General features: G+C 38.8%; 1 protein-coding gene across 14 annotated transcripts; it reads left to right on the forward strand.

The window, feature by feature from the left end:
• The first annotated feature begins 7312 nt into the window (after positions 1-7312).
• On the forward strand, positions 7313-119729 carry LOC134205292 (inhibitory POU protein). Of its 14 annotated transcripts, none has more exons than XM_062680432.1 (9): positions 7313-7688; positions 19742-20317; positions 51310-51366; positions 82205-82378; positions 112733-112931; positions 113008-113141; positions 116512-116747; positions 116838-116893; positions 116978-117752. In XM_062680432.1, exons 2-8 carry the CDS (start codon positions 20192-20194, stop codon positions 116890-116892), a joined length of 981 nt encoding a protein of 326 aa, XP_062536416.1. In that variant the 5' UTR covers positions 7313-7688; positions 19742-20191; the 3' UTR covers position 116893; positions 116978-117752. The 14 variants fall into 14 exon arrangements, with proteins under 14 accessions (XP_062536416.1, XP_062536414.1, XP_062536415.1 ...); XM_062680430.1 differs by lacking the exon at positions 116978-117752 and adding an exon at positions 118316-118402 and having other exon boundaries at positions 7314-7688; XM_062680431.1 differs by lacking the exon at positions 116978-117752 and adding an exon at positions 118310-118386 and having other exon boundaries at positions 7314-7688.
• The last annotated feature ends 24450 nt before the right edge of the window (positions 119730-144179 follow it).

Consider the following 144179-nt stretch of genomic DNA (forward strand, 5'->3'; position numbering starts at 1 on the left):
GGAGGGAATAGATAATTGTCGAAGATGATCTGATATTCCTTGAATGTTTTCTGGACAGAACGTATTTAATTAAGGACAGACAGACTCTAAGACAGAGAGAATAGTCGTTCTATAGAGTTTGATTAGGTCTTCCGGTTGATCACCCCACCTTGTTCTGGAGTAGAACATGGCCCCTTTTACGGCATTTGTCTATCAGATTCTCAAAATGGTGTTTCCAGACACATTAAGATCCAAACACGACCCCAGAGTATCTAGAAGATAAGGAGGTCATCTTTCAAGAGATCGAGTTTCAGTTGAGCAGGATACCACTATTTTTTATGATTATTGAATTTTTTTTTCACTTAAAATTTATTCATTTTCTGTTTTTTGTTGTTTTATCATTAGTTTTACATTTAAGTGGTTGGCCACTTGGCCCTTCATATTTATAATTCTAATTTTAATATTCTAGTTACAAACAATTGCATTGCAAAATTCTACAGTATAGCCTACAAGGGAATTATTGACAGTTTAACATACAACTAAAAATTTGAAATCCTAACTGCTATGTATACTACTATTTACAAAAAAATGATAACCTAGTTTAGAACTAGCGCCCTAATAGCGTCTTGATCGGACATGGTGCAACGGACGCTAAGCTTCTCTCTACACTAAGTGACCAGATTTTTCTTGGTCCAATCCGAGACACCATATGCATTATATCCTATTTTTAAAGCGTATCAAATTAATCATGGAATGCGGGACGTTTTCCGGGACACCTGGCAATACGGGACGTCTGGTTACTTTACTCTACACTCACCGAAGCGATCGTGTAATTTTTTAATCCCGATGGACCTCAGATGTTCTTGTCCTGGGTGGGGTGTTCATAATCATCCGCAGGAATTTATTATGCACCCGTTATAGTTTGAGATGGTTGGTTTTGGCCCATCCAGACCGGCATGCCGTAATCGATCACAGGGAGGATGATTTGCTTGTAGACAGCAAGCTTATTCTTCATGGACAATGACGGACGGTGATTGAACAAAGGATACAGTAGTTTCAACAAGACGTCACACTTTGTCACCGTCTTGTCAACCTGTTGCCGAAAAATAAGCTTGCTGTCGAGAGTCAAGCCAAGGTAGTCGGCCTCATTAGCCCATTCAACAGTCGTGAGGGTAATTTTACAGTTTCCAGGTGGAACAAGTTTGGGAGATTTCGAGTCGGGGAAAATGATGATCTGGATCTTCGCCGCGTTGATACATATCTTCCAGCTGGTGAGGTACTCTGTCAGGACATCCAGGCCTCGTTGCAGTTTTGCCACTAGCGCTCTGATCACTCTACCTTTGTAGACGATGGAGGTGTCATGCGAACAGAGACAGAATACCGCATTCTGGAGGTTTTGGCATGTCGGAGATTATTGTAATTAAAACATTTCTATGGATAAATGAAGCTTATTTTGTTATGTAAAAATAACGCAACGCGACCGCATGCGTAGAGCAATCAAACTCATCAAATGCTTTAGCCAAGCAAGCCTTTGGCACAGCAGAGTGTGATTGATTCGCACTCTATACAAATCCGCCCAAGTCCTGGTGTGCAGCCTTTGCAGCCTCCCGCGGAAAGGTAGTCCGAAGCACTCTTCCCCCGCAAGAATATCCACAAGGCCACATGGAAATCACCTAATCAAGTAATGGAAAACCAAATCGACCACGTTCTAATCGACGGTAAATTCTTCTCCGACATCACGAACGTACGCACTTACCGCAGTACGAATATTGAATCCGACCACTACCTCGTTGCAGTATGTCTGCGCTCAAAACTCTCGACGGTGATCAACACGCGTCGGAGTCGTCCGCCGCGGCTAAACATTGGGCGGCTACAAGACGGTAGACTAGCCCAAGACTACGCGCAGCAGCTGGAAGTGGCACTCCTAACGGAAGAGCAGCTAGGCGCAACGTCTCTTGAAGATGGCTGGAGAGATATTCGATCCGCCATTGGTAGCACCGCTACCGCTGCACTTGGCACGGTGCCCCCGGATCAGAGAAACGACTGGTATGACGGCGAATGTGAGCAGTTAGTTGTGGAGAAGAATGCAGCATGGGCAAGATTGCTGCAACACCGCACGAGGGTGAACGAGGCACGATACAAATGGGCGTGGAACAGACAAAACTCGTACTACAAGGTACTCTCCCAAATTTTATGCCGCCGACTAACGCCATACGTCAGGTATTGCAGAAATGCCGCGAATACAACGTGCCCACACATGATCAATTTATCGACTTCAAAGCCGCATATGATACAATCGATCGGGACCAGATATAGCAGCTAATGCACGAAAACGGATTTCCGGATAAACTGATACGGTTGATCAAGGCGACGATGGATCGGGTGATGTGCGTAGTTCGAGTTTCAGGGGCATTCTCGAGTCCCTTCGAAACGCGTAAAGGGTTACGGCAAGGTGATGGTCTTTCGTGTCTGCTATTCAACATCGCTTTGGAGGGAGTAATACGAAGGGCAGGGATTGACACGAGTGGTACGATTTTCACGAAGTCCGTCCAGTTATTTGGTTTCGCCGACGACATTGATATCATGGCACGTAACTTTGAGAGGATGGAGGAAGCCTACATCAGACTGAAAAGCGAAGCTAAACGGATTGGACTAGTCATCAACACGTCGAAGACGAAGTACATGATAGGAAGAGGCTCAAGAGGGGTCAATGTAAGCCACCCACCACGAGTTTCTATCGGTGGTGACGAAATCGAGGTGGTTGAAGAATTCGTGTACTTGGGCTCACTGGTGACCGCCGATAACGATACCAGCAGAGAAATTCGGAGGCACATAGTGGCTGGAAATCGCACGTACTTTGGACTCCGCAAGACGCTCCGATCGAATAGAGTTCGCCGCCGTACCAAACTGACTATCTACAAAACGCTTATAAGACCGGTAGTTCTCTACGGACACGAGACCTGGACGATGCTCGTGGAGGACCAACGCGCACTGGGAGTTTTTGAAAGGAAAGTGTTGCGTACCATCTATGGTGGAGTGCAGATGGCGAACGGCACGTGGAGGAGGCGAATGAACCACGAGTTGCATCAGCTGTTGGGAGAACCATCCATCGTTCACACCGCAAAAATTGGAAGACTGCGGTTGGCCAGGCACGTAGCCAGAATGTCGGACAGTAATCCGGTGAAAATGGTTCTCGACAACGATCCGACGGGAACAAGAAGGCAAGGTGCACAGCGGGCAAGGTGGATCGATCAGATTGAGGACGATTTGGTTGGCGAAGTGCAGCCATGGACCGAGCTGAATGGAGAAGACTTTTATGTGTAGCACAGGCCACTCCGGCCTTAGGCTGATAATAAATAAATAAAATAACAAATCCGCCCAGCCCGTTGTTGGGGGCATAGAGTGTGATGCTCTCGATTAATAAACAATGTGCACTCGCTTGACTGTGGATATACAACAGTAAAGCACATGTGAAGATTGGACAAATCAAGCATCCGAAAGATATTCAATTTGCAAAAAAAGAGCTAACCGCGGTGGAGGTTGGTACTCGGATTCTGATGGCTTTTCCGCAAACGTGACATTTAAGTGGTCTTGTCGTGTAAGGGTTATCACGCCTATCTAGAGAGTAGGAGGTCGAGGGTTCGAGTCCCTCCAAGACACGTGGATTATTTTTCGCAAATTTCATATCAATTTGTCCATTTCGAAACATGTGCTCTGCATATGCACAGCCAAGATATTTAACAAAAAATGGTTTTCGTACAGCCGAGTTGCCGAATAATATGCAATTAATTGTTAAAAATAAATATGTTTATAATATATATTAAATAAAAATAATATATTTATGTAAAACAAATTATAGAAAAGAACATTCTTCTTCTTCTTTTATGGCACTAAATTCCAACTGGAACTTGGTCTGCTTTTCAACTTTCAAGTATTCTATTAGCATTTCCTTAGTTATTAATTGAAAGTTTTCTTATGCTCGCAATCGCATGAATATGTATCTTCTGTGGCAAGTACAATGGGTACACTATGCCAGAGTCAAGAATATTTCCCATCCGAGAACATCGTGGATTGAACCGAGAATCAAACTCACCATTGCCGGATTGGCAATGCTAGCCTAGAATAACTGGAGAAGAAAACCTATTTAACTGAAACATGGAAATCAAATTTAAGAAAAATATAAAAGCAAAGCGATTATAACATATCCTAAAATATAATTAAATTAAATTTTTCAAATAGTTCAAGAGTAAAAACAAGATATCATGATATAATGTTTGTCATCAACGTTCGTGATAATTTGCCATAAATTCACAACGAGCTTTTCAAATCAAGCGATAAAATCAGCATAGAAACCGATGCGATCATTGGTTTAGGGTCATTTGTCCGAATGTCGTTTGGCCGATAGGGTCAGGAGTGACGACCTCGATAACAGAAGATGGTATGAACTAGTCTTGCAGCCCTTCTATGAGCTTTGTGCCGTGCGGTTAGCGACGTCAATCGTCTAGACGCATGTGCTATGGAGTGTGGGTTCGATTCCCGCCCCGGTAAGGAGGAAACTTTTCGTGATCGAAAAATTCTCCACTGGTCCACTGGGTGTTATGTTGTCCATTGTCTCATGCTAGGTGTTACGTGTTCAACCTGTACGACCTTTGGTCGAAGACGGTGTTATGTTCTTTTAAATTGGTCGAAGACGGTGTATATGTTCTTTTAAATAAAAGGTAAAATAGCAAAAAAATAAACAAAAAAATTAATATGCGAAATACACGATTATGGGTGACAGATATTCGATTTTAACTGTAAATTGCTTTTCGTATCATATATCTGTCACAAGTAGGCATTAACAAGTGAAACATACATAATTTCCTCCATAACTTTCAAAATAGTTTGCCGGTTTTATCAAATTCATGCCATACTGACCCTCTGCTCAATAGTCGTGGAGGCAGAGTGGAAGACCCTGCTGGAGGCTAGTAGAAGGCGGAATATAATATCAGCCTCGTTACTGAGGAAAAGGTCAGCCAGCCAGAAATTGGCGAAGGCCAATGAGGAGGCTGAACTGAAGATTCATCTCCTTCCTGAGGAAAAGCGGCTGGCTCATTCGCAGAAGGCATTGGGAAATGATGCACAACCAGCAAAGGTGCTGATATCCATTCTAGATTAGAAAATTTTGCCGTATTAAATGTAGCAATGTTTAAAAAAAAGTCCACAAATAATATTCAGAAGAATATTTTCATAAACATTATTTTATACTTTCGTTTTCATTTACTGAGAAATTATATTATTAAATTTGACTTAGACTCGGAGTCTATATCCACTTATTAACCGTGATTCATTATTATTTTCACCGTTTCTGACCATACTTTTTGACCTGAAACTCGTATGACTTATTCATAGCAATTACTGGAAGTTGTTACAGACATCAGGGAAAAATAACCAACACTCCCTTGGGAAACGCAACTCGCACTTTGGGAGCATAGCTTAATAAAACTACCTGTTTTAAGTGAAATATGGAAGTGCCAGAATAATGGATCCGTTCATTTTATTGACGAAGATTTCAAAAATATAGGAAGAGTTCAGTCGTATCTCGGGTCTTTGGAGATATCTAAATTATTTTTTTTTAAATCCGATAATTCAACAATCATTGGCAATTTTTGAATTTTCAATATATTGAAAAATCAAAACAGACTAATGGATACAAGAAATTCCAAAGAACAAAATTGTTGAAATTAAAAATGTGAAATTGATTGAATCGTAAATCAAAATTTTCAACTGCCCAAAATGTGTTCAGATTGATTTCAGAAAGCAAAATAATGATTTTGGGTGAAAGGAAAAATTTGGGTTTTGGTAAGATTTAGTTGATTGTAAATATTTAAAATATTAATAAAATAAAAACAGTTACTATATGCAAGCTTCTGTATGACTGCCATTGCATGAATATGTATCTTCTGTGGCAAGAACAATGAATACACTATAACCAGGAAATCGAGAATGTTTTCCCATCCGAAAACATCATAGACTGGACTGAGAACCGAACTCTCCATCTCCGGATTCATAAGTGAAGACTTTATTGTTTATTTGTTACCACCGTCTCGAAAGTTTTAAAACTATTCTACAGACTGCGCCTTAACTTAAAACCTAAATTCTATTTTAAACACTGTTAAACAATCGAAGACATTGATCAAATGGGTTGTTGTATCCATACACGGTTCTGCGGCGTCTAACGAATAAAAGCTCTCGCTCTCTGTTTGGGGGTGAGAAATACCAGATACTCTATTTAGCATGATTTGAACATGACAGTTTACAATTTTATTTAAGGTACTTGGTGAAACTCTATGGAAATGTAGAAAAAATCAGGTAAATATTCCAATTTCAGCATGATTTAGCATTGCTGTACACGGTGAGCTAAAAAGGCTCAACGTTTACAAACTACAGATGAAAATAATTATAAAATATTCATCAAGTATTGTATCGAAAGTGATTCATCAACTCAACTGGTAATAGTGAGGTATTTTAAGCTACCGCAATCAGATAATATATTATATCTGAACTAACGGCGTATGTGTATCGAGCAAAATGATTGAATACTTAAACGCGAATAATTATTGCGATGATGATCCACTTTATTTAGGCCAGCCCAGTCAGGTTTTCACAGAACCGTATTTAGTTGTTTTTTGTTTTTAGTTTTATGCGATTCTGTTGGTACAACGTTCAATGCGTACGTTCATGAAGACACGAGCCGAGCTGTTTGCATTCAATTTTCCGGTTCTAATTCTTTTTTCGGTTACCTCACTTCTGATGCCACCGATAGGTACTAGCCGTTGCCACATGATGAAATTTTCTTTTGATTTCCGGTTTTGTGTTGTCTTTTTCTCCCTTACGCATGAGTGATATGCGCTTGCTGAATAGTTCTGTTGTTTTCTTTTTCATTAGCATAACGTTTGAATTATGTATTTCAACCAATCAGTTTGTCATCTCATTTCATTTCCACCTCTTATCTCATGGTTGTGTTGAGAAATACGTTTATTTTGATGTATACACCACGGTAATCGAACTGATTTTCCTTTCAGCATACATTCAAGACTTATCGATTGCCACGGAGGAAGTATGCCGGTGCAGACGTATGCGTAAAGCGGCTCTACAGTTCGAAGATTCCATCGCGTCGCATACACACGAGGACGAAATAATAATCGATTCCGAACGCATGCGCATCATTGGTTGAAGTAGCGACGATGGCAACGCCCACTTATAAATATTTCAGAAAGGCAATGTAAGATAGGGGTGAGATAGAACAGCCCTCTTTCATTGTTGTATTATTTGTGACGAGCTGTTCTATTGTTTGCATGCTACCTGAGCGTATTTTTAGCATGTTATGTTGTGTTTTGTTGCCTTATGGGGAATTTTGTGTTCAGTTGCAACATTCGTGTTACCGCGATTAGACATTTATTGAAAAGTTTTACAATCAGTACGTACGTATATGTACATGTGCTTTAGATGACATTTTCGCTGCGCCAATTTGGAACCGTATACGGATATCGGATGCGTTGAAAAGTCTGCACTATGGATTTAAAAATACGCTTCGAAAATCATTGTTATTTTTTGAGTGATAATTAATGAAGGATTAACAGCAAGTGTATTTAACCGTTATTCAAAGTGGTGTGAATAATCAATATTTCTATTTCAATAGAAAAGGACAAGATATTAGTGATATAAAAGTACGTATATTTGATTTGTTTGAATAATGCTGTACACTAATTGGGAAATGTTTTAGTTTTCTTGAGCACTAAGGCAAAAAAAATCTTAAAAAGAAAATAACGTGATCAAAGCCCTACTTGTAAAGATATTGTTTTTGCGTAAAAATAATTTGACTTTCGACGAATTTGATTTTATTTGTGCACCAAGGATTTCATTGAATAATTGTTACATATGGTGTGGAATTGTTACATATTAAATGACGGATGCAGTGTTCATTGTCTTGTTTTTAGTGCCGAAGACAGTGATTTTGAATCCATCCAGACTATGCGCTCATAACATGTTATTCGTTTAAATTGATGACATTTCTGTTGTCGGTTATTTTGAATAACATATTATTAAGTGCGTAATCTAGATGACACATTATTCAAATTCGCAAACTTAGCCTAGGGCCGGCTGGGAAATTTGCTTTCATAAGGCAAAATTGAAAGAATTGCGAAAAGTATGAAGTTCATTATTCTATTAGTTGCTTGGAGCCAATGCCCACGTCTTTTCATCTCCACGTACAAGCAGCATTTAAATAACGCAGGTTTGCGTCGGTGTGGTGACCGCTTTTTCCGTTGTACATCTGCGTCTTTTTATGCTTTTTGTATTACTCATTTGTATTAAATCGTAAGAAATCCATATGATATACTATACTCAGTACTTTCTTAAATTATATATTTAGTCCTGTACCCAAACATCGGATGCCAGATTTTATTGCAGTTATAACAAAAGTTGTACTAACACTTTGCAAAATCTGTATACATTTTTTACAAATGTTCCTTTGATAGATTCTAGTAGGGTTATTGGTGCGGGACTCAATCTCATTGCTTCTATGTTTATCTTATTAAAAACAAAGCAATGAAATAATATTTGACTTGTTTTTTTTATTTTTGTGATTTTTCAGCAGTGAGCATACATGTTAGTAATGTGTCTCGACTCAGCTAAAAAACTGCAAAAGCCTGCCTGCATTGTCGACAAAACCATGGTTAATCCTGGTGGCTGGTGCATTTCTTGTGCATCATAAAAATAGTGCGCAACACACACAGTCATCACCCAATTTCGTCGAACTTAGTTATTTTATATATTAATCTATGCACCCAAATAGCGACTGTCAGATTTTCTAACAATTCTGTATAAGAACCTGTATTGGAACTGGGCATATGCAAAATTGTTAGGTTCTTATACAAAAAATGTAAGCTCAGAAAAAGGATTGTAAGAAAAGCTTGCAAAATTGTAAGATCTCATACAATATTTGTATAAGAATCTGGTATTTTCGCATATGCCCAGTTCATATAAAGATTTTGGTAGGATATTATACAAAATTGTTAGAAAATCTAAAAATCACCAGTTGGGTGTGGGTCTCTGGAACTCAAAACGTTTTTGGGAGCGAACATATAGCCTTTAAGTAGGAGCTCACCTTAGCTACAAACAAGACCATGCTGAGGGTAGCTGGGTTCAATTTCCGGTCCGGTATAGGTGAAATATTGCATATCATAGATAATCGAGTTCCAAGATTCAGATGCAAAAAAGTACATGCGTCCAAAACTTGTGAAGAAGAACTCGTAACAAGTCCGCATTATAAATGTTTATTGTACCGTGAAAGCAGTTCAGTTCAAATAAATTTTATTTATACAGTTTTGTGTTTTACATAGTCTTGGAATAGTGTTTAACCAGTTGGTTATTCAACTTTGTTGTTATTTAGATAATTTACAAAAATATGATAGTTTTTGTTCACTTTACAAAAAAAAATTCACTCATTTTTCAGGTATTTATTCTTAACCGATTTACTCGCAACAAGTTGCATTCGACGCAGAATACTCTACCATTGTTTCCTATTGAAAATTGGCTAGATCGAACTATGGGCTCAAGAGTAATGGCCAAAATACTATTTTTATAATGCACGAGAAAGGCACCATCACCGCTAGGTGGATTAATCAGGGTTTTTTGTTGTAATCCTACATTTATTGATACATTTGATTTTGTACTAGAAATAACTTAAATGTACAATTTGAAAACCTAGCTACTCATTTACATTAAATATTTACAACAACAATTTGTTAACCTAATTTAGAACCAGTGCCCTAATAGCAGCTTGATCGGAGATGGCACAACGTACCCTGAACTTCTCTTTACACTCACCAAATCGTTTATGTAAGGTTTTTATCCCGGCCAGACGGTGGACCCCGGATGTTCTTGTCCAGGGAGGGGTGTTCAAAGATCATCCTCAGGGATTTGTTTTGGATCCTTTGAAGTTTGAGGTGATGGGTTTTAGCGCAGCTATCCCAGAACGGCATGCCCTATTCGATCACAGAGAGGATGATTTGCTTGTAGATAGCAAGTGAGAAATTTCCCGCAGTCTGAACTGCCTTATATATTCAGAAGACCCTAATGAAAATTAGAAATTGTCCAAAGACAGTTAGAAAAAAAATAGGATTAGAGGAGATAAAATTTCGTAATTTTATTGTACTTTAACAATAATAATATTTTAGGCAATGAAATTTTTGTCCTTCACGTACCTACTTCAAGGCGTAACGCACAGGCTATATTTCACTAATACAAAGACGAAAGTTTGATAAGAAACATTAGAGGGGGGCGATGTCGGTTTGCCATACTATTCGACACAGTTCAATTATTTGCGCAAAGCAATATACACCATTTTAAAGCTATTATCATGAATCGATTTGTTCACAACAAGGTGGATTTGATGGGGAATCCTGTCCCATTGTTTTTTTTTTAATGAAAATTGGTTGACTCTGAGTACGGGTTAAAGAATTAAGGTCAAAATACTTTTTTTTTCATTTCTCACGAGAATTAGAATTACTCATCTTATTTGCTCGCGTTTGATAAATTTTCTGGCTATGAGTATAAATAAATGGCAAGAATTGGACAGAATAACTCATTACAGTACAGTAATATCCCGATTTCATCACCCCCCTGGTGAATTTTGGGGTGATAAAACAGGGTATGTGACAAAATTGGAAAAAAATATTTCCAATTTTTTAATTCATTCCACAAATATAAATCATGTTATGCCTTGGAAAGACCAAATGCGTGAACGGCACAGTTATTTCTTGTCGAAATTGCTTACAGAATATGTCCCAGGTACTCAGAAGTTGTTTGTAATACTACAGGCGGTGAAACTTATTTCATGAAAATCAATATTGTTTGAGGTATTATTTACGAAAATAAAAAGAAAGACAAAATTTTTTGGGTTGACAAAATCGGGTCGAAAACGTGATAAAATCAGGACGTGATAAAATCGGGTCGAATACGTGATAAAATCGGGGGTAGACAAAATCGGGAAGTGACAAAACCGGGTCATCACTGTAATACCCTTCTGAATTTTGTGATGATAAAATACAGTAATATTCTGATTTTATCACCCCTAGTGAATTTTGGGGCATGTGACAAAATCGGAAAAAAACTATTCTCAATTTTTTAATTTTTTTTACAAGTATGAATCAGTTTATAGGTACTCGTTATATCTATCTTGTCGAAAATGCTTACAAAATCCTACGCAGGTACTTAAAAGTAATTCATAGTAAATTACATGTGGTAAATTTTATTTCATGAAAATCATTGTTGTTTGCGGCATTATTTACAAAAATAAATAGAACAACTAAAATTTTCAAAAAAATTTGGGGTGACAAAGTCGGGTCGAAATCGTGATAGAATCGGAACGTGATAAAATCGGGGGTAGACAAAATCGGGTCGACACTGTATTTTGGAATTCTGATATTTTGATATTTTGATATATTAATATTTTGATATTTTGATATTTTGATATTTTGATATTTTGATATTTTGATATTTTGATATTTTGATATTTTGATATTTTGATATTTTGATATTTTGATATTTTGATATTTTGATATTTTGATATTTTGATATTTTGATATTTTGATATTTTGATATTTTGATATTTTGATATTTTGATATTTTGATATTTTGATATTTTGATATTTTTATATTTTTGATATTTTGATATTTTGATATTTTGATATTTTGATATTTTGATATTTTGATATTTTGATATTTTGATATTTTGATATTTTGATATTTTGATATTTTGATATTTTGATATTTTGATATTTTGATATTTTGATATTTTGATATTTTGATATTTTGGTATTTTGATACAGTCAAACCTCCATGAGTCGATATTGAAGGGACCATCGACTCATGGAAAAATCGAGATGTGGAGTAGCAAAAGCTTGGAAAGCTCTTTGGAGGGACCATCATGGACCATCATGACTCATAGAACATCGACTCATGGAGGTTTGACTGTATTTTGATATTTTGATATTTTGATATTTTGATATTTTGATATTTTGATATTTTGATATTTTGATATTTTGATATTTTGATATTTTGATATTTTGATATTTTGATATTTTGATATTTTGATATTTTGATATTTTGATAAAGGCCAGCCTAACACAACTTTTGTTTCGTTTCGTTGAGTTATGAAAAAAATCTTCTGTTCATGCATAGCCGTTATAGGGCAGCCGTTATAGGCCGTTATAGGGTTGTTTCGTTTCGTTGAGTTATGAAAAAAATCTTCTGTTCATGCATAGCCGTTATAGGGCACTGCAAGGACTGGTTTGTCTCTTTCTCGCTTCAAAGAAATTAGAAGACAACAAGGCCACTATTGGTGGGCCCTCCTTAGCCGTGCGGTAAGACGCGCGGCTACAAAGCAAGACCATGCTCAGGGTGGCTGGGTTCGATTCCCGGTGCCGGTCTAGGCAATTTTCGGATTGGAAATTGTCTCGACTTCCCTGGGCATAAAAGTATCATCATGTTAGCCTCATGATATACGAATGCAAAAATGGTAACTTGGCTTAGAAACCTCGCAGTTAATAACTGTGGAAGTGCTTAGTGAACACTAAGCTGCGAGGCGGCAATATCCCAGTGGGGGATGTAATGCCAACGAAGAAGAAGAAGGCCACTATTGAAAGGTATTCTTAGAAATAAATAATATATTTTCTAGTTTTTTTTATATAATGGGCCTTATTTTGATAGCACCATAATGATGGCCTTACTATTTCGAACAATTTTGTAGAACAACATTTTTTGACGTAGAATTACGTCCTTCGGTAAGATAGGGGGGTCATTCCAAAGTTTCGAATTTAAGACCGTCACGAAAAGAGGTCAGGAAGTAAAAGCCAATAACTCAGCCGTTTTTCAACGGATTCCGGAGATCTTAGTATGAATCGATCAGTAAACTCTCTAAGATTCCATACAACTATTGTAAACAATTGATTCAATGCATTTAATTATTGAAAAATTCAATTTCGCCAGCCAATTTTGAAATTCCACTTTAACAGTAAATTGCCTACATTTCGGCTAATAGCCATCCGGCATAAAATGTTGATGATCAAATTTCGCATCCAGTGTCGCACTATACGTAATTCTACGTTCAAATTACAGTCATATCTTTGACAAAACCCTACTTTTTTTTCGAAAAAATATAGTTCTGGCGTAAAATGTATATTTCCGCGTAAATCTGTATCCTGGGCCATAGTGCAATGGCATCTATCTCATATCAGTACATCTAGTTATTTTTCTTTCTTGAATACAGTTTTTCAAACTATGGTTCACGGATCACTGTTAAAACAAAAATACATTCAAAAAACAGTATCTCAAACCAAACAATAATTATATTCAAGCACCATTCATAGTTGATTTCCAAAACTAGAACAATTTCACAGGGAACCAATGGATGATACATGGAATAGGTACACCATAATGTTCCGGAAGCTAAACTTTTACAGGATCAATAACGTCGCTGGCCACGTCCATACAGGCAACAAGGAAGGCATGGAATGCTTTTTAAAAGACACTACGCGTTCAATGCTTCCAGTGAGCATTTCGCTCTTTGGAGGATATACTATACTAGGACCAGCATGCAATGTCCATTGGCTCTGCCAAATATTCTTTTTTCTTGCGAAATGTCTTGCGATTGAGGTGGGTATCGAACCCACACTCCGCAGCACAGTGCGGTTGAATCCCTTTTGGCACCACCCACATGGCCACGAAGCCCATGCATCTCTACGGATGTTATGGAGATGAGTATTATTAGTAAGAGAGGAGTATATTACTGCTTAGATGAGGATTCACCTTGATTTGCACCCGTTATTTTAAAAGGTTTGTCGAGATTCCGCAAAACCGCACCAAACATTCAATTGTCTAACCTGTGGAAAGGAAGTTTATTCATTTAACTATTTCTACTTACATTTCTTATTTCATATCCATTCAAATTATCTGACACATTTTGTGAATAACTGTTTCATGCTACACGTCAAACGTTTAATTCAAATAAAATATTCTTCAATTATGCAGAAGAAAAAGTAAACATTAAAAAATATATTCCGCGTACTTATTGGATTGCTAAGAAAATCAGCTAAAGGATCTGTTACTTATCTTGAGATTTCTAGACTGTAACCTGTATATTTCCTTTGGCGTGCCTCGCACAGTCCTTCACGACCTCGTACTCTGCTTTTTATTCAACTTTGGTAACAAAGATAATCAAAGTATGAAGTTCAAAGAACTTCATTCGACAGGGGACAAAGTCTAGTTGATCTCTATTTAATTTGATAACGATCGACAGTTGCGTTTAAAAGATATAAATAAAGTGGTACATCGGACAATATTAGCACCATAAGGTTAGTGTCTTGGCTAAATGCGAAAAAGGCAGTATCACTACTCGGTGAATTAAATTGTTTTTTTCTTCGGGTGAGTATAGATTCGCTATAGACAAAAAATGACGCATAACATGTTTTGCGAGTTAAGCTGGGCTAATTCTGGAAAATGGGAAATTATGACGCATATTTCCCGGAAGTATTTCTAAAATTTTCTTTGGGGCGAGCCTTGGATATCTTGCCTGTTTATTTGCGGCTTGAATACCAAGCCACTCCAGCTTATGATGTTTCTTAACGAAATAGGGACTCAAAACGCATGTCAGGAACCGTAATTATTACTTATTTTTGCAAGCAGAGAATGCTCACTTACTCAGATTTTCGCAGAGAAATCGTGTTTTGCGGGAAAGAAGAAAAGGTCTCAAAATTGAAGTAATGTCCATCAAACTATTTCAATTTTTATGTGTTACGTAATAAATAGAGCTTCCCTTATGTTTCTATTTAAACTCTATTTAAACATAATCATATTTCTGAGCATATTTATGTGACAAAATATAGCGAAAGATCCAAAATATATATAAATGCCAAAAAATACCATCGTAGAAATGATTTGCAAATTATAATGGCCACGTTCTTTGGCATAGCAATGACACAATTTTCCTGGCTACGATTTTTTCAACATGCCTCTTAAATGCCATACGGGTCATTCCGCGCCAAGTGACCGAGAAAAAGTGAAAACTTGCAGGTGAATACTATGAATTCCAACCAAAATAGGTGTATATACTTACTTTGGGCCTACATTTCGAAAAAGCATTTGATCCGACCGTTTGAGCCACCCGGCCAAACACTCCTCCCTCCCCATTTTTAAAAACATGCCATTTTCAATAATCGATATCTCCGTCCCTGATAAAGCTACAAAAAACGTCAGTAGCAGTTTTCCGCTTGAAATTTTGTGAAGATTCTACAAGAAATATTTCAGATTCAAGCAGTGTTGCCAACTACATTATTTTTATAAAAAATAAAAATAGCATTTTTCTCAAAATACGTATAAATATTTTTGATTTCTCAGCGGATTTGAGTTTATCAGGCAATTTCCTGTCAGGAACACTTATCGTTACAAAGTAAAATGAGTAGTTGCTGAGTTATGACGGTTTTCGTTAGACATAATCGAAGGTTTTGATTCAGCATGTCGTTCAAGTCGTTCTGTAATGGTAAACAACTAGGATAATGTAGTTTTTAGTTTTATTCGAATAATTTACAAAAAAAACATATTTTTGCAGCACATAATGCTTTTGAGGCCAGTGATGCCAGATCTCCACTGAATATGTTTTAATGGTTTAAAGCTATTTTTACGATTCCTGTTCATAATACTTGGTTTACAGTTCGTCTTTGATTGATAAAACGGCCTACTTTTCCATACCAACGAAATGGGTGATTTAATGACCATTATGCAACTCAAATGGGTTGCATAAATTTCATTAAAGCACTCATTTGGGTGCTGTAATGACAAACCAACATTAGGACAGTAGTTACATGACTACATTTTGCTCAATTAGCTCTGCTTGTGGGCTACAAACGTTCAGTTTCAATAGATCTTGAAACGAGGGGAATGCTTTGATTCCATTAACTTCAAGTTTCAAGAGAGATCAAGTTTTGCTCCCGTAAACATCAGTTTGAAGTACTCGTGGATTACACAAACACATACTGTATAAGTGCCTGCTACTCCTGCTAAAACGCATTCGGGCGGCCAATGTTCGTCGAATTTGATAAATCCAATTTAGTAAAAAAAATGTCCTTGATGAGGGCAATATTTCAGTCAGATTCGCTAGAACCAAACGCTTTTGCTTCTGCACCCGTTTTCCTCCTTCACGCACGCTGTTGTACTCTTTTTTCCCTGAACTTTTTGTACGATTTCTTGTTGGAGGGGATTACCCCTCTTAAGATTGGGGCAGCACAAAATACCTTTTGTGTCAACGCATTTTTTCATGTTCCTTACTAAGCGTTCTGAACACTGAAATTCGTCTGAAGATAATAAAATTTTGATAATTATGTCAGAACATAAATTCATAATCAATAAGAGGTGGCCCATAAACCACGCTACATTTTCGAACCCCATCTTCTTTAATTCCTTAGTACAGATGTTCCCAAACTTTTTGGATATGCTAGGTGGGTCTAGCAGAATCCAATATTGTTTGCGACCCACAAGGTGCAAAATGAATTGACTTTTAGAAATTTAATAAAAAGTGAGTTATATTGAGCAAATCATAATAAATTACTTTATATTCCTTCATTGATTGGATTTGGATTGGTTTTAGATTGGATTGAATTTAGATTTGGATTGAAATTCAAACGATTTGGATTAGTTTTGTATTGGACTGAATTTGGATAGGGTTTGGATCAGCTTTGGATTGGATTAGATTTGGATCTGAATTGGATCAGATTTTGATTGGGTTTAGATTTGATTAGATTTAGATTGAATTTGGATCTGATTTAAATTGGATTTGTATATGATTTGACTGGATTTTGATTAGTTTGAATTTGGTTTAGATACGGATTGGATTTCGAATAGATTTTTCAATTGAATTTATAATGCTTTTGGATTGGTCATGGATTTTGACGACCAGCTCAGTTCAGCATTCATATTTTCACCTGTTTTGGATACCTAAAGAAGGCTATTTACTTCTAAAAATGTGTTGTTCTTTAGTCATTTGTTTATTAGTATTCCAAATCTAATCATTACTTATAAGATTCAAATCTAAAAGCTGGTATACATTTTTAGGACAAAAAAGGGACTCAAGTATGAATCAAGAGTTGTCTTTCGCGGCATATCAATGATTATCCCGCGACTACCCTGGGGGTCGATAAGTGTTTTTGACAGAAAATTGCCTAATAAACTCAAATCCGCTGAGAAATTTAAAAAAATATACGTATTTTGATAAAAATGCTTTTTTTACAAAAATAATGTAGTTGGCAACACTGCTTTGCATCTGAAATATTTTTTGTAAAATTTTCACAAAATTTCAAGCGGAAAACTGGTACTGACGTTTTTTGTAGCTTTATTAGGGGCGGAGATATCGATTATTGAAAATGGCATGTTTTTAAAAATCTTCAAAAACAGGGAGGAGTGTTTGGCCGGAGGGGCAGCTCAAACGGTCGGATCAAATACTTTTTCGAAATGTGGACCCAAAGTAAGTAGATACACCTGATTTGGTTGGAATTCATAGTATTCACCTGCAAGTTTTCACTTTTTCTCGGTCACTTGGCGCGGAATGACCCAAATAAGATTTACTAAAGCTGCCATATCTCAGCAACGGCGCATTTTACTTTGTATCGATAAGAGTTCCCGACTGGAAAAGTCTGTTAAGCTCGAATCCGTTGAGAAATCGAAGAAAAAATATACGTATTTTGAGAAAATGCTTTTTTATTATTTTGTGAAGAAAATAATATAGTTGGCAACACTGCTCAGCATTTAAAGTATTTTTTCTAAAAACTTCATCAAATTTCAAGCGGAAAACTGGTATTAAATTTTCTTGTAGCTTCATCGGGGGCAAAGATATCGATATTTGAAAATAGCATGTTTTTTAAAATCTCCAAAAACAGGGAGGGGTTTTTGGTCGAAGGGGCGGTTCAATCACCATGGTCATATGGTTATTCAAAATAATGGACTAAAATTAATATGTGCTAGGTATTTTTCATTATTTTTAAATAGGTTAATTGCGCGTGCTCGGTCACTTGGCGCGGAATGACCCATACACGGTATTCAATTTCAATTTGGATGTCTGTTTTTTGTGCTTGAATCACTTTCGTATTCGAAGTAGATGGGGCCGAGGTAATTTAGATTTTTTTCGGGGTGTTGAAGCTACACAAAGAAACATCTACTTCTAGTTCTTCAATAACTTGAGGTTTTTTTTATTAGAAAGATGCAGTATTGGGGATTCAGCACGGTATATATTTTATATAGGATACATTTCTTATCCCTTCTTATTGCTATTGTTGTAAATGCAAAGGTAGTTTCGCATACCTACATATGTACCTCCAAACAATAAAGAGGAAAGCAAATATAGCTCCTCGAGACAATTTTGCTTCGTTCTGTTCAGATGAAACGGAAGAGCGTTGAATTTTTTATAGGATGAGATAAAATTTTATTCACACTGCCTGAACGCAAATTTGCTTTTGTGTTATTGAAGTCCACAATAATAAAAGAACAAACATTATGAACATTTACAAAATTTATTTACCTTATCGAGCAGTTTTTTTTTCTATGACTACGCAGTGTCCCAAGTAATTGTTGTTTGAATTATTTATCAATTTTAAGAAAATAGCTTGAATCCTTTTACTCAAATATGTTCACCATCAACTATTTGGATTAGAAAACTGCAGAGGCTTAATTATCGTGGATTGAACCCTTTTAAAATTAAACCATATGTACCGGTGTGGGGTCTAAAGATAGCCCTGCGAGCAAAAGCGTAAAGTTGTAAATCCGGAGATGGAGTGTTTGATTCTCGGTCCGGCATAGGATGCTTTCGAGTGGGATTCATTTTCGACTTCCTGAGTATAGTGTTCCCATTGTTCTTGCCACACAAGATATATAATATATATTATATATTCAATATTTATGCAATGAAGGGGACATAAATGCTTTCAATTAATTACTATGGAAATCCTCTAAAACAGTAAGTTCCAAGTTGGAATGTAGAGCCGTTGAAGAAAAAGAAAGTTACATAATGTATTGTTTAATGTCTTGATTACGAATATGCTCTGTTCTATATTTTGCTGTACTAACGGCACGTGAGTAATGCTTTTTATGATGCTTTGGTATCAATGTGATTCGTAAGTCTGCTTTTCTAAAAGATCGAAGTAATGGTATACTTTTACTTACTCAGCGAAAAAGAACGCTCTCACTCAATTATTCTGTTTTCTTATACCATAAGTTTTTGAGGGGTTTAAATATATTTTTCATATTTACGACACAAGCATTCCACGGACCCACATTGCATTGAATGCAACGCATTCAAAAATTTAGTGAATAAACTAGTTTATCACCCCTAAAAACGCATATAGGTACATCGATTACAATGGCTTTATTTCAGTCTCCATTAGAGGCCGACGGATAGAGATTTATCTCAAATCTTAATTCATTGCAAATATATTATTGTTCAAAATGATCAAACTGAAATTTTGTTCAGCAAAGAATCGTTAGTGCTAGAAATTATTTCAAACATTTAATTTTTTTTCGGGACGAAGATTGCAGGATCAGCTGCTCTATTGAAACTGTTATTTTATTAAGAATTTTTATTACCGCCGTGTTGTATTACGCCTAATGTCCATTGATTCCTGAAAAGATTTATGTCATACCTGCAGACTAACTAAATTTGTTATCTTTTCTTCCGCAGCTCATCACTACAAGTGCTGAAGCTCATCACTACAAGAAGCTGATAGTCGAATTGCACAATCACAATCATCGAACTTCATATAATCGAACAATTTCATCGGTTGACAACACAAAAACAACGGTTGAGAAAATCCAATACGAAAATAGAAGTTGGCCATTGTGGAAAATGATATATAAAGAGTGACACTTACACCGGAGTGGATGATATGACAGGGAGAAGAAAAAAAAGTCAATTAAATCGTGAAAGTGTCAAACTACTGCATAAAAGTTAGAGTGATTCCCAAGACAAAAAGTTTCACGCTACTGACATTGACGTCGAGAAGTGAAGCGAAGTGTCAGTGATTGGTTTCTGGGCAAATATTGCCAATATAAGCAATTCAAAATTTACTCACCCACGCATTTTGACGCCGCTAAGGCGTTGAAGTTAGAAGACGAGTTTGCTGGCGGTTGCATGACTATGTCTATGTATCCGTCAGCAGATAAAATGAAAATGAGCACCCCCACTTGTTTTCCCAGTCGATACAGTCCTACCTATCGAGGACCAGATCAGATGCGACGATGCATGACCAATCCTTCGGTAAGTACACAGGTTATTTAACTTATTCCAGGCAATAGGGGGTGGGGGGTGGTAGCCCCCCCTCCCTCCTCTGTCACTCTTTTTTTTTGTATTTCGAGTGTATGCAATGTCACAAAATCGTAGACCACCTCCCCTCTCAAACTGTGGACGTCATTTTTGAACGGCTCCTAATAGTATAGTACTACTTTAATGTGTTCTATTGGGGAATTTTCAAACCATACAGTAATTTTATTATCTTGTACTAGTTTATTTGTGGACGCAGTAGCGCCCTTGGCAAGTGTTTTTTTTTTCAATATAAACGGTTCATTAATTCATGGATTACAAAAATCAAAATTTTCAGCGTCTGTTGTCTGTGATTATTTTAATCAAATGCTGTGTCTGGTTGTCTAAGGTTGTCACTGGTTTTGTTTTCTGCATCTGATAGTAAAAAATAATGAATTATTGGCAGTGGCTGATTTTCTACCCGCCGCTTCCACATCCAGGCGCTATTATATATGCGCAAATAGCCAGCATGAGTTAACCGCCAGAAATTTGTATGGCGAAAGACATCTAACGCGGGTTTTCTCAAAATTAGGAACTTTTCATGAAAAACTATTTGGTACGGGTTATGTAGGAAGGTGTCCGCTACTACGCCTACCAAATATTTTTTCGATAAAGGTGCTTAATTTTGAGAAATCGAACCTTAGATGCCTTTCGCCATACTGATTTCAGAAAGTTAACTCCTAGTGTGCCGCTGTAAGCACGGTCATAGCAGGCATTGAAGTGTCAAATATTTAATTTTTTTTGCGAGAATTTCCCCGCGCTGCGTCTGGTTGGTTAGTCACCGGACAGATAAACAGGGCTATTATATATAGTATTGAGTCGTCCTCTTTAATTCACCAATAGATATCAGCATGCGGAATCCGGAAAAATATCAAAAATAAAGCTGGGATTTTCCTTAGTCTAGTGGCTATAAAGTAAGACCATGCTGAGGGTGGCTGGGTTCGATTCCCGATTTTCGGTTTGGGAATTGTCTCGACTTCCCTGGGCATAAAAAAGATCATCGTGTTAGCTTCATGATATACGAAACGAATGCAAAAATGGTAATTTAGCTTGGGAAACCTCGTGGGTAATAACTGTGGAAGTGTTCAGTGAAGGCGCGGTTTGTTGTAGTTGCTCTTTGGTTTAAATTAAGGAAGTTTGTTGATGATTGTATATACCTGTTGTTGAAATAAAGAGAGCTGCTGGCAGAATTATCTATCAGTAGCCTGCCGTGGAGTGAGAGGGAACTCTAGTATTTATTGTTCTTTGTGAGGGGGCTCCCTGGTTTTGCCCAACAGGTTATGGGCCCAGCACTGTTCTGGATCTACATCTTAGTGGGATGGATTGACCGCCGGACCGAATTCATCAGCAGGTCGGAACCATTGGTAGGATGCTGGATGGTCAACAGGAGTCCAGGAGAAATGATGTAACTATAGGGGGCTTAATACTTTGGGGCTATAGGGGGCTTAATACTTTGAATAAGTATTGCATATATCGATTCCCGGCGCCGGTCTAGACAATTTTCGGTTTGGAAATTATCTCGACTTCCCTGGGCATAAAAGTATCATCGTGTTAGCCTCATGATATACGAATGCAAAAATTGTAACTTGGCTTAGAAACCTCGCAATTAATCACTGTGGAAGTGCTTAATGAACACTAAGTTGCGAGGTGGCTTTGTATGTCCATGAGTGAAAAAAAATCTGAGTCACGAACGTCCCATATTGAAAGTACCCGCATAACAGTTCTATCGAGAATTTAAATGACCTGATTTCACAAACCTAAACAATGTTTCGATCAAACTGAATCATTTCACGGTAATCCATTGAATCATGAACAACTCAGCAAAATGTCAACAAGGTCCGGCGATAATTCATTTTATTATTTTACAATGTTATGAAAACTCATATGTGAATATGTACGTTATGTGGAAGATATTGATTTGAAAAATGTATTGGAGGTAACCACTTTCCCTTCGATGGGACTCGAACCCATGACCGTTCGGGTTCGAGTCCCATCGAAGGGAAAGTGGTTACCTCCAATACATTTTCCAAATCAATATCTTCCACATAACGTACATATTCACATATGAGTTTTCATAACATTGTAAATTAACGTCCAAGTCGGGTGGTTTAATCCCCGGAAATAGGCAATTTTCTTTTATTAGATTTTTTTAAATTTTATATGGAAGATGCGATTTGGAACTTCAATGGCTTTTATCTCAGTATGCATAAAAACGGTATGGGACGGATATGCGAGTTGGGGCAGTTCATGAATTGACCAGTTTTACGAATATGCCGGATCTTCCAGAGGACCTCCTGTACCTGTACCTGTACCTCCTGTATTTATTACTCAGAGTACAATAACGAAAAGCATTTTAAATACGCGCTCTTCTGAGTTACACGAATTGATCACTTTACTTACGTTTAGGAGGGACATCGGACCGTCGAATAACCAGGAAATATGATAATCTATGAAAGTTGACAATGTCTACGTTTTATTCGCATTATTGCTACAAAACCTTATGTGAATTTTCAAATTTACCTTTCAAAACACTATAAGTTATGCGAAAAATTGGTATTAGAATCTTTGTTGCTTCAAAATCGATTCCTGGGAACCAGAATGGGTATACTTCGAAAGTCAGTCCGGAACAAAAAACCAGACAGGTAAATCTTTCTGAAACTTTTCGGATTTTCTAGCGGAAATTCTTCAAAATTTCCATGGATTTTTTGGAATTCCTAATTTATTATTCCTTCCTTGTTTATTATTTTTGTGATTTTATTCAGTAGTGAGCACGCATATTAGCAAAAAGAAGCGACGAAATTGGTGCCGTAATTCTTTGTTTCGCGATGAAATTAATATATGTTCAGTGAGATGGAAAACGGAACAGTTCCCCTAGATCATTGGCGTGCCAAATTTTGAACAGTGGCGCGCCGGTGCAAAAACATCGGCGTTGGCGTAGAGCCAATAACTGTCGGCTGTGGCGTGACGGCTCACAACTCAACCGGTGTGGTCTAATTATTGAGATATCATCATTGATTCGAATCACCATTTTCTTTTTAACTTTTGAACGCAATGGCCGATCGTTATTAAATTGAACAGTGATCAACTAGGCTTTTCCCTCTGTCGAATTTCCAAGTTGTGCGAAGTCGTTTGAGGTTTGAAAAGTTGGCTAATGAGTTTCTTAGTTTTGTGCACACACATACACACTGACAGGCAGACATTTGTTCAGTTCTCTGAGCTGAGTTGATTGGTATAAAACACCGAGCTGTCTCCGCGCCTTATATAAAAGATCGTTTTGTGAGATGAGATGAGTGAGATGTTAACCTTTCGGACAAGTTTGCATGACAACTAGTACGAGTAAGGCAAACAATATTCGAGTTTCGAAAGGGACCCAGAATGGTTAGGCTACCTAAGAATTTTTAACAAACCCTGGCTAACTCCACAGTATTCGTTAGGTGGGTGGAATGTCGAGTGGTTGCCAGCCAGTAGAAGCTGTAAATATAATAAACGATGACTTATCGTTTTTTTTATGGAATAATTAGGCAAATCGAATGTTAAAAAAATGTTAGTCTATCCTAGAATGTTTCACCAGTTCGGTTAATTCGGATAATTTCTTTGCCTTTCGTTCAACGCACGTGCATTTATTTTGGGTGTTCAACAATTGGTAGGGGAGAAAAGTGCATATGCATAATGCACCCATGGGGCAAAGCGTCAAGCGTCACTCATTAAATCACTCATAGAATGTTTTGTATGACATTTATGAATAAGTATTACCATTACCATAAGGGGCCCTCCTTAGCCGTGCGGTAAGACGCGCGGCTACAAAGCAAGACCATGCTGAGGGTGGCTGGGTTCGATTCCCGGTGCCGGTCTAGGCAATTTTCGGATTGGAAATTGTCTCGACTTCCCTGGGCATAAAAGTATCATCGTGCTAGCGTCATGATATACGAATGCAAAAATGGTAACCTGGCTTAGAAACTTCGCAGTTAATAACTGTGGAAGTGCTTAATGAACACTAAGCTGTGAGGCGGCTCTGCCACAGTGTGGGGATGTAATGCCAATAAGAAGAAGAAGAAGATTGCCATGACAATCCAATATTAGTTATTCATTACTGAACTACAAAGGAAGATATTGAGCAAAATCCCTTCATGCTCACTCGAATTTAAACATTTGCGATTCTTCCTCCTTACACGTACACTGAGAAAAAATCCGTGGTAAAAACTACTATTTTGTAGACTACGCTCTGTTTTTAAAACTACCATGAAATTTCAGTTATTTTTACCATGGTTCCAGAGAAATTCACCACTGTTTCAGTTCATGTGACAACATTCCGCATGGGCCACAGTTACGGGGTAAGATCTACCACAGTTACATTGCCAGCTACAGGCAAATCCTGACCCAACGAATACCTTCCTCATTATCCAACTCCGTGGTACTTATGAGGGTGTCGCTAAGTCGGTAGCCTCTCGTTAAGTAAGTACAACATCAACACTTCCTTCCTCTACCTAGTTACGGTGAAGATGGGCGTGGCCAGGAGTAGTAATCCTCATGCTTTTGTTATTTTTGTTTAAGACTGGGATCAAGGACCACTCCCCTTCTTGATTTCTGATAGCATTCTAGATAAGGATCTCATGGTGCGTGATGTAAACAAACAGCAATAACTCGGTTTCTCGGGATGAGCGACAGGCGGCGCGAGAGTATGACAAATGGAAGCAATGGCCAGAAGCGAAACCAAAAACAACTCCAAATCTATTAAGATGCGTAATTGATTTCAGGGCGCGATAACACTCGCGAAATGAATTTAACGGCGGAGGTAGGCAGAGTGATACTTTGGGAACGTTAGCGTCTATGATTCGTCAATTATGGCTTTCGAAAAACTTGCAAAAAACACTGCGAAATATAGCTTGAAAAAATAACAATCCACTTCGAACTATGTATCATTGGATACTCAATCTCAAAAGTAAAACATGAGTATCACTAGTGTCCAATCTACGAATTACACCGTAACTATGCTAATGCTAATGCTATGCTAATGCAACATTCCGCATGGGCCACAGTTGATTTTTACTGCGCGCATGGTAAAATCAAACGGGTTTGTTATCTGCTGAAAATCGTCGGTGCGTATTCTTAAAATAACCCTCGGAATGGTAGTTTCGACTGCAATATTTTTTTGCGTGTAGGATTGTCGTTCAATCTATTAAGAAGAAAAACAAACAACCATGCGTTCACCATCATTCTACATGCAATGGAGTCATTTTACACCACTATTCGGGCGTTTTGCCCCAGACCCATTTTAAATTTTTTTTTAAGTAAGTTGTTGTTTTGAATAGGAAATCATTGTGAACTGTAGTTGATTTTGTAAAGTTTGCATCTACACGTTGAAATGGTTCGGCATTATTGTTTGGTGCATTTTGGACGGTTAAAAACATTTAGCCGTTCAATATTTGACGATTTCTCCTACGCCAATGGATTTCATAGCCTTTAAATTATGCCAAACATACATTTTTACGCAAAACGCCTTTAAAAAGCTTACTTATTTTTAATGCACTTGTCGTTAACTGATTGGCTTGCAACAAATTGTATTAGACGAGGAATCTTGTCCCATTGTTTCCTATTAAAAAGGGATCGGTTATGTTCTTAAATTATGACCATATTTCTTAAACTGGATGTTTGGCCACTTTAGACCAAGGTATCACTATCCTTACCTCACGAGGAATAGCTTACTGATAAAGGTGCGCCTTGAGCAGTTTCGGATTCATTTTTTTAAACTTTTCCCGTGTTTTTTCTAAGTTAAACACTACTTCGGCTTCAACAGAAAGGTGAAATAATATTGACTTTTACTATACATCGGTACTGAAGTTGAAACATATGTTTGCTACTTCTTATAATATAAGAATTCGTTTTTATTCAGAGATCTGATTTCATTATGTTTGGCATCCCTAGTAACATTTTAGTTTTATGCTGGTTTTCAACGCTCTTGAAGAGTAAATTATGGATATCAAGAGCGTTATAAAACTTAAAATATAACTTGGGATGAAACGCACCTTAACATAGAGTTTTAATCAAATGGGGATTTCAGAAGATCCATCGTGTCCACTTCATTCTTTTGACAAGCGCTACGGAGCTTAGAGATCCATGGGTTCAGCTTCCAGGCTGAAGGTTATTTGAGTTTTTAGAATATATTCCATTGACTCCATCTACGAGGAAACTAGAAGGGAACAGGTGATATCAATTTCATAATTTCCCTACCATCAGTTATAAGTAGGGGTGGTGGAAATTCGCGATTTCGCAGAAGCCGCGAAATCCGCGAAATTTGACGTTAGTTGCGAAATTTAAATATTTTCGCGAAAAACCGGGAAATTAACCTTTCCCGTTAATAATTTTATTCCATTCTATTGTCTCAGTCGATTTCTTGACCTAGTCAATACCAACTTGACAAACAACGCATTTTTTGACGTCTCGAAATTTTTTTTTAAAGTGCAAAGGTCGAAATTGGTCGCCAAAATTAAATTGAAGGACAATTTTGTTTTCCTTTCAAATTTTAAAAACAGTTAGAGACGTAAAAAATATGGATTCTTTAGGAAAGTTTATCCTAAATAAGAGAATTATTCGATTGTACCAATAAAATTGTTTGACGGGAGAAGTCATTCTGGCTTCAAAGCCTGTTCGATGGAATTTCAGAATGTGCAACTAACAAGTCTATGATACAGGATGGGCTATCGGCCTACAAACATGCCGTTACGGAAATACAGGAAAATGCCGATCCATTCTCGTTTTGGTTTGCAAACCGAGACCGCTTTCTTCAGCTATTCAAAATGGCGGTACAATTTAATCAACACCTCCCAGCGCCAAAAGTTGAAGGAAAAAAAATTTGGCAAACCAAGTGCTTTTGACCAGTAATGCAAAGAAATAATAAAAAAAATATTTTTTTTTTATTATAGACTCTTTAAAATTTTATTCGAGTCTGAAAAAATAATTTGAAATGATTAAACGCAACAATTTAAATAAATATGGAATCTAGATTGTCTTTTCTATTTTTTGTACCGAAATATAATTTACCGCGAAATTGCTGCGAATTTCCAGATTTTCCGCATGAGCCGTCCACGAAATTTTTAAAAATTTGCCGCGAATTTCCACTACCCCTAGTTATAAGTGTTAACAAAAATTGTAAGAACTAGTACAGTATTAAAGTATCAGAGTACAGTGTGAAAACAACTCATTCAAGTTGCTTTATTGACAAGGGGAGACCCCCTTCGCCGGACACCTACCAGTACAAGACACTTATCAAAACGACACTTGCAGAGATCCCTCCACCATCTCATGTGGTACAGAAGAAAGCTATTGAAAAGTTCTTTACCTGCATGGAATATCAGTTACTCTTATTCATGTTACGCATATCTTTAGAAGGAATATATATACTATCCGCAAAACTAGCACTGGAGTGTTGGGCAACAAAATAACTTAACTCAGTGGTTAATATGATATAAAATTGCTTCCATCTTCAAAATGTAACGTTTTGCGAAAATATGTTTCATTGATCAAAACGCCCCAGTGCACTGCAGTGTAGGCAAGACGATATGTCCTTACCAATTGGACACAAGCGCAGCGAGCTTGCAGCAGTTGCTTCCAAATTATATGGAAACTATTGAAATGTAATTCTAACATGATTAAATGGACTTATGTTGTTTTTATTTATTATCAAGCACATAAGGATAAAAAGGTTACAATTTTCACTATAGGGTTGATAAAATACTAATGAAGGGCTATGAAACGTCTTTGGCTAAGGTGGGGCGTATTGTCCAGGCACTTTTTGAAAATCATTTTTTCACGACTTTCCAAAAAAATAATATTTTTATATGACTACTCACGGGCAATGCATTTACGACTTCCTGGACTACCAAATAACACAAAGTTAGCATAAATTGCGTTGAAAAGTAAAAAATTATCAAGGTATTGCCTTAGGGGGAAGGGCATAATTATACCGTCTCACCCTATATAATGAAATTGTGGCGCAGAATCAATTTCTGTATCCGGTAACTGTCCCCTGGATCCGGACAGTGATATTTTTCATGTTATCAAAAAGAAATTATTTACACCCGTTTTGTTAAATTTACTGAAATATAATTGTTTCTTCTTGTTGAGGTATCAGAAAGCCACGGAAATAAGTAGAAACAAAAATTGAAGATGCAATTGAAAAAGATGGGAGTTTAGAGTAGAATGTTAGAATTTTAGCTGGAGAGTCAAATAAGCTCTACTAACACATTATAGACATTGTAGATTCCATAGACGACCTGAGGCGAAGGCGAATGTAGCCAGACGAACTGTCCATTAGAGTAGCTAAACGAGCATGACGTCACGATAGCAACCCAAGCAACAGAACATGTGACGGCAAATTCGCGTGGTACACTGTGAAAAAAAAAACGGAAAAATACACTAAATCAAAAAGACTCAATCGTGTCTCCGCTCGTGTATGGAACCTATAGTTTCTATAATTTTAATATCTACAACTTAAAGCAAGTAAAAAATATTTCTATTCTAAATGATGTCTTTACTCATGGAACGGAACTTGGACATATTTGAACAGGATGCAATAATGTTCGGTAGTTGGGGACACTTTTCAGAAACGTGATCAAGGTTTTTCTGAATCGTTTTGGGACTCCGATAAACTCTGCAAAATATGGACTCGATTGATGGCGTCCTCGCTTTCCACATCGCGTTTTTAATTTATATGAAGATTACTTTTTTTACATTTTTGCTTTTGGCGGCTTCAAATTATCGTCAATCACGTGACTCAATACGGTCTGACTTATAGGTCTGAAAGACGCCGAAGGACTTTGCCGAAGAAGGTTCGTAGCTGATCTACACAAAATGTTATAACTCTTAGAAAAGTGATTGTCCAAACCATATGCAAGAACTCAATGTTTCTGCCAGCACTACCGGACAAAAGGGAGGGCAAAACCCATATTATTTCTTTGTTCCCAGTAGCTCCAAAGCCTAATAAGATCAATAATTTTGAAATAACAGGCATTTAAATTATTGGTCCACAGTACTGACAGAATAAACGATTTTTTACATATAGTTAATAATCTATCTTCGAAGCGTTGTAACTTTTTTCGTGAGCGTTCTTGCAACGTTCCTTCTTCAGCAAAGTTTTCCGGCATCCTTTGAGTTACACTTTAATGCAATGTGGTGCTTGATTTACGATTAATTAAAATCTCTAGAAAATGCAAAAATATACGTTTTCCAATTCACAATCCAATACAAACTTCAATCGCGATGCGGAAAGCAAGAAAGCAACCAACCCGGCCCAAATTCTGTACAGTCGTTTGGGACCCAGAATGGTTTCGAAAAAACATTGATTTCAAAAAATTACCATGACGCCCCATTCTATACAAGTAAACATAAGTCGGATAACTAGAGAGCTTTTCGTTAAATGGCTTTTGTGTTCGGCATTGTATATTTGGGTTAAATTAAAAACGAAAGTTCTTCTTTTTCTACGGTTCTACATTCCAACTGGAATTTGACCTGCTTTTCAATTTGGTATTCTATTAGTTTTCCAAACAAAATTGTCACTCAATAAGTTATATCACAGAATTTTGTTAGATCGTAGATCCAGATATTTTAGCAACATAATGCACCAAGATTTTAACTGCTTTTGGTAACAAAACAGTCGAGTCAAGTACGAGACACTGAAGACGACCACACAGTTGCGGTCGAAATACGTATCTGCAAAGTTAACAAAACGTAGTGGAATTAAATGGAAAGTACTAAACTCGTCTTAGACGGTTGAATACATTCCACTAAAAGAAGCTTAAAATATTTTTTCAGCAAAACATGATTTAAATTTGTTGTTCACTCCTGCTGGGTTTTTTCCTTACGAAAAGATTTGCGACTGAGGTGGGAAACGAACCCACACTGCGCAGCACGATATCGACACTAACTACTGTCGTGGCCACGAAGTACATGCTTTCGGTTGTGTTTGACATTTGCGCACTACCGCTTTCTGGTCGCCTCTGTCCATACTGCACTGAACAATAATGTTTCCGCCAGGTGATTGCATTTTGTTCTAAGTGTCACGTATGTTTCTCTGTATCTCAAGCGCATCCTCCTCTCCTTTTCTATGCTTATACATGAGTTTGAAATCAGAACTCAAAAAGTGAATCTTTGGTATAATGAATTAATTTGCATACTGATTAGCAAATGTTTTTATTTTTTACTCATGAAAATATCTACCAAAATTCAAGTGGTATTTTAAAGTTATGAATTTCATGTTTTGCATGGCATATCATGATTTATTCGGTATCTTGCATAACCTTTGCTGCTTCAAAAATCCGTTTTAAGAACGCTCTGCTAATCTAATATATTTTAGGAACGTATAAATCAATCAAAATTCTTCGTGAGTATGCATATTTCAATTTATTTAATTTCTTCGATAGCATAATGTTGTTTGTATGTATGTATGTAGTAATCCACCATCCTGGATTGAGTATTGCTCTGCATACGGTTCCACCCAACGTTATAGTCGAAATTAATTGTCATTCTGCCTTCAATGCACTGCTGTATGAGGGGCCGAAAATGGGGGTAGCAGAACCGTAAGCGAAGTCACTTACGCGAAACTCGTGGGATAGAAAGAGTCTCCTTCCAACAGTGTAATTCAACAGACTAACAATGAGATTCGCCATATTTATTGGGCTTTTCTCCGATAGCATAATATTGCATATGAATGATATGTAGAACTAATTTAAATTAGTTCAAACTATTAGAATTATGTCAAGAAAGATGCTCACTTTTCATAGCCTATCTCGAAAATAAAAATTATCATTATATTCCAATTTATTGATGAATGATTATTTGTACTGCAAACCGATTATTGCTAGTGATATTACGTTATGATATGTTAGGCGCAATCAGCACTAGGTGGATTATCCTCTTTTTTTATTACTAAGCATAGTATGGTATAAACATAGGCTTCCTTTCCTCTAGAGACCGAGTGTGAAAATGTACTTTGCTTGTTTTGACTGACGTTCATCCACTAGTACGGTCCAGCTCGCATTTTGGCTCGACAGCCATGGTACTGAGGGAACAAAGTATCGGAAAAACATACTAGCGTGAGCATGCTGAATAATTTATTCCGGGATTTGATCGTACATAAGACCTACATAAACGCGTGCTTCACGCTGCATGCTGTATGCAGGGAAGAAAAAGCGCATGTAGGTACACATTTACGCAAAAACAGTGCGCTGCAGGAGCTTAAAAAGCGTTGCATCCGTTTCTACTGCAGAGGAGCTCCTAGTCCTATTCCTATTCCAACGTTGCAGTCAATCGTGAAGCATTTCACGTGTCTCCGTTTTTTATTGTACCGGTAGCTCGAAATTAATACAGCGAGGAAGTACATTTTCAAATAGAATATGCAGCACCAAAAAAAAAATCACGTGTATTTTAAACCGTCGGCCTCTACCGTTGCTCGTCATTCAGATAAGATTTTGCCCTACTGGAACTTTGACTGGATTTCAACTTAAATTTGATTCGCAAGATACCACAATATATCAATAACGCAGCATATATTCTTCCTAAAAAAGATGCAGAACCTCTTTATCTTTCTAGTTCTAGTGATGAACTTCTTTCCGCGAAAAAAAAAATAACTCAAATAAGGTAAAAAATATCTTTATCTTTGCAAAAATCGCTGCATGAGCATGAGAGCATGAGCAGGATAACCGTACAATTCGTAGTTGCTACTCCGTGATTGATTAGAACTTGCGAAATTGCACAGGGAACCAATTGAATGGAGCTTGGGTTTAGCTATCATTCTCAATGTGCAAATTTCGAAAATTCAATGCATTTTACTAAGTCAATTACGGCGCCGGCCACGTCCTTACGGTCATCAAGGGAAGGAAGGATTATTAGTTCAACTCTCGTTGCTACTAGAGACCGAGTATACCTCTGCATCTCCACGGTAGTCTTAGGATAGGATATTGTGTTAGTATGAAGGGATATATTATCTGGATTCACTTTGGTAAGGAATATATGAATGAGAATTAGAAGTACTAGAGTAATGAGAAAGTATTAAAGTGAATTCTAATGGGATTCATTTTTTACAATTAGAATTTGAATGCTATTGGATTCTAATACCACGCACACGTCTACCACACCATCGCTACCCGCACATCAACATCACACATTCTTACTTGTATGAGGCCTGCACAAGCATAGCGACCGTATATAGCATTCATATGCGGGTACAAATGAATACCAATCTATTTTTACATTTTATTTACTGCTACTTAGTAACAGGCAGCTTTTTATAACAATTCTATATTTAGAATCATACTTGCTAGCAATGAGAATTTGATTTGCAAAGAGATTGAGTTATATGATTAACGAAATTATCTAATAGGAAATTGGAAAGGGCCAGGGATCAAACCCTTAATCTCCTGCTTATGAGGCAGAAGCAGTGACACAAGGCCACCAAGCCCCCTATATCTTTGCAAAAAACGCTGCAATATATTTTTCTAAAATAACATCTAACGGCTCATTTAAATGTTTTTCATACCGGAGACACATCTAATATATCTGTATTAATAAAAATGAGATTGCATTTCCTTTGAGGCAATATAACTCACGAACGGATTGTCCGATTTGTAAGCTTTTCTCACTAATCGATTCATCTTGAAATCAGCTGTGTTTATATGTACAAAGAGTTTGCAAATCTAATGGATAAAATTGAAAAGTTGTCAAAATACAATATGACATGAAGAAAAAATTCTAAGCTATTTTTCAAAATGAAGTCTGGTTCTAAGATTTTGATCTCATGGTTTCATGCTCGAGGATGATTGTTCACTGTAACTTTTCTTGAGCGATTCAAATATGACGTCCACTACTTTTTTAGATTTCTAGACCCCCTTCTCACTTCGTCACGTTTTTCTATTAGCTAATAGGGGCCGTCCAGAAACCACGTGGTCATATGTTTGGGGGTGGGGGCTGGATTTAGAAAATGACCACGATAATCCACATGGGGGGAGGGGGTGTTGCTCTCGAACCACGTGATTTTTTTTTTACACGAAAAGCTTTTAATGAATAATAATAGCGGTGTAAAAATACAAATCATTATATTATTAAACGCAAAGCGCATCTTAAGGCCGATGCCCACGTAGCGTCTTTTCAACTCAGCGTTAAAAGACGTAGGTGTGCATCGAAAATAACCGGTAACGCAGCGTCGGTCGCAACGCCGATGCATATCTGCGTTATTTGACCATCTTAGCCTTAGATCCTATTTCCATAAAAAATAAACGAAAAAACAGGTTGCGATTCAGGTTCCACAAAAAAAATTGGAAAGGAAAAATGGGAAAATAAAAAAAATGCGCCGCGCCACGCCGCAGATGGTTTTAGACATCACGCCGCCGACACTTTTTCATTAGCGGACTGCAGCTACAATTTTGAAGAATGTTCATTTCAATCAAAGGTAATTGCCTATTTCCGGTGATTAAACCACCCGACTTGGACGTTAATTTACAATGTTATGAAAACTCATATGTGAATATGTACGTTATGTGGAAGATATTGTTTTGGAAAATGTATTGGAGGTAACCACTTTCCCTTCAATGGGACTCGAACCCATGACCCTACAGTAGGGTCATGGGTTCGAGTCCCATCGAAGGGAAAGTGGTTACCTCCAATACATTTTCCAAATCAATATCTTCCACATAACGTACATATTCACATATGAGTTTTCATAAGAATGTTCATGTTTGTACAATAATCCGAGAAAAAAACTTCAAAAGAATTTCTTGTGGATATTCAGAAAAAATCAAGTAAAGAAATTTTCTGTAGAACCTTTTACATTACTTCATACAATCCTGTTATAGTGCTGGCATTCCAAATGATTTTTGAACAATTCTCTCTGAAAAATTTTGCTTGTAAATTTTGCTACAAATTGTTAATAAAAAAAAACCCAGATTAATCCACCTAGCGGTGATGGTGCCTTTCTCGTTCGTTCAAAAGGTTTGGAAAAATCTCAAATAACACCAATATGTGGATTAGTCTTATTTTTCATATTTGTTATTCTCGCCAAACGCAATTTGTTGCAAACAAATCGGATGAGCATAAGAGCAAAAAACGGCATCTTATTTTGTAGTTTTGAAATTAGTATTTTCGCCATAACTTTTGAATCAATTGTACGATCCGGTCTATAGGAAACAATGGGACAAGATTCTGCGTCGAATGCAATCTTTTGCGAGCGACCTGAGAAGCACACATATTTTGGCCATAACTTTCGATCCCATAGTTCGATCTGGCCAATTTCAAATAGGAAACAATGAGACAGGATTCTGCGTCGAATGCAACTTGTTGCGAGCCAATCGGTTGAGGATAAGTGCCCGAGAATGAGTGACATTTTTTACGCGATTTTTTCGTATGAATTTGTATTTTGGCCATAACTTTCGATCCCATAGTTCGATCAGGCCAATTTCAAATAGAAAACAATGAGACAGGATTCTGCGTCGAATGCAACTTGTTGCGAGCAAATCGGTTGAGGATAAGTGCCCGAAAAATGAGTGACATTTTTACGCGATTTTTTCGTATGAATTTGTTTTTTGGCCATAACTTTCGATCCCATAGTTCGATCTGGCCAATTTCAAATAGGAAACAATGAGACAGGATTCTGCGTCGAATGCAACTTGTTGCGAGCCAATCGGTTGAGGATAAGTGCCCGAAAAATAAGTGACATTTTTTACGCGATTTTTCCGTATGAATTTGTATTTTGGCCATAACTTCTGATCCCCATAGTCCGATCTGGCCAATTTCAAATAGGAAACAATGGAACAGGATTCTGCGTCGAATGCAACTTGTTGCGAGCCAATCGGTTGAGGATAAGTGCCCGAAAAATGAGTGACATTTTTTACGCGATTTTTCCGTATGAATTTGTATTTTGGCCATAACTTTCGATCTCATAGTTCGATCTGGCCAATTTCAAATAGGAAATAATGGAACAAGATTCTGCGTCGAATGCAATTTGTTGCGAGCAAATCGGTTGAGGATAAGTGCCCGAAAAATGAGTGACATTTTTACGCGATTTTTTCGTATGAATTTGTATTTGGCCATAACTTTCGATCCCATAGTTCGATCAGGCCATTTTCAAATAGGAAACAATGAGACAGGATTCTGCGTCGAATGCAACATGTTGCGAGCAAATCGGTTGAGGATAGGTGCCCGAAAAATGAGTGACATTTTTTACGCGATTTTTCCGTATGAATTTGTATTTTGGCCATAACTCTCGATCCCATAGTTCGATCTGGCCAATTTCAAATAGGAAACAATGGAACAGGATTCTTCGTCGAATGCGAGCCAATCGGTTGAGGATAAGTGCCCGAAAATGAGTAACATTTTTTACGCGATTTTTTCGTATGAATTTGTATTTTGGCCATAACTTTCGATCCCATAGTTCGATCTCGCCAATTTCAAATAGGAAACAATGGGACAGGATTCTGCGTCGAATGCAACTTGTTTCGAGCAAATCGGTTGAGGATAAGTGCCCGAAAATGAGTGACATTTTTTACGCGATTTTTTCGTATGAATTTGTATTTTGGCCATAACTTTCGATCCCATAGTTCGATCTGGCCAATTTCAAATAGAAAACAATGGGACAGGATTCTGCGTCGAATGCAACTTGTTGCGAGCAAATCGGTTGAGGATAAGTGCCCGAAAATGAGTGACATTTTTTACGCGATTTTTTCGTATGAATTTGTATTTTGGCCATAACTTTCGATCCCATAGTTCAATCTGGCCAATTTCAAATAGGATACAATGAGACAGGATTCTGCGTCGAATGCAACTTGTTGCGAGCAAATCGGTTGAGGATAAGTGCCCGAAAAATGAGTGACATTTTTACGCGATTTTTTCGTATGAATTTGTTTTTTAGCCATAACTTTCGATCCCATGGTTCGATCTGGCCAATTTCAAATAGGAAACAATGAGACAGGATTCTGCGTCGAATGCAACTTGTTGCGAGCCAATCGGTTGAGGATAAGTGCCCGAAAAATGAGTGACATTTTTTACGCGATTTTTTCGTATGAATTTGTATTTGGCCGTAACTTTCGATCCCATAGTTCGATCAGGCCATTTTTAAATAGGAAACAATGAGACAGGATTCTGCGTCGAATGCAACTTGTTGCGAGCAAATCGGTTGAGGATAGGTGCCCGAAAAATGAGTGACATTTTTTACCTGATTTTTCCGTATGAATTTTTTTTTGGCCATAACTCTCGATCCCATAGTTCGATCTGGCCAATGTCAAATAGGAAACAATGGAACAGGATTCTGCGTCGAATGCTACTTGTTGCGAGCAAATCGGTTGAGGATAAGTGCCCGAAAAATGAGTGACATTTTTTACGCGATTTTTTCGTATGAATTTGTATTTTGGCTATAACTTTCGATCCCATAGTTCGATCTGGCCAATTTCAAATAGGAAACAATAAGACAGGATTCTGCGTCGAATGCAATTTGTTGCGAGCAAATCGGTTGCGGATAAGTGCCCGAAAAATGAGTGACATTTTTTACGCGATTTTTCCGTATGAATTTGTATTTTGGCCATAACTCTCGATCCCATAGTCCGATCTGGCCAATTTCAAATCAATGAGACAGGATTCTGCGTCGAATGCAACTTGTTGCGAGCAAATCGGTTGAGGATAAGTGCCCGAAAAATGAGTGACATTTTTTGCGCGATTTATCCGTATGAATTTGTATTTTGGCCATAACTTTTGATCCCATAGTTCGATCTGACCAATTTCAAATAGGAAACAATGGAACAGGATTCTGCGTCGAATGCTACTTGTTGCGAGTAAATCGGTTGAGGATAAGTGCCCGAAAAATGAGTGACATTTTTTACGCGATTTTTTCGTATAAATTTGTATTTTGGCCATAACTTTCGATCCCATAGTTCGATCTGGCCAATTTCAAATAGGAAACAATGAGACAGGATTCTGCGTCGAATGCAACTTGTTGCGAGCAAATCGGTTGAGGATAAGTGCCCGAAAAAGGAGTGACATTTTTTGCGCGATTTATCCGTATGAATTTGTATTTTGGCCATAACTTTTGATCCCATAGTCCGATCTGGCCAATTTCAAATAGGAAGAATGGGACAGGATTCTGCGTCGAATGCAACTTGTTGCGAGCAAATCGGTTGAGGATAAGTGCCTGAAAAATGAGTGACATTTTTTGAGTAGTTTTGCGCACACACACACACACACACACATACACACACACACACACACACACACACACACACACACACACACACACACACACACACACAGACATCACCTCAATTCGTCGAACTGAGTCGATTGGTATATAACACTATGGGTCTCCGGGCCTTCTAGAAAAAGTTTGTTTTTGGAGCGATCATATAGCCTTTACCGTATACTTAGTATACGAGAAAGGCAAAAACAAAACATCTCCAGTGTAAATTCCGAAAAATTTTCATTAAAACTCCGATAAAATTTCCATGTGGAAATTCGAAGCAGTCCCGTGGGAAATACATATAATTTTCGGTGGAAAAAATTGTTCCTATTTTCATATTCTTTTTACATTCTAATGAATTTCTTCGAAGAGTTCTTCCGAATCTTCACCAAAAATTCTTCTTCATTTCCAAAAGAAGGTTTTCGAACATTTTAAGGAGTACACTTCAAAATGATCAGTCTCCAGTTAGCCTTGCGAGCAAAGGTGTAGGATTGCCAATCCGGAGATGGCGAGTTCGATTCTCGTTCCTGTCAATTTATAACTGAGGAAACGCTAATAGAATATACTAAGTTGAAAAATAGACCAACTTCCAGTTGGAATGTGGAGCCATAGAAGAAGAAGACTTCTATTTTTTTTCAAGAAAAAATCTTCTTCCAAGAGATATTAAACAGCTAATGCCACATGAAACACTTTGATATTTCCGTTGATTTTTTTGTTTTTGGATATTTTTTTTCAAATTTGGAATTTTGAAATGAAAATTTTCCGGAATACTTTTTTACGCTCTTTGTGAATTCTATCACATTTTTTTTTAATTTTCCTAGTATTTTTTATTCGAGGCATTATTTAGAATTTCCACATAAGAGTCTATGGATTATCTCCAAAAAAATCTTTGGATTTTCAAAGAATAAATCTTTAGAAATCTCAAGGTTTATGTTTTTTATACCATAAATACAACACCACAAATTCTTCCAAAATTTCATCGGGATTTCAATCTTCTTCGAGAAGTCATTGAGATTTCTTTGTAGGTTGAGCTAAATATTGCTTTAAATCTTAACCATGCAAAGATTCACAGGAAATGATTTTGAAATTTTAAGAAATTTTCACAGAAAATTACCTAATTCATCAGAAAATCTTTAAAATTTTGATTTGATTTTTTAAGGAATTTCTACTAGAAATGCTTCAAAAGTACAACAAAAGTACAGTTTTTTTTTCATTATTTCCACTTGTAAAAACATCGGAATTTCCTCAGGAAATTCATTATTGATGTTTCAGATGAACTTTTTGCGATTTTCTACTGGAAAATTTTAGGAATATTTTGGTATATTCCGAATAATTTCTTTTGGAAATTAAAAAAAACTACTGAAAATTTCTAAGAATTTCTTTTGGAAAATGAAAAAAAAAATCCATTGGAAATTTAGAAGCCTCTGAAGATTCATTAAAGTTGCCCAGGATTTTGAATAAATCTTTAGAAATTCTGTAAAAAAGTAAGCTGTTTTTTTTTCTAATTTATACTGGAAATTTTGTTTTTATTGGAATTTTCATGTTTATTGGAATTTTCAGCGTAAATATGCATTTCGGATCCTTCTACGGATTCTACTAGTTCTTCAAAATTTCTACCGAACATTTTTCGGAACTCTTCCACAGAATTGAGCATGAGCAGAGCAATCGCAATTGCACAGTGAACCAATGGATGGAAGCATTTGCTCTCTAACCTCAATGTGCACAGTCCGAGAGCTCTGGTATTTTTGGATAGTCGATAACCTGAATGCCCCTGAAACTCGAACTACGCACATCACCCGATCCATCGTCGCTTTGATCAACCGTGTCAGTTTATCCGGACATCCGTGTTCGTGCATTAGCTGCCATAGCTGGTCCCGATCGATTGTGTCATATGCGGCTTTGAAGTCAATGAATAGATAATGTGTGGGCACGTTGTATTCGCGGCATTTCTGCAGTACTTGGCGAATAGCGAACACCTGGTTCGTGGCCCACGATCTCCCTTGCAATTTGTGCTAGTCGACGGCATAAAATGTGGGAGAGTACTTCGTAGGCGGCGTTCAGCAATGTGATTGCGCGGTAGTTGCTACAATCCAGCTTATCGCCCTTTTTATAGATGGGACACACGACACCTTCCATCCTCTTCCATCCACTGGGTAATGACCCAGTGCAGCGCTCTAGCCAGTGCCTCACGACCGTGTTTTAATAGCTCTCCTGGTAGTTGGTCAACCCCAGGCCGGCCAATCTCCTCCTGGATTTCTTGGAGATCCGGAGATTATGTCCCGCGCGCGTTCTCCCAGGTCCATCACTATACCGCCATCTTCGTCTGCTACATCGCCATTCAGGTGTTCTTCGTAGTGCTTAAATATATATTTTGCCCGAATTGAAATTGCTTATTTAAACCATGGACACTCCTAATTATGTCTGTTCAATGTTGAATTTTCACCAAAGTCTGATCTTTTGATTGGCTTGCATAAAAGAGAAAACTCCTGCGTTTTAAATTCACAATTTCAACATAAACTTATATTGTGCGGTTTAAGATTTTCAGTGATGTACGCTTTGAAGCGTATCGCATTGTAACGCTCGCCTTCCTGAACAAACTGCCTAAAAAAATATTTAAAATCACAACATATTTTTATCTGTGAATTGTTTTTAATACTCATCCAAGTTAATAGAGCTAAATTTAGTCAAGTAATTGCTATTCAATTGTTCGTTTTCTTTCCATTAGGCTGAAACAAATATCATTGACGTAAATAGGAGGGGGGAGCTAAGGGGGTGGTCTTAGCCCTTTCTAGAAAATAAAAATTAGGATTTAAAAAGTTTGTTTGGAGTGATATCGATTTTCAACATATAGCATAATGAATAACTGAAAAGGTTTGAAGACGACAAAAAATATCTTTTTTTACAATGTTGTTAAAACTCATATGTGAATATGTACATTATGTTGAAGATATTGATTTGGAAAATGTATTGGAGGTAACCACTTTCCCTTCGATGGGACTCCATGAACCCATGACCCTACAGTACGCTTGACTGGAGCTTTAACCAACTAAGCTACGAAGGACCTCCGTCAGCCTTCGCAACCTAGCGGCTACTGAATGAGCTCGAGATTCCAAAATGCGGTCGAGTCTGAGCTTGACGACCGACTGGCAAATAGCTTACACAACCTCACTTGATCAGTCCAGTTGCTGTTGAAGAATGTGTATAGCCGCCAGACATTCTAAATACTCACGCTCGTCTAATGTGAAGGTGTACCATACACATGTACAAGTGTTGGCTTGAGAAATGGATAGCGAGTGATTTGACTATGCGCCCAATTTGGGAATCTCGAGCTCATTCAGTGCCACACCAAGTGGCACCCCAAGTAGCACACGCAACATCTTCCTAAAAGCACCATGTTTCTATTCAGTTTCATTAAAGGCATTGGAAAAACATCAAAGCACGAAAAAGTTGCATCAAGATGTCAAAAACGTTCGAATTGTGATTAATGTTTCATTAAAATTGCAATGCAGTAAGTGTTTGACATTTGAAAACAAACAAACAAAGAATACTGCACTTCATGTTACAAACACGAAACTAAATCATTAAGTTGCATATTTTTTACCATTACTTCAATGCGTCTTTCAAATTTCAATTGTTTGTTTAAATTAGGTTGCAGAAAAGTTGAATGTGTCTTCATGTTTAATTTTGCATCGTTCAACGTTTCGACTACTCACATTTTTTCCTGTGATGGTGCAATCAAGTAACAGGAAACTCGAGTAAAAAACTTCATAATCGTATGGTTTTTATTGTGAGTCAACATGCAGTCCCTTCGAAGTGTTGAATGGTGCTGTGGTAGAGTGAAGGACTATCAATCACAAGATCCATAAATCGAATCCAGTTTTATATTTTTATTTTATTTTTTCCTGCTGTAGTATTTTGCAACACTATTGCAATTTGACTGCAATCGAAGGATGTTTCCGTAGGCTCCACCTCTTGCGCTTTCTAGATTGCAAGAGAGTTATATTTGATGGCACATACGCAAATATTGTTTCTTCCCGAATAGTTGCATCACAGTGAAATGTTCAGTAGTGAAACAATTTGTGCTGCTTGGGACACATCATATCACCACAAAACAAGTTCTGATCAGTTGCAGTATATAAGGCCTTTACAAATATTTAATTTAAATTATGTCCTACTGCTCTCCGAAAATCCTCAAAACCGCCCGTTTTTTTTTTGTTGCCCCTTCAAAATATTTTTTTAGGCGAAAAAAAAACCGCGGGGGGGGGGGGTAGACATAATTGTTTTTAAATATTTGTATCGGCCTAATGTATTAATTTTTTGAATAGCCTATGAAATAGATGTGACGAATATATTATTTAGCATTTGTTCGAAGATATTGTCATATCTGGTTATTCTTAGATTAGGACATTTTACAATAAACTGCCAAAGTTTTTGGTACATCAAAATCATCAAAATCACATCATTGAACGTTCTTTTGTAAAACTGGAGACGTTTTGGAATAAAAATAAAACAATAAAATAGAATTTCACCTTCGGCGTATGTGTATCGTACATGCATAAGAGTGAAAGAGGTAGCTTATAAGTTAACGTTTCACTCACTATTCAGGATCAAATAAATAATCGAAAATGCTTGGGCAATTGTGGCTACATAGATATCCTAAATGCTGGTATGCTTGGCCCACAAAAAGTTGTAAGCAATTCATGTTGCACAGCGCAATTTGTGCGCCTGTGCAGATCTGTGTATGCCTTCACTCGCCATTGCCCACCAATCATTTCAAATAAACACACAGCTTCATGCGTATAACTATTCATTTATGTCCCCATCATCCATGCCACCGACAAACTTCTCCGCACGTTTAGTTGTTGTTGCTTGGGGAAGATATCTACTCTTACTTCGTTTCGACATGAGGGACTCTATGATGTCTATATAACCGGCCAAATAGGCCTTTTGTATTCCGTTCGTGATTAACCCGTAAATTTAATTAAAATTGTTTAAAATTAATCACCAGACTGCAGGTCAACATAGTGTTTATCGAGAAACACACGTAGATTCCGCATGGAGGTAGATCGTATTGATTTTATTGGTTTATAATTGAACGTCAAATGATCTAATATAATTAGGCTCAATTCATCGATTAAATTTAATAACATTCGTTTAAGCTCGTGCATAATTAAAAGGTTAATTAAGAGCGACGTGTTTATTCAAACAGAGAGATGAGTTGCGACTGGACTAAATTAAATTGGATTCATACGGTATGGCAAAATACAAAGTTCTTTTTTCATTCGTATAAAACATGTCTTTTTTTATAGATCCCTATTGTATAAAGGTTTATTTGAAGTATAACAAACGAATGGCTTTGCTGAAAATTATCCAGAATTTATTATCGAATAATTTTAGAATATTTGGTTGGAATAATTCTTGTTAAGAGGGTCACTAAAATTTTCGCAAAAAAATGTGCCATTAACAGCTACGGAATAGAATAATAATGTGAGCAATCAACGATTTCGAAATTTTTCGACGGACACTTCACCCTATGAGCATACAGCGATCTTCGTATCTTGGTAAATTAATAAATTAGCGTTTCAATACGGATAATTGAAATTCGGAGAATACCGTTTTTATTATTTTAATATCAACCTCTCTAGAGAACAGCATAGAGCTTGTAAACAATGGATTTTCCTGAAGTTTCTAGAAATGGAGAATATGAAATCGGTTCAATCAAAGTTAATTGCCTATTGGACATTAATTTACAATGTTGTGAAAACTCATATGCGTTATGTGGAAGATATTGATTTGGAAAATGTATTGGAGGTAACCACTTTCCCTTTGATGGGACTCGAACCCATGACCCTACAGTACGCTTGACTGGTGCTTTGACCAACTAAGCTACGAAAGACCTCCGTCGGCCTTCGCAACCTAGTGGCTACTGAACGAGCTCGAGATTCCCAAATTGGACGCATAGTCAAATCACTCGCAATCCATTTCTCAAGCCAACACTTCCAGATGTGTATGGTACACTTTCACATTAGAGGAGCGTGAGTGTTTAGAATGTCTGGCGGCTGCACACATTCTTCATCAGCAATTGTACTGATCAAGTGAGGTTTGTGTGAGCTATTTTCCAGTCGGTCGTCAAGCCCAGACCCGACCGCATTGCGTAGGCAAGAGCACGCAACTCAGGTGAAATCGAAAGTTTTTGAGGCTTTGAAGCGAATGAAGGCAATATGTTGTTCAAATGATTTTTTGTCCAGCTGAATACCTAAATCATTTAAGACAGTTTTACTTTTGAGGGTTACGTCTCTAATTTTATTGTATTACTAGTTTTATGGACCTGGCCTTGCTCGGAATTGCCAGTTTGGTTCGCAGTTTTTTTTCACAAGGTCAACAGGGTAATTGTGTTTACCTATTGATACTTCCACGGTGTGTCCGTGACCGTTATTAACGAAAAAAATGTCCATCCATTCTGAACTCGCCTTTCGAAAGATATAATATCCCGGCGTCTGTTATGAAAATTTCAAAATATTTTATCTAGGGAATCGAAAGTTATAGCAGTTACAAATTTAATGCTTTTTGCGTTCGATATTTCACCGTGAATTTTCTTCTGATTACATTCAAATAAATTATCATCAAATATGCAATTTGCAACCTCAATCAACTATAACCTTAAAACATATTCTTTGAGTAATAGAAAAAATAGCAAATATCAATCTAATTCTAATATCAATGACAAAATAGACAATACAACCACAATACAGTATTCAAATTACAGAATTATTGCACTTCAATCTCCTAATCATACCAAAGTGTGAATATTGTCTATGACAGACAAGTAACTACACTCTGTATGATGATTCTGCTTTTATTAAATATGATAACAGTTGGTAACATAGAATACCGCGCTGAAACAATTTTTCATGGGTACTGGGTAGTTAGTAAGACTAGTAACCAACATTTAAACAACAATGTGCATCATTTGTTGTCAGTTATACAACCATCATCCAGTTCGAGTGGTACGAAAACGAGTTCCATAGCGATAAGACGCGCGGCTACAAAGCAAGACCATGCTGAGGGTGGCTAGGTTCGATTCCCGGTGCCGGTCTAGACAATTTTCGGCTTGGAAATGGGCATAAAAGTATCATCGTGTTAGCCTCATGATATATGAATGCAAAAATGGTAACCTGGCTTAGAAACCTCGCAGTTAATAACTGTGGAAGTGCTTAAGTGAACACTAAGCTGCGAGGCGGCTCTGTCCCAGTGTGGGGATGTAATGCCAATAAGAAGAAGAAGAATTAGTGAAATATCGAACGCAAAAATCATAAAATTTGTAACTGCTATAACTTTTGATTCCCTAGATGAAATATTTTGAAAGTTTCATAGCAGACGCCTGGATATTATATCTTTCGAAAGGCGAGTTCAGAATGGATGGACATTTTTTTCGTTAATAACGGTCACAGGCACACCGTGACTTCATCATTTGATTGAAAGAAGGCTTTTGAAAACATTGAATGATTTTGAAGAAGGGATCAAACCCACAAACGCCTTATTCCGGGCAAACGTCTATTTCGTCTATAGAAGGAAAAACGTCCACCGATTCCTTATTCCGGGCAAACGCATATTTTTAAAGAAGGGATCACACCCACCATTGCCTTATTCTGGGCGAATGCCTACTTTTAAATAAGCAATCATGTCCACCATCCAGAAGGAAGCACATTAATCCTTGCTTTTCACTGGGCAAACTATGATTCCGATGAAGGATAATAACTATCATTGATTTATACCCAGCAAATGCATGCTTTCTATGAAAGGTTTTTCTGTTGCTGTTCATAATTATCCCAAATGCCTTTCATGACGAATGACCTTAGGCCAAATAGTGTTATGCTAATGGCTTGCTTCATTCAGGGAAATGTCATATTCTGGGATATGTTTATCGCGAAGTATCATTTTCTGGAAATGTCACTTTCATTAAAGTCATTTTTAGGGAAATGTTACTTCCGGGCACCGGTTATCATCAAAAATTTGCAATTTTTGAGAAATTCGGGCAATCGGTTTTCGGAGCATTGTACAATGTTAAAGAACCTCGGATAAACTAAACAATAGGGAGTTTAAATTACCGCCATCGGGTGACAATGGGTCTGGGGGGTGAGATTGGGTCATCGCTGTCATCGGTAGCCTGGAGGTCGTAGAGTAAAATCGTTCAAAAAGGTCTCTTACATTTTAGTCTTCTTGCCCTCAGATATATTCAATTCATTTTACAAGCATTCTAAGTAGTTGAAACAGTGACCCATTCTCACCCCCATTTGACCGATTGTAACCCCCGACGACGGTATGTCTAAAGGATTCAGAAGTAGTTTTCAAAACAATATCCAGTCCTAATAACCTCCCGCATTCCAAAAGTCCCTCCCAGCCTCTCTAGTTTTCTTTGGGTAGAGAATACATGGTTTGAACTAACCCATGCGATACAATGTATACTAAACTGTTAGTTTAATTTATATACCGTCTGTCTCATTCATCTATGACACTCAAACCCAGTATGATATGGTCTTCCTTAGACAGAGAATATGGATTCCAAATTTGGTGGACATCAGTAAATGGGTTTAGAAGTTATACTAAATTGATCGATAACTAAACAATAACCCTCTCTCACACCTTCCCCTTTTAAAATGACCTACCCATATTTATTAAAATCGTTTCCTTATGACAACCAATAATTTATACAAATTTGGTTCAAATCGGTCATAGGGTTCAAGACTTACATTGAGTTGATCGATTACTAAACAAAACCCTTCCCCCATAACCACTATCTTTTTCCATCGTCGTCTTCTTAAGATGAAGAATGTGTGTTCCAAATTTGGTTGAAATCGGCCAAGGGGTTCAGAAGTTACATTGAGTTGATTGATAACTAAGCGATACCCCTCCCCCAACACCCTCCCCTTTTTTCAAAGAGCATCACCTCCTATCGTCGTCTTCTTAACATGAAGAATGTGTGATCCATCGTTGAAATTAGGCGAAGGGGATCAGAAGTTACACCGAGTTGATCGATAACTTTGCAATACACCTCCCCCCACACCCTCGGCGAAGGGGATCAGTTGAAGTCGGCGAAGGGGATCAGAAGTTACACCGAGTTGATCGATAACTTTGCAATACACCTACCCCCACACCCTCCCCCTTTTCCAAAGAGCATGCCTATCGTATCCCCCTATCATCGTCTCCTTAAGATGAGGAATGTGTGTTCCAAATTTGGTCGAAATCGGTCAATGGGTTCAGAAGTTATGCTGGAACATACATACAAACATACAAACATTGAATTTTATATATATAAATATATATAAATAATATATATAATAATATAATTATAATATAATATAATATATAATATAAGCAGAAAGGTTATATTATATTAAATTTAGAATGGATAGTTTTCAAATAGCATTTACCAGCATTGAGATTCATTTGATTTACAAGGCACCAATCAGCAAATTTATCCAGTTCTGATTGGATAATAAAGTATTGTTGGCATAATTCATAAGCCAGTATGTTTTAAAGCCATCGGTGAATGAAAGCCACACTAACCATAGATATTCCATTTTCTTTAGGGGAACGGTTCGGCACTTCATCCCATAGCTCCTATTTCCATCCCATCAAAAACAAAGCAATGAAAAGGAATTTGATTTGTTTCATATTTTTGTGATTTTTTTCCAGAGCGTTAATGAATAAAGCTTCCAAAGAATGATTAAATTGGTTATGATTAAAACATTTAACTCTATGATTTAAGATTATGATTAATGATTTTTTCATTTTTGACAATGATTAATGATTATGATTAACGATTAAAATAATTTTTCACAATGATTAACGATTATGATTAATGAATAAAACGTTTGAAGTATGATTAACGATTATCGATCGTGATTAAATGTTGACAGAATATGTGTATGATTAATGATTAACGATCGATATGATTAATGAATAATGATTATGAATAATCAAATTAAATGATTTGCATAGTGATCAATAGTCAAGTAACCTTTCTTCCAAATTGGGTTATTGAAGAGTATAAAATTATAAGATTATGATTGAAGATTAATGAATAAAAGCGATGTATGCAATGATTAAAATTGATGATTAATGAATAAACTCAAAACAATTATGAATATGATTAGTGATTAATGATTGAATTTAAAATTATATGATTAACGATTAGTGATTAATGATTAAATCATATTTTTTGTATGACTATGATTAATGAATAATGATTAAATAACCCATTATTCATTAATCATGATTAAATCTATGATTAATCACTAATGCTCTGTTTTTTTCACAGTGAGCACGCGTGTTAGCAAAAAGCAGCGACAAGATTGATGTTGATTTTCTTTGTTTTGCGATGAGATGAATATATGTCCAGTGAGATGGAAATCGGTACAGTTTCCCTATATAATTATAGTTATATTGTTTTTTACACAGAATCGCATCATTTCGCTCATTCGGCGGAAAGTGATTTCGCTCCAAAAAGCGTCAAATCTCAATCGAAGCGTATTTTATGTTTATGTCTGGATTTATTACTCATTGTTTTAAGCAAAGAAAGTTTATTTGATGAATTTAACGTTGACACTATGCAATTATGCAAATCGTGAATCGAATCATGAACGATTCTCTGAGTAGGTAGAGTTAATGATTAAGTCTATCATCGCTGTCTCCGTCTTCAGTGGAACAAAAGCCTCCACTACTGCCCTGCGATCGTTTCCAATGCGGTCGATGTTTTCCACAAATCCCAGAAGCATATGTGACTGTTTAAAGATAGTGCCATTTCTCTGCACGCCAAATCTCCTTATCGCACCCTTGGGTGCAATGTTGAACAGGAAGAAGGAAGAAGGAAAAGAAAGAAGAAAGAAGAAGTAAGGGGGAAGCAAGAAGGAAGAAGGAAGAAGGGAAAACGAAGAAGAAATAAGGAAGAAGGAAGAAGGAAGAAAAAAGAAGGAATAAGGAAGAAGAAAGAAGGATAAAGGATGGAAAATTAAAAAAGAAGATGGAAAAAAGAAGGAAGAAGGAAGATGGAATGAGGAAGAAGACCGAAAGAAGAAAAACGAAAGAAAAAGAAGGAAAAAAATGAAGAAGGGCGAAGGAAGAAGCAAGAAGCAATAAGGAAAAGGAAGAAGAAAGAAGGAAAAGGAAGAAGGAAGAAGGAAAAGGAAGAAGGGAGAAGAAGTAAGGAAGAAGTAAGAAGGAAGAAGAAAGAAGGAAGAGGGAAGAAGGAAGAAGAAAGAAGGATAAAGAATGAAAAATTAAAAAAGAAGAAAGAAAAAAGAAGGAAGAAGGAAGAAGAAAGAAGGAGGGAGGAAGAAGGAAGGAAGAAGAAGAAAGAAGGAAGAAAGGAGAAGAAAGAAGGAAGAATGAAGAAGGAAGAAAGAACAAAGGAAGAAGGGAGAAGGAAGAAGGAGGAAAACGGATGACCAATCAAACAAAATGATTTGAAATAAGATGTAACCGATAGAGTATCGAACGATTAATTATTTACAATTGTAGTTACAAAATACTGTAAAGGTAGCAACAGGATTATAAACAAACTCAACACACTTGTCATGAATCAAACCAACAAATTACCACAGTACATTCAAAGTTAATTGCCTATGTTCCGGATGTTATGCCACCCTGAGTGGAAATTAATTACTATATCTGAAACTCGATTATACATTTGCACAACATGTGATAGATTTAGTTCGGAAAAGGTATTGGAGGGTAACCGCTCCCTTCGATGGGGTTTGATCCCACAAAACCAGGACGCTAGACAAGTGCTTTCCCTACTAAGCTACGAAGAACCTCCGTCGTCCCCCTTAGCTTACTGATGAAACCAAATTCCCAGCACCGGGCACGTAGCCAAATTCTCGCAATACATTTTAAAAACTAACTCTGTCATATGTATTTTTGTAAAACGCCAACCAAGTAGGATGAGTATTTAGTATTGTCTAGCTCCAAAGTAAACCCATATATATAGAATACCGTGTGGTAACTATCAATAGTGCTACATTATTGGTTGACGTAAAAAAAACACTACAAACAAGATTATATGGATATAAAATAATATCTACAAACTGAACAGAGAGGGGAAACCAGCGATCTTAGGACGCTGCAATGATCACGATCACTAATTATATCTGGATCACTTCACAGTCACAGTGTTATCACTTGTTATCACTCTAGTACCAATGTGTTATATATTAAACACAGTAAATCATCAAACTGATATTAATGGGTTAAACGCAACTTACGCAGCCAAACTATAAAACAGTTCTATTATGGTTTCTGAAATGATATACGATAAGGCATCATAACTGTCATCGCATTCGGGAAAAAATAAGTGGAATTGAAGTGAACAGCTAAGTGATTTTTTTTCAGAATCGCTATGTTTCACTTAGACATAATATGTAAGCAAGGATTGAACTTATGATTTCATTATCATTTAGTATTCAGCCAATAACTCATTCCAGAAGCGGAACTTCGAAAAGTGCACTTCTAGCGCTATGTTCCCTCTACAACTTTGTGTAAGGGTATATTTCTCTATTGATAATATTTACAGCGTGAAACGCTAGTATCTCGTTATATACTAAATGATAATAAGTACTATTAACATTTAGTTTATTAAGTGGTACTAGCGACAACACATTCTTGAATTCCACCTCTGGAATGGGTTATTGGCTGAATCTTCTATATAATAAAAAATAAATGGTCTGTGTTCGTATCCGCATAACTCGAAAACGGCTGGATGGATTTTCTTCATTCCTTCAGCAGATATGTTCGTTACAGTATCCGACGGGTTTATATGATATTTCCTCATGTAAAAATCACGAGTAAGGATGAGTAATAGTGAAAACTAAAATTAATATTTAGGAATTTCGCTTAAGCAGTTCAGAACGCGCATTTTGGCCTACTATGCAGGCCAACGTCTGCCGGGTCGACTAGTACTAAATGATAATGAAATGATAAGTCCAATCCGTGTATGTAAGCTTGACCAACTTTGAATATACGGTATACGGTCCAAAAATAAAAGCTCGATTTACAATATAGTCTTAAAGAAAGACTCGAAATAAAGCCGCAATGTCGTAAAAAACCGACTAAAAACGTCGTTTTGATTGTCCAAGTTGCAGGCCCGTAGCGACGATATACCAACGCTTGTTGAACGCATATCATTCATACATATATGCATTGGTTTACAGTGTCGACCCGATTTTGTCACTCCCCGATTTTGTCTACCCCCGATTTTATCACTTTTCGACCCAATTTTATCACGTCCCGATTTTGTCACGTTTTCGACCCGATTTTGTCACCCCAAAAAATTTAGTCGTTCTTTTTATTTTCGTAAATAATACCGCAAACAACAATGATTTTCATGAAATAAATTTTACCGCATGGAATTTTCTATGAATTACTTTCCAGTACCTGCGAAGGATTTTGTAAGCATTTTCGACTAGAAATAACGAGTACCGTTCACGCATTTTGTTTTTCCAAGGCATAAACTGATTCATATTTGTAAAATAAATAAAAAAATTGAAAAAAAAATTTTCCCGATTTTGTCACATGCCCTATTTTATCACCATTTTATCATTTTATCATTATTTTATTTATATTCATATTTTATTTATATTATTTATATCATTTTATCATTATTTTATTTATATATATAGAAAATAAAGACATTATAAACATAATCTACTCTAAATGTAATATTTCATTTTCTTTTCGCTTTCAGAGTCGATTTCTAGAAGATGCATCAATAATGTGCAATTCGTGGTCTCCTAGGCACAATGTAAGTATAGGATTTTATATTAGTAAAACTTTGTTTCACTAGGAAAAACAATTATTCGACTGCCCTATATGTCATTACGATTCTTCAATTATCTACCCTTATTAGGTCGTAAAAATGAATATGAGCATGAACAGAATGACTGTACAGTTAACATATTGCTTCACATCATTTTAGTTATATTGGTAATGATAGGGAAAATATGTACAGAAGGCGCCGGTCAGGTAAAATGCACCTTCACATTTTCGCAAAATCAGAATCAGCTGAGGTCAATTAACTTTTACTAGTTCATTTATTTGGCAGGCGCAGTCATGTGTGACACTTTACGGAGCCGCTTTTCTTAAGTATGATATTTTATAATTGGGACATTGACCATAACACTCGTGGCGACTGAAGGTTGGAAATTACTTGATTCTCGTGTAATATTTTAAAAAGGGCGTAAGTCGCAAAATGTAAGCAAACCCGTTTTAAATAGCATATGACGTCAAATTCATGTGAAAATGTGAATAAATTCCTTAAAACAACATGATAATATGTTATTGAAAATGTATTTTTTGTTTTTGCAAAACGTTATAACATCATTGTTGAAAATAGCGTGACATAAACTTTATAAACTATTTTAGATCAATTAGGTAGTAGAAAATATAGTACAAAACCTATGGTTTTTCAACACTGATTTCAAAGTTAAAAATGTTCATTGATTATTGTGAGCTTCAATGAGAAAAACATTTTACGTTATTTTTCTACAGCAAATGTTGTAGTTTTCTAAACGTATCGCTGAGTTAATGAATTATTTGCAGTACCTGGTTTTCTACACGCCGCTTTCACATTTAGGCGCTATTGTATATGTGCAAATAGTCAGCATGAGTTAACCGCCAGAAATTTTGTATGGCGAAAGACATCTAACGCGGGTTTTCTCAAAATAAGGAACATTTCATGGAAATCTATTTGGTACCGGTTATAAATGATGGTGTCCGCTACTATGCCTACCAAATATTTTTTCGATTACGGTGCTTAGTTTTGTGAAATCGAACCTTAGAAGCCTTTCGCCATACTGATTTCAGAAAGTTAACTCCTAGTGTGGTGGTTAACTTTCTGAAACTGGCGAAAGGCTTTCTGATTTCACAAAACTAAGCACCGTAATCGAAAAAATATTTGGTAGGCGTAGTAGCGCACAGCTTCCTACATAACCGGTACCAAATAGCTTTTCATGAAATGTTTCTAATTTTGAGAAAACCCGCGTTAGATGTCTTTCGCCATACAAATGTTCTGGCGGTTAACTCATGCTGGCTATTTTGCGCATAAACTATAGCGCCTGGATGTGACAGCGGCGGGTAGAAAATAAGCCGTTGCAATAAAAAATGTATAGTTTCATAATAGGATAAAAATGATTTTCGGAAACTTCCAAGCTCTTTTCCTCAGCTTGTTTACGATTTTAAAAAGCGCCGATTGAAATAAGTACCCGAGAATTCAGAATTTGAAATAACAACAACATGCACAACACAGTTTCAAGTAGTTCTTCAAATTTTTCATTAATATCTACACTAAATCCATTGCATGTGGTCCTTATACTTATTTACCAAGCATAACAGGTGTTAAAACTTAAAATATTGTAACCGAAGGAGAATTATAACCGAAGGAGAAATATATGAAATTTACAGGGTACCGCTTCGAAAATCGTCAAATAAGTGTCGAGCCCTCGTTTTCACTTATTTAGCATGTTTTTTGCTTCATTCAATCAGTGTTGGCTTATGACTAGGATTTTAAATGAACTCCAACATTATTCAAACGGCAAAGTTATTTGATTTTTATACCACGCTGGTATTAATTTATTATTATTTACCTAGAAAAAGTTTTATACTTTTTCAAGGTTTTCTAATTTTTCCAACATATTTGCAACCACTTTTAGACGACAATACTAACATTCCTATACACTTCCAATGAAAATTTAACTGATCTAATAGCTCTACGTTTGTTCTTATTATCACTTGGTTTTTACGGATATTCGAGAATGAAAACTCGCGACGGACTACAGGAAAAAAAACACTTTATTTGAGTTAAACAGCGACTGGCTTCGGATAACTTTTATTCTGTTCGATGTCACACAGACTCGACTGCTACTGCCTATGGTAGGTATCTTGGAGAGTGCAAGTGCATAGTGCCCTCTTGATATTTAAAGATTAATTAACGACGAGTTATCAACTGGAATGTGATTACAATGTGTGTGGTATGAAACATAGAGGATAGTCGCCTAGAATTGTTCTGCTGCGACTACGTTTTTTACTAGGTGATTTCAAAAGACACAATAAAAATGATCAATTTGTGCAAAGGAATTTTTCTGACCCAAAATAAAAGCTAAATGTTTTCTATAGGATGCATTTCAATTTTCCGACTATTTTTTAGTGTGCTTATAATTTCTGGACCAGTCTATATTACATTTTTTGCCTTTCGCGTATACTAAGTTTACGTGTATGGCCATTTGCCCAAGGGTCCACCATTGGAAAAAAAATCAAAATCGAAAAAAACGAGAAGTCTGCTACAATGTATTAAATAAACGCAAACAAATGTGAATTGATGAAAATAACTGAATCTATCTCCCTTAAGTGCAATTTGACCTCTCTTATGTGCTTTTATTGTTACTCTTATGTGTTTTCTTGTTTTATAAAACACGAGAAAGGCACCATCACCGCTAGGTGGATTATTCTGTGTTTTTCATTGATCATATTGTACTCAAAATCAATCATCTCAAGCTTAATCTTGTGACCGCACCCTTTCTTTCTGAGTTAAGAAAGGTCACAAAATTTTCCCGGTGTATGATTTATATCGTCTGAAGGTTCTTCCAAACACACGCGGCGTGACTGTCGCAGCGACTATATCGCTCGGTTGCTGCATACATGTAAGGTTCCATTGATACCATACCAACGCGACAGACAATCGCAGTCGCCACGCGAAAGCAACAATCGCATCGTGTGTTTTTGGGGGAATCCTAATACTGTACTTGCGATGATACAAAGGTTCAAACTTTGCGGAACCCATTTATCCAATTTGGTTTTCACTTAGAAAACCTTTCCACTGTAGCATAAACCATATGTTAGATTGCTATGATTTTTAACATCGGTAATGACAGTTTCGAATAATCATCACAAGTGCACTTATGATGAATGGAAGCAGAAATAAAAACGGGGTGAATAATTACGTCCAACCCTTCATATGCTCTTCAGATATTGACGGAGTACTTGTAATGTATTGCGTGTAAATAAATGAAGGTTTACCATCCTTCCGATTCCTATCATGTTTGTGCTCTCGAAAAATTCACCCCTCTTTGTCCAAATACACCTGTTACTGTAACAAAAACTTTCCTCTATTCTCCCCCTCATCATATGGCACCAAAGAGATTGAGCCAACATAAATATGTGCCTACATCCCTTGGAAGTACATTACTTCAACCCTCCTAATGTAGCTCGAAATCGACATTCAAAGCGAGGTAGCTACAAGTGAATGTCACATACCTAGCGTGTATTCTTCTGCTTCTACTCTTGCTGGCCTGGCGACTGTCGAATCAGCCCAGGCAGAAAGCAAGCGTAGAATAACAATAATTTCACGACTAGAGCGGCCGTTATAGTTTGTATATTTTTGAAGCCAACAAAACCATTCCAAGCGGCCAATTGGTTGAGGCGAATGAAAACCATCGAATTAATTGAATTCGATGGTTTCAGATGATTGCGTTTGCCTATTGTTATACAGTGCCATGTAACAGGTAGATTGCTAGCTCTTAATCAATGATAAACTCTTGTGTTTATTAAAAGCGCTTATCATAACTGTAGGGATCGAAGAGAATTTACACTGTCGTAGAAACACATGTAGTATCAGATGAAAAGGGGTCATTCAATAAAGATGTCACTGGTTTAAGGGGGGGAGGGGGTCTAAGATTTTGTGACAGTGCATATACTAGGTATACAAAAAAGCGTGACAGAGAGGGGAGGGGGGGTCCACAAATCTCAAAAAGTAGTGGACGTCATATTTGAATCGTCCCAAAGCAGCAATGGGGAAAAAGTATCTGTTACACATGAGATGGTTCCAAAAAGTTCGTCACACATTTAGGAGCTTCAGAAGAAGTCAGCTCGAAACCACTAGTTTAGACCACTTTTATACGAAGTTTGTTTAATCGTTGCTCAATTTTTCAAGATATGATGAGTTTTTAATATATCTAATTAAATACGATAAAACGTTGTTGACTTTCTACATTTGTGCAGTAATATTAGGTATATCCACCTAGTCTAATTTTAACAAAAGGGCAGAGGCAAATTTTAAGTTTATGATTCAATCATTAGAATTAAGAAGTCCACTACCCTTTCGAAATAGGCCAATATGACCGCTACACTGCAAAAAAATATATACATATATACACAGGATTCTGTTTTTATACGTCGAATAATTTCTTTATAAAAATCTCAGAAGAGTTGCTACTATCTTATTGGTTTTTGAAAAATTTGCATTATTAAAGATTTTTTTTAATTAACTGCTTCTACCCTGATAGTTTCATTCACAATTTCTTATGTTTTTACGATTTTTTTAGGAGGAGGGTTTATATTTTAGTCATAACATTACTGAAGTCGGTGTATAAAATGATATCACAAAAATTAAAAAATACAAATTTTAGAGCGACGTTTCAAACTTCATGATTTTTCAAAACAAGTTCATGGGAATGTGATCTGAAGGTACCTATTTAGTCCATCTGGTTACATTCCGGAACATCCTGGAATGCTAGTTTCCCCAAGAAAGTGGTCACTTTTACATCATTTCCGAAATCGAAACTGCGAAACTGCGGCTACTGCGAAACTCCGGGGTCGATAAAAATGAGGGAGAGAGGGGGTCACAATTTTGTGACACTACGTACACTCGGTATAGTTTATTTATTTATTGTGTGATTTCATCAACAGACTACAATTAGCCCTAATGATGTATCTAAATACTAATTAATACTAAAAAACGCACATAGTCAAAAAAAAAAATATAACATAGTAGCATTGTCAAGATAAAAAAAATTAAAACAAATAAAATGCAGCCTTATCACATACAATCAACGAAAAAATTCAGAAAATCTACGACGAAGAACATTCCGCGTCAAGTTGAAGTCGAACATGGAAGAAACTCTATTAAACGTTCTCTGGAGGCCGTAGATTGCAGTTTCTGCACCGTAGTTAGTGCGACGAAAGGGGAGCCTCAGCATCGAATTGTTCCGTAGTGGTCTTGGTTGAACGTTCATGTTCACTTGTTGTAAAATTCTTTCGCAATCTATTCTTCCTTGAAGTACATCAGCAACACATAGGGCTCTGCCCACATCCCGGCGGATACGCAGTGGCTCTAAGGCAATCAAGCGACAGCGCTCTTCGTAACTAGGAAGATGCAGCGGGTCTCTCCAGTTTAGTCTTCGAAGCGAAAACCGCAGGAAACGCCGTTGAATAGATTCAATACGTTCTACGCCGTTGTTGTAATACGGGCTCCATACTGACGAACAATACTCTAGTGTAGAGCGCACCAAAGAACAGTACAGCGATTTCAGACAATAGACGTTCGTAAAAATTTTCGCCGTTTTCATGACAAAGCCCAGGGTTCTAGACGCTTTGTCGACAACGTATGAAAGGTGGTGTGAAAATGTCAGTTTTGAGTCTAAAACCACACCCAAATCCTTCACGTGATTCACTCGTTCGAGTGTAGTTCCCAGCAAATGGTAATTGAAGATAATCGGCTCTTTTTGCGTGAAAATGTGATAACGGAACATTTTGTCGGATTAACAACCATCCGGTTCGTAGTGCACCAATCAGCGAAAGCATTGATTTGACCTTGGAGAGTATGGCAATCAGTAACCGAGCAGATACGTAGGAATATCTTGAGATCATCGGCAAATGATAATCGTGGACCCTTAACAGCGTGATGGACATCATTGAAGTACATGATAAAAATCAGCGGTCCTAAATGGCTGCCTTGTGGTATACCCGACGTTGCACGAAAGTACGTTGATCGGTTGTCGCCTAATGCGACCGTTAATTGGCGGTCAGTAAGATACGAGCGAAACCATTTCAAAAGATCCCCACCGATACCTAATCGGTCCAGTTTTGCGATCGCGATGTCATGATTCAGCTTATCGAACGCAGCAGAAAGGTCTGTGTAGATCACATCCGTTTGGGCCCGAGTGTTCATACTTTCCGTGATGTACGAGGTTAGACAAAAAAGCATGACAGAGGGGAGAAGGGGGTCTAAAAATCTCAAAAAGTAGTGGACGTCATATTTGAATCACCCCTCCACATTCAATTAACGCTCTCCCACAGATTGATCTTATTCTTCAAAAGTTGACTTTGTCGTTTCGGGTGTGAATGTAGAACATCCTTTCGTTGATGCTGAACATTTGGTTTTGCTCCCCTTTTTTTAACATTATCAATAAAGTAGCAAATGTTTTTTTTTCTTCTGCTGTACACGGCTGTCGATAATCTCAGTTATGTTGGCTTCGGTGAGATCACGGAGCTTTCTGGGTTTTACTAGTTGAACTAGCTTTGTTGGTGGATTTCCTCGCTTGTAATGTGTTAATCGATCAATCTTTGACCACAATTAGGTACTGCAACGTCTGTACGTAACCTCAATCTGGTGACAGATTAGAAGTTGGACTCAGGGACAGCCAACCAATCACGAACTCGACCCTTGTCGGAGTCCTCGTCGGAGTCAGTGGAAAGTACTACTGAACTGTCAAAAAAGTTCATTTGACGAGGACCGAATTCATTCGTGAAGTCATGCTGCAGAACCTAATGCTGAGATACGGGTCTCCAGACGTCGCATCCTCGCCTATCCAACGTCCTCTGAGCAGCTACGGTTTCCAAGTACTTGGGCAAAGTATTCCGATGGGGTTTGTCGCGGGATCTATGCGGCTATAATGCACATATGGTTGGCTCGTACGTCTCTCAATTGCCGTCTTTGCAATTCCACTGAAACGACGGGTGCAATCGAATTCCGACGATTATTTGCGATTGATGCATCCAACCCAACCGAACTCCTTCTCAGTGTATCGCTCGTACTTGCCTTCACCTCCTCTCCTAGTTCCCTCTACACTAGCTCTCTGGCGGTTGTAAAGCTTGTTCCGGTCAAGCTGGACTGCAAAACGATTGAACATCTCCAGTATCTTAGGTCTTCCGGATATATCCGTTTTCATCCTGGCAGTAGCAGTCAGTAGCGAAGGATCACGCTTCAAATCATTTCCTTGTTCACATGATCCGTTGCTGTCGGCAACATCAGCAGGTGCAGCATTGCCTTGGTGATTTCTTCTACTGCCATTTCTGTTTTACCTTTGCTAGGTCGTGCCCGATGACTAAATGGTCGCTGTTGCACCTCTCCGTCGTCCGTCGTTGCAGGACCTACACTGCCGCTAACTGCAAGTCAGACTTATCTGGATATGGCGTCCATATACAGATAAGTCTGACTTGCGGTTAGCGGCAGTACACCAGTAGGGGCTCCATCCTAGGATGTTTGCATGGGTGGTATTCTTCTCAATCCCTAACTACATCTTTGGGTGTGCTTTCATTCGCGGAAACCAAGATCTGTAAATTTATTAATCCTTTACAGTGCTGAATAATTAGGTCCAAGCGGCAGTACTGGACAGAAGGTGTGTTTTGGGCGTTTGAGAATTGAATCTGCTCGAAATATAGGGTTTTTGGTAACAGGGCAAGCCTTCCTAAAATAAATCTCACAATAGCATAATCTTCAATGTTTTGGGTAGCAATTCAACCAAATTTTGATCTGAAGCGAAGATCGCTACCGTTTTGACTCATATTCCGAACACTGGCGTTTTAGCGCCCTAAGACTAAAACTTTCATTTTTAAAAACGAATTCGAGTTACAACGGAGAAAATTAAACGAATAAAGCCGTAATGACCATTTAAAAGCGAGAGTTCGGAATATGAGACATGTTTGGAATTTGAGTCAAAACGGTACCATAAACTGGACCCATTTTTTTTGAAAATTGACTTCTTTTTATTCGTAAGTAGCAAACCCGACGAACTTCGTATCGCCTAAAATTGATTTATTCTCTGCTTAGTTCTCGAGTTATACAAAAAAATCTGTTTCATTTGTATGGGATCCCCCCTTTCCAAAGGAGGGGTCTCAAACCATCTTAAGAACCATTCCCGGCCCCAAAAACCTCTGCATATAAATTTTCACACCGATCGGTTTAGTAGTTTCGGAGTCCAAGGGCGTAGCCAGAGGGGGCAGGGGGGGGGGCGTCGCCCCCCTAAATTGTGGAAAGATTGAACGGGTACTGAAATGAATTCCCTCAAACATGTGCACTTTACGATCCAATCATATACAGAAATAGGTGGTTGAAATTCAAAAGATTCCCAAAACTTATATGAAAGTTCAAAACAACTCGAAACATTTCGGTAATTCCTCCTTATCTAGAAACCCCCCACTATTTTTTTTTTGGAAATTCACGAGGAAATTCCTTGAAGATTTCTTTTTCTCTCCAAGATTCACTTCTAGATATTTCTTCGGGTTTCCTTCAGGCATGCATTCGAGAGTTCCGTCAAGAATACATACGGAATTTCTTCCCAAAATTCTACCAAGAGTTTCTTCAAAAATTTATGACGGAAATCCTCCGATTTAGCTCCATAATTTTACTTGTAATTCTATAAGAAATTCTTTCGGAAATTCTTCTAGGAACTTCTCCGGGTATTCCTCTCGGAACTCTTTCTTTAATTCCTCCGGGATTATTTCCAGGAAATTTTCCGGGAATACCTCCAAACATTCAATAGCGAAATCATCTAGCATTCCAATCTGGAATTCTTTTCGCAATTACTTCAGAATATCCTTTAAGAAATCCTCTAGAAATATCTTCATGAATTTCTCCTGGAATTCGTCCAAGTATTTTCCCAGAAATTCTTACAGGTATTTTTTCGGAAATTTCATCAGTTACTTCTCCAGGAATTCCTTCAGGAATTTCTCCGGGAGATTTTCCGCGGAAGTGTACTAGAATTCCTTCCGGGCTTCACTCGGAATTTACTCGGATATCTGCCAAGAGTTCTTCCAGAAATTTCTTCGGAACAATCCGCAGGGATTTCCTTCAGCAATTTATCTGGGAATACTTTCAGGATTTCATCTGGGAATTTCTGCATTAATTCCTCCTGGTATTTTTCTGGGAATTCCTTCAGATATTTTTTTGGAAATTCCTTTAGGAACTTCTCTAAGAATTATTTCAGGACTCCCATGTGGGAATTCCTTCGGAAGTGCTTGTGGGACTTCCTCCGGGAGTTCTTCCAGGAGTTTTTCCAAGAAATTCTCCGGTAATACCTCCAGGAGCTTCACAGGGAATTCCTGGACGATATTTGGCAGGAATTTCACGGGAAATGGGATTTCGGAGGTTCCTTCAGAAATATTTTTTCTCTTCCTCTAGAGTATTCCACCGGATGTTCCTCTGAAGTTCCACCAGTAGTTCCTTCGGAAATTCAATCAAGCTTTCTTCCAGGAATTCGTTTAGCATTTCTTCAGGCATTTATCTACAAATTCCTCCAGAAGTTCCTCGGAAAATTTCTCTGGGAGTTCTTACGGGAATTCTTCCGGGAGGTTCTTTTAAGAATTCTTCCAGGAGTTCCTCCTAGAATTCTTACGGAATCTGCTTTGGGAGTTCATCCTAGAATTCTTACGAGAGTTCCTCCAGGATTTCCTCTTCCTGTAGTTCTTCAATAAATTCCTCCAGAAGTTCCACCGGCAGTTCCTCCGAGAATTCCTCTGATAATTTCTCCGGAAATTCCTATAGAAAATCCCCCGGGAGTTCCTCCGGAAATTACTCTGGGAGTTCCTCCGGGAGTTCCTTTTCAGAGAAACACCCGGAGAAACTGTTGGTGAAACTCTCGGAGGGATTCTCGTAGAAACTGCTGGTGGATCTCTCGGAGGACTTCCCGAAGGAACTGCCGGAGGAGCTCCCGTAAGATCTCCCGTAAGAACTCCCGGAGGAATTTCAGGAGGAACTCCTAGAAGAATTTCTAGAGGACCTCCCGGATGAGCTCCCAGAGAAACTATCGGAAGAACTTCGGGAGGAATTTCCAGCTTAATTTCCGAAGAAAGCCTAAATGATTTCCTGAAAAAAAAGCCTGAATAATTTCCTGGAATAGCTTCTGGTGGAACTCCCGGAGGAATTTCCAGAGAAACTCCCGGATGAATTGCTGGTGGAACTCACGGAGGAACTCTCGAAGGAATTTTCTGGAAGAATTTCTGAAGAAACTCCCGGGAGAATTTTCAAAGAAACCCCGGGGAAACTACCAGAAGCATTCTCGGAAACAAGAGAATTCATCTTATAGACAAATCTCGTCTAGCTGAAACCTTTGTTGGGGTTTGTAGCTGGACCATCATCATCATCAGCGGACCTCCCGGAGAATTCCCTGAGGAGCTCGCAGAGAAAATCTCGGAGGAGCTTCTGGTGGAAAATCTATATAAATTCCTGAAGAAGCCTAAATAAATTCCAATTCTGCCGAAATTCCCGGAAGAATGGAACTGCCGATAGAACTACCGGAATAATTCTCGAAGGAAATCCTAGAGAAATTCTTGGTGGAAATGGCGGTGGAACTCCTGGAAGAATTCCAGGAGGAATTTTTGGAGAAACTCCTGGAGGGTCTCCCAGTGGAAATCTTGAAGTTTCCACTGGAATTCTTTCAGGATTTCATTGCGAATTTATCTAGGAATTCCTCCGAAAATTCCATTGTTGATTTCATTTTTTGTATAATTTCTGTATAAATTTCCGGTGGAATTCCTGGAGAAATTCTTTGAAATTTTCACAAGAAATTTTTCGAAACAATTCACGGAAAATTTTATGGAATTTACACAAAAAATTCGAAGATTTTTCGTGAAATTCTCAGGAATGTTTACTTGCAATTCTGCGGAATTTCCACGGAATATTCTTATTCTTAAAAATTATGGGAAACAGCACGAAATTATTTGAATTATTGCAGGGAATTCTGCAGAACTTATAAAGAAGTTCGTGAAGATTTTCTTGGAGTAAATAATGGTGGAATTTTCGGAACAATTCCCGGCAAAATTTATGGTGGAATTCCTGAAGACACTGCCGAAGAAGTTGCTGGAGGCATTCCTAAAGAATCCCTGATAGAGTTTCGGATAGAATGCCAGGAGCAATTGTCGAAAGAATTCCTGGAGAAAGCTTGCATATTGATTTTTCTGCCTATTTTATAATAAATATTATTTCAGAGAGGATTTGTTTAGAAATTCAGATGTATGGTTCTAGTTTTCTTAAACTTATGGAAAAATGCAGGATTTTAATAATAATTGTTATAGCCGATTCTATATTCTTTCTGAATACTAAGTTCGTTAATATTTTTCTCACTATATTTAAAAATATCTGATGAGCAATAAATCACGCATTTTTAAATTCATTATTGTTTTAATTATTATTGTTTCGATTTGGTTTCATGTGTTAATATTCATGTGTTTTTATAAAGCTACTATAAAACTACGATTTAGAAGACCAAAAAAGTTTGCCCCCCCGAAATCCTGGCTACGCCCATGTCGGAGTCTATAAGGTTCAGACAGCCAGAAATTCATTTTTATGTATATAGATTTATATCATTTTATAGTGCAATAATCAATATAAATTGTATTTCGATAAACAAATTATTAGATTATTTAATGCTTATTTTTCTCATAACCTCTTCTTCTTCTTCTTCTTATTGGCATTACATCCCCACACTGGGACAGAGCCGCCTCGCAGCTTAGTGTTCATTAAGCACTTCCACAGTTATTAACTGCGAGGTTTCTTAGCCAAGTTACCATTTTGCATTCGTATATTATGAGGCTAACACGATAATACCTAATGCCCAGGGAAGTCGAGACAATTTCCAATCCGAAAATTGCCTAGACCGGCACCGGGAATCGAACCCAGCCACCCTCAGCATGGTCTTGCTTTGTAGCCGCGTGTCTTACCGCACAGCTAAGGAGGGCCCCTCTCACAACCTCATGCTATGGAAATAGCGAACCACGGAATAATTTATAGACATTTAGACACATTATCGACGTTTCCTGTAAAATTTGATTCTATGAACATATATTAGACTCAAAAAAAACAAGAACGACCGACTTTGCCGACTTGTTCCAGAGTGTTTTCAATGCGAACTCGCCACAAACTCATCCAGATAGTTTTTCGAATGTTCTATCCATTTAAAAAATGTGGAAATTTGCGCAAAGTAATAATCACCGTGGAGTTTCCATTCTTTATTGTGTTGGAAAACTTTTTGAATCATAAGTTCACTAGCACGGTTTTCTTCCGCATCGTTCTAATACAACGAATCTACTAGGCTATCCTAATATGTGCTCTTTCGTGAAGTCGAAAAGTGCAATCAGGTGGACTCAGTATACGTAGATTTTTCTAATGGTTTCGATACTGTGCCTCACCAACATATCGAGGCAGTTACGCCACTAGTGTTTTACCAATTGGATAGCAGCTTGGATATTGTCATACCTAACTGACAGAAAGGCTTTCGTTTAGATTGACGCTCCACGGTCCATGACCTTTATCAATACCTAGGGCAGCATGCTGGTACTTTTATCCTGTATATCAATAACTTGGTCAACTGCCCTACCTCTGTGAAGCTCCTGTGCTCTGACAACCTCAATAATTTCAGAATAATTCACTCTTTGCTGGATTGCGTCGCTCTACGAACTGATATTGACGAGCTCCGCCGTTGGTGCAGTGAGCACGGAATAAGCGTGAATGTTGCGAAATGTTAAGTAATACCCTTCTGCCGAATTATGTCCCCAATAATGTAATAATGAGTAGGAGAAATTACTTCAATGATACCTCATTCTGTTATTATTACCTTACTCTATTATGAACCAGCCTAGCATAAGAGGTAAAATAACTAAAAATAATACCAAAAATTAATATGCACAATACTACATTAATAATAAATTATTTGTTCATATCAGGCAAACTGTGCCGTAAAAACTTTGCGATCACATTTCTGAAATACAATCTGCAAAACATATCTTTGTCATTTTAGAAAGATGCAGAGGATTGCTCTTGCGAGCAAATGTATGCTATTTACTATTAAGATGTGGACATATAGATGAGTATTCCTCTAGATAAAAAATCAAATCTATGCATTCATTGTCTGGTTTTGAGTTAACTCAATACCATGAAACCACGCTGATAAAACAATCTGAGGTATGCTACAGCATATTCATAAAATTATTAAGTGTAATAAGGTTTTAAAAAGAATTTGAATCCGAATACAGTCGCCTCTCCACATCTCGATATTGAAGGGACCATCGAGATAGGGAGAGATCGAGGAATGGAAGGATAATTCAAATGGGTACTAGATTGAAAAAAGCTCGTTGCTATGAAAAACGACAACAAACCATAAGTCATCTCTTGTTGTCCATGAGTTTGTTATTGTCCAAAAATCGTCTAGTAGCCTAGAAATATGAATATATCGACATAGGGAGAGAGAATCCTGAGCAAATTATGACCAGAACACATCGAGATAGAGAGATATCGAGATAGGGAGGTTATCGAGATATAAAATGCCTAAATGTATGGAAACCGAAGGGACCGAGAAAACCATCGACATAAGGAGAGATATCGAGATATAGAACATCGAGATGTGGAGAGTCGACTGTACAAAAAAAAAATCCCACAACTTCAATATTTTCATATACTCACTGATAAAAAAAAACTGAATTGATAAAAAATTGATCAGATTCGGAAGCACACACTCCACGATTAATTCCTTTGAAGACGACACAAATACTGGGGTATTGCCTTATCGCCAATCTGTATCTATATACATAAAATTGAATTTCTGCCTGGCTGAACCTTGTAGACTCGGAAACTACTACTGAAAATGTTTCATTTGAGGGAAAACCGAAGAAATCTGTGTACCTATCTTAATTCGCATATGACAAGTCCAATGACACTATGACCTGGAAGTCGATAATACGCTCATTATAGTTACGACCCTACAGCAAAGCTACAGCAATCAAAGGCGATAGGCAATCCAGAAATGGCAAGCTCGATTCTCAGTCCAATCTAGGATGTTAGCGGATGAGACAAATTTTCACCATTCTTCATAGTATTCATAGTATTCATTATAGTACTGCCACACAAGATACATTGTCATACAATTGGCATGACTTTAGCTAGAGATATTCGGCCAAAACTCATATCGTGTTTCATTTTATCACAGACCAACTGACAGAAATGTCCCACGAATAGCTTTATAATGCAACTTCTAAATGCCCCTTACTAACATTATAATAATTTCTCAGAATATTAGTTTATAAAAATATAGAGGTGTAATGAAATGTAATCAAAATCAACGCAAAAATTGATTTTGATTTTTTTTTTAAATTGATTAATCGCTATTATTAGTTCACATTGCACAGCTTTGGACTCTGAAGAACTAGCAGTCGTCATCGAAATATATCCTTTATCAAGATGAAACAATCATTGATTACGTATTATTTGTCGTATTAGTGCATTGAGCAATTTTATTGCACTTTCTACTCCTTACATCTGTTTTGCAACTAAAAATATCATGCCACGCCGTTCAAATTGGAACAGGAACACTAATCCGCGTTGCCGCTGAGTGCTCGAAATGTCGCATGTCGCAATATATCTACACCCTCTATTACAATACATGAAGAATTGTAATTGTAATTTATTACCCAAACGGTGGCCCGTCGGTGTTCAACTTCATATATTTCTGGCCAAGGATGAAAAAAAAACTTATGAATGTCCGGACTTTGCAAGAGTACTGTGAGGATTTTCACTCTCAGGATATTTTTTGTCGTTTCCTATAAAGCCATTTTTCAAAATAGTGAAGGACGAATATTTGAAGCATAATTCATTGTTCTCTTTACATTCGTCGGTACTGTATATAGCATCGCTCCTAAATCAAAAATCGATACAGGCAGGTCATTATATTTCACATGTCTCGGACATATGCACAGAGCAAGCCAATCATTAAATATAAAGACCGTGGTCGGAACGGATCTTTTCGCCAAAGGATTGGAACGCATAACAGCTGGCATTGTTAGATTCTGACCACAAAACGAACACGCACTGGTAAGGGTAGGGAACAGATATTCCGGTAATATCATACTGTTGACATACCATTATTTTAGCCTCCCCTTGAAAAGTTGCTTTCAAAGACCGTCATACAACATGAAGTGCATGAGTATTGTTCATTGTATTGTATTGTAATGCCAACAAAACATTTTTGTCCAAATAATACCCAATGAATTAGTATCAAATTTGTGTCTACAAATTTGGCCAATGTACAGAGAACTGCAGAATCACGAAGCTCTAAATCTACGGGTATCAATAATAGTTTTATGCAATACGATAACGACAATCGCAATCGCTCAAAATACGAACTTTCTGTGTGAGATGCCAGGATACTCGAAGTGTTACGTACCAATCAACTCAGTTCGACGAACTGAGGTGATGTCTGTATGTGTTGAAAAAATTGTGAACACACTTTTTGAAACTTAGCATTGGTTGATTTACTCGATTAACCCATCCGACGGAGAATCCTATCACACTGTTTGCTATAAAAATGGCCCTGATTAAAATACTATTTCTTATACGCAAAATGTATGATGATGTATTAAGAACGAGACCCTTTTTAGCCTAGCTATAAGATGCGCGGCTATAAAGCAAGACCATTTTCAGTTTGGAAATTGTCTCGACTTCCCTGGACATAGAAGTATCATCGTGTTAGCCTCATGATATACTAATGCAAAAATGGTAACTTGGCTTAGAAAGCTCGCGGTTAATAACTGTGGAAGTGCCAAATGAACACTAAGCAGCGCGCGAGGCGGCAATGTCCCACTGGGGGATGTGATGCCAATAAGAAGAAGAAGAAGAAGAAGATTAAGAACGAGAAAGGCATCAACATCGCTAGGTGGATTAATAAGTGTTTTTCTATTACGCGAAGCTCTAATGTGACATTCAATTACCATCCTGGATGATAACCATCAATTCATATTGTTTAATCGATCCTTAAGGCACAATAATCAATGAAAACTTATCATTATTCGTTTGGTTAATGATCGACGACATTTGCACTGGAATACTTATGTGCTTCAGAAAAAAATGAGAAATGGTAATAAGATACAAATGTGTGAAAAAATATTTGTCTATTGAATTTCATTTCTGTCGAACTGTACATCGATGGTTTCGATTCTTCAGCCGGTTAAGAAAATTATCAAGTTGAAAATAAGTTTGGCTTCCCTTTGTATATAAAATGTCATGCTAACGCAGTCATGACTGTCAAAGACCTCAATGAACCTTGGCATAATCCGCACGTTTAATAAATTAGTTTCATTAGATTTTTTTATAATTTCTTTGTACAAATTCGTTAGGCGCAGCCTTTTGTATATTCTATATCCTGTTTTCTTTATTCATCGAATGGGCAATGCTTAATGGTGGAGGAAATAACTAGAACCCAAAGGTTTGAAACATTGATTAAATATGATAATCGGGGTGAGATATGGAACATAATTGAAACAATTATGCTTTACATTTCACCCCCGATTACCATAAGTTAATGACGTATTCCCTGAAAATATTTCACTAGCTACAATACCTTTCATATCCGTAGGGATGGGTACAATGGGTAAGAAAAATAAAATGGCCAGACAACTCATAAATATTTCATCAAATCGTTCTTTACGAGCGCCCTTAACTGTATGAATAAATGATAAACGTTATACATTATTTACCGGGAGCAATAAAGTGAACCGAGTGAAACTGAGTAACTGGCAACTGGAAAAGCACTTTCAACCTTCTTTTTTGATAACATTCATCTGGTAGGTATGTCGACAATTCTGATTTTCCTTTTTCCCTACGTCACAGATGTTCCATATATACTTGCGTTTTTTCTTGAATTATAACCACGCAAACCAAAAATGTTCCTATCCTATATCAAGCCAGTGGGAGTTTGAACGCTGATATGAATGATTGATAGTGTTTACAAGTTGCGTCTTCAAGTGCACGTTTTACAGGTTGTAGAAATGTCTTGCGGCGTCAAGTTTCCTGGAAGCCGAACTGGCAAAAAATGCTATAACTTTTAACTTTGTATTAAAGGCATAGACAACGCATTTTCGCTTTTTTTAAAGAACAAGTTTAACGAAATGTTTTATTTAGACTAATAAAATTTCATTAATGGATGCACGGCTTCGAAGTTATTTATAAAACGGATAAAAGCATGTGGAATGTTTGCCTTCCAAGACTAAGTTTACGTAAATAAAAACACACTTTTTAACATTAGGATTCATCTTCTTCCTTAAAGCTGTGTGAATAAAGCAACGAATTCAGAAAAAGATGCAATTTTTGTGATATATTGCATTACCACGAATGATATTCATCTGTCTAGTGATTATGAAATATTGATATAGCATATGAACATCACCTGGAACATAAGAATAAATTTTGAGCATTCCTGTTATGCATTCGGTGATAATTTAGTTCCCACTGAAACCACCATTATACTAAAGGTGTCTTCTGTAAATCTATACAGGAAACATGTGAAACATGGGGCCTTCCTTAGCCGTGCGGTATGATGCGCGGCTGCAAAGCAAGGCCATGCTGAAGGTAGCTGGGTTCGTTTCCCTGTCCGGGAGACTTGTCCTACATAGTTGGCAAAAAATCTTATTAGAAAATTCAAACATTCATCTATTGGTTGCTATCACTGATTGCATTTTATTTAATTGTTAAAAATCGGGAGAAAAGAGCAGATTTTTTTTTGCAAATTATGTAGAACGACTCTGCAGTTCGATTTAGGAAATTTTTGGCTAGGAAGTTTTCTCGATTTCCCTGGGCATAAATGTATCATCGTGTTAGCCTCATGATATATGAATGCAGAAAAGGTGAGATAGAAAACCTCACTGTTAACAACTGTGGGAGTGCTTAACGAACACTACTAAGGCGGCAATGTCCCAGTGAGAGATGAAATGCCAATAAGAAGAATAAGAAAAACATGAAACATGTATGATAATACGGGGGTAGCAGGGACTATGGCCAAGGGCTTGACGATCCCTCCCCAGGCCAACTGCGAAAATGGTTCTCGACAACGATCCGACGGACGGGCACAAGAAGGCGAGGTGCGCAGCTAGCAAGGTGAATCGATCAGGTGGAGGACGATTTGCGGACCCTCCGTAGACTGCGTGGTTGGCGACCGACGTGCAGCCATGGACCGAGCTGAATGGAAAACACTTTTATGTACTGCACAGGCCAATCCGGCCTTAATCTGAGCAAATAAAAATAATGTGTATGATAATACACTATGTTGTTCTAGGATTTCCAAATTATCCTGGAGTGGTCAAATGGTCTACCGAATCATGATGTTCACAGCATCAACCCAATTATATCCTTCAAGTTATGTATTTTATTTTCAAGCTTAAGTCAGATGGTCTACCGAACCAACCATGACTTCCATGATTCCAGCAACAATGTCAACTCCTTTATGTATTCAAAGTGTGTGTGCTTTACTTACGCTTCATGACCAGTAACATAGAATGTTTTATGATCTCCGAATCGTTCTGCAGTAGACTGGCCCAGGAAACAAAATGTTGTCGAATGCTCCTCCCAGGATTGTGTCTTTTGGTGAGAAAATAAATCTCTCAAAATTTCAGCTCAATCGCTTGTTGCATAAGCTGGCGCATTTGATTTGAAGTCTGTATGGAGATTTCAGCCAAAATATATAGGAAAATACACCTCCGTCACTCATTCGATCTGGAAGTTGGTTCTTATTGCTCGATTGAGCACAGAATTGCAAAAAGGGCAGTTGGTATGTTACAGAACAATTTCACAGAATATTGTTCGATGATTATATGAACTTTTACTTAGCTTTCGGCTGATTTATTAGGAGCTGGATTGTATAATTTTGGATTTATTGATCGATTCGGATCGCCGCCGGCGATGGTTTTGGAAGAAAATTTATTGACGGTAGCGTCATTCAGCGAAAAAAAAAATCTTGCAAGATTCAGACATTTGGTTGTTGTTCAAGTATGGAAAGCTGCATTAAAAAACATTAATCGCACATTTCTATTGGCCCTAGTTTATTGAAATGCAGCGACAAACTCGAGAAATTGAATTTTCAGACTTTTGGTATACTGAATTTATTTTTAGTTCAATAAATTTATTCAAAATCAGTGCACTTTCCAACTGTTTGTGTTTGTTAAAATCAATTATTTTAATTTATGCGCATTTCCAGTTATTGCCATCTACAAACACTAAGTCAGAACACTGAACAGTGGCTGGCTGTTATTCCAACGACGACTGGATCTGCGGTGCTTATATAGAGTGGATTTCGAGGGACTATCACGAGAAAACACAATGACAACACTTTGGAAAACGGCCCGCAACATGCGGAACCGCATTTCCACCAACGAAAGTAAAGAATACTCCAATCGATGGATATTCAACTTCGCAAAAAAGGTCTGTCCAGATTCCGTACCAGCAGAACCGCTATTTCGAGAATCAGTCACTGATTCCGGTTCTTTGGGTGGACCATTCTCAATACTGGAACTTTCAATGTCTCTTCTTTCATCGAATAACTCTGCTCCGGGATGCGATAACATCAAATTCAATCTTCTTAAAAACCTCCCAGATGTCGCAAAAAGACGATTACTTGACCTGTACAACTGTTTCATGGAGTACAACATTGTGCCACCTGAATGGCGACAGGTGAAAGTAATAGCTATTCAAAAGCCTGGGAAACCAGCGTCTAATCACAATTCATGCCGACCGATTGCCATGCTATCATGCAAGAGAAAATTATTGGAGATAATGATCCTTTCAAGAGTCGACCATTGGGTCGAAGAAAATGCATTGCTTTCAAATACTCAGTTTGGATTTAGAAAAGGGAAAGGAACAAACGATTGTCTAGCGTTGCTTTCTTTAGATATACAACTGGCCTTTGCACACTAGGAGCAATTGGCTCCAGTATTGTTGGATATAAAGGGCGCTTTTGATTCAGTTTCCATAGAAGTACTGTCAGGCAATCTGCACAGTACTGGATTACCCGTTATTTTGAATAATTTCTTGTACAATTTGTTGTCAGAAAAACAAATGAACTTCACACTCGACACTCTGCCAACTTCCAGAACTAGCTACATGGGTCTTTCCCAAGGTTCGTGTTTAAGTCCATTGCTTTATAATTCTATGTTAAAGATATTGATATATAATTGTTTGGAAGGACAATGCACGCTCAAACATCTTGCAGATGATGCCGTGGTCTCTCTAAGAGGTCCATGTGCAGATGTTTTGCAAGGACCATTGCAAAGTACTCTAGATAATCTGACTGTTTGGCCCAGACATTTAGGGATCGAGTTTTCACCGCAAAAAACTCAGTTGGTTGTATTTACTATGAAGCGGTACCCAGCTCAACTGAAACTCAAGCTGTTGAATGATGACGTCAACTAATCTTTATCCTCCAAATATCTTGGGGTCGTGTTTGATTCTAAATGTACCTGTAAACTCCATTTTTAGTATTTGATACAAAAATGCCGGAAAAGGGTAATTTTCTACGTTCTATCTCCGGAACATGGTGGGGTGCTCACCCGGAAGACCTCATTAAACTCTATAGAACGGTACATTCAAAGTTAATTGCCTATATGCCGGGTATTAAGCCACCCGGAGTGGAAATTAATTACTATGTCTGAAACTTGATTATGCATATGTACAACATGTGATAGATTTAGTTCGGAAAATGTATTGGAGGGTAACCGCCCCTTCGGTGGGGTTTGATCCCACGACCCCGACCCCACGACACCGGGTCGTGGGATCAAACCCCACCGAAGGGGCGGTTACCCTCCAATACCTTTTCCGAACTAAATCTATCACATGTTGTACATATGCATAATCAAGTTTCAGTCTATAGAACGACTATTGTCTCTGATTTAGAGTATGGCTGCTTCTGCTTCCTCTCAGCAGCTAATTGCCACCTGATCAAATTGGAGCGAATTCAATATCATTATTTGCGTAATGCCCTTGGCTGTATGCATTCAACTCATAACATGAGCCTGGAGGTGCTTGCTGGAGTCACTCCTTTAAAGCACCGTCACTGGGAGGTCTCACTTCAAATGTGGAACTTACACACTTGTCTTAGATAACTTCGATAAAATGCTTGAACTGACTTGTCCTTCAAGATTCCTTAGAGTCTATCTCAACTACATTTCTTCAGATCTTTGTCTTCCGTGTTATAATCCCCCACGGGTCCACTTCACCAACGACAGTTCCTCAATTGAATACGATCTATCCATGAAACACGCTATTCAAGGACTACCAGATCATCTTCGACAAATATCTATTCCCTCCATTTTTTTCAGAAAAATATGAACATGTCAATTGCAACAACAGATATTTCATTGATGGTTCTCGAATCAACGGATCCACTGGCTTCGGTGTTTTCAATGTAACTTCATCCACCTTCCGAAATCTTCAGGAACCGTGTTCGGTTTATGTTGCTGAGCTGGCAGCAATTAACTTCGCTTTGGGGATAATTTCCAATCAGCCCGTAGACCATTATTTCATCTTCTAGGATAGTCTTAGTTCTATCGAGGCACTGCGGTCGATGAAACCTGTTAAGCACGCATCTTACTTTCTTACAAACATGAGAGAGCAGATGTGTGTTTTGGTCGAAAGATCATTCAAGATTACCTTTGTTTGGGTCCCATCTCACTGCTCAATCTACGGCAATGAGAAGGCAGACTCGCTGGCAAAAGTGGGCGCACAGGAAGGTGAAGTTTATGATAGACAATTCTCGAGCAACGAGTTTCTCCCATTAGTCCGTCAGAGTACTCTTCAAAGTTGGCAAAGAAATTGGACCACACAACGAACTTGGACGGTGGCTATTTTCCATAGTTCCAAAAGTTTCAGGGCGAGCGTGGTTCAGAGGTGAGGACTTAAGTCGAGGCTTCATTCGCGTGATGTTGAGACTTATGTCTAATCACTATTCACTAAACCCACATCTGTACAGAATAAACCTTGTCGATAGCAACTTGTGTAGGTGCGGAGCCGGTTATGATGACATCGATCACGTAGTTTCGTCCTGCTCGGAAAATGACGTCTCCAGAGAGCAATTATTGGATACCCTTGAGGCCCGAGGTAAACAACCCTTCAGGGAAGTTCGAGGTGTTTTGGGAGATCGTGATGTGTTCTATATGCAGGCTATTTGTAGTTTCCTTTGTGCTTCTGACATCAAAATTTAATATTTTGTTTTTTTTCTTCGAAGTTTTTTTTTTTGTTTAGTCTCTGCCTTTTTGTTCCGTAGAGCTCCATAGCTCTTGCCATCCGGAAGATGCTCACAGTCGAACCATTCCTCGAGCACGACGACACGCCACATCGTCCCTGACGCCAAATGCCCCTTATGAGAAGCTGAAATTTCCAGTTCCCAAATCCTAAGCCCCATCCATCCTTGAACATTGTAAACTAACCTCGAGTCACCACGAGTACGCTGGCGCCTACCCCTTTCTTATTACCTGTATAATAAAATGATATTGATTATATCAAGTCTGGCAACACTGAAGAAGTTAAGCCACGGCTAAACAAAGCTCCTCTTTCTCGCTTGTTTTTATGTTGTTTCGACGCCCTATAATTTGTTCGTGTTTGTCCGCGCGTTTCGTGTTGAGTGTTACTATCAGCAAATGATGTTTTACGACCGCTGAACAGTGAACAGTGTATATTAACATTGTGAAAATATATATCAGCTATTTTCATCCACATCAACTTGCTGCGGGCTTTCTGGAACAGCACCTACCAGATAATACGAGAAGCTGCATTGCCGCTTACAACGCTGCATATTGGTAGGCGTATCGCCCCGTCGTCGTACAGCTTAAAGCTACACCCATCTGTGTTACATACTTGCATGCAATCGGCTTCTACCGGCATCGCGCCGTCACATTCCGGAACTTTGTACCTGTTTTCCTGTGGCTCATCCTGTCATGGAACACTGCCAAATATGCTCAAGATCTATGGGATCAGAGAGAGCAGTAGTTTGTAGTGGAACGTGCGGAGGCATTTATCATCTCACGTGTGCGGGACTAACCAAATCCCAACATGCATCTTGGACAGCAAAAGTGGGCCTTTTTTGGTTTTGCGATTCTTGCCGCCTCAATTTTGAGCCTGCAGTGTACGAGCGAGACAAAACCATAATGAAAGCTCTACGGGAATTATTAATCCGCACGGATTCCATGGATACACGGCTTGGAAACTATGCAGAAAATCTTCGAAGGATTAATAAAATCATCTACGAAAACCAACAATTGAAATCCACGAATAACTCGCTTCAACAAACATCCTTCCTCAAGAGCATTGACAAGCTGACTCTTGATGAGACTACTGAAGATCCAATCAATCGCTCAAGATCCTGTGAAGAAACCTCATTCTTTGAGGTCCTAGACGAAGTGAACAGCTCAATTGTTCAACTCCCGGATAAATTTACGATCGGATCCAACAAACGCGTGCAAATTGTAGACAAACCCCCAACATCATCGTCCAATTCAAACGCAACCCGAATCAATGTGTCGACTCCTGCACCTTCCGCCGATAGAATAAAACGCCCCGCCAATAACATCGATTTCGTACCTCCCTCCAAAAGCTTTGGCAGCCCCAACTTACATCATGTGGAAAATGGATCGCAATCTGTTACCAATAGAGACGATGTAAGACCCAGAAATCCCTTGTTAAGAGTTGCTGATGCCAATCCTCAACCCATCGATGTCGAGTCGTTCTACGTCACACCTTTCGCGCCGGACCAGAGTGAAGACGATGTTAAATTGCATGTCGTCGATATTTCTAATGCAGACCCATCACTAATAAAAGTGACCAAATTGGTTCCTCGAGGGAAAAACACAGCCGATCTCTCCTTCGTATCGTTCAAAATCACCGTTTGTAAATCCTATTCGAAAATCATCGGCGATGCCTGGTACTGGCCGGAAGGAATAACAGTACGATCGTTCGAACTGAACCAAAAAAATGGACCTACTCTACGCATGCCGAACAACAGATGAACTTGAAAGCTCTCAATGTAAATCGAATCTCCTATACAACGTACCCAGGACGCACAGCATCAGGAACATTGGAAGCCCCAACGCCCCCCATCCCAGTCGTGACCCTCCAGCCAGCGTCCAACAATCGTTCGTGAACTGGAAATGTCATATAAGTCGCTTCTCTCCTCCTCATACAACGAGTACATCACGAGGATCCAGTCGAAAGTTAAAAACGACCCTTCTTGCTTCTGGGATTTCGTAAAGAAACGAACATCCATCAACAGAATTCCACCACGTGTGAACTACGAAGACAACATCGCACAATCCAACACTGAAGCTGCCGACCTTTTTGCTGATTTCTTCGAAAAGGTGTTCACCAAATCGCCGTCCGCGCAACGTAACAACTTCTTCGCTCACATTCCTACTCATGACATCGCTTTGCCCATCATTCAGTTTTCTCCAGATGAGATACAATACGCCCTCGAAAATCTTGACGGTAATAAAGGCGCTGGCACGGACGGCTTTCCCTCCTCTTTAAAAATTGTGCTACAACTCTGAATAGACCGATTACAAAAATCTTCAACTGCTCCATGAGTGAAAGGACGTTCCCGACGGTATGGAAAATGGCCCGAATCACACCGATCTACAAATCAGGCAACTGTAGCAGTGTCAACAACTATAGAGGCGTTTCTATACTTTGTTGCATAGGCAAGGTTTTGGAACAGCTGGTACACAAAATCGTATATGGAATAGCGTCTCCACTCATCTCTAATACACAGCACGGTTTCATGAAGCAGCGTTCTACAACGTCGAACTTGATGTGTTACACAACAGAAGTGTCACGAGAAGTTGAATCAAGGCGACAAGTGGATTCCATATATATATAGACTTTGCTAAGGCGTTTGATACTGTTCCGCATCTAATTATTGTCGACAAAATTAGGCACATTGGTTTCCCAGGATGGTTTGCGGAATGGGTTTTGTCGTATCTTACAGGCCGACAAGCGTTTGTGGCTGTCAACAACACACCTTCCCGGATGATACGCATATCTTCTGGAGTGCCCCAAGGAAGCGTTCTTGGTCCACTTCTTTTCAATATCTTCATTAACGACCTGAATACATTGATTTCATCGTCTAAACAGTCATTCGCCGACGACCTTAAATTTTACCGTGTTATTTTCTCCCAATCGGATTGTGAAGAGCTGCAGGCTGATATCGATAAAATACTGATATGGTGCAACAACAACGGTATGCTCGTGAACGAAAAGAAGTGCAGTGTTATTTCCTTCACACGACTGGAAAACCCTGTGAATTACCAGTACACAATGGGAACAGCTTCACTGAACAGAGTACACTCAGTCTGCGACTTGGGAGTGACTGTTGATTCAAAGCTCAGATTCAATGAGCATATTGGAATCATAACGGCAAGAGCATTTGCGACATTAGGATTCATTCGACGCCATGCCTCCTGTTTCACCGACATCTATTGTTTGAAAACACTATACTGTTCACTAGTACGCAGCACTCTCGAATATGCAGCACCGGTTTGGTCCCCATATCAGCTGACACACATTCTTTCTATCTATGTGCCTAAGAGTTGCGAGCGCGTATCGTACCGTGTCGCACGATGCACTCTGCGTCATCACCGGTATGATGCCTATTGACATCGTTATCGGTGAAGACATAGAATGCTTTGAAATGCGCGGCACGAGAGGCATCCGCAGGACTGTCAGGTTGGCCTCAATGGTCAAATGGCAGCGTGCGTGGGACAGTTCCACTAAGGGTAGATGGACACATAGGTTGATACCGGAGATAGGTACGTGGGTCAAGAGGCGCCATGGGGAAATCACTTTCCACCTGACCCAGGTCCTTACAGGCCATGGTTGCTTCAGACAGTACCTATACCGGTTCGGACACTCGGCCTCACCCGAGTGTCCGGTGTGCGTAGGTTTAGAGGATACGGCGGAACACGTGTTGTTCGTGTGCCCGCGTTTTCGCACAATGCGTGACCACATGCTTGCCACATGTGGTCTGGACACTACCCCGGACAACCTAGTCCGGAGGATGTGTAAAGATGAAGTTGGCTGGAACGCCGTTTTATCGGCTATCGACCAAATCGTCTCGAGGAATGGCTAGTTCAGGCGCAAATAAGAGGTGATCCAAGGGTTCGGAGTCGGCTTCATGGGTCATACCGGTGCCCTGTGGTCGAACTCGATCCTTTTATCGAACAAGTGGCCGCGTGAAAAACAACATGGTATCGTCGCTTTCGCGGCGTCGGTCAACCAGGCGGGTTCCGAGCCCGAGGACGGAAAGGGGTCCTCGTCAAGGCTGGGGCAGGCGTAGGCACCGCGTCGGCAAGTCCCTCTGTGTGCTGGCGAATAGGCCCTATCGCAGAAAGGTCAATTTGGGGTGCACGCGGCATCATCATTCTTGATACCAGTCGTGCAGAGGGAAGCAGGCGCGAAGTCGACCATGCCCACCTTCCGAGGACATAGGGCGTGGTAAGGCCACCTGGAAAGCCGGCAATGCGCTGGCACGATACCATGGTGTTCTTCTAAAAATGCGAGTCACGATGTTCGATGCTGCAAGGACACGCAGCTAACCTCGAGGGTGCGTTATGCACTGCCCCCCCTTTGAAGCATTACTTTCTGGTTGTACCGAAGGGACGATGGGCTTGGCGGCAATGGAAACGGTTTAGCTGGTCGGGGATGCAGTCCTGCCTCCCTCATTGGAGGTGGCCCCTAACCCAGCACTTCCTGGTCAACCCAGGATGTCTGTTGAGCAGATTCCCCCTCCATTGTTTAGGAAGAAAAAAAAAAAAAAAAAAAAAAAACATTCTTTCTATCGAACGAGTACAGAGGAGGTTTATAAGGTTTGCACTGCGGGAGCTTCCATGGAGGGACCCCACCAATCTTCCCCATTACAAGGATAGATGTCAGTTGATTAATCTTCAGACGCTTAGCACCAGACGGGTAAATCAACAACGGATATTTATATTCGACCTACTCAACGGTATCATCGACTGTCCAGAGCTTCTAGAACAGATCCCAATTAACGTTCTTCGCGTGACTTCGCCATTCACCGTTTTTTACCTTTCCACACCACAGAACTAACTATGGTTTTTACAATCCATTCGATTCTTGTTTACGTTCGTTCAATGATGTGGCTGATGTGTTTGATTTTAATATGTCAAAAACTATGTTTGTTAATAGAATTAAGGAATTAGATTAGGTATTTTTATATAAGATCAACAGTCTGTACGAATTATTCGAAGACGGTGTTAAATAAATAAATAAATAAATAAATATATATATATATATATATATATCACAAAGAACCATGGCCGCGTAAAGTGTTATACACGCCTGAGCCTACCAAATAAACGAACTTGGAAAAAAATATAGAGTTGATATTTGCCCATCGACTGAACTGCCCATGATCGCATATTTGTAACATTTGCAGTTTGGTTGATTTTGTAAATCGTTTGTCAATACTCGCCACAAATCTAATCATTTCCAGCTTGCAACAGATAAGCAAGATAGTAGAGCCTATTTTACTGTTTTGGAATTAGATGCAGTAAATTGAGCTTTCTAAACGATTCACAGGCTTTTTACAAAATGAACAAAAATGCGAGTCTCACAAATATGCGATCATGGGCAATGAAGGACTGAAGTGATCTGAACAAGGCGACTTCTACAACATATCAGATGGGCAGTAAGGGGGCATCCACAAAGTACATCACGCTTTTAAAGGGGAGGGGGGCTTCCGAACAGCGCACAGGGACTAAAGTCGTGGTTTTAGCGCGTTTATTTAATAGTGCCTCTATTGTGCAATTTAGCGTAATGTAGCTTCTTTGGAGGTATTCAGCTTACTGATCAATCGCCCCAAAAAGTGAGATAAAAAAATATTTTATCTCACTTTTTGGGGCGATTGGATCAGGACGGACGGGTCATATTTGCCCAGCGCGTTGGGCATATGGTCGGGGTTCAGCCAAACCGCACCAAACGTCTTTTCGACTGACTTGTGATATTTTGCTCGTAAAAGAACAACGGAAATAGTTTCATATCAATTTAAACGTACATTTGCAGTAGGACATCCTCAGTTATGGGGTTGAGGGATATCCGATACGATCAATTAAATTTGCTAAACGAAAGTTTGAGCAGAAAAATCGGTAATTTTTCGTTGGCGCTTGGTGCGTTTTAGCTGAACCCTGGCCATATATGACCCATCCGTCTTGAAAGGGTTAAAAATGAGTTTTTCATCTAATCTTTTTTATTTTTTATTAATCATTTTTTACATGATCCAGAAAGTTTCAGATAATATTAAAGAAACGTCGCTTGGTGGCTATTGCGACTTGAAACTTGAAAAGTAAAAAAGTTATACCGTTCTATTGGATTTTTTGATCATATTTGATTTAACTGCAACTTGCCAACGGGCAAATTGTGGCAGTCAATCTCATACGCATAAAAACGTACAAGTAATGAACTTTAAATGAATACCTGAACTGTAGAGTTGTGAGCGAATGTAAGGAATGTTTCATCAAAAAACATTTCCTACTATATGCAAAGCAAAATCAATCTCGCATCACAAGGAGATAATGAATCAGCGCATCATGCGTCTCCATATGCTTGTATGCTTATACGTCGAACATGTTCAAAGCTTGTGGACATAAAAAGCAATAAATCTCCAAAAGTAATAGAATTACGATCTTGGTGTCTTTGACAAAGTTTTTCAGGAGAACTTTTGCTACAACTCTCGCAAAGACATAGGGTAACCAACTTTTTCTCCTCTCCTGGTGACATTTTCTAAATTTCTGAATGAAAATCAACGCCGCTGCTAATACCTCCATAGGCTCCAGGAAAATAAAATTGTTCAGCATCTGTTTCGTGGAAATTAGTTTATTCGAGAAGGCGAGCGTTATAATGCGTTACGCTTAAAAGTATACATCACTAAAAATCTCAGAACGCACACAATAAGTTTTTGTCGAAATTGGAATCTTCTCATTGATGCAACACCTAACTGGCGGTTGTTAGATTTTCTAACAATACTGTATGAGAATCTACCAAAACCTGTATAAGAACTGGGCATATGGGAATATGTTACATTTTCATACAAAAAATGTAAGAAAAGCTTACAAAATTGTAAGATTTTTATACAATATTTGTATGAGAATCTAGCAATTTCGCATATGCCCAGTTCTTATACAGGTTTTGGTAGATTCTTATACAGAATTGTTGGGAAATCTACCAACCGCTGGTTGGGTGAGGACAATTGAAGGATAAGACTGTGCTTGACCAGGGTAAATTGGAAATTCGACTTTGAAGAGACTAAATTGGGGGTGTCTAAAATGTGTACATTTGGGGGTCCCAAATATGTTGCACTGTCCAAAACGAAGAATATTTTCATTTCGGAAAGTTACAGTTCTCAACGATTTATCTACACTTGTATGACGTACTTTATGGATCTTTCCTAAACAGAGTGTCGAAATGAACAAAACTTGACACAATTTCTTAATAACTTTCACACGTAACGTTAGATCGTTATCAAGTTTAATTGTGATCAAAGGATTTGATCTCTGTCGAATGCAACTTGTTGCGAGAAATTCTATTGAATACAGCACCAATTTCGTCGCTTTTTTTGGTAACATGCTCACTGCTGTAAAAAAATCACAAAACTAAGAAACAAACCAAATTTGAATCATTTGTTTGAGAAACTGCATAAGTCCATTTTACACTATTTCGAGAAAACTACAAAAAACTGTTTTTGAACAAATTTGCACCGAATCTTTCGATTTCTTCGATACAGATCAATAGTTTTTGGCAAAACTCAACACCCTGGGGCACTTTCAGTGCAAAAAATTTAAGCAGTACTTCACAATTGCTCTTCAAAGTACGTGGACATATGTAGTTTCTCAAACAAACGAAAAAAAAATCATACATTCCTGAACAAAAATTTTTTTTTCGTGTTTTTTGCCAGAATACGTTTTTTTTGGACGAGGATTCAGAATATATAAAAATCTCATTTCGGCTCAAACAAACGGTTCATTTATTTTTATTGCTTTGTTTTTCATGGAATGAATATCGGAGCTATGAGATGAAGTCCAGCAGCGATAACCCTATATGAAAAGTTGGTTTATGTTTTTATTGGCTTGTGTGCACATAAATAGGTACGCATGAACAAACATTAATTTGCTCAGTTCGTCAAGGTGAATCGATTAGGTCTCCATGGCTTCTATGAAAAGTTGGTTTTTGATGTGAAATGATAGCCTATCGGTACAAATTCATTGTAAGAGAAAGTAATCTTCATTGATTTTCGAAACTCTATGATGACAGTGTACCACCATCTATAGGATAGGATGATGACAGTAAAATCCATAATGCAAATAAAACTACTATAATACTTGCAAACGGAATCGTCTTGTAATAATGGCTTGCCGATTGACTCTCATGAGCATGTTGAAGTGCTATTAATACTCTATTTAGACTACGAACTTAAGCATCATATGATATGAAGTAACTTGATATCAAAAGTTCACGACTAGTAATGCATAAGCCGTTTCATATCTAAATACACTTTCTCAAGTGATAAAGCTCGTAATCAAAATAGCATATGAGAAAGGGGAATTTTTGAATTTGGTATACAGGAGCCGATCAGAGCAATAAAATTATACATCGAGTTAAAGAACATGTTGGGTCCTAAACATCAAGTGAAGCAGAGTTCACTGTACGTTCAATTTCTGTTGCCAACCTACTAGTAGTAAACGTTTGTTCCAAATAAACCTTACAATTATTTTACTTACAGGGCGATATCTTCTCCGGGTTGAACGACGGTATCCTTAGTAGAGCCGAAGCTCTGGCTGCAGTGGATATTGGAAAGCACCAGAGCAGTCACCCACACTCGCAAATGACATCGCAACTGAAGCATGACGTTATGTACCACCACAGCATGAGTGCTCCACCACAAAGACCGCTACAGGTGAGTGGTTATTAGTAGGTACATAAGGAAAAACCGAACAAAACTAAATGGGTTGGAAAATCTCCCCTCTGTCGATGCATGTCGCCTCATTCACAGACTGACAGCAGGCTGACTAGCGTACACTGCTATCCAATTAGTCGCAACATTCGTCTCAAATCATAAAATTACCCGGAAAACACTTATCGCTCCGAACGCAGCAAGTGCTTTTCCCTGGATTTTAGTTTTCACCCCCTTGCTGAGTGTTGATTTTTTTCTGTCTTAAAATTGTGCAAGGGACAAAAGTTGTATTATTTGCGACGATGACAATTACAAAAATTGAAACGAATGTAAATAACTGAAGCTTGCCTTTTTACAAACAAGCAAATTGTCCGTGAAACCGGTAGCATTTCCCCTAGATACGTGTGCACGGCCACGGAGAATGTATTCAGTTCCCACCAAGCAGTAAATCTCCGGAAGGAGCACCCGCTTTTCCAATAACACTGCCAGTGGTTCTCGAGTTTTGTACAGTTGTATTTGGTGCTTTTCCATTTAATTTTCAGAAAGAATGCATATAATATTTTTTGAAAGATTTAAGAATCCAACTATGCAATTGAAAACGGAATTAATCGAATGGCTCTGCTTGTATCTTACTACATCGATTAATATGTATACAATATACATGTATCCTTGACTTGCATAGTCGAAGAATTATAAATTACAAAAGACTATTTATTTGTTTATATTATATTCTGCTGACAACTTGTGCTGTGAATTTTCTGTGCAGTTCATTTTTATTTGTTCTTACATTTTATTTATACATAATTTGCTTTATATAATGTTATAAATTTGCCAGATGTTAAAACGTATTTGATATTTGTGCAACACTGTCGAACACTATTCGCCCAATCATTTCGACAAAGCCCGGTGAATAATTTTGATGTTTCGTTTTACGATCGTGACACTTGTTCTATCGGCACGGTGTACACACTTCGACAGGGCACCTTTTATTATTAGCATACGATGAATCTCCAGAGTGTTGCCACGTGATCAGCACGCGACTCCACGCGATGGGAAGATTGAACTGAGGTGGTATCCAGTTTCAATTGATATTTATTGTTATTTCGTGTTACGTTTTTGCAGCCATTCGAGATGAGGAACGCGACATCAATTAAAGTAATCACAAAAACCGACCAATGATGAGATAATGTCAAAAGTTGTTGCGAAAATTTAACGGTGCAATTGCTACCCGATCAGATGGATGAATCAATTTGCAAACACACGTGCGAAAAGTGTGTCGCACTTAGACGTGAAGCATCATGAAATCATGAATTGGAGGAAGTTGTTTACCACCGTTTTGTTTTTTTTTCAAATGTTGTGAGCTTATGGTCTCCAGTCACCATTATGAGCAAAGACGTAGGATTGTCTCCAGCCTCGGATGTTCTAGTTTGAGTTTTAGTTTAGCTTTAGTCAACTGACGTAGACTAGTGCATATACAATATATATTTTTTAATGCTAAAAAGGGAACAAGGAACGAGCAAGATCGACGAAAAACAAAATAAGAAGGAAGAAGAGAGAATGAAGAAGGAAGAACAAAAGATGGTAGAATAAAAAAGAAAAAAGATAGAAGGAGGAAAAATAAAGAAGGGAAAAGGAAGAAGGAAAAAGTAAGAAGAAAAAAAGAAGGAAAAAGGAAGAAGAGTGGAAGAAAGAAGAAACAAAGAAGAAGAAGGAGAAAAAAGCAGTAAAAAAATAAAAATACGGAAAAGTGAATAAGAAAGAAAGAAGAAGGAAGATGACAAAACGGAAAGAAAGAAGGAGAAAGAAATAAGAAAAAAAGAAGGAAGAAGAAGAAAAAAGGAAAGAGGAAAGGCAGAAGGAAGATTGAAGAGTGAAGAATCCCGAAGAAAAAAGAAATAGGAAAGGAGAAAAAAGAAAAAAAAAAAGGATAAAGAAGTCCTTTTGTCTCTTTTGACCTTTTGTCATTTTCGACCTTTTGTCTATTTCAATCTTTTGTCCAGCCACTGAAGAAAAAAGATGTATCAGGTATCAGAATATTATGAATCTTCGGGCCTCCTATGAAAATTTGGTTTTCAGAGTAAGTGTAAGTGAAAGGTAGAAAGGATAAAATGTCCTGGAAAAAAATGGTTTCGCATTCTAGTGAATTCTGTTGGCACGCTTCCTTCCACGTCTCAAATGACAAAATCTTTTTTAAACGTTGATTCAATCTGTACTCATCCGGCGTAATTGATAAGGGGACCGAGAGATGACAGCGAATCTCCATATTATGTACTTAAGCAGATGCAAGGTAAAGTGTCCCTAAGTCCCTTGTCTTCTTCTTCTTCTTATTGGCATTACATCCCCACACTGGGACAGAGCCGCCTCGCAGCTTGGTGTTCATTAAGCACTTCCACAGTTATTAACTGCGAGGTTTCTAAGCCAAGTTACCATTTTTGCATTCGTATATCATGAGGCTTACATGATGATACATTTATACCCAGGGAAGTCGAGACAATTTCCAATCCAAAAATGGCCTAGACCGGCACCGGGAATCGAACCCAGCTACCCTCAGCATGGTCTTGCTTTGTAGCCGCGCATGGCTATAGAGGTCCCTTGTCTATTTATCTATTTAATTGTTAAATTATCTGATTTTAGTATTATTATATATCGAATTTAAAAATTACAATAAAAAAACAATGAAATTCAAAGTGGTAATCGTCGTTTATGTTTCAGAAATCAGAACGATTTCATCGATATCGTATTGATGTCGCGAATAATTTCATAGCTTCCTGACCAGCAATTCCACGCTCGTCATAGTGGCGATTGCTACCTATAAGTTTCCGTCGCCGAACTGTGTTTGACGCTATCGTACCACAGCAATTATTTTCACTTTGTTTATTTGTTAATATTAAAGAAAAAACTATCTTTTCATTCAATTTATAATCATTTTTTTGGGATTCTAGTAGCCTTTTGTGCAAAGGCGTAGAATTGCTAATGCGATGGCGAGTTCGATTCTCGGTCCAATCTAGGATGTTTTCGGATTGGAAACTTTCTCGTTACCATGGGCACAGTGTATCCATTGTACTTGCTACACAATATACATTCTCGCAATGGCGGGCATTGAAAATCTTTCAAATAACAACCGAGGAAATGCTAAATAATAAATTGAAACGCAGACCAGGTTCCAGTTGGAATGTAGAGCTATTGAAGAAGAAGAAGATGAAGATAATCAATTTATCCCTTTTAAGGAATTTAGTTATTATATTTTGAAATTTTGTAAGTTTTGGCGCTCATAGGTGAATGTCTTGAATGTGAATATGAATGTGAATGTCTCACGAATGTCTTGCAAATACTTGGGCTTAGAAGGAAAATAATATGATTACCATAAAAATTACACAAATGCCAATTGTCTTGTTTGTAATTCAAAACGTGTCCAATTTGAGTCAATTCAGGAGGACCAAGAATATCGCGTAAGTTTGCTTTAGAACGTCGCCAATTTAAATGGATTTCGGTTGCCCAATAAATCGTTCTTCCTAGTGTACGAGTCCAACCGGGTCCATCATCGCTGAATGTGCTATTTAAGTCAGAATCCTATGATCTTCGTCGTGGTATTACACCGTGTTCTGATTAAGTTTTGCTTTCTAATACAACAAAGTTGTACCGAAAGGTGATCACTCCAAAAGCGAAACTTTGATAGGAGGCCTGGAGACCCTAATGTTATATACCAATCGACTCAGCTCGAAGAACTTTTTGAAATTTATTTTCCGCAATTACGAATTTCAGCTTTGAACGAGTACTTAGTTTATTTGTCCAATCCCAGATTTCCTGTGCAGCAGACGAACACCTCGTGATATGGTGTTGATTGTTATAAGGTACTAAATAAAATTCGCAATTGGAATTTCGGAGGTGACCGATACCGTACCTAATTTTTTTTATCATGAAAGATTTTCGTTACTAGTCTCGATTTCTAGGGTTTGATATCGACTACTGGTCTAGCCAACGGGGCGTGCGCAAAAGGCCTCTTTTGAGATCCTTGAGTCCCAGGGTCGTGACGAGGTGGTAGAGAGGCTTAAGGACATGGTTAGCGAAGAGCTTCGGGGGTTAGTTTAAGAATTTATAGCCCATAGTCCCTTCGGTACAACCAGAAAGTAATGCTTCAAAGGGGGGCCAGTGCACAACGCACCCTCGAGGTTAGCTGCGTGTCCTTGCAGCACCGAACATCGTAACTCGCTTTTTTAGAAGAGCACCATAGTATCGTGCCAGCGCGTTGCCGGCTTTCCAGGTGGCCTTACCACGCCCTATGTCCTCGGAAGGTGGGAAGGGTCGACTTCGGGCCTGCTTCCCTCTGCACGACTGGTATCAAGAATGATGATGCCGCGTGCACCCCAAATTGACCTTTCTGAGATAGGGCCTATTCGCCAGCACACAGAGGGACTTGCCGACGCGAGGCTACGCCTGCCCCAGCCTTGACGAGCACCCCTTTCCGTCCTCGGGCTCGGAACCCGCCCGGTTGACCGACGCCGCGAAAGCGACGTCATGAAGCCGACTCCGATCCCTTGGACCACCTCTTATTTGCGCCTGAACTAGCCATCCTTGAGTCCACGCGCCACCTTCTGTGTAGCTCCGAGACGATTTGGGCGATAGCCGATAAAACGGCGTTCCAGCCAACTTCATCTTTACACATCCTCCGAACTAGGTTGTCCGGGGTAGTGTCCAGACCACATGTGGCAAGCATGTGGTCATTCATTGCGCGAAAACGTGAGCACACGGACAACACGTGTTCCGCCGTTTCCTCTAAACCTGCGCACACCAAACACTCGGGCGAGGCCGAGCAAGCCAGCTGCGTTACCTGCACTTTGATTTTGCAGCACGCTTAAACGCCGGGCACATCGAACCCCCATGGGTGCTTACTGTTCACAGCTTTGCTGGAACAAATCAAACAATTGGGAGGGTTCGTGCAGCATTGTGCCTTACGTCCTCCAAACCGCAGCGTCGGGAGAGCTTGCTTCTGTCAGGGCCTTTGCAGTCCCATTGCTTGTGCTCCGGTTCCAGGCACTTGAAGCAAACTTCGGGTTGCTCGTATATGCGCACAGGACATACCGACCATCCCACCTTGACGCTCCCTAACTTGATTACCTTGGAGGCGTCCGCTGCAGATAGCCGAACCAATGCTACCTGCGTCCTTGCCGGACCTTTCTGTAGCCGAACGGCTGTGGTGGGCGTCTCCACTTCACACTGTCGCCGCAGTGCCGTGACGAGCTCTTCGACTTCAGTGATCTCGTCCAGGTCTTTAACCCTTAGATTCACCTTCGTCGTGAGTGCCCTCACCTTGACCGTCTCGTCTAGGACCTCCTCCGCCAACTTCTTGTAGGCAGCGCCCTTTTGCGAGACGCCCCGCCTCAGCTCGAGTATCATCTCGCCCATCCGGGTACGTCTTATTCGACGTACGTCTGCGCCGAGTTCACCGAGCTTGACGTCACTCCTCATCGCCTTCAAAACATCCGAGTACTTAGCCTCGTCCGCCGTGATGACTAGGGCATCGCCCCTGGAGCGATTGGCGCCTACCCTAGACTTCTTTCTACCCTCATTCGCCTGGGCCTTCTTTTCGGCCCTTGACGTCTTCGGTTTCCTCTTGTTCTTGACCAGGGTCCAGGAGGCGTTATCTCCCTCTATTTCCTTGGTCTGGTGCGGCTGAGAACTTTCAGCCTGCCGTAACCCCTTACCACCGTCTTTCTTGAGTGGACGGACCTTTCCAGGTCCTTCCTCCCCCGGTTTTGGAGGTACCAGGCCGGGGTTCAGCTTCCCAGCCCCAACTACCCTTGTTCGGGGTAGTAACCCTCCGCGTTTTGGAGCGGCCGCCAGGGAGCTCATCCCCTGGAGACTGTCTCCCCCGTTTTTGTGGAGCAGTCACCCCCGACGGACCGGCAAATACTTGAGCCTCAGTCTGGGTAGACTTTGGCACCACCATCTTCGCCGGCACGCCTTCGGTCGATTCGACCTTGCCCGAGTCCGCGAATCCTTGGGCCTCAGTCTGGGTAGACCTCGACTCCACCGATTTCACGGGTTTACACTTGGCCGTCTCGACCGCCCTCTCCAGCTTGGCGTCCAGCATCGACTTTCGAAGTTTCTGCAAGCTCCTCTTGAGGTCCTTGCTGATATTATGCTTCGATGACGCAAAGTCGATGATGGCGTCCAGCTGTTCCGTCGCCACCTCGAAGGCCGAAAGCCCATCGCGTTTGCGGTTCATCGCCTCCGCAAGCCATGGGCCGTCAATACCCCTACCGGCGTTTTTCTAGCCGAGAGGAAGGTTGAGTGACCCACGCTGGCGCTGCGCACTGAGCTGCCGACTATTGCCTCTGGCCTCCTAGGCGGAGACCTGAACACCTCTTGCGAAGGGGTTGTCGCCTACACTACTACTACTAATTGAAGAATTGACTTGGTTTTGCATTTTGGTCCCACGAGTTGCTCGGGAAAAGAGGTCCAGCACGCCAGAGCCCAGCATGACGCGGTAAGGGACAATTACTGTGGAGGATGCCCAGGTACCCCACAGGCTCCGTTAAAGCCCTAGCTTATTATTTCACCCCCCTGACCATGCATCCCCTCAGCACGGGTCGCTTGACGCCTTGGGATTAGGGGTTAGGGACGATGGTCCCGGTCTAACTCGCAGTGGCCATGGGGAGGGGTCGTCAAGCCCTTGGACAAAGTCCCTGCTGCCCCCACGATGTGTGCAGCGCTAGTTTTGTCCGTGTTTGTAAGCTGCGAGACTTTAGCTGGCTACGCAAACCGTATAAAGTTCTACTTGCAGCTGAATCACGTCTCTTTATCTCGCGGCTATCGTCATAATCACATGTAACAAGTGTTCCAAGATATATGAATTCGTCGACAACCTCAAGCCGCACCCCACCCATTTCTATCTCGGGATCAACGCCACTTTCTCTGCCAGCCACCAGGTACTTTGTTTTGACTGAGCTCATGATCAGCCCTATCAGCCTAGTTTTAACAGATATTCTGACGCGCGATTCGGATCCATCTAGTGTCACACGAATCAGCCTAATAAGTTTTGTCGGGAAGCTATGTTCTAGAATTATATGCCACAGTTCCGTTTCACTGAGTTGTACTCTGCCTTAAAATCCACAAACAGATGATGAGTCTGCAAGTTCTATTCCCAGAATTTATTTGCTTTATGGTTTGTATAGCCATAGTTCAGCGAGCAGACATTGTTGATTATGGAGAACTTACACAGCGAAGAGCCCCAACCACCTACTGTCCATATAGTATTGTGAGTTATTCAATCGTCCACTGCTATGTCACCTACTTCATGAGTGTAATCGTCCTACGATTAATCACAATGTTTTCAGACGACTTGCTGCAATAGAAAAACCATCACTAATTTGAAACGTGCCAAGATATGTTTTTACAAAAATTTGACTTGTAACTCGAACCATGCCAAAAATGTTCTAATTGTCAAAAAGAAATTGTATTTTTATTTCAAATTCAAAGCATTTACAAATTGTCCCAGGCTGCATTTACAAGTTCCTAACTTGTTCGCCTTGTAACAGTTTTTACTACTTTGTAAAAGTTTTTCATTTAAACAATGATGTAAAGCACCAGAACTTGTTGAATTTGCGCCAGTAATGGGAGAAAGTCAGTTCAGAATGATTTTAAATTACCTAATTTTACTACTTATCCTTACCTTACCTTACCTTACCTTAAGATGTTATATTGTCGCGCTTATCTTTTTCTAGACTTTCGCGGCGGTCTTACTCTCGCAGGCTTACTCTCTCTCAAAACAATACCACGTGCTTTTCGCCAAATGACAGCAGTACTCGATTGTATTAGTGAGAGGCAATCGGAGTCACTGAGTACATGGAGAGTGGTTATCTTGACAAGTGCATACGGCGGATTAGACTTTTATTGACTCTGTCGTGTTTAGTGACTGTTGCGTTTACCTGAGAAGCAGCCAGCAGGACGCCGCAGTATACCTTAAGATGTTATATTCACATGCTGTTCTGGTTGGCAATCAAATCAAAACGGCGATAACTTACATATTTTCAAATGGTTCAAACATGGTATGCTCTTGCACTAATTCAAACCATGATTGGATACACGCAAAAAAGAGCGTTCCCGAATTCGCAAACCAACAAAAATACACCGTGATTTAATTCATGGATTCGGGAACAAGAGTCACGGTCTCCAAAACGTTCATGAAAACGTGACTGATGTTCTCGAATCCGTGACTAAAAATATACCGTGAACTTGTTAGTTCACGAATTCACGAACGTTTTTTTTGCGTGTATCTTTACTGCTCACAATGGTCGATCGCCGTTGTTGTTGCAACTTACCAGTGGAATGTCTTCACTTGTCATAAGACTTGTTAGCACTGTACAGATATCTTTATAGTCCTCAACAGTAAGGCCATCATCGGTGTCTCAAACTAGACTTGTTTTAGTCGTCAAGTCGTGTCAAGCACGATACACTGAATACATTACTGCTGAGGTCGAAATACGTATCTGTGAAATTACAACCAAGTCGTGAAAATAATGGAATATTATTAACTCGTCGTATGGCAAGCATCAGAATTCAGTTAATTGTCGGTAGATTCATCCTTCAATGTTAAATTAATGAAATAAAACAAGAATGATAGAGGCAAAAGACAACCAGTTAGAAGTATGTGGTTCGTACTCAATAAAAAACACATTACAGTTTGTACCAACCGAAGTTCCGACCCCTAATTTTATTTTAACAACTTCTTCTCCGCCGTCTATCTTATCTGGATGGCAAGAATCGGGAAGGATAATGGATTGTATCTTCTATCAAGTGCAGCTTAGAGCCTCTTTTTCATTTTTAGTAATTTCCGGCAAATCCCCATGGTGAGTCAATGAGATTATCAAAGTTTCGATGTGTGATTTATTAACAAATACACAGTAGCATTTGTTTCTGCATTATTAAAATGTGCTTAACCCCTGCTGTTATCTCATAGATCCACCAAAAATGGCATAAAAAGAGCCATACGTTGTATATTATAGCAGTAATTTGTATATAATATGTATCAAATTCGCTTCAAATCCACGTAATAACAATAAAACGAGGGTGAGAACAAGTGGAACAGCCCTTTAGTTTATTTTTAATCTCATCAGTATCGATGGAAAAGTGGTGGGATTGTTCGAGCATCCTGAGTCTGCTCGAGGGTTAGAGAGCTATAGCACTAGCACACCCCATGAATTATCTTCGTTGATAGCAATGGTGCAAAAGGAAAAGAGAAGGGTCGAAAAATTTATTCATGAGCTGCTACAAGTTGGTTACGGATAATGCAAAAATATAGTCACAGTACCAGTTGATGATCTGGATCGTCACTAATGCTTCCTAAAAAGGGTGCGATTTATTGTCTGTACTGAGAAGGATGTTCATTAAAGAGGTCATGGCTTCAGTTATGCCGTGACTCCCACCTACTTAGAAGTAGTAGCATGTTTTGACAACAGCCGATATGGGAATACGAGGCTCACAAATGCTAACAGATGGTGCTTTGATGCTCAAATATGAACAGGAAGATTTTGCAATGTTGATTGAAGAAATTTGTTGTGATATAGAATCATCTGAATATAATTTCGTAGCTACAGGTATAATAAAACGAAAATCATGCAACATACTTTGTTTTACACTTCAAATAATTTAAACTGAAACGTAACGACGTTTGGAGTATAGGGCAAGCGGTTTTGTAAGTATTTCCGTTGTGCATAGTAGGGCAGTTCCCATTTCAAAAATGTTCGAAAATTCCAACTGTCTATTCGCTTCTTTTTGATAATTTGGGACTCCTGGTAGATTTGCAGGCAATTTAGTGTTTATATGAAAAAAAAAACTTGGTGATGGTGAAAGCAAATGTAGAGCCCCAAACTCCGTTTTTGGAATCTATATAAACGAAACCTGCAGATAACTCGTTGAGTGTTGAGTGAATTTAACGGTTTTATTGACAGTCTAAGTATGAGATAAATAGCTTAAATGGTGCGATTAGCCTCAACATAGGAAAAATAATTCAAAATTATTTAGTTACCTGCTGGTTTCTTTAAATAGATACCAAAAAGGGAGTTAGGAGTTGTGAATTTGAATTCATCGCCATTTAGCAGTTGTAGGAAAACATACACAAATATAAATTTTTCCCATACAAAAAAAACCAAATAAACATAAATGTTTACGGCAGATGAGCCTTCCAAATAAATGAAAGTTTAAAAATAAACATAAATTCTCCAATCGTTCGTTGCAGCTCATCATTGAAGAATTACTCCATAATCCATAAAATCTAGTTCGAAAGGCATCAGGACTCAGAACGTCGAAAACTGAACCCAGTGATATGTGCCACTTAATCTAAACGTACAGGCAAGGGCACTGGGACGGTGTTTTCAAGAGGGAGATAAGACCGTGGTAGCAAAACCTAATTTCATTTATTTTGTTAACATCTAAACAGATAACACTGAATCAACAATTTGACGCCACAATACACGGTTCGAGGCCGCATCTCTCCATCCTCGGATACGCCCCACGCTCGCCAAATCGTTCTGCACCTGGTCTGCCCATCTCGCTCGCTGCGCTCCACGCCGTCTCGTACCTGCCGGATCGGAAGCGAACACCATCTTTGCAGGGTTGCTGTCCGGCATTCTTGCAACATGTCCTGCCCATCGTACCCTTCCGGCTTTAGCTACCTTCTGGATACTGGGTTCGCCGTAGAGTTGGGCGAGCTCATGGTTCATTCTTCGCCGCCACACACCGTCTTCTTGCACACCGCCAAAGATGGTCCTAAGCACCCGTCTCTCGAATACTCCGAGTGCTTGCAAGTCCTCCTCGAGCATTGTCCATGTTTCATGTCCGTAGAGGACAACCGGTCTTATAAGCGTCTTGTACATGACACATTTGGTGCTGGCGAATCTTTTTCGACCGCAGTTTCTTCTGGAGCCCGTAGTAGGCCCGACTTCCACAGATGATGCGCCTTCGTATTTCACGACTAACGTTGTTGTCAGCCATTAGCAAGGATCCGAGGTAGACGAATTCCTCGACCACCTCGAAGGTATCCCCGTCTATCGTAACACTGCTTCCCAGGCGGGCCCTGTCGCGCTCGGTTCCGCCCACAACCATGTACTTTGTATTTGACGCATTCACCACCAGTCCAACTTTTGTTGCTTCACGTTTCAGGCGGGTGTACAGTTCTGCCACCTTTGCAAATGTTCGGCCGACAATGTCCATGTCATCCGCGAAGCAAATAAATTGACTGGATCTGTTGAAAATCGTACACCGGCTGTTACACCCGGCTCTCCGCATGACACCTTCTAGCGCAATGTTGAACAACAGGCACGAAAGTCCATCAACTTGTCTTAGTCCCCGGCGCGATTCGAACGAACTGGAATGTTCGCCCGAAATCTTCACACAGTTTTGCACACCATCCACCGTTGCTTTGATCAGTCTGGTAAGCTTCCCAGGGAAGCTGTTCTCGTCCATAATTTTCCATAGCTCTACACGGTCTATACTGTCGTATGCCTTGAAATCAACGAACAGATGGTGCGTTGATACCTGGTATTCACGGCATTTTTTGAAGGAATTGCCGTACAGTAAAGATCTGGTCCGTTGTCGAGCGGGCGTCAACGAAGCCGGCTTGATAACTTCCCACGAACTCGTTCACTAATGGTGACAGACGACGGAAGTTGATCTGGGATATCACTTTGTAGGCGGCATTAAGGATGGTGATCGCTCGAAAGTTCTCACACTCCAGTTTGTCGCCTTTCTTGTAGATGGGGCATATAACCCCTTCCTTCCACTCTTCCGGTAGCTGTTCGGTTTCCCCGATTCTGACTATCAGTTTGTGCATGCACGTGGCCAGCTTTTCCGGGCCCATCTTGATGAGCTCAGCTCCGATACCATCCTTACCAGCTGCTTTATTGGTCTTTAGCTGTTGAATGGCATCCTTAACTTCCCTCAAGGTGGAGGCGTGTTGGCTTCCATCGTCCGCTGAACTGACGAAGTCATCTCCTCCGCTGCCTTGACTTTCACTGCCTGTACTCTCAGCGCCATTCAAATATTCCTCGTAGTGCTTCCACCTTTCGATCACCACACGTTCGTCCGTCAAGATGCTCCCATCCTTATCCCGGCACATTTCGGCTCGCGGCACGAAGCCTTTGCGGGATGCGTTGAGCTTCTGATAGAACTTGCGTGTATCTTGAGAACGGCACAGCTGTTCCATCTCCTCGCACTCGTTTCTTCTCGCACGGCGTTTCTTCTCCTGAAAAAGGCGGGTCTGCTGTCTCCGCTTCCGTCTATAACGTTCCACGTTCTGTCGGGTACCTTGCTGCAGCGCGACCGCCCGCGCTGCGTCCTTCTCCTCCAGAATCTGTCTGCACTCTTCGTCGAACCAATCGTTCCGTCGACTTCGACCCATATACCCGACGTTGTTCTCCGCTGCGTCGTTAATGGCTGCTTTGACTGTATTCCAGCAGTCCTCAAGAGGGGCCCCATCGAGCTCACCCTCTTCCGGCAACGCTGCCTCGAGATGCTGTGCGTATGCAGTGGCGACATCAGGTTGCTTCAGTCGCTCTAGGTCGTACCGCGGCGGTCGTCGGTACCGAACATTGTTGATGACGGATAGTTTTGGGCGCAGTTTAACCATCACCAGATAGTGGTCAGAGTCGATGTTAGCGCCACGATATGTCCTGACGTCGATAATGTCGGAGAAGTGCCGTCCATCAATCAGAACGTGGTCGGTTTGTGATTCTGTCTGCAGTGGTGATCTCCAGGTGTACCGATACGGGAGGCTGTGTTGGAAATAGGTGCTGCGAATGGCCATATTCTTGGAGGAGGCGAAATCAATTAGTCGTAGGCCGTTTTCGTTCGTCAGCCGGTGAGCGCTGAACTTTCCAATAGTCGGTCTAAACTCCTCCTCTTGGCCAACCTGAGCGTTCAAATCTTCTATGATGACTTTGACGTCGTGACTTGGGCAGCTATCGTACTCACGTTCCAGCTGCGCGTAGAATGCGTCCTTATCATCATCAGTGCTTCCAGAGTGTGGACTATGGACGTTAATTATGCTGAAGTTGAAGAATCTGCCTTTGATCCTCCACCTGCACATTCTCTCATTGATCAGCCATCACCCGATCACGTGCCTTTGCATATCGCCCATCACTTCTAAAGCTGTTCCCAGCGCGTGTTTGTTGCCGCAGCTCTGGTAGATGGAATGATTACCTCTAAACGTTCGCACCATTGATCCCTTCCAACAAACCTCCTGCAGCAGTGCTACGATGTCGAATCCACGGTCCTTGAGCACATCGGCGAGTATGCGTGTGCTCCCGATGAAGTTGAGAGATTTGCAGTTCCACGAACCGAGTTTCCAATCGCTAGTCCCTTTTCGTCGCAGTGGTCTTCGCCGATGGTTCCGGTCCGTACTCTTTTGTTGATTGTTCGTTGCTTAAGATTTTTTAAAGGCTGGCTTGCAGGGCCTGCCACCAAACCCCCTAAATTTCCGGAGGACCATTCCTCCTTATTTCCGGTGGACCATGGTGCACAGTTTCACTTAGAGTCCCTCGCTGGCACTCGGACGATGATCAGCCGCCCCTAACATGGAGAACAGACGCTGTTGTGAGCCGATCCTGACATGGAGAACAGACGCTCAATAAGATTTGCACCTCCGGAGAGGAGCAAACCCCCCCTTCCCTGTCAGCATACGACCATAGTTCCCACCGGGGTTGGTTACCCGATCTTCCCTAAGGTTGCTCGTATCCCGGCCAGCACCGCGGGGAGGTAGGGATAGGAGTTGCTGGGTAAGAGGCTAAGGACCGCGAGATGGGGTCTATTTTATTCCTTCAGGTACGCGAAGTACCAATGGTACGCTTTACCCAGCATTTGCCGTGCCGGTAGCAAAACCTATCATAATTAAAATTTTCTCCCTGCAGTAAATCGCGAATGGTTGGTATCCAAATTGTGAGGAACCAAACTCAATTCTGAATAATTATAACCGTGTTTATCGGATATAAACGGAAGAGGACGGAACTCAAAAATTAGATGTCAAGCTGGAAGATTTTCATTATTCCTACAGTCAGCGGTAGGTAACGCACTCCGTAGTCAATAGAGTGTTGTTGCCAATTCATTTTTTACTGAAAGATGTTCCAAATTATTTCTCACCTCTAACATACCACGTGAGGCTAACTTGGATGATCACAATACTCTCCTCTACCATGCCTCGAGGTGTCGATAGCGATAGGTACCAAGAGTTCTACGCTACGACCCTCGTACCTCGGCAAGTGTAGTCTATACTCACATCTATGCCCTTACTCTTCTGCCATGCCTCGAGGTGGCGAATGCGATTGCCACCCGCTGCGACACTCTTACCTCGACATATGCAAACCTCTCATTCACTTCCCCGCGCTTAGCCTGTTTTCGCTCTAACTAACCAATCACAAGTTAGTCATGCTTTTCGACTGCTGCTCGGCGCGCCAGATTCTCTGCAAGCTGCAGGCAATCTGAGTGGTTGCAGACGAAACTGCGTTCCACTTCTTCACCGCATGACACATCCCCTGGATAAGGGTATCCGGGGTCTGAGCGCAAACGTCATAGCATCCCAACAAACAATTCAAGCTGAATAAGCTAGTTGTTTAGCTGAAGAAGCGTATTTTCAATGGAATAAGCTTTTTTTCAGCTTGCAATGTTTGTTGGGATAGCTCTTCTTTCGACGTCAAAACGAGGACATACAAACAGTATGTACTCTGCAGTTTCATCAACACCTGAGCAGTTAGGGCAGACGGGGCTCTCCGCGTGCCCAAACCTGTGGATGTACTGCCGGAAGCAGCCATGGCATGACAGGAATTGTGTCAGATGGTGACATGGGATCTCCCCACGTAGCTTGATATTTTAGGTATCAGTCGATGGGTCCACCTACCTTTAAAGACTTATCTCACTCACGCTGCCATCTGGCAACCGAAGTCACCCTGATGCGTTCGCGGGCTCCTCTGGTACCACGTAGCTCTAAAATACTCCTCGTCTTCCCGGATGACTAGCCCGACTGGCATCATGTTCGCAATCACGTGTGATATCGTGCGGTTGCATGTGGCTGCACCGTGTGATATCGTGTGGTAGGCAGATATCACCCTGAGACACATGAAGCGGTACGTGCTCTCCAGCCTCGGCAGGTAATTGTTTACCCCTAGAGCTCTCGCCGAGGACGGCCGCCCGCCCACCGTGCATGTGCATGTGTATGTATGGATTATGTTTGTTTGTATGTGCGCAAAAATTCTCGCCAGTTTTTAGGCACTTCCTTAATGGAATTTGTCGCAACAAGTTGCATTCGACATCCGGGATCTTATTCTTTCCTATTGGAAATTGGCCAGATCGGACTACGGGATCTTATAGTCAAAATACTAATTTCAAAACGTGAATTGGAAAATTAAATTTATGCCACCTACCGGAATATATCCGATACTCGAATCGGAATAAATCTGGAAATAAAGCAGTTCCCGGGTTTTGTTGCTGATAAGAAAAATTTCCACCTTTCGCACAATAGGAAAATATTGCGATTTTTAGGGGAATTGGGGCAAAATATGCCCTTTAAAGGCTTCTGACAATCGATAAATTAATTGAACTTCGAGCCCATTGCTCTTGAAAATCCCCAGTGTGCATCGGAGTCTCTTTGGAAATCAGTCAGCTACAAAGTTCAATCTTTCCGGTAATTAGGCTGGTAAGGATGTCAATCGCAAGCCGGCCCTTCACCAACGATGAACAAATTGGAAAAGTTACCCGAGACCATTCGGAACTCAGCCAGTTTTCGATGTCGATCAAAGTTTAATTGATTCTTATGCCAATTATACATAGATGAATAACTGGATCCAAGCTTCATCGCGCTTTCCAACTTTTTTTCTGTTATGTTTCCCCATTTATTGTCCGTCAATGTTCATCCGCAAGCAAACAAATTGGCTGAATCTTTTGAAAAATGTACCCCGGTAGCTACACTCGCCTCTCTTTAAAAACTATTGCTCGTGCTGATTCTATAAATAATAATAAAAAAAATACTAGTATCGATTAAGTACCGATCAAGTACGCGCTCAAGCCATTAAACGTTTCGCTGCTGAAGATATCCAAGAGAAGTTAGTACCTTATCATTCATCTTCTTTAGAATTGGTATGCCATTGGATCTAAAACCAAAAGTGTCGCGTGTTCACCGACAGCTGTTCTAACGAAAATTTCTGGCGGCCAAGACCGGTCACAATTCCCAACGATCCATAGGTCTTTTCTAAGGAGGAGGTTATACTGATGGAATACGTGATGTGCAACAATACTCCTGCTTCGCCCCGGGACGCAAACTTACTGCTGACCTTAAGAAAGTCCCTCTCATCGTAGTCGTGCCCCTCCAGACAGCGGTCAGCAGTCGTCCCGCCCCTACGATCGAGTTGGGACCTTCTGACCTCCTAATATAGAAGGCTAGTATCTTTCATTGTCGAACTCTTCGTACACTGATTCCTCCGACGTTTCCAGTGATTTTCCTGCAATCCGTCGTCATCGCCATTCCATCAACATCGTAGTCGAGTCCCCGCTGCCAGCGGAACGCATTTCCGTCAGTCTCGAGGAAGCCCCTATTCCACTCATCGCAGTCGAGCCATTGTCACCTCCGACCTACAACCGTCCCGGTCCTGCGTTTGAGATCCGTAAGACCCCGTCTTCATTCAAAGAATTCTTAATTACAGACGGCCTGCCCAAACATCCTGCGTTGATGCACAACTACGACAACGACGTGTTTTTTCATCCATTTCTCCAACGGGACGCACTTCTACCATCAACCCTGAAGAAGCCCTTGTCCCTCTCGTCGCATTCGAGCCATTCGCGCCACCGTTCTGCAGTCGTCCCGATCCTGCGTACGAGTGGAGAGACGGGGTCTTCCGCACTCCAATGTTCGGCAAGTATGGACAGCCTCCAACAATTGCTTCGCCTAATAGTATTCCAATTCCCAATCGTCTAGCACAGCAGCACGACCACCTCAATCTCAAAACACTCACCGTGAGCGCAATGTTGGATCTCCCTCGACGGACTTCCGTAAAGATAACCTTCAAATTTATTACCAAAATGCGGGCGGAATTAATTCCAATGTCCTGGATTACCACCTGGCTACATGGTTTACATCGATACCCATTGTCACTCTGTTTCATCTATAGTGGAAAACATGGCCTCTGTTGACGAAGTTATTGTTCTAGGAGATTTCAATATTCCCGGTGTCTCATGGAAACCATCTCACAATGGATTTCGAACACTCTACATTCCTATCCGGGGCATTGAAGTTGGTCGACAGCTATAGCGCGGTGACGCTAGTTCAAGTTAATCACGTCGTAAACGAAAATCTACGCAGTTTGGACCTATGTTTGGTGAGTACCAGAGACTTCGCTCCAGGCATCTACATGGCCCCTGCTCCTTTGGTCAAACCCGTCCCGCATCATCCACCTTTAGTTGTATCTATTCCGGGTAGTATCTATTTGTATCTATTTTGGGCAGTATGGACTGGAATTCTATATTCTCCAACGAAATCGAGAATGCCGCTTTTACTTTTTCGCATATTTTGGCCGAGATTCAATCGAGGCAAACAAAGGAGCTAAGAAAACTGAAATCCATCAAAAGAGCTTCTCTAAGGAAATACACGAAACATCCGACACTTCTCCTATGTGAGATTGAACTATGATTTCAAGCGACTAAGTCCAGTGCTACTCGCAATACCTAAGAATTGTGCAATCGAAGTTAAAAACGCATCAGAAGACCTTTTGGAATTTTGTGAACAAACAACGAAAAGAATCTGGTCTCTTTCGACCATGACGTTACACGGTGAGGCCGCCTCAACTCCTAAGGACATTTGCCCTCTTTTTTCGTTGAAGTCCTCTGAAGTTTTCACAGCTGCCAGACGCGGTAGTTACTCTCGCAGCGAATAACGTTCCACACGCAAAAAAAAAGCGTTCATGATTTCGTGAACTAACGAGTTCATGGTGTATTTTTTCGGGAACAACAGTCACGGATTCGGGAATACAGTCACGTTTTCTGGAACGTTCTGGAAAACGTGACTGGTGACCGAATCCGTGAATTAAATCACGATGTATTTTTGCTGGTTCACGAATTCGGGAACGCTTTTTTTGCGTGCACTGTTCGGCCAAGCACTGGGCAATATCGACATCAAAACCGAAATGATCACGACTGCAGCCTCAGGACTCAAGCCTTCATTTAACCCCGGACCTGATGGTGTCACATCTGCATTTCTGAAGAAACACATTTCTTGCTAACACCTCTGGTCACTCTGTTTAGGCTGTTCATCTCCTATGGCCACTTTCCTCCATGCTGAAAGACTGCTAAACATGTTTCCTGTTCACAAAAAGGGAAACAGACGAGACGTGGACAACTATAGAGAAATAACGTCTTCGTGCTCCATTTCAAAGCTGTTCGAACTTGTAATCATGGAGCCTCTGCTCGTGGGTTTACAATCGGCCGCTCCACCTCCTCTAACTTGTTGTGCCTCACTTCATATATTACGGAATGCATGAATGACAGGGCCCAAACGGTCGTTATATACACCGACTTATCCGCTGCCTTCGACGAGCTGAACCACTCTATTGCTATAGCTAAACTCCAAAGGCTTGGGATATGAGGTACTTTTTTAGAATGGTTCCGTACATACATGATTGGACGCCGACTTTCGGTCTCTCTTGGAAAATGCACTCTTCTTATTGGCATTACATCCCCATACTGGGACAGAGCCGCCTCATAGCTTAGTGTTCATTAAGCACTTCCACAGTTATTAACTGCGAGGTTTCTGAGCCAAGTTACCATTTTCGCATTCGTATATCATGAGGCCAACACGATGATACGTTTATGCCCAGGGAAGTCGCGACAATTTCCAATCCGAAAATTGTCTAGACCGGCACCGGGAATCGAACCCAGCCACCCTCAGCATGGTCCTGCTGTGTAGCCGCGCGTCTTACCGCACGGCTAAGGAGGGCCCCTAGGAAAATGCACATCCGACGATTTCCCAGCTTCATCGGGAATACCGCACACACTAAGTTTTTCTTTCTCGAGCTCGGCAAAATCGGGCACCGCTGTACCTCAGTAAATTTCAAAACTGAAATTCGGCAGAAAAATTGGTTTATTACTGATTTTCGGCAAAATATTTACCGTATCTCAGCAACTGAAACGTCACTTTTACTGAGATCTCGGCAAAAATCATGTTTGCTGAAAATCGGCGGTGCCCACCTCGGGAAAATAAACAAAAAATGCTGAGATCTCGGCGAAAAAAATTAAGTGTGCAAGGAAGCCACCTAGGACCGCGGATTATCCTATTATACTTCAATGACATGAACTTTATAATTGAATGTCCAAGGCTTTCATACGCTGACGATTTAAAGATGTTCCTCCGGATTAACTCGATAAACGAATGTCGCTTTTTGCAGAATCAACTACTATTATTTTCAGGCTGGTGTTCCATCAACCGAATGGTGGTCAACCCGGAAAAAAATCTCTGCGATTACGTTCTCCCGGAAAAAAAGAACCAATTAATTTCGATTTTAAGCTACTGGACTCCACAATTGAACGACGCAGGACGCAGGTGAAAGATTTAGGGGTAATCCTTGACTCTCAACTTACGTACAAGTTGAGATGTCGCAAATTTATCGATTATTTCGATTAATCGTTGTGATAATCGATTAATTTTGAATCGATTATTACCCAACGACTAATCGATTCAATAATCGAGAAGAATCAACAGTAATCGATTAGTTACTAATCGATTAATCGGGATTTAACGACATCATAAGGATGTCGCAAATCAAGCGATTACTCCGATTAATCGATTCATCGTTGTGATAATCGATTAATTTTTAATCGATTACTACCCAACGATTAATCGATTCAATAATCGATAAGAATCGAGAGTAATCGATTAGTTACTAATCGATTAATCGAGATTTTACGACATCTCTACGTACAAGCTGCACATTTCATATGTCGTGGACAAGGCCTCCAGAGCATTAGCATGTATCTTTCGTACTACAAAAGACTTTTCCGACATTTATTGCCTGAAGACCTTGTACTGCTCGCTTGTACGTTCTATACTGGAATACTTCAGTTTGGAACCCGAACTACCACAACGGTTCCGACAGGATCGAGTCGGTGCAAGGCCGATTCCTACGTTTCGCTCTACGTAAACTCCCATGGATAAATCCATAGCGTCTTCCAAGCTATGAAACGCGATGTCAGTTGATAAATTTGGAACCACTTCGACACCGTACGGAGATAACTCGGGCTCTCCTAATTGCTGACATCTTGCAAGGCGACTTGACTGTAGGTCTATATTGGGTCAAATTAGCATGAACGTCCGTCCCTGAGCACTACGAGTTGGCGCAATGCTCTGAATTTCAGTCGAACAAACTTCTACATGCTTGGCGCTATCAGCGGGTTGCAAAGAAACTTCAATCGTGCCACAGCCTTGTTCGATTTCAACATTCCCCGACAGACGCTGCGCCGCCGTTTCTACCAGTTCTTTTCAGCACAGTAGACTACGGGAAGATCGATATGTTTTTGTTAATTATTTTAAATATATGACTTTTAATGTTTTGTTTTATTCACCCAAATAGTTATTTTTAACACACCATCATTGGGAAATTTGTCTGTTGATGTAGCAACAATAAATAAATGAATAAATAAATAAAGAATATATCAGAAATTTAGTAAGAAGTTTCGAAGACAATTAGATAGGGTACATACGGGTTACTAAATTAAACTTTTAAAGCATTCATATTACAAGTTATTCTATAGCAACAGTTAGGTGTGCAAATTTGCCCCACTTTACTCTACTCCATTCGAATCAATCCTTTACGTCGTCTCCATTCCACATTTTTTTAACCTTTACTAACGTGATTTTATTTATTTTAAAATACCTAATTATTTCATCACTCGATGTTGTTCTCAGCTGCGTCGTTGATAATTTTCTCAAGAGATGTCCCATTAAGCTAAGGTGCTGCACTTATGCAGTAACGATGGCGATAATTGCCGGTTCTGGGCGCAGTTATATGAGTAGAGTCGAAGTTAGCGCCACTTTTGATCCTGACGTATTCACATTGACCATAAACATATTGTCATTCAATATGCGAATAAAAATGTTATGATTAGAAGAGTAAACACGAAAAATATTTCCCCATCAGATATAAAAAGAATCGGAACGATTTCGCAAGAAACCATACCGCCCGCCCCTACAGTTTGCTCTGTTCAATTCGATGTGTATTACAAGAACTTCTATTAGCCCTATCAAATTACTTGCACGGTCTGTTCTCCATCCGCTCCATCCTTTCTAGTAGCATTAGCATCAGGTAAGTAAGTAGCTTTCCGAGCATAGGCTTAAGCTGGCCCATACGTCCATCAAGTAACAGGATTGAATTGTCGATATTTTGTGTATGATTTACATAAATCTGCTTTCCGATGTGGTAATACAAATTGAATGGAAATAAATAATAGGATTAAGCAAGCATTCTCACTCCGAAAGTACCATACGGAAGCAGAATCTACGGGTGCATTGCTCCCTAACATTTTATTTCGGTTTCTTTGAAGGCGTATCCTTTATCAAAGAACGATATTATCAGATCACAGTCGGCACATAAATGGCTACTAGATGAAGGACGTTGTTGTCACTTCTTTGTTTGGATTTGTTGATGGTATTGATCTCTTATTTTTTTTCCTGTTAGCGATGAAAAGTGGGATCACACAAATTGGATAAATTTGTCAACGGTCATTTACTCTCCTCTATCCACAGTTTCAGACCTGAACTGAGGGGAGGATATATCATGCACGTACCTTACATTCGCATCGCTAGATAGTTATTAATTCCTCTGTTACGTCTTTTTATTGAAACAAATATGTCCTTGGAGTAAGGCGATAATTTGTTCTATAAATCACAATTACACACCGTCCAAAAGTCAGGAGAAACGCCAAATAGAAATAAATGCCTAAATAATAGAAAAATACATCTTTGAAGCGAGACTTTTCCCAGATAGGACAGCATAGCACAAGAATCAGAGCACAAGGGGCACGATAATGAGATAACGTCCCTGCTACAAGTAATTTTGCGTAAACATAAGCCTGTTGGGTGGCAAAAAAAAACTCCGGGATGTTTATTTTACTCATTTCCAGTTGTATCCGAAAAGTTGCACACACACGGAAGTTGCGCTCTCCTTACTCTGGTGGGATGAATTTATTGCTTTAATTCTATAAGTGTACCACCCTTGAAGTGGAAACTCCCTACAAGTGAAACATGCATATTCCGCTCTCTAGTGACTGCCTATCCACCATAATTAAGCAGCGTGTTTCAACAATAAAATTGTCTTTTTCTTTCGCTTTACTTTTTTTTCTCTGTCAATTTAGACTTCTTTCAACACTACAAAGATTCCCTCCTAAAATTGAAGTTTTTTTTTCTTTTAATGTTTTGAAGGATGCTACATTTATTATGCATAATGTATTCTACAATGCTAAGTTAACTCGTTCGTTTTCATGGAAAATGCAAATGGTAAATCCCAATCTATAATCAAATAAATAATACAAACGGCTAGAAATCGGTTTTACATTATATACATGCATATTTCTATCACTGGCGGAGCTAGAGTTTTGGTAGTTGCGGGCACCAGCTATATTGGCGTAATCGGTTCATAAATAATTTGGCAATAATAAATAAGATCTATAATATGGGTCAAGCAGTTAATCGATTAATCAGTTAGCACGCTGTCAGGCAGTTTCAAATACTACCCAATTTTAATTGTATTATACTTTCTGGAAATTATTTAGAAATATACCAGAAAAACTTTCAGGAATTCTTACAAATGTATCTCTGTTCTCGAATTCTTGAGAATATCCGAAGTAATGGATCGGCTATAATCTCAATATCTACTATTCAGAACAGTAGTTAAGCAAAATCCTGTATTGATTATGGGATAAAAAATTGCACGCCAATAGGAAAAAAAAAGATATTGAGATTACAGTCGATTCAACGTCATATTTCTTTGGATACTTCGGAGTTCCTTCGTCAATACTTCCAGAAATTTCTTGCAATATTCATTTAGATGTTATTTCAGAAATTCACCCAGAAGTTCTTTCGGGAAAAATCTTCCATACATTTTTCCGGAAATACCGTAAGAAAATCTTTAGGAAAAAAAACCAGGAATTCCTTCGCAAATTTAGGAAATTTCTTTTTGGAAAATGAATTAAGGAATTCTTCTGGAAAATTCTTCAGAATTTCTTCCTGAAATTGTTTCTGAAATTCTTCTGGAGATTTTTTTTAGTAATTCGTCCGGAGATGAATCCAGAAATATCTTCTTAAACTCCGCCAAGAACGTCTTCAATTCAATCAATTCATGAAAATCTAGGCATTTTTTAGGCTCCGAATTCTTTCGATGCTTTCTTCGCGAACTCCTTATGAAATTTCTTACGGAAAATTCATTAAAAAATTCTTCCGGCAAATTCATCAGAACTTCTTTCGCGAATTCCTTCGGAAATTATTTCAGGGCTACTACTGAGGATTTCTTCAGTAATTCTACAGGAAATACCACTCATTCAAAATAAATCTTCAGGAACTCTAGCAATATTCTTAAAAATCTCCGAACTGAATTCTAAAGAAATTTGCGAAGGACCATCCAAAGGAAATCCTGAAAGAATTACCAACATTTTTAGATTTCTTCAAGAATTTAATTGGTCAATTCTCCAAAAATTTCTTCAGAAGTTTCTTCAAGGATTATTTTGCAAAATCCAAAAATGAATCTAGAAATTCATTTGGAAATTCTTCCAGATTTTCTTTCAAAAGTTTAAATTTTCAAATTTCAGATTTTTTTTTCAAAAGTTTCCAAAATTCCTTTAGAAAAACCTTTACAAAAATTGAAGCATTTTTTTTATTTCTTTGGAAATGCCTTTATTAATTCCTTTTTCTCGGAAATTGATTTCAAAATTCCCTTAATTTTTTTCATAAATGCTTTAAAAAATTATTTGAGAATTCCTTGGAAAATTGCTTTAGCAATTCCTTAAGAAATTCCTTCGAAAATTATTTATGGAATTCCTAAACGAAAATCCTTCTGATATTCCCATAAAATTTCCTCCATGGATTATTTTTTTTGATTTAACTACAGCTTTAGTATTAACTGTACAAATTGGTTTAAAACTTGTATGCCAATTTAATATTTACCTTAATCTAGTTTTGAATTGCTTTCTGCTACAATTAAAATCGAGCCAATTTACTTTTCTGAGAGAACTGAAGCGGGTGATTTTGCCAAAACATGGTGGAGGGTCGGATAGATTGGAAGATCCGGCGTTGCTGGGAGCGACGAGCTGACAGCTGACCAGTTGCAAAAGTGGTGGCAGTCCAGGTGGTTGTACAGAATGTCGAATGCAAAAACCTTCTTGTTGAAGGGTTTCGAGTCAGTTGGCATCGCTCTTCCAAGTGTGGTAATCTAAATGCATTATTCCACGGTAGTCGTCTAAGGGCAAATCGAACAAACCTGCGTTGGTTCGTGAATCTGCTGTGTTCTGGTGAATTATACCTAGTACGGCGAAAGCCTTGGCAATAGTCGTTGCAATATGCTCATCGATATTCAGCTTACGATCAATCGTAATTCGAAAATTCTTGGAGATCATTCGAAATTTTCTTCAGGAATTCTTTCAGAACTTTTTCCAGAAATTCTTTCAGAACTTCCTCCAGGTATTCCTACGGAAATTATTTTTAGGAATACTCTTGGACATTTTTCCAGAAATTCTATTGAGAAATTCATTTGGAAATTCCTTTAGAAGTCTTCGGAAATTCCTTTGAAAATTTCCTCCAAAGTTAACCCTTTACAAATTTCATTGAACATATTTTTCCTTTCTTTTGGAAATAGGGGAACGGTTCGACATTTCATCTTATAGCTCATATTTCCATCCCATTAAAAACAAAGCAATGAAAAGGAATTTGGTTTGTTTCTTATTTTTGTGATTTTTTTTCACCAGTGAGCACGCGTGATAGCGAAAAGAAGCGATGAGGTTTGTGCTGTATTTCTTTGTTTTGCGATGAGATGAATATATGTTCAGTGAGATGGAAATCGGAACAGTTCCCCTACCTACTTTATTTTTTTCAAATTCTTTTAGGAGCTCCTTCGCAATTTCCTCTAGGAACTCCTTCGGAAACTCCTTAGTATTTTCGAAAATACAGAAATTCTATTGGAAATGTCTCCTAGAATTCATCATGAAATTGCTTCAGATGCTTCTTTTTGAGGTTGTTTATGGGATTCCATCGGAAAAAAATCATTCTTTTATACATTTCGGGGAGAACCTTTGTATGGTATGGTATACTTCTGAGTGAATGGAATTTCCGAAGGAGAACCAAAAGGTATTTTTTATTCCTTGAGAAATTTGTGAAGAGACTTTTGAAAAAAAATCTGAATGCATTTCCAACGCATTTTCTGAGAAATAAAAACCTATTAATCCACCTAGCGGTGTCAATGCCTTTCTCAAACATTATACTTTAAAAAAATATGAGTAAGTTGCTTTCAGGATGATTTTCATATAAGAAATAGCATTTTGGACATAACTTTTAAGCTTATAGTTCGATCTCGCCAATTTTCAATAACAAACAATGAAATCGGATTTCCCATCGAATGCAACCCGTTGCGAGGAAATTGATGCTGAGTCCAATAAAATGTGTCTACAAAATTTTGTCCAGAAGCACACATCCACACACCCAAGGATTCCGAAAACTTTGATGAAGAATGTACGTTGCTGGAACGTCCATGAAAAAAGTTAAAACGCTTCGAAATTGATTGTTCAAACCATATGCCAAAAATCGTGTATTCTGCCAGGACTGCCAAACTACGTGAACCAATAATTTAACTGAGTGGATCTTATTGGACTTTGGATATAATGGGAGTTATTCGGAATCTTTACACAAAGAAAAAAATTTCGTCAAGAAGGAAGATGGGTTTTGCCCTTTGACAACCATAGGTTGTCAGGAAGTGCTGGTAGACACATTGATTTCTGGATACGAAAGTTAGTTTATGCTTTTAGTGGAATGTATTCACTTGTCATTATGTAAGCCACCCACCGCGAGTTTTCATCGGTGGTGACGAAATCGAGGTGGTAGAAGAATTTGTGTACTTGGGCTCACTGGTGACTGCCGAAAATGATACCAGTAGAGAAATTCGGAGACGCATAGTGGCTGGAAATCGTACGTACTTTGGACTCCGCTAGACGCTCCGATCGAATAGAGTTCGCCGCCGTACCAAACTGACAATCTACAAAACGCTAATTACACCGGTAGTCCTCTACGGACACGAGACCTGGACGATGCTCGTGGAGGACCAACGCGCACTTGGAGTTTTCGAAAGGAAAGTGCTGCGTACCATCTATGGTGGGGTGCAGATGGCGGACGGTACGTGGAGGAGGCGAATGAACCACGAATTGCATCAGCTGTTGGGAGAACCATCCATCGTTCACACCGCGAAAATCGGACGACTGCGATGGGCCGGGCACGTAGCCAGAATGTCGGACAGTAACCCGGTGAAAATGGTTCTCGACAACGATCCGACGGGCACAAGAAGGCGAGGTGCGCAGCGGGCAAGGTGGATCGATCAGGTGGAAGATGACTTGCGGACCCTCCGTAGACTGCGTGGTTGGCGACGTGTAGCCATGGACCGAGCCGAATGGAGAAGACTCTTATATACCGCACAGGCCACTTCGGCCTTAGTCTGATTAAATAAATAAATAATATTCACTTGTCATAAAACGAGTTTTACCCAGTTTGTCCCAGTTTAACTCCGCCAGTGATTTCTAAATCATTCAAACTTTGAAATTTCGTAATTAATTAGTTCGTCAGAGTGCATTTGTGAAGAGTTTCAATCCTAAAAACGAATATATATTAGACCTCTTCATGTTTTCAAAAAGTATCAAAAATTCATCCGGTCAGCCCAGAACCACACTTCTTATGCTAAAATAAGCCTCCTGTCAAATTTTCAGCTAATTCGGATAAAATTTTGAGGTGGCTCAAGTCGATTTAGTGTTTTTTGGCTATTTTCAATTTTGAAAAAAATCTATCGAGAGATATAAATGCCGAAAACTATCGCAACAACCTCTATACGGAAGCTTTAGGTGTGCTCTACAAGTCTTGTGAACAATGCGATTCGTTTCGTTCATGTTTTGACCATGTTAAAGTGATTTTCAAGCTTTTAAGTGCATAAAAACACTGTTTCCCCTAAAAGTCGTTGTTCTATGAAATTCTTGAATTCATGACAAATCATTGCTAATTTATTATATTATTATTCCTCTTTTTTCCCTGGACATTTGAGTAATATAATTGCCAATGTGCGATTTACCGTTAAATTCTTAAAAATCAGAAGCTGAACATTTGTCATAAATATGCACGTTAGGATTTCTTCAAACAAAAGTGGAATAATAATATAATAAATTAGCAATGATTTGTCATGAATTCAAGAATTTCATAGAACAACGACATTCAGGGGAAACAGTGTTTTTATGCACTTAAAAGCTTGAAAATCACTTTAACATGGTCAAAACATGAACGAAACGAATCGCATTGTTCACATGACTTGTAGAGCACACCTAAAGCTTCCGTATAGAGGTTGTTGCGATAGTTTTCGGCATTTATATCTCTTGTTTGATTTTTTTCAAAATTGAAAATAGCCCAAAAACACTAAATCGACTTAAGCCACCTCGAAATGTTATCCGAATTAGCTGAAAATTTGACAGGAGGCTTATTTTAGCATAAGAATTGTGATTCTGGGCTGACTGGTTGAATTTTTGATACTTTTTGAAAACGTGAAGAGGTCTAATATATATTTTAGTTCATTTAAATCCTTCTGGATTTTTACTATTTTTAAACGCTTGACCTTCTTCTTCTTCTCGACTCGTGATGTCCCTGATGGTGGATCTCTCATAACTTTATTCTTTTCTGTCTGATTTAAACATCCGCATAATTACAAGTTCATGTCAAATAGTTTATGCAATTTAAAGGAATATTTTAGTTTTTATTCTGAATAATTGACTTAATGTAAACAGTTATTCATTATTTTCGTAAACCTTTCATGAAAATTTAAATTCATTAATTTGCACTAGCGTAAACTTGTTTTACAATATAAAGCTTTCGTTTTAGAGCTGGTTTCAGACCTGAGCTCCACAAAAGCAATACTATTCTGTTTTGCAAACCATTTTCCTCAGTCAAGTAAAAAAACTACTAATTTTACCCAACAAACCGATTTTTTTTTTCAACTGGGAAGTTGAAGTTTGCTGTGTCAGAATCTGGCCAACATTCATTACCCGTAATTAAAAGGGCACGCTCCAGAAACAATAATCACGAATTTATTAGGCAATCAATTTATCACATCACATCAACGAAAATTTATTAATTACTCTTCTTTGCTGCCCTCAAGCAGGAAAACAGATCGTTCATTCCATCTAGTCATACTGTGAGTATTATAAATAGCGTAATTGGTGGTAACCACCGTCTTGTGCAAACCTGGTACAAGCGCACTAGCACCCAGCTCGGCGCGGTTCTACCCGGGAGCGTAATTCATGATGGCATGCTTACATACAGTCACTAGGCGCAAAAACTCTTGCCAAACATTCTATCTTGACAAAGGCTGCTTTAGAAACCGGCAAATCCAAACGTAATTTCATTAGGTAAACACTAAAATCATGGCCTTTAGCGATTTTTTGAGAACATTTCTTCTATTGTTTAAAATCTGCGCTAGCCGGCGAGTATTTCTATAAGGGGTTCATATTTATTTACCATCAACTGCCTGTGTGTACAAACGTTGAAGCAGTCCAGGTCGGGGTGGACGAAATGATTTAGCTATCAAATCCATCACCGTGGAGAGAGAAAACCAGCCTCACATTAATCTTATTCATGTCCGCGTGCTGCAGTAGGACTACAACCGCAGGAGCTGTAAACCTTACTGCAATAGGGATGTTTTAGCAGGAATGAGCAGCTTATTTGGCAAATGAGGTAATTATGGCTGTTATGATAGTGGGAGCGTGTAACGACTCTCGTCAGTGGTTTAGAAAAATATTACACTGGAGAACATGGGTCACGAATATTAATGTTGTAAGCAATTTCTACTTGTTCATTGCGAGCAATTAATTTTACAATTAGTCAAATATGCAGTCGCTCATATTTTTACAGAGCCGTGCATAACTTTAATTTCATTTTCGATGTTCGCCTGTCTTGAATGACTAAAATGTGATATGTTAACTGCGTAAGAGATTTTTCTACGGAGTTTAAACCTTTCCGTTCGCCAATCTATATCTATATGTATCTTGTATCTTCTACATATATACATAAAAATGAATTTCTGTCTGTCTGAACCTTGTAGACTCGGAAATTACTGAGCCGATTGGTGTGAAAATTTGTATGCAGAGGTTTTTGGGGCCGGGGAAGGTTGTTAAGATGGTTTGAGACCCCTCCCCGCTTTGGAAAGGGGGGCTCCCATACAAATGAAACATCAATTTCTTCATAACTCGAGAACTAACCAGAGAATGCATCAATTTTAGGCGAAACGAAATTCGTCGGGTCTGCTAGTTACTTACATAAAAATAAATTTCTGTCTGTCTGAACCTTATAGACTGAACCTACTGAACCGATCGACGTGAAAATTTGTATGCAGAGGTTTTTGGGGCCGGGGAAGGTTCTTAAGATGGTTCGAGAGCCCTCCCCACTTTGGAAAGGGGGGCTCCCATACAAATGAAACACAAATTTCTTCATAACTCGAGAATTAATCAAGCAAATGGAACCAAATCTGGCATGTGGAGGTTTTAGAGGGGAATATATGTTTCTGTGTAAACTACCACAGAAACATATAATCCCTTCTTCTTCTGGAAAGGGGGCTCTCATACAAATGAAACAGAAATTTCTGCATAACTCGAGAGCTAATCATAGATTAAATTAATTGCTTCCCACTTTGGTTTCATCAAAAGTTCTTATCACGAAAGATACATATTAGTGCTGTCCAATGAGCAGCTCGAAGTAGCTCGAAGTTGTCCCCGTCCTGCTCGCTCTTCTTTGTCAACAAATGGACTTGAGAGGGATGGGAACAACTTCGAGTTACTTCGAGCTGTTCATTGGACAGCATTATTCATGCAATTATAGACCTCGAAACATTTCAATTAACTGAGACCAGCCATCAAGAACCTGGAATTGGAAGGTCAATTTTGCTTGATAATTGCGTACATAGACGTATAGCCTTTTTAGACTACGAGTTTTATCATTTGATAAAATAATGAATCTTGATATAAAACATCATGTAATTTATTTCCAGTAAAAATTTATTCTATATGCCAAAACTACCAGCTTCAGCAGTCTGCCCAACGTTTCACCAGAACAAACCGTTTTCTTTCCAGATGCACCACACCATGGACAGCATTGATATGCTGGATCCATCAGGCTCAATGACAACCTTGACACCAATGTCCGACGCACCCATAACTTCCACACATCACCAACTACACGGGTCGTATCATAGTATGAACCACATGATGGGACATCACCATAGCGGTCCACTCGGAGGTCATACGCCGGGTTTGTATAAAATTATTCTTTTATGTTGTAATGCACCTGATACTAAATACGGCGAAATATTGTAATTTCCTTACAGATGGATTCCTAGGAGCGCATCATCCCGCCATGGCAGTAGCTGTAGCGACGGCTGGCTTACATCCTGATACGGACACTGATCCACGTGAACTCGAAGCATTTGCGGAGCGATTTAAACAAAGAAGGATAAAATTAGGTAAAAGGAAAAGCTAAGATATATTGTAAATTAGTTTATATTTATTTTCATGTTATCCTGCACTTATTCTTAATTTATCCAGTTTTGTTTATTTGTCATACACATCGGCATGCGGGGAATGGAAATCAAAAATCACAAATACAAGCTTATGTTATATCCATCGTTGTTATTGGTCTTGTAAAGTTTTGTAAAGCAAATCTTAGAACGATTCCGGAGGAATTCCGAAGCAAATCAACGACGGATTCTGAAGCAAATCCTCCGTGGATTATATACCCTTCATACCCCAACAGATTTTAAAGGATATCCCTCAATAATACCGAAAGGAATCCAGTGTGAAATCTTCTGGATTCCGGTTAGAATTCTTCGATGATTCTAAGGAACTCTTTAGAGATTCCAATGAGAATTATTCTCAGATAGCACTGCTTTTCCAATTCTGAGGGTCTAGGATTAAGCCACCCCCCCCCCACTACTTTCCTTATTTACAACTATGGTAAAAATAACGAACACAGGTTGCTTCTTTTTGGACCACTACAAGACGAAAGAAACTAGCTGGATTCTGTTGATCCTATTTTAACCCTCACCTTCCCACCGCACATATAAAACCTGAACCATTTGCACATGCCTTTCGAGACACGTAGACGTTACAGTTTAGCTAGAAGAATATTATGATTCACAGTGCCGAAAACCGCTTTTTTATCCGTATAAACAGCATCAACATGCGCTTCATCGTCCATTGTGGCAATACAAGAAGATGTAAACGTAAAAAGAATACTTTTGATCTAACGTTTCCGAAACCATGTTGGCACGGACTGATGTAATTTCTACATGCGCAATTCACAGGGTTAGGGACAAAAGGTCGAAAGGAGAAAAGGTTGAAAGGAGAAAAGGTCGAAAGGGACAAAAGGTCGAACGGGACAAAAGGTCGAAAGGACAAAACGTCGAACGGGACAAAAAATCGAAAGGGACATAAGTTTGAAATTGACAAGAAACTGAAACGAAGAGAATCAATCTCGCACCAGAGTAGCCCTACACAGTTAGCAAAAACTCTGCTCTTTTGTTTTTACAATTTTCAACAATTAAATAAAATTCATTCAATAAGTACCAGTAATAGATGGATGTTTTGAGTTTTTTAAATGTCACTTTGATCAGATACACTGGCGCGTACCTTACTCCGGTGTATGCTCAATGCGTGCGCCTGCATGGCTGCAGCGTGGACTTTTTTTGACAGATCAAAGTGACATTCAGAAAACCTAGATATTCATGTATTATTGGCACTCATTGGATGAATTTTATTTAATTGTTAAAAATAGTGAAAAATATAAGAGCATTTTTTCCAACTGTATAGACAACTCTGTCTCGCGAAATACAAACTTTATTCATTTCTTATTAATAATCTTTTTTATCTCTTCCAGAACTATCTATATATTCATAATATTGTCTTATAGTATTTACTCCTTCTTTAAAAATAGCTCATTCTTCAACTTTGATTGATTAGATGAGTGCGTTATTTCTGCTTGAAGTTAAATGCATTTCATAAATTCTTTTGGAATGCACCCAACTTGTTATCAACTTGTTCTTGATAGACCTTTTGTCCCTTTTGTTCTTTTCGACTTTTTGTCCTTTTGGACCTTTTGTTCCGTTCGACCTTCTATGCCTTTCGACGTTTTGTCTTTTCGACGTTTTGTCTTTTCGACCTTTTGTCCTTTCGACCTTCTGTCCTTTCAACCTTTTGTCTTTCGACCTTTGTCATAGATTCCAATTCACATGTTCTCGCGTGCGTGATTTTTGAAAACGTCGTATGTCCAAAAGAGAGGCTCTCTTTGTTTACTTTCTCTTTCGATTATTACGAAGCCATACTAACATTCACGTCGGATTTTTAAACAGAGATCATAAGAAAATAGCTTTCTCTACCGTGCTGAGGTGGAAATATTGCAATAAATGCAAAACTATCTTAGATATTATTGAAAGAGAGAGTAATGAAAGAGAGTCTCTCATTTGGACATACGACGTTTTCAAAAATCACGCGAGTGTTGTACATAAATTGCTTGGATAGGAGCAGCCAGCGCTCCTATACACACTTCTGAAACACGCTCGACTCTCTCAATCGCTACTCTCTTTACGTTACTGTGGTCTTCGCTGATTGTTCCGGTTCGTATTATCTCGTTGAATATTCGTTGCATAGTAGTTTTTAAAGCTGGCTTGTAGGACACCAGACCCCCTGAATTTCGGTACGATCATTCCCATCGAATTTCCAAAGAGTCGTATTGTATACTTTTACTTAGAGTCCTTAGCTGGCACTCGAACGTTGATCAGCCGCCCCTGACATGGGGAACTGACGCTGCTATGAGCCGCACCTATTTGGAGAACAGACCCTCGATTAGATGTGCATCTCCGAATTCAAGAAATATTTTAGAAAAAAATTCTCAGGTGGCACACTATTTAAACTCTTTCCTTATCTTCTTTCGTCAAACATCACTTCTTCTTCTTCTTCTTCTTATTGGCATTACATCACTGGGACATTGTCGCATTTTTGCATTCGTATATTATGAGGCTAACATGATGATACTTTTATGTCCATGGAAGTCGAGACAGTTTCCAAATCGAAAAGGGGCTCGTAATCACTATGTACTATATTTCTCTCTTCATTCTTTAATCTCTTCTAATATTTCTTCTTGATATTTTTTTCACATTCCTTTATTGTTTTGTCTTCTTTATTATCCCTTTCTCTTGGCATGTTTGTCGATCCTTTCCCGGTTTTGTTTATCGATTCTTTTTTCGTTCATAATATTTTCTTTATTCTTCTTTCTTCTGATTTTTTATTTTATTCTACTTTTATTTCCACCATTCTAATTTCTTCTTCCTCGCCTATTATTTCTTCTTTTTCCATCTTCCTTATCTGATCATCACTTTTTCATCTTCGTCCATCTTCTACATTTTTTCTTTTTTTTCTACTTCTAATTTCTCACTTTTTACTTATTTTCGATTGTTATGGATTGGTATGGGTTCATGTTATGAATTCAAAGAGCAGTACCCCTTATTATTAAATGTTTATAAGTGAATTAATTTGGACAGGATTGTAATTTTCCTGTTTACGCTGATTATAAGGGACTGTTTATAAATTATGTTACGCTGTAGGAGAAGAGCGGAGATCAGCTCAAACGTTGTCGTTTATACTAAAATATTGAATAGTCCATACAAAACGCGTTAGGATGGAAAGGGAGGTCAATAAAAAATGTACCCATAATTTACAATCAGTAATTTTACATTCGTCTTTATTTTTGAAAAGTAGATCTTTTGTCAGTAAAAAATCAGCTGTCCAAGCTGGAAGCATAGACACAAATATCTTTTTGTATTTGTTTTCCTTTTTTTGAAGGTGTAACACAAGCCGACGTGGGGAAAGCACTGGCGAACCTAAAGCTGCCTGGCGTTGGAGCACTGTCGCAAAGCACGATATGCCGCTTCGAAAGTCTAACCCTGTCACACAATAATATGATCGCGCTCAAACCAATACTGCAAGCGTGGCTGGAGGAAGCAGAAGCACAAGCAAAAAACAAGCGAAGGGATCCAGATGCCCCCAGTGTCCTGCCGGCCGGAGAGAAGAAAAGGTAGCTGATGTTTTAACACGATATTTTACATTTTTGCCTAATTTGAATTATACAATGTATGTTTTTTTAATGTTCATTATTTTTTTGTAGATCGAAGTATGAAGAATGCACATTTTATCATTTCTGCTGGTTAATGTACATATAATGTGAGTTAATTTCACCCTTTCTTGTACACTAAGGTGCACCGGAAGGCAAATTGTTCATTTCAATGCCGTTTTTTTTTTAAATAGGATGCCCAAAAAATGATTGGTCTATATTATATCAAAGAAAGGAATTGCTTTACGAAATGAGCTGATGCAAGTTTGTACGTGTGCATCAAAGAGGCTTTAGCTAGAATGGGCAGTGCTGAAAAATGTCATTGCCGTCCATTTGCATAATTTTCCTTTTCTTTAGAAGCTAGATATCATTACATAGGTATCACAAACTTGTAGCACCTAAATCAGATGAACTACATGGACTTTCTAGGATTAATATTTAAATAAAGATGTTTGTATTCCGTGTCAAAATGTTATCAAATTAATGTTATCATTATATCAAAATGTATCAATTGGATTTGGCTTCTGAAAAAGCCTTAGACACATTGGTCAAATGACATGCTGATGACATTTTACAACACTGATCATGGGGAAAACATTTTTAAAAAAATATATTTTCTTCTCCTTTATTCCATTCTATTTGATGTCCTGATGCTCTGAGCACAATTTCATCCTAATCGGTCTACGTTTGGGCGGTGGTAAACTCTTCGGAAGTTTAAGCGGGAACAAATATGAAACTTACACTAGTATTCAGTAGTTTGACAATTGATGGAGTAATTGAAATTAGGAACCACAAAATTACGCCAGCTCATACAAAATTTAATGCAAAATATTTTTTTTAAGCAGCAAAAAGGTTAGAGTTTATCCTTTGAAGTTATTATCATTTTACATTATTACAAGTTATGGCCAAAACCGTTTGGTGGATAAATCACGGTTTTTCACATAAAAATAGCACGCTTCAAGATCATTATTTTTTTACAAGAATCGTTGGAGATTAAACATTCTCGTTTAAGAAACTGGGAAAGATTCGGCTCCGACTTAGGAAATCCGAAAGAAATTCAATTTTGCATTAAGATTTATTTTTTACATTTTCATCAATACATATATTGCCGCTAATCGCCATATATGGCGTCCATATACAGATGTGCTCGTCTTGCAGTTAGTGGCAGTATATTATACTAAGTAAATTTTGATGTCGGAATGATGATACAAATAACCTTGCGAATAACTAACAAATCAATTCACTCTTCTAAGTCTCATATTGGACTGAAATTTGCTTTCTTTGATTCTATCATGAATTATGTATTATATTTAAGCAATTTCTTATAATTTATTTAATTTATTTATCATTACTTTTTATTTATTTTCTATTTAAATTTTTTTTATCATTTTAGACGTCTATTGGTTCAATCGAATTTGTTTCAATCTTGCTTTGACCATTGTTTCATTTTGTATTTGTCACATGCAGGGTTATAATAGCAAACCATATTTTAATAATAAGTAATCTATATCGAGCCTTTTTTCAAGAAAAAGGACTTCCATTGCTGCACCGGAGAAGCGTTCCCTCGAGGCCTACTTTGCCGTCCAACCGCGTCCATCGGGCGAGAAAATTGCTGCAATAGCGGAAAAGCTCGACCTCAAGAAGAACGTCGTGCGTGTATGGTTCTGCAACCAGCGACAAAAGCAAAAGCGTATGAAGTTCGCAGCCCAGCACTGACCACCGCACCAGAGTTCTCAGTTTAGTGGCTTAGTGAATAGTGTAGCATCTTTAGGAAGCAATGGAGGTGTGACGGGGTTCGGTTATTAATTGATGCAAAACATTTCACTCATATGATGATAGCAAGGGAACCAATAAATTAAAATTAGGCGCCTAATAACAATATTTGTACATTGAATCTATGAATACAAATTGAAGGTTTAGAATTAAGTAGATGCTAGTGATACTATTAAAGCAAATGAAATACGAAATTGTGATTTCGGACTTGAAAGCTTGAGTACTAACAAAAAGTGAGAGAACTGTGTACAGTTTGATAATTCTATACTTCGAACTCTTAACCAGCGGTCCGGCAAAAAGAACTGATCAATTCAAATATGTGCAATTTATCATTAAGTTTACCGGGAAGAAACATCAAATAAATAGGATTTTGATGCCAAAATCTTTCTATTTCTATGTAGGGGAGAAATAAGTTAATTTCTTGTAAATATCAAATACATTATGCAATGCAGGAACAAATAAGCATCGGTAAAACATCGAAGTGATATAGGTGCTTTAGGCGATTATATAGTCTTCTCGGACTGCCAATTGAAAGCTCTCGTCAAACTATTGTCACAAACGAACAAGCGTGATTTTTGTTCAATTATAATCAACCGAGGTGATCGTTACAGAGTTACTAGCAATTTAAATTGATCAAGGCGGAGCTTACAACGATCATGTTTGTTTGGATGTGCTTCTAGTATTGAGATTTGAAAATCTTATCGAGGTAATTTCGAGCGTACTTTTCACTACACAATTGTTTGGTCAATGAAATAGCTACAGATATTCTTATATTAGGATGGGAACGGTAGACATTTTTTATGTCATTTGAAGCAGTCAAATAAAAACAAAACTCTGGCAGAAGCGGGAGCAGGTGTAATGCAGGTACAGAAAAACTGTTGGAAAAATTTAAGACATTTTTTTGGCGAACTGGCTTGTTCGGTGCAAGGAATTTGACCGGATCAATGAATGTTCATTAAATAACACTTTTATTTATTTAATCATATTAGCTTAGCTTTTAACTTAACTTAGCTTCAGCTTTGACTCATTATTTATTTAATCATCTTTAGTAATAACTGTACAAGCTGGTTAAAACTTAAATATATGACACAGTGGCGTAGCCACGGGGGTGGTTTTGGACATAACCCCCCCCCCCCCAGAGACAAAATTTTCAGAAGAAATTTTTTTTTTCGAAAAAAAAATGTTCAGAAATACACACCCCCCCCCCCCCCCCTAATTTTCTGGCTACGCCACTGATATGACAGATAGAGAGTTTAATTTATCGCTGGAAAATGCAAGAAACAAGCAAGAAAAAGAGAACAGAAATAACTCTTTGTCCTCATCTGTCCTCTTCCTTATCTGCAACAAATATGAAGAGGTAATTAGGTTCCCCCAAACACACGCGATGCGGCAGTCGCGATGGGATTCTATCGCTTGGCGACAGCGATTCTGTCGCTGTTGATATGGAAGCGTAAATAGAACATTACCTGCAGCGACCCAACGATAGAATCGCGGCGGCTAGTTGTCGCCATCGCGGCGATGAAATCGCTTAGGTCTGCGGGAGCCTATTATTGTAAACTTTTCAGACAGCGATAACTTCTTTATTCCAGTCGTAAAACAAAAATCCTTTCAACAGATGGTTATGTTTGTTTAAACATTAACATTAACATTGATAACTGATACCGTGCACGCACCCAACTTTGCGCAGCTCCTAACTTTGCGCATTTTGCGGTTATTTTTGTAATAGAATGCGTTCAAATTGAATTTCGAAATATAATTATAACTTGTCAGCACAATATACATGTTATCATAACAGTGCCTGCATTTTTTCGCTGTTAAATGAGACATTTTTCATTTTAATAGTCGAAACTTGTACTGAAAACAGTGAAAATGACCAAAATGGTGTGTTCTTAGCACAAATGACAAGTGACGGTCTACCCGAAAAACTGCATTTTTTGTAAATTTTTACATTCGCTGACAACTCATTACACATGGACCCAATAATTATAATATTGTTGAAGCCATCTCATTAGAATTTGGTTTGTTATTTACATTTTTCGTTAAAATATATGATGCGCAATGTTAGGACCATTTTTTCAATACAGTGTTCCTAATTTTGCGCACAACTCGTATTTCTTCGATATTTTCAACATTTATGATATACCTCGTCGGAATAGGGTTTACGCTGTGGCCAATGTACATAAATGAGGCTGTACATACACCAACAGACGTGAAAACATACTAAGTATGTCGAATCATAAGAAAATAATGCTGGGCATCCTCATATTCTCAAATATGCTCAAATATGCCTACAAATGGAATGAACATGAATTGTAATAGTAGTATTAGCTGAAAAAATAAAATTTGGATGAAAAATTGTATGATAGACGCTTGCTTCGTGTTAGAAATTTTCCATGTTATGTGCGCAAAGTTAGGATTATAATAAGGGGTCTGCTTTGAAGTTCAATTTACTATTTATTTCAAATTTTTGTACCAAATTTAGTTCTCAAACAATAATATTATAATAATACTACAGCATGGAAACTATTTCAGGCAGATAGCTACTTTCTGTAAGTTGTGCGAGTTGATTCAATTTTGCATTTTCTTAACTGCGCAAAGTATGGTGCGTGCACGGTACTTATTTAACCAAAAACATCATCAAAAACCGACTACTTCCCTAAATGCGCGGCAGGCAATCATTGTCCTATTCTGTTGCAGTTTGGGACAAACGCTTGTTGCGAGTTGAGGAGTTTGTCCCAACATTGTTTTTGTCATTGGAAATTACGTTATTTTACATTCCCTGGGTAAATAAAAATGCCCTTAATCTGAATTACCTTCTGCCATAATTAACACTCGAGCAAGCGCACTGTTGTATTTTGTACAACACTGAGGAACAACACGTCTCATGGTGCAAACATTTGATCCTGCATTAGCGCGCGTGCTGAACGGGTAAAATCGAATCATTAACTTTGTTGAGAGAATTGAAGCGTCCTTAAAACGAGTGATTTAGCCCAAACTTTGTGGAGTGTCGGACAGAATGGAAAAACTAACGTTGCCGGAATCGACGAGCTGACTTGCTGCAAAAGCTGTGGGCAGCCCAGGTGATTGTTTAGAATGTCAAATGCAAAAACCCTCGTCACTGTCGAAGGATTTTGAGTCTAATGAGTTGGCATCGTTCTCCGTAGTGCGATAATCTCAATGGATTATTCCACGGTAATCGTCTGTTAAAACTATTTGAGTTGGTTATTATTCTTCAGATCGCACTTCGTTGTTCTAGCTGCGTTTTGACACATTCTTCCGACGATGTTATCGGCGGTAGTGTAAAATTCACAATGCACTATATTTCGAATCGAACAGAAGATATGCGAATAGAATTTGTTTCCGTTTCTGCCATGCCGGGAAACCCTGCGCAGGCGTGGGAAGCCGCAGGCCTGATCCTATATACAAGTACCACCGGCAGCATTCGTTGCCTTTTAAGAACTTAAGAACTAATTCAAAATTCAGCTCTTTGTGGGCTCTGTTCCAGAGTCTGGGCTCTGGGGTACAGGCCGACACGGAGTGATGTAAATTTCCGCACTGATGGTACCCCGACTAACGGTGCCTATCGCAGGGGACGCTTTCACGCATTGTGCTAACATCGTCTTCGGGTTACGCAGGTGTGTTAGAATGCCGATGGTGGATGACGTCTACTTTGGCAGTGCTCTTCATAACCAAAGTGCTCTCTAGTTCTTTCTTCAGCAGTTGGCTGTTCAAGTGGCGAGGTTGACCCGACGATTCCAGTTGTCGGAAGACTTCTGGTTCAACAGCGCCGCGAGAACCCGAAGCTAAACACTGCGCTGGATATCTTGAACCTACGCTTATTCGCTGATTCCTTCTCCATCTATGTTGCACCACCGACAGTATTTGCGTCATGACTCTGCGCATTCCACGTGTCTTTTTCGTACTTCCGCAAACCTTCGGCAATTGAATACCGCGTGCCAGGCATCTTATCTACGTTAGCACATGTCTGGCAGAAATGCGACAACGCTTGCCCACACCGGTGTAGATATTATGGCGGAAACAGCCGTGTTCGGTTCGGCGAGGTAAAATTTCACCTTTCAATGCTCCTTTTTCACCTACGTCGACACTTTCTGGATTAGCCAGTGGCTCCAACTTCCATTCTCCACATTTTTCCACTCATGCTGCCACTTGATCATAACTTGTGACTAAGCAATAAAGGCAAAGGATAAGAATAGTTAGTGTTACCCAACTCTCCCTATCCCTATGACTTAAACACAAAGTATGTTAACTAGAATGAAAAATCTAAAACTATTGAATAAATAGAAGTGCACAGATTTTTTTTTAACTCGCAAGAAAAACACAAATGCTTTATTGAATGAGTACAGTAGTACTGAATATTCATTCATTCCGAACAAAATTTCGCTTCATTGATCAAACAATTATTTAAGGAGAAATACGATTCAGAATTTTCTAATTTGTGTGAATGATACATTGATTCTGTAGCAAAGGCAATAGTGTAGAATTACGTAGGATGAAAATAATAAACAAACTGAATACGTTTAATCTTAATCTTTTAATCTTTTTATCCGAAAACACACTTTTGTAATAATCACATGGGACAAAGGATTACACCGTTAAATTGGCTGAGGGAGCATTCTTAAATTACGAAACGCTTAAAGGGGGAGAGGGTTACGATAAGTTTGGCGATCCATGCAAAAATTTCAAATGTTTTATACTAAAAGTATAAAATGGAGGGGTGCGGGTGGTGAAGGTTGAAAATGATTAATTTTGCATTACGTAATTAATGGATCTTCCCTAAATGAATTCTTTTTACACGCTCTTAGTAAGTAACTCTGGCAGATTTCTGGCAGATTTATAAAAAAAAATTACATTAAGGTGCGGTCATGTTGCTTTATTTTCAATGGAAATTAGTTTGTATATAGGGTAAAATTATGGGCCCCTAGTTGTGGAAATTTGCTCTTGCTAGAGGAACTGTTTCGTTTTCCATCTCACTGATCATATATCCATTTCATCGCGAAACAATGAAATGCAGTCCAAAACGTGCTCACCGTTGAAAAAAATCACAAAAATAAGAAACATATTGAAATCCTTTTCATTGATCACTATTGAATTTAATAGCAGTCGATAGTTGCGTTTAAAAGTTATAAAGAAAATGGTACATCGAACCACAATAGTTTTAACTGAATGCGAGAAAAGCAATATTACTACTCGGTGAATAAGGTTGAGTTTTTTTTCACTAAATTGTATTGCTAATGATCTATCTCATGCATTCATGGTGTTCTAGGTAGATTAGGTGTTCCTTGTTTGATCATCCTTATTTGCTATGATACATTTTTAGTTATTGTTAACTGCCTTTGGCAGTTAAAATGTTTCCTCTGGTGGAACTGAACCATGTAGAAATTACAATTACTAAAACATAACTTAATCTAAACTTAAACTAAACTTAACCTAATAAAAATTAAGGGTACAAAGAGCTGATCGTTCCAATAGAACATTCCACAGATATAGATACACAGATAAAAATATGTTGTAAAAATGTATTTTCAGGCACATATTTGGGGCATTCAAATAAACGTAGCATTCAGTCGATCTTCTTCTTCTTCTTATTGGCATTACATCCCACACTGGGACAGAGCCGCCTCGCGGCTTAGTGTTCATTAAGCACTTCCACAGTTATTAACTTCGAAGTTTCTAAGCCAGTTTACCATTTTTGCATTCGTAAATCATGAGGCTAGCACGATGATACTTTTATGCCCAGGGAAGTCGAGACAGTTTCCAATCCGAAAATTGCCTAGACCGGCACCGGGAATCGAACCCAGCCACCCTCAGCATGGTCTTGCTTTGTAGCCGCGCGTCTTACCGCACGGCTAAGGAGGGCCCCATAATTTTACTGTTCTTTATAATCGAAATATATTTAAACTGTGCTTGTTTGTTAATTCAATAAAATTTAATTGAATATCGAGTGTTGATTCGTTTCTTGGGATTAGCTGCAATTTTACAATTCGTTGAATTCTCAAATTTATTTGCTGTGTAACAAAATTTTATTTTGAATCCTCTGAAGTGCCTTCTTTCTGGTATTGCACCAACTTGACCATATGAGCAGAACATACAACATGGCTTGTCTAAAATTTTGTTTATAAATCAAAAAATGTTCTTAAGACAAAGTTTTAATTTTCTGTTTTTTTTTCTGTTAGACATACTAAATTCATTTATTTAATTGGGCGTGAATGCCTTCATTGTAATTTTTTAAAGTAATTTTGTTATCTAGCAAAAGCTTTAAATATTTAGCTTCGCTAGACCAATTAATTGGAATCCCATTCATAGTGACAATATGTCTGCTATGAACATATTTTCGCCCTTTGGCTGAAAGGCCCGTGTCATCTGCAAACATAGATTGTTGACACCCTGGTGGTAAATCAGGTAAGTCAGAAGTAAAAATGTTATACAATATGGGCCTCAGTATGCTGCCTTGGGGAGTTTTTCACAGGAAAAATATCGGAGCTATATACACAGTAAATTGTTAACGATAGCTAACGAGACCGTACCTAATATTTGCATATTTCGCAAGATGAAATAAAAGTATGTAAACTGTCGTGTTTAAGGTACGTTTAGGAAGAACTTGTCGGTTAATTTGTTACAGCCATGATTTGTATTCCACTTGTCTTTATCTTTATTTTTTACTTGATGCAGGGAAAAGCCCAATTGAGTAGAGCAAAATCCCTTTCTTAAACGGGCGCAAAACCTCAACAGAAATTACAATTTCCAACAGATATAATATTTCTCAATTCTATACAATTTTTAAGGGTATTTGTGTTAGGAGCGACAAGTATTCGGCAAAACTTTTTCCGAAGATTGGAACGAGAGAGGTGAAAATCTAATTCAGTAGCACGTCGATTAAAGATAGGGTCATGCTGGTGAGTGGCTTGTTATGCCCATAATTTGTACGAGCACCCTGAACAAAAAAAAAGAAATACACCCGATTCTTTTTTAACACGGGGGATGCGTTACGTGTAAAAAAAGTTTTCAGTTCAAAATTTGAAAAAGTTTTATGATTTCTCGACGAATCATGCAAAATAGAGCAACTTTGCAAAAATTTTGTATGGGATTTTTTTTTTTACACGGCCGTGTAAAAACAGAATCAGGTGTAAACCTAAGCTGACGATGAGGCGCATTTAGGTTCAAAAGCAAGAGCAAATGTGAGCAATCAATTCTTGATTGTAGAAGGTCGGAGATAAATAAAGCCCTGGATACATCACGACGCTCACTCAACAAATCTAACCCAATGAGCTTGCATTTGTCATGGTAAGGCCGTAATGCGAAACGAACAAATTTTCGTTGGATTTCTTCGATACACAGGATACTGTTTTTGTTAAATGGTGCCCAAACAATAGAAGAGAATTCTAGAATCGATCTTGCCAAGGAACAATACAAAGCTTTCAAACAATGGATATTCCTGAAGTATTTTGATAAGCGGAAAATGAAACCAAGCATCTTAGAAGCTTTGGAGGACACGAAAGCGACATGCTCGTTGAAAGATAGTTTTGAATCAAATAGTACGTCTAGATCCTTAACGACGCTTTCTTTTGTAAGATTCGTTGTTCCAATTTTGCAGCGTTTGCGCGAGAATGAAATAACTGAACATTTGTCAGCATTAAGTGCCATACGATTTATCTCACACCATTCGATGAACACGTGGAGCTGAGTTTGCAAGAAATAGGCGTTAGAGGCCTCATTAACAATCCAGTAAAGTTTGAAATGGGTCTCCAGTAGCCTTGCGAGCAAAGGCGTAGGATTGCCAATCCGGGCATGGCGAGTTCGATTCTCGGTCCGGTCTAGGATGTTTTCGAGTGGGAAACATTCTCGACTCCCTGGGCATAGTGTATCCATTGTACTTGCCACACAAGATACATAGTCATGCAATGGCGGTCATAGAAGCTTTCAATTAATAACTGAGGAAATACAAATAGAATACTAAGTTGAAAAGCATGCCAAGTTACAGTTGGAATGTAGAGCCATAGATGAAGAAGAAGAAAAAAGTTTGAAATCGTCGGCAAAGGACAACTTAAATGATTCTGTAAGCTGATGAACGTCGTTGAGATAGAATCTATACCATTTCGTCGAATGACATTTAGTCGAATGAAATTTGGTCGAAAGGACATTACGTCGAATGGACGTTTGATCGAAGGGACATTTAGTCGAAAATGATTTTTCAATCCACTAGAGGGCTTTGGGACAGTTCGTCGAATGACATTTCGTCGAATGACGTTTAGTCGAATGACATTTAGTCGAAAGAACATTTGGTCAAAGGGACATTTAGTCGAATGGACATTTAGTCGAATAGAAATTTTGGTCAAATGGACAATTAGTCGCATGGACATTTAGTCGAAAGTACATTCAGTCGAATGGAAAATAAGTCGAATGTTGAAAGTGTTTAGTCGGTAATAAGGGTAAATTAGTTGAATGGATAATTCGTTAATAGATTTTTGGTTAATTTGAATAAATAATCCACAAGATACAGGAATAAACTGATTAGAGGAATTTAGTGGACGTGAGGAAGTTCAGTCAACAGCGGAAGGTATGAATACGGATGCCAATGAGGATTTTTCACTTGAGCTAACAGAAACTTCTGGAGACCCTGGTGTATTATAGAAAAATCGAAAACCTTCAGAAATAGTCAAATATTATGTACAGATACCCTCTATTCTATTTTCCGGCACATGATCAAAAACCAATGATATCAATGTTATTTTGCCAATACTTCATCGTAGTCTTTGTTGATTGAGATTTAGTCTAATGACATTTCGTCAAAAGGACGTTTAGTCGAAGGGACATTTGGTCGAATAAAAATGGTTTTCTTATTCTTTTCATTTATATTTTTTCTTTCACTCAATATTTATACATAAATTAGCTCGTATAAAATTGTCTTCCAACCATAATTCGTTAATTATTGGCCGAAAATTTAATTCCAATCAAATAGTCATATAAACTAATCTATTCAACGTTATGTGTAATGATAAAATATCGTTCGACTAAATTTCTTTTGACCAGATTGTATAGATTCTTTGTAGTAGGTTAGAGGAGTTCACTAATATGCAGTCGGGAATATTCTCGGAATATTCACCGTTTTCGTTTTATTCATTCTTTTAATGAACCCATCATTCTTTGGACAACATTGAAGCAATAAATATGTGAGTTTTGGAAACACCGCAATATACCATATATTTTTTATTTGTTATTGACTAAAGTTCTTTTCTTTCAAATAGGCATTGGACTGAACGTTTTTAGACTAAATGCACAAAAATTTTTAATTTTGGACTCTATAATTTGAGTTCGGCTAAATGTCCATTCGACCAAATGTCCATTCATCGTAGTGTCCTTTCGACTATATGTCATTCGACCAAATGTCCTGCGACTCTGAAGGATTAAAACAATATTTTCGACTGAATGTCCCTTCTACCAAATGTCCATTCGACGTAATGTCTTTTCGACCAGATGTCATTCGACTAAATGTCATTCGACGAAATGTCTTTCGACTAAATGGTAGAGATTCCACTAGAGACGTAGGACATTTGGTCGAAAGGACACTACGTCGAATGGACATTTAGTCGAAATCAGATTTTAGAATGAAGAATCTTCGTACATTTTGTCGAATGACATTTGTTCAAAAGCGGATTTTCGAATTAAAAATCTTAGTACATTTAGCCCAATAACGTTCGAATGGCTATTAAAAAAAGAACTTTGGTTAATAACAATTAAGAATGAATGATTTATGGTGTTTATAAAAGTCACATAATTATTGCTCCAATATTGTCCAAAGAATGGTGGGTTCATAAAAAGAATAAATAATACGAAAACGAGAATATGAAATAGATATGACGTCGAACAGATTAGGTCATATGACTATTTGGTCGGAATTAAATTTTCGGCCAATAATTAACGAATTACGGTTGAAAGTTTATTCTGAACTAATAATTGTATAAATATTGAGTGAATGAAAGAGTTTCAATGAAAAGAATAAGAAAACCATTTCCATTCGACTAAACGTCCTTTCAACGAAATGTCATTAGACTAAATGTTCCAAAGCCGACTACGATAAAGTATTGGCAAAATTACATTGGTACCATTAGTTTTTGACCATGTGCCGAATAATAGATTAGAGGGTATTTCACCATCAGTACCTAATATTTTACTATTTCTGTAGGATTTAATTTTTCTATAATCTACCAGGGTCTCCAGCAGTTTCTGTTAGCTGCTGGAGACCCTGGTGTTTCTGCAACCCCATTGACATCCGTATACGTTTCTTTTGCTGCTGATTGAACTTCCTCATGTCCACTGAATTCCTCTAATCATCTTATCAATGTGTCTTGTGGATTATTTACTCAAATTTAACCTAAAATCTATTGACGAATTATCTATTTAACTAATTACCTATTACCGACTAAACACTTCCATCATTCGACTAAATTTGTATTCGACTAAATGTCCTTTTGAATAAATGTCCCTTCGACCAAATGTACTTTCCACTAAATGTCATCCGACTAAACGTCATTCGACGAAATGTCATTCGACGAACTGTCCCAATGCCGTTGAGATAAACTAGGAAAATTAAAGGCCCTTAGTGACTACCTTGTGATACTGAAGTAACAGAAAAATATGATGAAATAGAATCGATAATCCTAATGGCCATCTCACGACCGCATAGATAAGATTCGAGCCAGCAGATGAAAGGTTCAAAGAAACCAAGACGTCCGAACTTAGCAATCGCAATCTTGTGGTTGATTTTATCGAATGCTGCGGTATAATCAGTATAAATTGAATTTATAAAAACCGTCTAAGACGAGTTTAGTACTCTTTATTTAATTCCACTACGTTTTTTACGTAAAATGGAGAGTACTAAACTCGTCTTAGACGGTTGAATACATTTCACTAAAAAGAGCTTAATTTTTTTTTTGATCTATACAAAAATAGGAAATTACCCAAAAAATAAGGGAAGCAATGAATAAATATAAAACTTCCTTAAATACGGCAAAATTTCCATGAATCAATTTTCCAAAAAAAACAAAATATGTTCGCATCTTTAAAAGGAAAAATTGAAGGAATAATTGTCAATAAAAAAAACAATATATCCTATAGAAAAAAATAAAAATATCTTAAATAAATCAATAGTAGCATTAACTATTAACAACATTTTCCATAAAATAATTACACAAAAAAATCAATAAAGAGCAATAGAAAATAAAATAAAATTCCTTTGAAAAATATAAAAAGTCAATAAAAATGAGCGTTTTTTTTTTATGGAAAATTTATTCTAATTCTATATTCTTTTAATGAAAATTTTCTTATTTTCTTGCTTTTTATGATTATTTTGTGAAAAGTATTTAATTTTCAATGGACAAAAATACTTATTCTGTGGAAAGTTTTGAAATTGTTGATTAGTAAAATTGATTTATTTATGGAAGTTGTGTATCTTTTTCAAAGGAAAATTTTGATTTCTTTATGGAAAATTCTTCTTTTATAAGTGATATTTTCCCTTTGAAACGTGCTCAAATATTTTTTTTTCTTGGAAAATTCTTCATTGTTTTATGGAAATTTTGCATTATTTAGGGAAATTTATTGCCTCCACCCTTACTGCCTATGATCGCATATCCGTCCCATCTTTGCTGGGATAAATATGCGATTGTGGAAAGCTTATTTCTTAGGGGGTATTTTCTTATTTTTTTATGGAGAATTTCTATTTCTTTAGGAAAGTTTTATTTTGATGCCGTAGCAGAATCGTAAGTGGGCTACGTAAGGAGACGTTGCAAAAATTTATTCGCATGGAAGGCATCACTTACAGTCAAATGAAATTTTCTGACGATATTCTTTGGTTTTGGTTTTTTTTTCTGTTAGTGATTGGGAATGAGCATAATTGAAAATAAATCGGTTCTTTTCCGGACCATCATTTTATACAATAGAAGGTTGACCCGAGCAGTGTTGGTAAAATCATTCACAAATTTCAAACAAGCAAACACGTTTGTGAATCAGAAGGAATGCATCACGGCTGCGTTTTTCATGCGCAATCGCATCGTTTAACTCATTTGCCAAAAAATCATTTTGCTCCAAAATGCGTTTAAAACCAATTTGGGAATTTTTTTTTGTTTACACATGCAAGAGTACGATAAACGTCAAATCACTGTTTTTAACGAAGGAGAAAAGAAATCCTACGATAATTCAAATGGATGATTCAATTCAGTCGTACTGATTTGCGTGCATTTCAACTCACGCTTGATTTGAATCGTTTATGAGATTTGATATTTTGAGTTTTTCCCAACACTGGAGCCGAGACGAATATTGTGCATGTACATACATTGAATGTGCACAATATTCGCAATAGCTGAATTATCAGCAAGTTTTGTTCTACTGAATGCATTCCAGCAAATCATTTTGCGGGATCACAAAATCAAATTTTGGTGTAGAGCTATCAGTTCACTCTTTGTTATAATGACGAATATTTGTCAAATCCGCCAGATATTCACGTTGATATCCAATAAAAATTTGTCAGTATTATAAAGGGTAGACTACGACCTATAGGGAAGATGCTGCAAAGTTGTATTGGATTGTATTTGGTTTCATATTGCGAGAAAAGTTTCTTAATTTATTGCGCAGTGTTATCAGTCATCGTCATCATGAATTTTTTTTTGATTCTCTTTTTTATGTCGTAAGCTTATATCTAAATTAGTAGAAATATCATATCAATGTGTAGATTGAATTTCGAACTCCAGGCATACTTTTGACGCAAACTACGTCTAAAGGAAAGACTCGGATATAGGGTGTAAAATGAAATTTTCAAAATTGGGGACCGTCACGAAATCATGTAAGATTTGTAACATTATTAGGTCCTTTATCATTCAATGGGTTTTAAAGATTTATATATCAATCGATTCGCAAACTCTCCACCAATTTCCGAGTAGTATGTATTGAAACTTTAGAGTATCAACGCTAACTATTGAAAATGTTTGTTATTTCATACATCATACATCTCCTATGCAACGCATTCCAATCCTTGGTAATTGCCTACTTTTAGGGTTCTTTCTAAAATTACGTAAAGCTAAATTTTGTGATTATGGACCCCTATCCTTCCCTTCGTAACACTTTTTGTATGGAAGGTTTAATTTTTTTGTATGGATCGTAACGCTCGGCTTGACCCCCTCCCTCCCCCTTCAGTGTTACGTAATTTGTGAAAGGACCCATTAGGGTATTATCAATTGTTGAGCTGGGGTGTATGAATGGGATGGCCCAGCTGGTAGTCTTCGCTCTACTTTTCTCTTTCTACTTACTTTTTTCATCTTTATTTTTCCTTCTTCCTACTCACTTCTTTCTTTTTTTTCTCCCTTCATTCTTCTTCCTTCTCTTGCTTTTTTCACCTTTCTTCTATCTCTCTTCTTCCTTCTTCTATCTTCCTTCTTCCTCTTTTCTTCTTCTTTTTAACTTCTCACTTCTTCCTTCTCTTGCTTCATTCATCTTTTTTCTATCTCTCTTCTTCCTTCTTCTATTTTCCATCTTCCTCCTTTCTTCTTCTTTTTACCATCTCACTTCTGCCAGCTCGAATAAAATCATCTTGGGCAAAGTAAGAGCTGCGGGATGAGGCGTGAAGCAAAGTAGCGCGACTTTCGTATGAATCTCCAAACAAGCCACCGATCGCTAGAACTGTTCTCATGCACCGAACAGCATAATAGTAGGTTGAAATCGCTGTTATTTTGCCTGCCTTGGTAAGAGTAGTCACCATGCTACTACCCAAGCCGTTCCTGGGTGGACGTTAGGCAAAATAACAGCGATTTCAACAATGCTGTTCTCACAACTGGCCCTCTACTAAAATTTCAATTTCTGTTCGCTTCATACTCGTCGCTCGCTTGTGACACCTATCCATACTGTTCTTCATTGTTGGGCTCCCTCTTACTTTGAGCTTTAGATGTTGTACTCACCGAAAAATGCCAATAAATCAATAATGATTAAAAGTAAAGTTGTCTATATTGCAATGCAGACAAATGAGTCGCAAGCTTTTGCTGAAGAAATATTCCTACATCCATGCTAAAATAGCCAAACTAGCAAACATAATCTATCGCAAAATCTCAGAGAACAAGAAATCACTCGGTGCGATAGTGATATAGCAACTACACTACTCGCCATACCTCTGCGCAAAACATGTATCACCCGTTACTTTATGCATCCTATAATATAGCGGAGAGATTAGAATCCTAATCACCAGACAGCTTTAATTTTATGATTATAGAAGGCTATTGTCAGGAAGCAAGGAGAGCAAGAATTTTATGGGAAAAGTGAACAACAACGGTGATGACGGAGTTAATTATATTATCACACCAATGCCTAAAACAAATCATTCTACATTTTGCTAGCAGCAAGAGATAAAAGAGGAATCAACGAGATTGCAGATTAGAATGATGCGTATACCTGTGATGAACCTTCATTATTTTTTCATACTAAATTGCTATTTTGGGGAGAGTTTCATGCTTTCCATAATCACAAACACCAATAGCAGAAGGTTGAACTCTCCAATGCGGAGCATCACCAGAGTTTTAATTAATATTTAATATGCAATTATGGTTTTCAAAACATATGACACTTATGATACAATGCATCTATCGTGACATCTGTTGTTCATTGGAAAACTAAGCCATAGTTCATGATGATCTAAACCCAATTATTTTCAGGTATGAGATAACAACACCTCCAATTCTAGAGGATTGCTCTTTCATACAGCACAAAAACATGTTATTTTTGATGATAAATGTCTTGTTAATGATTTGAACAACATATTGCTCACTCACTATCGGGTCTCATATTAGCCTTTCGAATTGCCAATCCAGAGATGCCGAATTTGATGAAAGTTGCTCTTCAAATCTTAATTCCTTACAAATCAAAATTTATATATTTGGGGAAAAATATTTTAAGCGCTTTTTAGTGGAATGTATTATTTTATATCTTTGTATTATTTCGATATCTTTGCAGATACTTGACTCGACTGAGACACTAAAAACACTGCAAAGATAACGAAATAATTGGTGGAATCAAATGGAGCTACTTAACTCGTCTTAGACGGTTGTTTATTATATTTAGTCACTTCAATTCCATACACCAATACCGTCCATGGAATAATGCTCAAGCATTTTTTACGATACTTTTTTTTAAAATTTTCTAACTAAATATTTTTTAAGATATTATTCTATTCATTAACCAATTGACAAACCCGTTTTTCATCCATTCGAAATCTTTCGACAATTGATTTGGTAACTCATGCTGACTTTGACTCTAATCATCTTCCTGTGACTTTTGAAGTCTGACCAGAAAACCTTCATAATCCTTATAGATAAGCTTTCAATAATCATAAAGCTGATTGATATTTACATAACACATATATTGACAATGATATTCATCTGTAGGTATGTATGTAGTTTATATGAGGTCCCTAATAAGACTTGCGAGCAAAGGTTCAATAGCCAATCCGGAGCGATTTCGACTCTGGGTACGGCCTAGGATGTTTTGGGTGGGAAACATTAGCCGTGTGGTAGCCGTGTGGTGTCGGCAGCTGGTTATCTGGCTAAGAATAACATTACGGATTGCCTGTTCCAGTGGTAAAAGTCCACCATACAGGTGACCCCTAATTCTCGGTGTGATGCGGCTTTATGCTTACCGTGCCTACGAATGAATGGTTACGGGGGTCTAATAAGAACCTAACCTCGCTGCGCTAACCGGAGATATGGCGTACACAGATAAAAATATGTTGTGATTTTAAATGTATTTTCATGCACATATTTGGAGCATGCAAATAAACGTAACATTCAATCGATCTCACTATTTTTTTTAAATCGAAATAAATTTGAACGGTGCTTGCTTGTAAGATTCAATCAAATTTAATTTAATTTCGAATGTTAATTCGTTTGATGGGATAAGCTGCAATATTACACGTCGTTGAATTTTCAAAATTATTTGCTGTGTAGTTGACTTTTTACTTCTCCGAGATAATCGGCTACTGTTATTCAACCTCATCGTGAGGTTAAAAAAGAGTAGGGTTATGAATATGTGTTTTAATTAGTTTGCAACAAATTGTCACCTATATGGATTCGCATTATGCGTTTTTTACAATGTGCTTTGTGTATGTTACCTATATGGATTCGCATTATGCGTTTTTTACAATGTGCTTTGTGTATGTTACCTATATGGATTCGCATTATGCGTTTTTTCACAGTGTACTCTGTGTCTCGTCCTTGACGTTTGGCTTCGGCTACTCTTGTTCAATCTCAACGTGAGGTTAAATAAGAGTGGGGTTATGAATATGTGTTTTACTTAGTTTTCAACAAATTGTCACCTATATGGATTCGCATTATGCGTTTTTCACAGTGTACTCTGTGTCTCGTCTTTGACGTTCGGCTTCAGCTACTCTTGTTTAATCTCAACTTGAGGTTGAATAAGGGTGGGATTATGAATGTTTTTTACTTAGTTTTTCAACAAATTTTCACCTATATGGATTCGCATTATGCGTTTTTTTTTACAATGTACTTTGTGTTTGTCACCTATATGGATTCGTATTATACGTTTTTCAAAGTGTAATCTGTGTTTCGTCTTTGATGTTTGGCTTCAGCTACTCCAGATTATCTTTCGCTGACGACTTCAAGCTGTATTATACCGTAAACCAGGATTGTGACACCACCTTTCTACAAAATCAGTTCAACATCTTCGCCAAATGGTGTTAAAATAATAGAATGGTTCTCAATCCTGCCAAATGCTCAGTGATAACATTTTCGCGAAAGCATAATCCAATTTGTAATGTATACACTTTACAAGGAGTCGCTCTTCAACGTACCAGCGTAATTCAGGACCTTGGCGTCATTTTTGACTCGAAAATGTCCTTCAAGGATCATATATCTAATGTAGTAGCCAAGGCATAGTCGCAGCTTGGGCTATTATTTCGAGTGACCAAACAATTCAAAGACGTGTATTGTCTCAAGGCTTTATATTGTTCGCTGGTACGTTCTATCCTCGAGTATGGATCATCCGTTTGAGCCCCTTTCTACCAGAATGGAATTCAACGAATAGAGGCAGTGCAGAAAAAATTCGTTCGGTTTGCTTTGAGGCATCTGCCTTGGAACGATCCTCTAAATCTTCCTAGATATGAAGATATGTGTAGACTGATTGAACTGAATCTCTTGAGATTTCGTCGTGATGCTTCCAAGGCAACATTTATCTCCGATCTTCTTACCTTCCACATTGACTGTCCTGGCATACTTAAACTGCTGAACATCCGCATCAGAAGCCGTAATCTTCGCACCAACACATTTCTACATGTTCCAGTAACCAGGACCAACTACGGATATAACGCGCCACTAATTAGTATGTGTCGTCTATTTAATAATTGTTTTTGTGCATTTGATTTTAGCCTGTCTAGGACGACTATAAGAAAACATATTTTAAGATTTTTAACATGTTAGCATCAGTGTTTATTTAACTCATGTCTGTAGGGTTGAAATGTGTACCTGTTGACGATAGAATTATGAATATGAATCAGCTTCTGTAAACAAGACTCAACCGTTGATTTGACGAATCTGATAGCACTCTTCGTTTTGCATCATTTGGTTTTGAATTGTGCTTGCCACATAGTATACATATTTATGCTATTGAAAGAATTGATCAGCCAACTAGTCGCAGTGGAAAATGTATCCAACAGGAAAAAAGGCCTAGAAGCTTTCATATAATAACTGGCACCTCCAGTTGAAGTCTGCATTCAAAATAATCCAAAAGTCAAAACCACGTGACACAATTTTCAGCAACGTTCAACATAGGTTACACATAAAATAAAATTGTGAACTCCTAAAACAGTTCCAAAACAGCTACGTGAGTTTTTCGATTACTTCTACTTTCGTGGGGCCAACTCAATGTTTCATTAAATCTTAAAAAATCAAAAACAAACCGCGTAAAAAGTGACCCTAGTGTATCTTGAATAAAGTCAAGGTCTTTGGTGGACAACACCCTATTTATAGATTCACCCTATATGACTACCTTGTCACATGCCAGAAGCCACTAGCAATAGTCCTACAGAGTTAGTTTCATCTATTTTAACCAACATAGAGCAATTGATCATATCAATTGGACACACATGATTCCCGGGGATACATGATCCTCCCTGTTTACTCGAAAACTAATCAAATTTTAATACCACTGATATGCGTAAACAGATCCGTTAGACAGATTATGAAATTCATTACAGTAAAATTTACACATTCACCCAGCAAATGACAAAAAATCACCACGCGTTTAAATAGGCCACTCGTGTTCATGCGGTAACACACGAACTGAGCAGCCTGTCAGAGCGACTTGTGTTGGGTTGAATGGTAAATTGAATGGTTGGTGCTGGTATGATTCAAATATGACGTCCACCACTTTTTCCCATCCGAAAACATCTTTGACCGGACGGAGAATCGAACTCGCCATCCCCGGATTGGCATTGTTACGCCAAATCGGTCTATATTGTACTGCTAGGCTGCTAGGGCGAATCATTCGGAAAAATTGCTCGAAGAATATCCGGAGGTACTTCTGGAGGAATACCTGGACGAATTCCTGGAGTAATATCCGAAGGAATATTCTGAGTAACTCCTGGAAGAAAAAGCAAAATAATTCTTGGACGAATATCTTGACGAATTCCTGATGGAATATCCGAAGGACGAATTGCTGGAGGAATATTTTGTGGAATTCGTAAAGGAATATCAGTAGAAATATCCAGAAGAATATTCCGAGGCATACTCGGAGGAATTTCTGGAGGAATATCCAGTGGAATTTCTGGAAGAAAATGAGGGAAAATTCCTGGAGGAACCGCCAGAAGAATTTCTGGAGGAAGGTCCGGAAAAATTACTAGAGAAATATCCGACGGAACTTCTGGAGAAATATCCGAAGGGGTTTTTGGAGGAATATCCGGGCGAATTCCCGAAGAAATATCCGGAGAAATATTATGACGGATTCCTGGAGGAATATCCAGGAGAATTCCTGGAGAAAGGGCAATTTTTGTATGGAATTTGGAAAATTCCATTCCTTCAAAAATGTATGCAAAATAATCATTGGGTTTTGCAAAATTCGGTTCCTTTATGCCTCAAATCATTGGAGAGAGGTACTGAGAAGCAAATATTTTAGTTGTGGAGCTTAACTCAAATTTGCTAAATTTGATCATTTTCAAGGAGCTGTAAGCTGTGTTAAACGAAATTCCCTCCCAGTTTTGAGTTAAAGACATTTTAGCTCGTAAATAGCGCTCAACCGCGAGAGAGCTTCCCACAGACCTTAATTGCTAACTGTATTCCAGCAGTCTCCATCGAGCTCACCTTTTTTCGGCAACGCTGCGTCGAGATGCTACGCGTATGCAGAGGCGAAGTCAGGTTGCTTCAGTTACTCTCGGTCGAACAGCGGCGGCCGTCGGTACCGAACATTGTTGAATGACGGATAGTATTGGGCGCAACCCTAGCAGCACACATGTTTTACGTAGGTTTCTGCAACTCATGTGTGACCAGATTTGGTCACAATCAAGTTGCTGCAACCAGTTTTGACTGATATGTGCTGCTCGGGAAATTAACAATCACCAGATAATGGTCAGAGTCGATGTTAGCGTCACGGTATGTCCAGACGTCGATAATGTCAAAGAAGTCGATTTGTGATTCTGTCTACAGTGGTGATCTTATGGTGTACCGATACGGAAGGCTGTGTTGAAAGTAAGTTTTGCGAATGGCCACATTCTTGGAGACGGCGAAATCAATTAGTCGTAAGCCGTTTTCGTTAGTCAGCCGGTAGGCGCTGAACTTTCCGATAGTCGGTCTAAACTCCTCTTCTTGACCAACCTGAGCGTTCAAATCTCCTATGATGATTTTGATGTCGTGGCTTAGGCAGTTGTCGTACTCACGTTCCAGCTGTGCGAAGAATGCGTATTTATCATCATCAGTGCTTCCGGAGTGTGGACTATGGACGCTGATTATGCTAGTTTAAGATCCGGTCTCTGATCTTCAACCTGTACATCCTCTCATTGACCGGCCACCACGCGTCTTTGCATATTGAATTTTAAAAATCCAATTAGAATTTTTAAATTCCAACTAGAATTTTTAGAATCCAATAAGAATTTTCAAATCAAAGGTGAAGTCAGGTCAAAATCAAGGGTCAAACGTCAAAGGCAAAGGTCAAGGTCAAAGGTCAGAGGTCAAAGGTCAAAGGTCATGGTCGAAGTCAGAGGTCAAAGGTCAAAATCAAAGGTCAAGGTCAAAATCAAAGGTCAAGGTCAGGGGTCAAATTCCAAATTCAAAGGTCAGAGGTTAAAGGTCAAAATTCCAATAAGAAATCCAAGGTCAAGGTCAAAGGTGCAGGTCAAAATCAAGGGTCAAAGGTCAAAGGTCAAGGTCAGAGGTCAAAATCAAAGGTCAAGGTCAAAATTAAAATCAGAGGTCAAGTTCAAAGGTCAGAGGTCAAGTTCAAAGGTCAAGGTCAAAGGTCAAAGGTCAAAGGTCAAGGTCAAAGGTCAAAGGTCAAAGGTCAAAGGTCAAGGTCAGAGGTCAAGGTCAAGTTCAAGGTCAAAGGTCAAGTTCAAGGTCAAAGGTCAAAGTCAAAATGAAAGGTCAAGGTCAAAGGTCAAGGTCAAGGCCAAGGTCAAAGATCAAGGTCAAGTCAAAGGTCAAAGGTCAAGGTGAAAATCAAAGGTCAAGGTCAAAGGTCAAAATCAAAGGTCAAGGTCATGGTCAAAATGAAAGGTCAAGGTCAAAATCAAAGGTCAAAGGTCAAGGTCAAAGGTCAAAATCAAAGGTCAAAGGCAAGGTCAAGGTCAAGGTCAAGGTCAAAGGTCAAGGTCAGAGGTCAAAATCAAAGGTCAAGGTCAAAATAAAAATCAGAGGTCAAGTTCAAAGGTCAGAGGTCAGAGGTCAAAATCAGAGGTCAAAGGTCAAGGTCAAAGGTTTTTTTTTTTTTTCCTTTATTAAAGTGTTTTTTTAATTTTAAAATTAAGTTCAACACTTGAAGGTCAAAGGTCAAAGGTCAAGGTCAAAGGTCAAAGGTCAAGGTCAAAGGTCAAAGGTCAGAGGTCAAAATCAGAGGTCAGAGGTCAAGGTCAGAGGTCAGAGGTCAAGGTCAAGTTCAAGGTCAAAGGTCAAAGTCAAAATGAAAGGTCAAGGTCAAGGTCAAGGCCAAGGTCAAAGATCAAGGTCAAAAATCAAAGGTCAAAGGTCAAGGTCATAGGTCAATGTCAAGGTCAGGGTCAAGGTCAAAGGTCAAGGTCAAGTCAAAGGTCAAGGTCAAAATCAGAGGTCAAAGGTCAAGGTGAAAATCAAAGGTCAAGGTCAAGGTCAAAGGTCAAAATCAAAGGTCAAGGTCATGGTCAAAATGAAAGGTCAAGGTCAAAATCAAAGGTCAAAGGTCAAGGTCAAGGTCAAAGGTCAAGGTCAAAATCTAAGGTCAAGGTCAAAATCTAAGGTCAAGGTCAAGGTCAAGGTCAAGGTCAAAATCAAAGGTCAAAGTCAAGGTCAAAGTCAAGGTCAAAGTCAAGGTCAAAGTCAAGGTCAAAGGTCAAGGTCAAAGGTCAAGGTCAAGGTCAAGGTCGAAACCTTTGACCTTTGATTTTGACATTAACCTTTGACCTTTGACCTTGACCTTGACCTGACTGACCTGACCTTGACTCTGATTTTGACCTCTGACCTGACCTTGACCTTGACCTTCGAGCTTGACCTTGACCTTGATTTTGACCATGACCTTGGACCTTGACCTTGACCTTTCATTTTGACCATGACCTTGACCTGTGATTTTGACCTTGACCTTTGATTTGACCTTGACCTTTGACCTTGACCTTTGACCTTTGATTTTGACCTTGACCTTGACCTTGGATTTCTTATTGGAATTTTTACCTTTAACCTCTGACCTTTAAATTTGGAATTTGACCCCTGACCTTGACCTTTGATTTTGACCTTGACCCTTGATTTTGACCTGCACCTTTGACTTGACCTTGACCTTTGACCTTGATCAAGGTGAAAATCAAAGGTCAAGGTCAAAGGTCAACATCAAAGGTCAAGGTCATGGTCAAAATGAAAGGTCAAGGTCAAGGTCAATGTCAAAGGTCAAGGTCAAGTCAAAGGTGCAGGTCAATTGAGGTCAAGGTCAAAATCAGAGGTCAAAGGTCAAGGTGAAAATCAAGGTCAAGGTCAAAGGTCAAGGTCAGAGGTCAAAATCAAAGGTCAAGGTCAAAATAAAAATCAGAGGTCAAGTTCAAAGGTCAGAGGTCAGAGGTCAAAATCAGAGATCAAAGGTCAAGGTCAAAGGTTTTTTTTTTTTTTTTCCTTTATTAAAGTGTTTTTTTAATTTTAAAATTAAGTTCAACACTTGAAGGTCAAAGGTCAAAGGTCAAGGTCAAAGGTCAAAGGTCAAGGTCAAAGGTCAAAGGTCAAGGTCAAAGGTCAGAGGTCAAAATCAGAGGTCAGAGGTCAAGGTCAGAGGTCAAAGGTCAAGGTCAAGTTCAAGGTCATAGGTCAAAGTCAAAATGAAAGGTCAAGGTCAAGGCCAAGGTCAAAAATCAAAGGTCAAAGGTCAAGGTCATAGGTCAATGTCAAGGTCAGGGTCAATGTCAAAGGTCAAGGTCAAGTCAAAGGTCAAGGTCAAAATCAGAGGTCAAAGGTCAAGGTGAAAATCAAAGGTCAAGGTCAAAGGTCAAAATCAAAGGTCAAGGTCAAAGGTCAAAATCAAAGGTCAAGGTCATGGTCAAAATGAAAGGTCAAGGTCAAAATCAAAGGTCAAAGGTCAAAGGTCAAGGTCAAAGGTCAAGGTCAAAATCAATGTCAATGCCAAGGTCAAAGGTCAAAGTCAAGGTCAAGGTCAAAGGTTAAAGTCAAGGTCAAAGGTCAAAATCAAGGTCAAAGGTCAATGTCAAGGTCAACGGTCAAGGTCAAAGGTCAAGGTCAAGGTCGAAACCTTTGACCTTTGATTTTGACCTTAACCTTTGACCTTAACCTTTGACCTTTGACCTTGACCTTTGACCTTGACCTTGACCTTTGACCTTAACCTTTGACCTTAACCTTTGACCTTTGACCTTGACCTTTGACCTTGACCTTGACCTTTGACCTTGACCTTTGATTTTCACCTTGACCTTGACCTTTGACCTTGGCCTTGACCTTGACCTTTGACCTTGACCTTTGACCTTGACCTTTGACCTTGACCTTGACCTTTGACCTTGACCTTGACCTTGACCTTGAACTTGACCTTGACTTTGGCCTTTGACCTTGACCTTGACCTTGGATTTCTTATTGGAATTTTGACCTTTAACCTCTGACCTTTAAATTTGGAATTTGACCCCTGACCTTGACCTTTGATTTTGACCTTGACCCTTGATTTTGACCTGCACCTTTGACTTGACCTTGACCTTTGACCTCAAGTGACCTCAAGTCAAAGGTCAAGGTCAAAATCAGAGGTCAAAGGTCAAGGTGAAAATCAAAGGTCAAGGTCAAAGGTCAAGGTCAAAGGTCAAAATCAAAGGTCAAGGTCATGGTTAAAATGAAAGGTCAAGGTCAAAATCAATGTCAAGGTCAAAGTCAAGGTCAAAGGTCAATGTCAAGGTCAAGTTCAAGGTCAAGGTCAAGGTCAAAGGTCAAGTTCAAGGTCAAGGTCAAGGTCAAAATCAATGTCAAAGGCCAAAGTCAAGGTCAAGGTCAATGGTCAAAGTCAAGGTCAAGGTCAAAGGTCAAGGTCAAGGTCAAGGTCGAAACCTTTGACCTTTGATTTTGACCTTAACCTTTGACCTTTGACCTTGACCTTTGACCTTGACCTTGACCTTTGACCTTGACCTTTGACCTCTGATTTTGACCTCTGACCTTGACCTTGACCTTTGACCTTCGAGCATGACCTTGACCTTTGATTTTGACCATGACCTTGGACCTTGACCTTGACCTTTCATTTTGACCATGACCTTGACCTGTGATTTTGACCTTGACCTTTGATTTGACCTTGACCTTTGACCTTGACCTTTGACCTTGACCTTGACCTTGACCTTGACCTTTGACCTTTGATTTTGACCTTGACCTTGACCTTGGATTTCTTATTGGAATTTTGACCTTTAACCTCTGACCTTTAAATTTGGAATTTGACCCCTGACCTTGACCTTTGATTTTGACCTTGACCCTTGATTTTGACCTGCACCTTTGACTTGACCTTGACCTTTGACCTCAAAATCAGAGGTCAAAGGTCAAGGTCAAAGGTCAAAGGTCAAGGTCAAAGGTCAAGGTCAAAGGTCAAGGTCAAAGGTCAAAGGTCAAGGTCAAAGGTCACAGGTCAAAATCAGAGGTCAGAGGTCAAGGTCAGAGGTCAAAATCAGAGGTCAGAGGTCAGAGGTCAAGGTCAAGTTCAAGGTCAAAGGTCAAGGTCAAAGGTCAACATCAAAGGTCAAGGTCATGGTCAAAATGAAAGGTCAAGGTCAAGGTCAATGTCAAAGGTCAAGGTCAAGTCAAAGGTGCAGGTCAAAATCAAGGGTCAAGGTCAAAATCAATGGTCAAGGTCAGGGGTCAAATTCCAAATTTAAAGGTCAGAGGTTAAAGGTCAAAATTCCAATAAGAAATCCAAGGTCAAGGTCAAGGTCAAAATCAAAGGTCAAAGGTCAAGGTCAAGGTCAAGGTCAAGGTCAAGGTCAAGGTCAAAGGTCAAGGTCAAAGGTCAAGGTCAAATCAAAGGTCAAGGTCAAAATCACAGGTCAAGGTCATGGTCAAAATGAAAGGTCAAGGTCAAGGTCAAAGGTCAGGGTCAAGATTAAAGGTCAAGGTCAAGCTCGAGGCCAAAGGTCAAGGTCAAGGTCAGAGGTCAAAATCAGAGGTCAAAGGTCAAGGTCAAGGTCAAAGGTCAAGGTCAAACCTTGACCTTTCATTTTGACCTTGATCTTGACCTTTGACCCTGACCTTTGGCCTTGACCTTGACTTTTGACCTCTGATCTTTGACCTTTGACCTTGACCTTTGACCTTTGATTTTGACCTTGTCCTTTGACCTTTGACCTTTGACTTGACCTTGATCTTTGACCTTGGCCTTGACCTTGTCCTTTGACCTTGACCTTTCATTTTGACTTTGACCTTTGACCTTGACCTTGTCCTTTGACCTTTGACCTTTGACTTGACCTTGATCTTTGACCTTGGCCTTGACCTTGTCCTTTGACCTTGACCTTTACTTTGACCTTTGACCTTGATTTTGACCTTTGACCTTGAATTTGACCTCTGACCTTGACCTTGAATTTGACCTTTGACCTTGACCTTTGACCTTGATCTTGCATTGACCTTGACTTTGACCTTGCATTGACCTTGACCTTTGACCTTGACCTTTGACCTCTGACCTTGACCTTTGACCTTTGACCTTGACCTTTGATTTTGACCTTGACCTTTGCACTCTGATTTTGACCTCTGACCTTGACCTTTGACTTTTGACCATGACCTTGACCTTTGACGTTGACCTTGACCTTTGATTTTCACCTTGACCTTTGACCTTGACCTTTGATTTTCACCTTGACCTTTGACCTCTGATTTTGACCTTGACCTTGACTTTTTCACCTTGACCTTTGACCTTTGACTTGACCTTGATCTTTGACCTTGGCCT

Source organism: Armigeres subalbatus, chromosome 1 (assembly GCF_024139115.2).
Source record: "Armigeres subalbatus isolate Guangzhou_Male chromosome 1, GZ_Asu_2, whole genome shotgun sequence".
Classification (NCBI taxonomy): Eukaryota; Metazoa; Arthropoda; class Insecta; order Diptera; family Culicidae; genus Armigeres; species Armigeres subalbatus.

Bases quoted from the DNA above. Each gene is read 5' to 3' on its own strand.
- LOC134205292 (XM_062680418.1), top strand. From the start codon at position 20,192: ATGACTATGTCTATGTATCCGTCAGCAGATAAAATGAAAATGAGCACC. The intron at 20,318-51,309 runs GTAAGTACACAG...TTTCGCTTTCAG, and splicing joins GATGCATGACCAATCCTTCG to AGTCGATTTCTAGAAGATGC. The intron at 82,379-112,732 runs GTGAGTGGTTAT...ACGTTTCACCAG, and splicing joins CACCACAAAGACCGCTACAG to AACAAACCGTTTTCTTTCCA.